The sequence below is a fragment of the Podarcis vaucheri genome, assembly GCF_965113315.1.
Source record: "Podarcis vaucheri genome assembly, chromosome: 1".
NCBI classification, from domain to species: domain Eukaryota; kingdom Metazoa; phylum Chordata; class Lepidosauria; order Squamata; family Lacertidae; genus Podarcis; species Podarcis vaucheri.
In genome coordinates, this window is record NC_138759.1 from 84,430,748 (window position 1) to 84,546,737 (window position 115,990).

General features: G+C 44.9%; 6 protein-coding genes and 1 long non-coding RNA gene across 18 annotated transcripts; 4 read left to right on the forward strand and 3 right to left on the reverse strand.

Annotated features, from left to right (window-relative positions):
* Window positions 1-4,982: 4,982 nt before the first annotated feature.
* LOC309517157 (olfactory receptor 10Q1-like) lies at window positions 4,983-5,945 on the forward strand (the record flags this gene model as incomplete). Its single annotated transcript, XM_082196252.1, has 1 exon — window positions 4,983-5,945. The coding sequence occupies one exon, from the start codon at window positions 4,983-4,985 to the stop codon at window positions 5,943-5,945; it is 963 nt and encodes a 320-aa protein (XP_082052378.1).
* Window positions 5,946-12,445: 6,500 nt separating this feature from the next.
* On the forward strand, window positions 12,446-13,399 carry LOC309517166 (olfactory receptor 10W1-like; the record flags this gene model as incomplete). Its single annotated transcript, XM_082196259.1, has 1 exon — window positions 12,446-13,399. One exon carries the CDS (start codon window positions 12,446-12,448, stop codon window positions 13,397-13,399), a length of 954 nt encoding a protein of 317 aa, XP_082052385.1.
* A 7,660-nt stretch (window positions 13,400-21,059) lies between these two features.
* On the forward strand, window positions 21,060-28,867 carry LOC309517178 (extracellular calcium-sensing receptor-like; the record flags this gene model as incomplete). The annotated part of the gene is made up of 4 exons (XM_082196263.1): window positions 21,060-21,119; window positions 23,075-23,896; window positions 26,511-26,634; window positions 27,936-28,867. The coding sequence occupies 4 exons, from the start codon at window positions 21,060-21,062 to the stop codon at window positions 28,865-28,867; spliced, it is 1,938 nt and encodes a 645-aa protein (XP_082052389.1).
* Window positions 28,868-31,289: 2,422 nt separating this feature from the next.
* OR6Q1 (olfactory receptor family 6 subfamily Q member 1) lies at window positions 31,290-32,240 on the reverse strand (the record flags this gene model as incomplete). Its single annotated transcript, XM_082196274.1, has 1 exon — window positions 31,290-32,240. One exon carries the CDS (start codon window positions 32,238-32,240, stop codon window positions 31,290-31,292), a length of 951 nt encoding a protein of 316 aa, XP_082052400.1.
* Window positions 32,241-37,315: 5,075 nt separating this feature from the next.
* On the reverse strand, window positions 37,316-41,229 carry LOC309526060 (olfactory receptor 11L1-like). 2 transcript variants are annotated; one of them, XM_082212001.1, is made up of 2 exons: window positions 41,171-41,229; window positions 37,316-38,352 (listed from the first exon to the last, which is right to left on the reverse strand). In XM_082212001.1, exon 2 carries the CDS (start codon window positions 38,347-38,349, stop codon window positions 37,378-37,380), a length of 972 nt encoding a protein of 323 aa, XP_082068127.1. In that variant the 5' UTR covers window positions 38,350-38,352; window positions 41,171-41,229; the 3' UTR covers window positions 37,316-37,377. The 2 variants fall into 2 exon arrangements, with proteins under 2 accessions (XP_082068127.1, XP_082068126.1); XM_082212000.1 differs by lacking the exon at window positions 41,171-41,229 and having other exon boundaries at window positions 37,316-38,586.
* A 5,519-nt stretch (window positions 41,230-46,748) lies between these two features.
* On the reverse strand, window positions 46,749-103,589 carry CTNND1 (catenin delta 1). 10 transcript variants are annotated; one of them, XM_082211300.1, is made up of 21 exons: window positions 103,001-103,589; window positions 76,722-76,835; window positions 73,977-74,287; window positions 71,726-71,797; window positions 71,090-71,248; window positions 69,619-70,151; window positions 59,644-60,107; window positions 59,366-59,549; window positions 58,445-58,562; window positions 57,411-57,564; window positions 57,032-57,049; window positions 55,241-55,309; window positions 54,332-54,459; window positions 53,540-53,690; window positions 52,501-52,693; window positions 52,252-52,366; window positions 51,214-51,301; window positions 50,737-50,784; window positions 49,677-49,768; window positions 49,187-49,243; window positions 46,749-48,910 (listed from the first exon to the last, which is right to left on the reverse strand). In XM_082211300.1, exons 3-21 carry the CDS (start codon window positions 74,169-74,171, stop codon window positions 48,902-48,904), a joined length of 2,847 nt encoding a protein of 948 aa, XP_082067426.1. In that variant the 5' UTR covers window positions 74,172-74,287; window positions 76,722-76,835; window positions 103,001-103,589; the 3' UTR covers window positions 46,749-48,901. The 10 variants fall into 10 exon arrangements, with proteins under 10 accessions (XP_082067426.1, XP_082067422.1, XP_082067424.1 ...); XM_082211296.1 differs by having other exon boundaries at window positions 46,749-48,913; XM_082211298.1 differs by lacking the exon at window positions 103,001-103,589 and adding an exon at window positions 102,667-102,816 and having other exon boundaries at window positions 46,749-48,913.
* Window positions 60,121-72,371, forward strand: LOC309526828. Of its 2 annotated transcripts, none has more exons than XR_014216965.1 (3): window positions 60,121-65,360; window positions 67,196-67,317; window positions 72,025-72,371. It is a non-coding gene; the product is annotated as an uncharacterized lncRNA (long non-coding RNA). The 2 variants fall into 2 exon arrangements; XR_014216966.1 differs by having other exon boundaries at window positions 60,121-60,778.
* Window positions 103,590-115,990: the final 12,401 nt, after the last annotated feature.

Consider the following 115,990-nt stretch of genomic DNA (forward strand, 5'->3'; position numbering starts at 1 on the left):
AACACTCGTGCTCCGAAATCTTCACCGGTTGCCATTTTGCTCCCGGGCCAAGTTCAAGGTGTTACTATTCGTATATAAAGCCCTGAAGAACTTGGGACCAGTTTACCTGCAAGATGGCCTTACCCCATATATGCCCATTCAACCTCTCCAATCTGCAGAACTGGCACTGTTACAGGTGCTGCGTGGTATTTGTTCCACATGGGTAAGAAATCAATCTTTCAGCGTGGCATCACCCACATGCTGAAGTCTCTGCCTATTGACATTAGACTGGCACCATCACTGTACAGTGGTACTTCTGGTTAAGAACGTAATTTGTTCCGGAGATCTGTTCTTAACCTGAAACTGTTCTTAACCTGAGGTACCAGTTTAGCTAATGGGGCCTCCCACTGCCGCTGCGCCGCTGCCATGCGATTTCTGTTCTCATCCTGAAGCAAAGTTCTTAACCCGAGGTACTACTGGGTTAGCAGAGTGTGTAACCTGAAGTGTCTGTAACCCGAGGTACCACTGTACTCTTTTCAGCACCTGCTAAAAACATTTTGATTTAGATAAGCCTACTCAGATATGTAGAAAGTTGATGTGTCTTTTAATGTTTTTAGTTTATCACTGATTTAATCTTTTGAATGTTTTAAAGTTTTCCCTTATGTTTTTATCAACAATCTTATTCTTTTATTCTTTTTGAGCTTTGAGATTTTCTATGCTATGTATACATTTTATGAAATAAAAAAAATAAAAAAGAGAAATAACTGTTCAATTAATTATTGACTACCTTGTCTGAGATCTGTCCACAGTTTGCAACAATTACCTATTACCTCCATTGTGGGAAAGTTGGGACAGAAAGGTTGTAATGAGCTTATCATAAGTCATTGGCCTTCGGGAGTTTATTTGTTTGTTTAAAATACTTCCAACTGTAGGATTCTGAAGTGGAGGCTGATGTTCTCCTAAAACAATGAACAAAAAATATCAGGCAACCCTACTGGGGATAATTCACTTCTTTCAGAGAAAAATAAATAGTACCCTAATTGACTTGAGAATTAGATAATGGCAGGACATGGAAGAGGGTGCTGCTTTGATTCCACTGTAATTTCAGTGAAGGGAGAAGGTTTAAATATCTCTTCCCACCCTAGCACACAAATCAGATTCATGCTAAGTACCATTGCTATTCTGGATTTTAAAATGGACAAAGCTGAGTGGGGCAAGAATAATAGTGGGACTGCACTTAACTCATTCCTGTTTGGTACCAAAATCCCAAGAAAGGACACTGCAAGCAGGTGCACCGCATCCGACTTTTGACTGTGGTTGTGTGAGTCTGAGGAAACCTAACCAGGTAAGAAGAGATTATGTTACAGGTATAGTCAGTAACAGACAGGTTCTTTCCATGTTGGTCTCAAAGTCAGATTCATGGCTGAGCAAGGTTTGAACCCAGTTTTGAGCCCACCATCCCATCTGGTTCTCACTACAGGAGAGATGGACTATGCAGCCCCCAAAGCTCTGAGGATTGGGAAATAGAAAGCTGCAGTTGAGAGATGAGGAACCTCCCTCTTGTTCAGAACTGTGTTAGTATGTCATGGGGGGGGGGAGAAACAAAGAGGTTTTGGGCACCTTAAAGGATAATAAATTTATCATAAGTTTCATGAACTCAGGATAACATGGAATGTCTCTGATGAAGTGGTCTGTACTCCATGCAAGCTTAGTCATGATACCTTTGTTACTCTTCAGAGTACCACAAGACTGCTTTTGTCACTTTTTTAAAAGCACAATAGCACTTGTCCATTTCACAGTGGAGAAAGGGTCCATTCCACAAACACTGGTTCTCCCTTACATTGGTTCATTCATTTTTCCAAGGCTTTGGAAACAACGTTCTCTTCCTGCAATGTTGTGGAGCTACACATCTGGCTAGTTTGTTAAAGGGAAAAGATGAAGATGAGCAGTAGCCTGGCAACTCACCTTCTGAACATTTGCACCAAGTTTATATCCCCAACAGCTTTATGGATGAAGACCTGAAGCTAGAGATAGACAGTGGGAGAAGGGCCATAGCTCAGTGGTAGAACATCTGCTTTGCATGCAGAAGGTCTCCGGTTCAAACCCTCACATCTCCAGGATGTGGTGGAGGAAGAAGGGACAATATCAGGCAGAGTCCTATGTTCCTACACTTGGGTTTGTTTGTTTTTTAGTGCTTTGCATGAGGTACACATCTCATGACTGAAATATGAAGGGCAGACCAGCAGAGATGGATAATCTTTCCAAAACAGCAATGTGAGGGAATTTCCTTAAGAACATAAGAAGACCCTTACTGGATGAGACCAAAGGCATCATCCAACATCCTCTTTCCCACAGTGGTCAACCAAACACCTATGGGAAGCCCAGAAGTACCTCCTGCCATTGTGCCCCCAGTGGCTGGCATTGGGAGACGCACTCCTCTGATCCTGAAGACAGTATATCTAGCCATCATCACAAGTAGCAGGCACTGATCACCTTGACCTCCACGAATTTGTCTAATCCTTTTTTAGTTGGTGACCTTACCGTTAGCACACCTAACGGTAGTGATTCCCCTTGTTTGAAAAAAGCTATATGAAGTCCTTCCCCCACCCCAACCCATCCTGAATCTCTTGCCTTTTTGCTTCACTGGATGACCTGGGCAGCTACGATGAAGATGGAGGGAATAAATAAGACTTCTCCCTGGGCTCAGTCACACTTCTGTTTGTCCTGTGAATTCTGAGCATGGGTTGGGGAGGTTTTTATTTCATCCCACTGCTTTCCCTGGGTGGGAAAACCCACAGTTTACTGCTGAATCAAAACGAATGGCAATTGAGTTTTCTGCAGATAGATGTTTGTTCTGATTCAGCAATAAACAGTGGGTTTTCTCAGGGAAAGTGACAGGATGGGGGGAAAACAACAACCTCTCAGACCTGTGCCAAGAATTCACAGGAAAAATGGACATCACAGAACAAAGGTAAGAGTGAATGAGCCTTAAGTCCACTCTCTCCAGACCAATCACAATTGTATCACACTCGTCCCCCACACCAAAACCCCCCACATTTTTTGCAAATTACTTTTTTTTAGCCCAGATACCGCAGTAGTAGCAGGATGCCTATATAAAATGAACAGCTCATGCTCCTGGGGAAATCGTCTGACTATGAGAAAACACCGAGCAAAACTATTCACTTGTGAGACTAAGAGGAGATTGTTGGCTGCCCTGATTTCTCCCTGTGGTTCTCACTTGTGGGCCTGTGTAGTGGGACCAATGCAATGGGTTGCTGCCAGGACTGGGTAAGGCTGCTCATTCATGAAAAAGGAAGGCTGGCCACTTCAGTAATGCCACCAGGAGCTGGGGGTCCTGGTCGATACTGGGTGTGTTGAGATGTCTATTGACCTGAGTTTGGTTGGCAGTGGGTGGGACCTGTGCACAAATTAGTTATCAAGATAGGAAGAAGATGAAAGGAAATGCAACATGAACACAGGTCTTGGTGTAACTCTACTACATTATCGACTATATTATTACATTCAGCTTTAGGGTCTCAATTCCTGCTTATAAAACAAAGTAGGGTTTGCAGGTGATTACTACACCGCTAACAACAGCAATTCAGTGTATTATACAAAAATGGAAAAATAAAAATCCCCCTGCCATAACCGACTGGTTAGGGCAAACCTGGCAAACTATCTTAATGATTAAACTTACATAAAAGGGAACTACAACCCCTCCTAGTGGTGCAGCAATAAAACTGCCAGGATATTTGCTAAGCTAAGCAGGGTCCAGTATGGTTTCAAATTGAGAACACTTTAATTTACCATATACTATGGAAATTTAATTCAGTGTGTGGCCCATGGGTTCTGTGTTGCAGCCCTCTTGGCCTGAGAGGTTGGACAGCCCTGAGGTAAATGATGATATTTTCCCTCTTAATTTATTCACAGTACTATAGAGGGTTGTTTTTTTTGCTATTTTGTCTCTCTCCCCAATCACATGTCATGTTCTTTCTTTCTTCCTTTCTATGCCATTTGCTTTCTTTTTCTTCTTCACAAGGAAGAATGCTTAATGCATAATGGTTTTGGCTACAAATTGTAAAAAAATATAATATGAATAAAATTATTTAACATAAAATAAGGCAGGGATAAGGAACCTGTGGCTTTCCATGGGTTGTTGTACCCCAGTTTCCATCAACCCCAGCCAGCATGGCCAACAATCAGGGATGATGGGAGTTGTAGTCCAGGAATATCTGGAGAACTACAAGTTCTGTATTCCTGAAATAAGTGGTGATTATAATGACTTAAGCATTAAGTATGCTGTGAGGGGGAAACACAGATCAATCACATGACGTTTAAAATAATATTAATAATTACAAAGCATCTATTTCATATTCATGCAGTGGCACTTCTATATTATTGTTGTTGTTGTTACTTTTATTATTACTTGCCTTTTCCCTAGAACTCAAGGTGTACATATAAAGTATAATAGTTAAAAAGAAATTCAACTATAATCCTATGAAAACGGTATAAGAACAAATTGTTAAAACACAGATAGTAAAAACAACAACAGCACCACACTATTAAAAGCCCTTTCCTTAAAAACAATCATTTCCCCAAAACGTGTTGGAATTGAATATTCTTTACCTGCAGATGGAAGGAGAACAAGGAGGGAGCCCGTTTAACTTCTCTAGGAGAAGTCTGGGAGCTGCCACCAAAAAAGGTCTTCTCTCTTCTCCTCACCAAGCATGTCTGTGAGGGTGACGGGACTGGAAGAAGGCCTCTCCCAAAGATCTTAGAGCCCGGGCAGGTTCATATGGGAGGATATTGTCCTTCAGACACCCTACATTTGTGGTGATTGCCACATTTACAATACAGTGTAACATAGATGTATGGAGAAAGGAGTAAAACATCTGAGGTTGATAATCATGCCAAGAATTTGAGTACCACACATTCCAGTGAAATAAATGAGAACAGCATATTGATGTTTAACCCACTGTTTCTTTTGTACAGTGACTGATGAGATGTCCTTGGCACTTGCAAAACAGAGAAACCAATCCATTGCCTATGAGTTTATCTTCCGGGCATTCTCCACCGTTCCTGAGATCCAGGGTATTCTCTTCACGTTCTTCCTTCTGCTCTACCTTGCCATCCTCTTTGGCAATGTCTCCATCATCTGGGTGGCCTGCACAGATCATTCCCTACACGTCCCCATGTATTTCTTCCTGGGCAACCTCTCTTTTCTGGAGATCTGTTACACCACTGTAACAGTGCCTCAACTGCTGTCCAGCATCTTAGATGCCCACAGACCAATCCCATTTGCAAGCTGTGGCATACAGATGTTCTTCTTTCTGGCACTAGGGGGCATGGACTGTTTCATGTTGGCCGTCATGGCATATGACCGTTACGTTGCCATTTGCCACCCACTTCGCTACAGCCTCATCATGACCTGGCAGGTATGCACATGGCTCGTGGTTGGCTCACTAATGCTTGGTATTGCGGTTTCATTGGAGCTGACCGTGCTGATCTTCACCTTGCCTTTCTGTGGCCACCAGCCCGAAATCAACCATTTCCTGTGTGACGTGCCACCTGTGTTGCGCCTGGCATGTGCCGACACCCGTGTCCACCAGACTGTGCTGTACAGTGTTGCTGTCACAGTCCTGACTATTCCCTTTATTATAATATGCATCTCCTACATCTACATTGTGACTGCCATTTTGCGGATCCGCTCAACAACTGGGCGGCAACAGGCCTTCTCCACCTGCTCCTCCCACTTGATAGTGGTGATCATACAGTATGGGTGCTGCAGCCTTGTCTACCTGCGTCCCAAGACAGATTCGTCAGAGGATGACGACCGCCATCTTGCTCTCATATACACTTTTGTCACTCCACTGCTAAACCCCCTCATCTACAGCCTGAGGAACAAGGATGTCAAGCAGGCTCTAAAGAAGGTGATTAGGACCAGAGCTGGAACTAGGGTGGGGTAAGCAGGGAGAGTGAAGTCAAATGGGCCTTAGAAAGCACTGCAAATAACAAGGCCAGTGGAAGTGATGGTATTCCAGCTGAACTGTTTAAAATTTTAAAAGATGATGCTGTTAAGGTGCTACACTCAATATGCCAGCAAGTTTGGAAAACTCAGCAGTGGCCAGAGGATTGGAGAAGATCAGTCTACATCCCAATCCCAAAGAAAGGCAGTGCCAAAGAATGCTCCAACTACCGCACAATTTCACTCATTTCACATGCTAGCAAGGTTATGCTTAAAATTCTACAAGGCAGGCTCAAGCAGTATGTGGACCGAGAACTCCCAGAAGTGCAAGCTGGATTTAGAAGAGGCAGAGGAACCAGAGACCAAATTGCAAACATGCGCTGGATTATGGAGAAAGCTAGAGAGTTCCAGAAAGACATCTACTTCTGCTTCATTGACTATGCAAAAGCCTTTGACTGTGTTGACCACAGCAAACTATGGCAAGCTCTTAAAGAAATGGGAGTGCCTGATCACCTCATCTGTCTCCTGAGAAATCTCTATGTGGGACAAGAAGCTACAGTTAGAACTGGATATGGAACAACTGATTGGTTCCAAATTGGGAAAGGAGTACGGCAATGCTGTATATTGTCTCCCTGCTTATTTAACTTATATGCAGAATTCATCATGCGAAAGGCTGGGCTGGATGAATCCCAAGCCGGAATTAAGATTGCCGGAAGAAATATCAACAACCTCAGATCTGCAGATGACACAACCTTGATGGCAGAAAGTGAAGAGGAATTAAAGAACCTTTTAATGAGGGTGAAAGAGGAGAGCGCAAAATATGGTCTGAAGCTCAACATCAAAAAAACGAAGATCATGGCCACTGGGCCCATCACCTCCTGGCAAATAGAAGGGGAAGAAATGGAGGCAGTGAGAGATTTTACTTTCTTGGGCTCCATGATCAGTGCAGATGGTGACAGCAGTCACGAAATTAAAAGACGCCTGCTCCTTGGGAGAAAGGCGATGGCAAACCTAGACAACATCTTAAAAAGCAGAGACATCACCTTGCCAACAAAGGTCCGTATAGTAAAAGCCATGGTTTTCCCAGTAGTGATGTATGGAAGTGAGAGCTGGACCATAAAGAAGGCTGATCGCCGAAGAATTGATGCTTTTGAATTATGGTGCTGGAGGAGACTCTTGAGAGTCCCATGGACTGCAAGGAGATCAAACCTCTCCATTCTGAAGGAAATCAGCCCTGAGCGCTCACTGGAAGGACAGATTGTGAAGCTGAGGCTCCAATACTTTGGCCACCTCATGAGAAGAGAAGACTCCCTGGAAAAGACCCTGATGTTGGGAAAGATGGAGGGCACAAGGAGAAGGGGACGACAGAGAATGAGATGGTTGGATGGTGTTCTTGAAGCTACCAGCATGAGTTTGATCAAACTGCGGGAGGCAGTGGAGGACAGGAGTGCCTGGCGTGCTCTGGTCCATGGGGTCACGAAGAGTCGGACACGACTAAACGACTAAACAACAACAAGCAGGGTCCTTGCCATGGGTGCCTGATTCAAGAGAGGAGCCACACTGAGAACAAATGTTTTTAGAACTGGGACTTTACCAGAGGCCAGTGGGATTGCTATTATTGACATGTGGGTATGTTTGTAGACCTAATGTTATCCCTGATCCTCAGGTCATAGCTTTGACCAGCACACACAATATTTGGCGGTGTACAGCAAGATTTGCAGGATAAATATAATATAATTAATCACAAAATTGAATAATGATAAAAATGGCTGGTTCGTCTTAAAAGTTTAAGCCACAGAACAGGCCTGTTGACAGCATTCCCACGGAGATTCAGCAGGTGTCTCCTACCTGCACTTTACAGAAATGAAGACTTTTTTGTTTAGGCTAAATTTTGCACTTTAGTAATTAGGAAGTGTAAATCTCTTCTGTCGAATGGCACACTGCGAAGTTCCCTTGTGTAACCTTTTTTCTTTTCTGAGGTTGTTGCTGATTTCTTGTTGTCTGATCTTGTGGTGTTTGGTGTCACTGGCTTTGGCAGCAATAAAACTTGACTTGAGACTTTTTTGTTTAGGCAAGCTTTCCTAGATGGAAGTCCCTGCCACAGGTGACCATTTTGCATAGTGTTTGCATTTTGCATAGCCTTGAGGGAAAGTGATCAATAAATAGAAACAACAGCCACCACAATAATAATAAAAACAACTGCTCAATTAGTTCTTGACTACCTTGGATGGAAACTTCTTTTCTACTGCTCTGGAAGGTAGAACTTGAACCAATGCATTCAAGTTACAAGAAATGAGATTCTGACTATCAGGAAGAACTTTCTGATGTATGAGCTGCTCAATAGTGGAACGGTCTCCCTCAGGAGGTTGCGGATTCCAGGGGTGTAGTGGGGGCCCATGGCACTCCCTGTCAGCATCGCCCTAGAGCCAGTGCACCAACTGGACTCATGTACCTCAACCCCGACTGGGCTAGGCGAGCTGGGTAGCACCGCCAGAGACCTCCTTTCCCACAGGAACAGGTCACGGTGCTGTGGACTCACAGCTTAGAGCTGAGAGCACCGGATTCACTGTCTCAATAATACAGTCGTTGCGCAGCAGAGTTTTGCAGAGTCTTGCAGAATATAAACCACTCGGAGAGCAGCTCTGTAGAATATCTTCCTTTTATTCTATAACTACAACTATGATACAAAACTATATACAGAGCTGAATATTCTAAGCATAAATCAATGCTACACTGAGAGTCTGCAGCTGCACTTAGCAGCAATCTTATCTCTAGGATCTCCAACACTCTCACTTTCTCCGATACACTGACTGACTGACTTTCTCTCACACACACAGATGTTGCTGGGCAGAATAAGTAGATAGGCAGGACACGCCTCCTCCTCTCTGGAGAGTCAGCAGAGACCATCAGGAGACCATCAGGAGATTCTTGGGTATGGGAGGGGTGAAATCTCCTCACTCCCATGTCAGGCTCCCTCAGTTGCCAAGCCATGCCCAGGCTGTGCATTCAGGGCTAGGGCAGCAGCAGGGGTGCCTCTTTCTCCTCATGGCCGGCAAAGGGATGTCCACACACCCGCCACCCTTGGGCAGTTGACAGAGAGGGATGCGGTGGGTGCTACCACCACCGCCCACCAAGGAGAGGCAAGGGGCTCTCGCGGCCTCCTCCTTTGCAAATGGGGTGCCCCTTCGAGCCCCCTTCTCCCTCCCCTCGTCTCCCTTGTCTCTGGCTCAGGCTGCTGAGGTTTGGTCTGTGGTGAGGACTTGGGGCTGGCATGGCCATCCTCCACTCCCCACCCCATCCCAGTGCATGCATACATGCTCCAGGCGCAGAGGACCCACACTACGCCACGTGGACTCTCCTTCATTGGAGGTTCTAAGGCAGAGATTGAATAGCCATCTGTCACTGATGCTTTAGCTGGGGGTCAGACTAAAGGACCCCCAGGAGCTCATCCTACTCTCAAGTAGGACCCTGGCAGAGACACATGTCCGACTGGCATGTTCCCTCCCTCCTGGTTGATCGTTCGGGAGCTTCTAAAGCTTTCTTCTGCCCGAACATCACAGCGACCGATGCCAACAGACATTGGCACACTTAGGGATCCGTAGAGTCTTCACAGTTTGCGTAACAGACCTCAGCAACTCAGCATTTTGGCTAATCTACTTCATTTACATATTAACACACACGGAGCACTGCAACATGGCTCCTTCTCTCTCTAGCATCAGACAGCAAAAGAGAATGAACAAAGGACAATAGTCCCACTTCACGGAAGAGTAACACAAACAACCTGCCTCCATCACTTCCCACTCCGTGCAGTCAAAACATACACCGTCATGTGAAAGACAACAATCCCATGACTGCAATCATGGAGCAGGAATTCTAACATCGACCCCTGGAGTCCCTTCCAGCTCTACAATTCTACAATTCTATTTAATTTGTATGGCATTTAATTAATGTCATATCAAGAAGACCGATATCTCAAATCTGTAATTTATTCTCTTTGCCATTCCATATTGGTTCACAGGTGAGTAATAATGCTTAGGAGATGTATTATCCTTCCCAATTCAAACAGTAGGCACATCACTTTTTACATGGAAGTGCAAGCAACATAAGGCACTCATATAAACGGAAGTCATAACTTAAAACAAAAACCAAAAACAAATCTGATGGCTTAGTTGGTAACCTACACAACCATTTTAGAGCGGTTCCCTACACGGAGAAGGAAACCATTTGGGTATTTCATGGAGGTACGTTAGCTGGATCCCATGTGTCACAAGGCAAATATATTAAACTTGATCACTTTGGGGATATCATGGAGGATGCAGTAGGAAAACTTCATCATCCATAGATCTACAAAGTTTTACAGGCAGGAGGACATATCTGCGCATTGGAAAACCTCCTAGCTTCTCTCTTGAAAGAAAGCACATCACAAGAAGCTTCTCGTTTTAGCAGTGAAAAGAAGGAGCCAGTACACCAGCACTGTCCTTCCCAGTTCTGCGTCCTGTGGTGGTGAGTTGTGAACTTGGCAGCAATTCAGTGTGATCCTGCTGCCAAATGCACACTGCTAAAGATGAATCATAACCTGCACAGGAAAGTGGGAAAAGAGTTCAGGGGGTGGAATTGACTGTTTCACAAGAACCATGGACTGGCTTCTATGGATGTTCACATGCAAATGTTACGGCATGGATTCTGTTTCCCTAAAGCCATGTCCTTCAGCCTTTGCTCCCCATTTGTTGTTGGATTAAAGCTCTTATCATCCCTGACCACCGTTGGCTAAGCTTCCTGCAGATAGTAAGACTTAGTACCTGGGACTGAAGAAACCCATAGATATAAACTCTTATGCTCTTTGTGCTGAGAGTTCTCAGGATTCTATACTGTTAAAGTGGTGTAAGAGTCTTTTAAATGCCTGGTGTGGATGTGACCTGATGCCATCCATGTGTATTCTTTGAACTGAAGGGCAAGGTATAAATTGAAATCCTTCTGCTACTCATCACTTTTCCATTGCAACACTTCCTACAGAGTAGGAGCTCACATGTGATCCCCAGGCAAGTGAGGGAAAGGAGCGAGAATCTGTGGGTATGAAGAAGAGTTGAGCAGCCCCTTCCCTGCTCCTCCACCCCACAAACAGGGCACTGCTGCCGAATATCTGTTTCCACCCTCAGCTCAATAACAGTAATCTAGAAGCAATAGGATTTTTAAAAGAATTTTTATTTATTTAAACAAGAACACGTATTCCAATAACACACAAGGATAAAGAAAAACAATGCAGTTGAATTAAAACGTAACTTACACACACAAAGTATAAATTCAGGACATTTTATTCACATTCCTTGGAAAAAAATAATCTAATTGGTGTTGAGGGAGTAGTATTTTTAAACTATATATATATATATAATGGTATTGTCATCTAAGTCTTGTGATATTCTCACTTAAAGCTGAAATGTTATTAAGAATTCCAAATAGCAGCATATTTCAAAGGAGGCATGTGAACATAGTTGAAAAGGGATCTTGTTTTGTTTGTCCTCCTAGTATATCTTAATTTTTTTTGAGTTAGTTTTTCAGCTTTCACTATGAACCAGATTTGACTATGCTACAGCTCATTATTGAATCTTTCTACATATTTCTTTTTTTTTCTTGCAATAACCATATTGTCAGCTTATAAGTACAAAATCAATTCTTCATCCAAACCATCGTCACTTGGCCCATCCCATACCACCAGTAATGCTAATGAGGGGATTGTTATCAAATCTTGTTTTGTTATAAAATTGATTTCTAGGAACACCATTTGCCTCTGGGCAAGACTGCCACCATAAGAGAAAATGCATTCCTTTGTGTGTGTGTGGGGGGGGTTCTTCAGTGCTAACATTTCAGGGACAGATTGGGGTTAATGTGTGATAAAATTACCAGTGACTAAATATTACTTTATTCTTGAATCTTCGCTGAGAATGATTTCATATGCACCTTGTTCCATAGTATTTCCCATTAAATTGGCTCAATAGCATAACACAAATCCTATTTCCAACATTTTTGTAATCCTGTTACGTATCTAACTTTGTCAGTATTCTTTGGGTAAATTTGGGTGATCTGTCAAAAAATGAAACACATTTTTAAGAAATAATTTATATTTAATTTATTTCCTGTTACTCAAATTCTGGATTATAAATATTTAGCAGTGAACTGCAGTTTATCTCTAAACTTTGAGGGCTAGAAACTGAAGCATAAAACTGGGGCTCCCATTAAGCTCTGATAATCAAAGGACTTGCAATCAAAACACAAAGCTGACCATTACAGTTTATTAATGAAATCATTTTTGCCTGGTATGAGCACCTGAGTCCTGGCCTTGATGTTCTCATTAGTCAGTGGACTTGATGTTCTTCCAGGTAGTATGTTTCCTTTCCTGTTGGAGCCTATTTTTCAATATCAGATGCATCCAGGCTCTCTAATTAGCACTGATGCTTTCTTGTTTTTCATCCTCATTACTCTGTAGAACGGGAGCTAGTCGGTTGGATGCTCCAGGGGAACTGCACTGCAGTGCTGGACTTCATGCTGTTGGCTTTCCCCACCAAGCCAGAGTGTCAGGTCTTACTTTTCCTGGGCATCAGCGTGATCTATGCTGCCATAATCACAGGTAACGTCCTCATTATGGTAGCTATCTGGGGCAACCCTCACCTACACACTCCCATGTACTTCTTCCTGGGGAATCTCTCTGTGGTTGAGCTCTGCTACACAGCAGCTGTAGTCCCACAGATGCTGCTGACCAGCTTGCAGGAGAGGAAGTCCATCACTTTTAGAAGTTGCTGTGCTCAGATGTTCTTCTTCATTGGACTGGGCAGTGCCGACTGCTTCTTACTGGCCATCATGGCATACGACCGCTATGTGGCCATTTGCAAACCCTTGTACTATACCCTCATCATGACGCAGCAGCTGTGCATTCAGCTAGTGGCTGCCTCCCTGCTGATTGGTTTCTTGATTTCATTCATTCTGGTGTGGCTGGTCTTCCACCTCCCCTTCTGTGGCGAGCATGGAATTGAACACTTCTTCTGCGATGTGCCACCTGTATCAAAGCTCACCAGTAACAAGACCAAGCTCGATGAGGCTGGGGTGTTCCTCACTGGGATAACGGTCATCGCTGTACCCTTCATATTGATCTGCGCCTCTTACCTTTTCATCGCTGTTACAGTGCTGCGGATCCATTCTGCAGACAGTCGCCGAAAAACCATCTCCACTTGCTCCTCCCACTTAGCTGTAGTGGCCCTGCAGTACGGTTGCTGCAGCTTCATGTACCTGCGTCCAAGCTCCAGCTTTTCTCCAAAGCAGGACCAGATGCTATCAATGGTGTACACTCTGGGTACACCGCTACTTAACCCCATCATATACAGCCTGAGGAACAGAGAGATGAAAGTAGCCCTGAGGAAAGTCATCAGACACCGAATCTTCCAAAGGGAATCTGAATGCCACTAAACTTCATGCATTGCGGGCTGGTGGTCACAAGTTTGCTTCACCTCTTTCATGGAGAAATCACTTCTAGGCTCCAGAGGAGGACCAGCATGTGTTATCTCAGCCAGCCTAAGCAGCTTCTGGGTAACTTAGAGCAATATTTTGATGGGTGCTTCCAGACAGAGGCTTAATGATGCAAATGGACCATTCAGATATTGGCAATTGTCTGTTGTTGTTGTTTTAACTTATCAGATTTTCCCCCAGAAAAGAGTAAATCTGAATTAAAGGGCACTTTGGTGCTGATAATGTCATGTGATCTCTACAAAATACTTTACATGCATGAGCTGTACCCAACCCACAGTTAACACCCATCTGTGTGCTCTCAAGGTAGAACTATACTAGGATGAATTTTGTATGCTGGACTAAAAAGGTCTTCAGTCAGATCTAGCAGAACTCAACTTCAATTCAATAAGAAACAAAGAGGCTTTTCTTCTGTGAACACGATTTCCGGGAACAGGGTTATCCGTGTGGGTTGCCCCAAGGCAGTAACTGAAAGAGTGTTGAAACCCCACGACACTGCTGTATCCCAATAATAATAATAATAATAATAATAATAATAATAATAATAATAATTTATTTGTACCCCACCCATCTGGCTGGGTTTCCCCAGCCACTCTGGACAGCTTTCAATGGAACATTAAAATCAGAATAAAACTTCAACATTAAAAACTTCCCTAAACAGGGTTGCCTTCAATTGTCTTCTAAAAGTCAGATAGACAGGAGGGCGTTCCACAGGGCGGGCGCCACCACCGGGAAGGCCCTCTGCCTGGTTCTAAGAAACCAAGTCGGAAGGGGCGACTCATCTTCATACAGTATCCCCCTCCTAGCCAGAGGGCAAAGCACTTCTGTGTGTGAAAAGAACAATAGACTGTAGCTGAAACAAAGAGCTTGGTTGGGGGCTCTGTAAGTGTATAAAGATCTGAGGCCATTGGGTGTCTTTCCTGGAGATCTGCAAGGTTCAGTTCTCTGTCAGAGTGTTTAATCTGTCTGGCTCCACCTGTGCTCAACATGTATATTTGTAACTAAACACAAATATTACAAAATGTCAAATAAGCTTTCAGCGGCCTCCTTCCCAAGTAAACCAAACCTAGATAAAATTTGAACCTTTAGTACCTACTCATTGTTCAGGGAAATGGAGTGAACATAACAATCTATCAGTCAGTAGGGCATGATACTCTTAATCTCAAGGTCATGGATTTGACCCCCATGTTGGGTGAAAGATTCCTACATTTCCTGGGGTTGGGCTAGATTATTCTTGTGGTCCTTTCCAACTCTATGATTCTATGAAAGACACAAAGTTCCCCATTCTGCATTTTCCTCATAAGGCAAGCACATCATTTTTGTTGGTTCAAGTGGGGGAAAAGTAGTATAAAAAAATGAGAATTCCTGGATTCTAGGATCCAAGTTTGGGGCATGACTAATTGGCACCTCTGTGTCACTTATAGTGTCTTGTTTTCCCCTTAGGCAAAGCTCTCTCACTAGGCTACTCTCAGCTGAAAATAAAATTGTGTATTTGTGAGTCCTACGGAGCCCATGGGATAGGGTAGGAAAGAAATAGTTATGAATTAGAAGTTATTTAAATTGCTCCCATCAGCAATAGCTTTCTATAGTGAAGATGATCTAGGTCAAAGTGATACATTTAAGTCAAGAAAACAGTATTAAGGAAATCCCAGGAGCAGCTAAGATTAAAAAAACAAACCTATTTGTAGTTCTTTGTCATTATCTTCCTTTACTCCCTATTCACTGCAAAAAGTGCTAATTTAGGTGGAAGGGATGTGCAAAAGTGGCCTGGGACCACTGGTGAAAAGAAGGATCACATCACGTGCAGAGCACCGACAACATATTTCATCCATATTTACACACATCCAAAAACATCTTGAGAGTTCTGGCAAAATGTGTGATTACTTTCACTATGGAAGTAATATTGAGCTCTATGGGTGAAGTCAAGCATAGAAGGCAGAGGACAGACTTGCACATTGTGGAAACAGCAGGCGACCTCTGCAGCAAGGGTAGAAGCAATAGCCTTTTCCAACTGGCGTCATGACATTTCTTGGGAAGAGATTGGCACTGCAGCTCAACCCGTGCTTAGCAGCACTTCCAACATAACACTTCAGAGATAAGCCTCTGAACACCCATGTCTTACATTGTGGACAAGTGTTACTTAAGAATGGTTATATCTCCATCTGTCTCATTGCAAAGAAAAAGAAAAAAGGAACTCATATAACCTGTGGTTGGTTTCTGAATTCACCTCTGCAGTGATACCCATGTAGATATTGTTTTTAAGTGACACTTTCATACATAACACATATTTAAAGTAATATAAGAAGCCTCTATGAGTGTTCTTGGAAAAAACAGAACATATTTCATTCAAAAGAAAGCATTCTCTGACCAGGGACTTGGCCTTTCTTCTCCTAGAAAATAAGCACTGGGAGAAAGACAAGATGCAAGAATTACAGAGGATTGGGCCCAAGGGGCACACATTGAAGTAAGAATAATAAGATGAGATAATAACAGCTATTCTTTTAAATTACAATAATCTCTATGCAAAGGTCTAACTTGTTGAGAAATAGAGGGCTAGAATGGTGCTATAGGGTGCACCATATAACTTCAAAAGAAGTCCTTGAATATTTTCATCTTGAAATTCAGAGCCGGTAACATTAGCACAAGAGGAGGTGATATGTATAATAAAGTGTTCAGGAAACTTAGGGGTGACAAAAATGTAGGTGTTGGTCTAGCAATGGTGCCTTGAATGTCTTGAATGCAACTGTTTTACCTGTGCCAGGCTAAAATGGTTTACCTGCTAAGCTACTCATGGACACCAACAGTGAAAGTTTCTCTTCAAACCTCCACCTGTTCTGTTTTCATAAATGCCAGCTGCATGCCTAGCTCAATCTCAAGCCTTGCTCAAGACAGAGGTGACTTCACCATCCAGGAGCATAATCTGGTGCTCTCATGAGCTTCTACTAGTATTAGATATTTTGCCCCGGTATATGACATTTCGAAGCTACAAACATGAGTCTGACCAAACTGCGGGAGGCAGTGGAAGACAGGAGTGCCTGGCGTGCTCTGGTCCAGGGGGTCACGAAGAGTCAGACACGACTAAACGACTAAACAACAACAACAACAACATGACATTTCGCACACATCCTTTCCTATGTCAGTGTGCTATTTTATTTATTTTATTGTATAGTTAGTTTTCGTTTTTGTTTTCCTAAATAAAATTTACTTTCGGCTTTTCCCTTCATTATTACTGAATCTCACGGCAACCTTTCTACCTTCTATGTACACATCTAGGGATGGGGAACAAGTTCAATTCAGTTAACATTTAAAGGTGAACCTATGTCATCTGCATGCTCCAAAAACCATACAAGAACCGAAACATCCTTCAAAATTCAAATTTCTCTGAATTCTGCAGTGCAGTTCCCCAACCAAATAATGTGTCCCAAAATGCACAGACTAGGATAAAACGTCCACAAAACAGGCATATTTTGTTGAAAATAACATACAAGAATGCATTATTTTAGGGGGAAATGCTTTGCAAAAATGTGCCTGTTCAGCCAAATTTAATACAAACATGTGCATATTAGGAGAAGGTTGTGCAAAGATGCTGTTGAATTTTCATGAGGACTTTACAAACACTTATAGGAATAGGGTGGTCAACTGAACTGCGTGGTTGCATCCAGTGCCACTTCAATCAAGTTTGAATTGAGAAAACCAGCTGTGAAGGATATATGGTATTCCTCTCACTAATATAATGCGCACCAAGGGAAAGCTGGGCCTGGCATGAATACAGGCACACCACTACTTACATGCATTCCACTCATGCGCCACTGCATTTATGTGAGCTGCTGCGAAGTAAATAAATTGGCCTTCCCTCAGGATTGCTGCCCAAGCAAGGGATGGCAGCCTTTGATTGACCAGTGACACAGGCCAGGAGGTGCCTTCTCCCTGCCTCCACCACACGTTTGCGCCCCCATCCTGGCACCAGTTCTGCTGGGTGCCCTTCTTGGCCCTCACCTTCTGGGGCCAGCCACCACCACTATGTGCACTGGCTGCCCTCAGGTAGGCAGGCTCAGGACAGGACAGTCAGCGTCCCCAAGCAATTTCCAGGGTTGGTGTCAGGCTTCAGGGAACTGGCTTCCTCCCCTGTGGCAGTAGATAGGCAGAACAAAGGGAAATGAGTCTTCTTACAGTTAGAAACTTTAATAATCCCAGCGAGAGAACAAAGAACACATCTCCTAGACATGGTGGTGCTCCCAATCAAGGATCCCATCCCCTTAAAGTAAAGGTAAAGGGACCCGACTCTGGGGTTGCGCGCTCATCTCGCTCTATAGGCTGAGGGAGCTGGCGTTTGTCCGCAGACAGCGCCCGTGTCATGTGGCCAGCATGACTAAGCCGCTTCTGGCGAACCAGAGCAGCACACGGAAACGCGTTTTCCTTCCCGCCGCAGCGGTACCTATTTATCTACTTGCACTTTGACGTGTTTTCGAACTGCTAGGTGGGCAGGAGCAGGGACTGAGCAACGGGAGCTCACCCCGTCGTGGGGATTCGAACCGCCGACCTTCTGATCGGCAAGTCCTAGGCTCTTTGGTTTAACCCACAGCGCCACCTGCGTCCCATCCCCTTACGTCCCTATTAATCTACATCATTTCTATGTCTTGCAATCGGAGCTTGTACCCTCTGTGCTTTGTGTGCTTTCTGTTCTGCCACTTTCTGAGCTCTTCTTGACCTTGGGGAGAGCGGAGAGACAGTGAATCTGTTAAGCCTCTCTCTTCCAGTGTTTCTTCTCCGAGCTGTTCCCCATCCAGTATTTCCCAGCTTCTGCCTTCTGAACTATGTCCCTCTGCAAACCACTGTTCCCTGACAGTCTCTCTCTCTCTTCCCCATGTGCCCCCAAACCAGTCCATTATTACTATCCTAGTGCTAAAGATATACTCCAATGCTAAAGACATATTTAAATTAATACATTTTATAATTTGATGGTGTGGTAAGAATTTACTTCTACACCACTTTGTTCTTACCTAGGTGAGGGAATGCCTTTAAATAAGACACAGAACCAAGAGAATAACAACAATCTCAGCATCCTGGAGGAACCTGGTTTACCAGAGCTATTGCAGTAGGACACCCTTGCCAATCAGCCACTCAGCTGCTAGTTAGAAGGACGAGTTAGTTGTTGTTTCCTTTTCAGATCCTGATGGCCATCTATGATTATTATAAAACACAACCAGGTATAAATAGCAGCCCTGTACCTGCATTGCTTGGGAATTCTAGGAAGGAAAAAAATTAGTGCAGATCTGCCATCTTGATTTTTTTTAAAAAAGGCACCCAGTTGTATCCAAGCATAAGCAAAAGCCTGCTCTTTAAGCTCATGAACTGTGAAGCAAAATTTTGTTAAAATCACTGCAGTTTTTAAAGGTGCGGTCTGCCATCTTGATTCGAAATGGCACCCAGTTGTATCCAAACCTGTTCCTTGATCTCAGGAACCATCATGCAAAAGTTGGCTTTGATATTTTAAGAGGTATTCAAATGCAAAGCAAACAAACAGTTTCCCAAATATATAGTAAATAGAGGAAGTTTGACTCAAAGTTATAATTAGTTTGGGAGGGTGATCTATAGACATATAATTAGTTCAATTATAGACTTTTCATTGATTATGCTATGCCCCAAAGAGGTAAGTCTAATGTTTTGGAAGAAGTTGCTTTCATAAAGAGGCACAGAAGAAATACAATATCCTGGAGACATATATGTACTATATCCTGGAGACATATATGTACTATATGTCATGACTGTGTTCACAGCACACTTTGAACACAGGAAGCAAGGGTAATGTACCAAGAAGGACACACATAGCGCAACAAAGAAGTTAACTGAATTCACTATCCAGAGACTGGGTAGTTCCTCTCTGTGTGCCTTCTTGTGGAAAGCTCAGCTATTATCTTCAAGGAAGGCCAGTGCACTCAGCTTTTATGAAGCTTCTCAATGGACCGATGATCAACAACTGAGAGGATTTGCTCACCTTGTGTAGCATTTCAAGGGGAGCACAGACCTGACCTCCGTGTGGAACACTTTCTCCCAGTGCTGATCCTCTACACTGCCATCCACTGGAAAATGAATACCATAGGCTTCCTTGCACTCGCTTTTCCTGTTCTGCTCTGGGAAGCTTCTTCAGTAAAAAACAAATGGCTTAAAGGCCACCCTCAGATGTCTGCTGCCATGCCAGATTTCTCAGTTCAAGGAGATGTGGTAATTGGGGTAGTCTCCCCTGTCCACGCAAGTGTGCACTCCACAATAACACATCTCAAAAGTCTGCCACAGGCAGCTAGCTGCAAGGGGTAAGTCTCACTTCCAATACATTTCTTAAGATGGAGGAAATTAACGGATAGAAAGAAGAATTAATGGAAGAAAAACCTGTGGCTGTCACAAAAAGTAAAGGAAACACTGTCTGCTTCTACTGCCAGAAAGACTAAGGCTGCAATCCAATGCACGCTTGTCTGAGAGCAGTTCCCATTGAATTCAGTGGGTCTTACTTCTGAGTAATCAGGTTATGCTGTAAGATTACATTTATGTCTCAGTCTAAGAATGGGATGGGGAACCTCTTGTTGGACTACAACTCCCATCATCCCTGTCCCTGACGATTGGCTATGCTGACTGGGGGTGATGGTATTTGGAGTCTAACAACATATGAAGGGCCAGAGAGCGCTTTAGTGCTCTTAGGTGACCTTTGTAGGAGCTATCCCATTTTATCTTCAAAGCAGCTCTGTGAAGGTTTAGGCTGAGGGGCTCATCCAGACTGCCTTTTGGGTTGCATTGCCATTTGTGGTAGTGTGGGTTTTTTGGAGAAAGCACGGGGACGAAACAAAGAAAAACAAGGCTCAGTCATGGAGCTTTAAAGTTTGGACCTGTGCCTAGAAGTGCAGCACAAAAAAGATGTCTGGATGAGCCTTGTGACTGGCCCAAGTCACAGAGGAACAGGGAGTAAAATGAAGGCCACTTTGTCAAAGTCCAACACTCTGTCCAATGCACTCGACACTCTCCACACACGTCATTATGCTGGCTATCATTAACCTTGGAGCTCAAATCAAGGTTCTAGAAAATGACTTTTTGTGCTCCCTTTCTTCAGCTTGGACGGGAGTCTCAGAGCAGGAGCATTATAACTGCACACTGCACACATGAGTAAGCTCACCCATGCCTTCTCTCAAACATTTTCTCATTTGAAAGGGAGAAAGTCACAAGTTTACTAGGATCAAATCCATGCTAGACCTATAGAAGGAGGTTGCATTGAAGAATAATTCTTGTGCTTAAATGACCATTTCTTCTGTGGGGGGCGGGGCGGATCTTCTGATAAACATCTGCTCAAACAAATACCAACTGTGCTCAAAACTTCCTTTTCAGATTCCGCATTCGGTTTTTCCAGCACACTCTGGCCATTCTCTTTGCCCTTTCAGAAGCAAATAAGGACCCCGGCTTAGTACAGAATATCACCCTGGGCCTCCAGCTTTATGACTCATGCATCTCACCAGCCAAAGCACTGAAAGGTGCCCTTTCTTTTTTATCAGGCCCACAAGAACTGGTGCCCAACTTCAGCTGCAGCTCTCGGCCTTTGCTTCTCGGTATCATTGGCGCAATGACTTCCCCAGAGTCAGAGCCCATAGCACAAGTGCTTTCCCTCTACAGAGTTCCTCAGGTAAGCAGTGTACCTAGGAAGATCAATTATATATCCTGCTAGATGGTCTCAGTTTACAAAAAGTAATCAAATGGGTTTGACAGGGTAATTGTAAGAATTGCTGTAGACATATATACATGCACACACATTTGTGTGCTTTTCATTCTTTCTCTACAGCTGGAATGTGTTAATTTAGCAGAACGTTTTGTCTGTGTGATGGATAGAGACCTTGGACTTTCTTATCAAAATCTTCTTCCAACTTAAAAATGAAATCTCCATCTCTCATTTGAAGAACTGGGAAAGTGTCCTTGCTAACTAATTTCATCATACCCTGGGTGCTAAATATAAGGAACATTTCATCAGTACTGTATATGGCACAGGTGGAGTCTGCTGAGCTGCTCAGGGTGCTCCAACTCTTAATTCCAAGCTCTCTGAACATCTCCACGCTCTGGTCAGCACAGAAAGAGAGAGAAGAGATACTGGCAACTCACATAGTTGAACAGAGAATGTAAATAAAGCAACTCAGTGCTGCAGGAATTACCAGATGAATGGAAACAGAAGACAGATTTCAGCTGGCCAGCCTTGGCTTCTGTATTATTGTGCTTCCTGGTAATGTAGGGATGCAGATGACAGATTTTTAAGAAGTTTGTTAGGTGTACCATGCTGCAATCTATATACCTGCCTGCCTGTAATGTCAGTCAACATAATATTGTTACGTGATGCTGTCCTAGTATAGCTGTTGACATGTTTCATCCTAAATGTGTGCAGCGCAGATCTATTAATATTTACTCAGAAGGCTCACAGAATTCAAGGGGAGCTCCTTCCTCAGTAGTTGTGCTTAGGAGTGCAACATAACAGTTTACCGTAATCCTTTGACTTATTTTGCGAGCATCTAACATGCCCAACCTATTTTTCCTCTATCTTCATCAAGTTCTACTCCATCTTTGCAATCACTATACAATATTTATTCTTCCTTTTACATCTCTCCTACTCATCTTCCTTCAATTTTCTTTTTCACCCTCTTCATTCTACTGGAACTTAATAATCTTGTACAAACCCCATCTTCCCTCAGGCTTTTCCCATACCCATCTATTTTAACATGTTATTAATGTCATTACATTCCCTTTGACTTTACATTACATGCAAACACAGATAACAAAGCACAGGCAGGAGGGGAAAAAGTAGTGGGCAGAAAAATGATTAAGAATATTCTCTCTCTCTCTCTCTCTCTCTCTCTCACACACACACACACACACACACACACACACACACACACACACACACTTTCCTGCTCCAAAATAATTTTCCTAAAGAACAAAAAGAAGAGTGAGAAGGCTTGGTGGATTCCACTGCATATCTCTCTCTGTGTAATGTGTAGTTCAGCTCTGATATTTGCACTGCTTTCATCTCAACACTTTAAAAAAACTGCTGGGAAGTTTCCTTTTTCAAAAGTGCTACTTTTTCTTCATCATACTTTCTTTTGACTTGGTGCCTTATATTCTGTTTTCCCTTTCTAACTCTGTAGCCTCTACTTTTCTCAGCCATCGTATCTCCTTTGAGCAAGGACAGCGCCCATTTGCTCCATGAGCCATATTTACCTACTGTAGTCACTTAGCAACACAGGAATCTGCCTTATATTGTGTCAGACCATTGGTCCATATAGCTCAGTATTGTCAACAATGACTGGAGTTGCCTGGAATTAAAAGTGGGACCTTCTGCAGGCAAAGCAGCTGCTCTACCGCTGAGCTGCATGGAAACATTATTCATTTTATTATTGAGAATGATGGTGATGTTCAACTACTGTGTATCTCCTTTCCTTGTGCATTCTTTTAAAACGCTGTTATGAAAAGGATGCTTTATTAAAAATCCATGACAGAATGGCAAGTTAGGACAGATAAGTCTGAAGAGAGCAGGCAATAAGGAATAAGGTACAAAATACTGAAAGAGAATCTGTGATTCCCTCTTTTATCCCTCAGATCAGCCATGGTTCTCAAGATCCCAAGTTTTCTGACCACTTCCGTTTCCCATCATTCCTTCGTACCGTGCCTTCCAGCGGCCACCAGCCCTCTATGCTCTGCCAGCTTCTGCAGCACTTCAACTGGACATGGGTGGGTGTGGTGAGTTTTGGCAGCGATGCTGCTCAGATGGAGACCGTTTTGAAGAAGGAGTTGGGCCAGACGGGGGGCTGCCTTGCCCTGTCCAAAACAATCCATGACCCCTATTCCCGGCTGGAGATGAGTGCAGCTGCTAGGGACATTGGGAACTCACTAGCAAGTGTTTTCGTGTGCCACTGCTACAACATCCACTTTCAGCTGCTTGCCGGGGCTCTACAAGCACAAAACATTACCAGTAAGACGTGGATCTTGACAACGAGCCTTGCTGTGATCCCAGAGATGTTCACCAAGGAGGCGTTACAGCTCCTGAATGGGAGCCTGGATCTGAGGATTCATTCGGATAAAATCTCAGGTTTCGATCATTTCCTGACCACGCTTAGCCCTGCTGCTTATCCCAACAGCCATTTGGTGAAAGTGCTTTGGCAAAATCTGTTTGACTGTGTTTGGCCAGGTTTAGAAAAAAACGATGGAAAAAACACCCCCCGACTCTGCACTGGGGTAGAGCAGGTGGGTACCAGCCACTTGCTCCTCTTCGATCTAGAGAACTGGGCTGCCACATATCAGGCCTATCTTGCAGCCAGGGCCTTCATCACAGCCTACCACAACATGATCTCCTGCATATGTGACAGAGGGCCCTTCACCCAGGGAAGGTGTGCCACAACGAAGCATTTCCAGCCATGGCAAGTGAGTCAATTGTTCCTCTCCTTGTCTAGACTCAGTTTCTGCTTGTGTAGAGTTAAGCAGAACTGGGTTCTAGGTTGGAAGGACTTTAGAAGTCTTAAATGTCCTAAAAGTTACAAGAAAACATTGCTAGCAAGGAGCAATATTCTTGGCAGAGTCAGGGCCAGAGAGAGGACATGGGGCAAGAACTCGAACCAAGCATGCCTCCCCCACCCACCCTGCCCACTTAGTGGAAATGTGCAAACACACGCACACTGGGGTCAGCTACAATACAACCGGAGAGAAAACCAGTCCATCTATCCATTCCACTTGTCTCAGTTAGATATCTTCCTATCCAGTCTGCACCACTTAATACAGCTTAGGACTGGGATCTTCAATATGGATGAGTGCAACATATGCCCAGATCTTAAGGTGGCTTCGGGTTGGGCCATTTGACTTTTCCATGTTGTACCAATAAATCTCATATTGAGGGATCAGGAAGCAGAAGGGAGAAAGAACTCCAAGGCCGCTGCTTCTTATTGAGTGACTTGGGTAAACCAAGCAACTTCCAGACGTGTAGAAGTTACATGTGCTTCAATCTGTTTTTAGCCCACTGTTGATTTTAATTAGTTTTGAATGTTTTTAAAATACCTGTTTTTGACTGTCTTTTATTAATAATTTTATTTCCCTGCTTTTATTGTGTAAACTGCTTTGATGCTCTATTACAATCAAGTAGCGTATAACTGTTGTTAAATAAATAAATGGTAAGCCGTACCTGATTGATACTAGAGTTGTGTGAAAATGGCCTTCTGAAATCCTCCAGCTAGAGCTCTCCATATCCCCTGCCCGCCAACTGACCTGGGTTGACTTGGGGAACATCCAATCAGGATTCAGCCTCAAATCAGTTAGGGTCTTCAGAAACCTATATGGTAGGAAGCAGGGAGGAGGAAGGAGATCCTGGGTCTCCTTCTCCTCCTCCAGACCACACTGCAGAAAACAGGGGACTTTAGCTCTAGCTCTTCTGGGTGCTATTTTCCAATGTAACCTGCAGGGAATGTGATGGCAATGCAGACCCCTTCAGCCAGCAGGATTGCCCTCTTGGTGGGTGCCTCCTGCAATACCATTGTTCCAAAGTGGGTGGCAATATCTTCAGAGGTGTCCAAACTGGTGAAGTTTGAGATGTTTTGGTCCAACGTATTGACTCAGCACCTGAATTCCAAATGTAAACCAAAACAGGTGCCTGCATCTTGGGAATTATCATGTCAAATTTGGCAACAATATCTCAAGAGGTGTTAGGATGAATAGAAAACAGATGGGCAGAAAGACAAACCAATTTCTAAAATATATAGTAGGAAAAAAAAACATGTAATGCTTTCCCTGTAGGAAAACACATTTCTGTTGGTTCCCTGATGCCTGTTCCTGTCAAGACTATTTTATGTTTCGTGTTTTACTATGTTTTTATATGTGCTGTGAGCCGCCCAGAGTGGCTGGGGAAAAGTATAAATAATAAAATTATTATTATTCTCATCATCATAATCTGAATTAATCAGGTTATATAAGCAAACACACACACACACACACACACACACACACACACACACAATCAGTTTCATATAGAAACAGCCACTTCTTCTGATATTTTAGGTCCATCATTACCTAAAGAATATCAACTTTACCACTTCATCAGATGAGATTTTTTTCAAGAATGGCGAGATTCCGGCTACATTTGATATTATGAACTTGCAGATTTTGCCCAATGGCTCTTACAGGGCTGTAAAAGTTGGAGTTCTTCGTTCCAGACCTCAGCTGAGGAAAGAGCTTCTGATTCATGACAATGCCATTAGGTGGGCAGGGGGCCTTGCTCAGGTAAGTTCCTTACTTGTATTGAGCCTATCCCTATCTCCCTTCTCTAATGAGGTAACATCAGGCCTAGAAATTATGGAGCAAACAAAAGCATTTCTGCTTACTAGGCAGACTGTTCTCCCTTCTCCACCCTGCATGTTCTGTTTGAGGGGGGTTCTCTTTGTGGGATGGGTTTTAATGGGCAGGAAAGGGTATGTTAATTGCAACTTATCCCTCCAGGCTCCTACACAGGTTTTAAAATCCCACCCTTGCCAACAAAAATTTAAAGCTTAGAAATTAGGCTGGAAAACCTTGTTTTGAGCAAAACCAGCTTCAAAGCAAAGGCATCCCCCTTCTTACCCCACTTAATAAATAATAAGGCAGCAACTTGGGAAATAAGTTTAAAAATATGATTTACTTACTTTATAATCATGCATTGGTTGACACTTGATAAGGTTTGATTTATTACTATGTTGACTGACTGAGTGATTGAATCTAATGGCAAAGTGGCTGAGAAGGCTGGAGGCAGGCTGCTTTATATTCCCAGGGAGCAGACCCAAGTGAAGCCTACAGGCTGAGTTGGGTCTGCCTCCTGTGAATGGCCTTTCCCTGTAGCCTGCCTACGATAGGCCAATTTGTGGGCATGCTTGAATCCATAGCTCTAGCCAGTGAGGAAGGCTTGCTGACCTCCCCTGCCAGCCAGGAACTGACCCATCATTTGATCTCTTCGTGTGAGACAGTGTCAGTCCCGCACCTGGGGAAGGTAAGCAGTCTTCCATTTCCTTTTTCCTCCTAGGTGCCTCGTTCAATCTGTTCAGAAAGCTGCCTGCCTGGATATAGGAAGCTGCCTTTGCAGGGGAAGCCACACTGCTGCTACAGCTGTCTGCAGTGCCCCCATGGTCAGTTTGCCAGTGGAACAGGTAAACACCACTTTAACAGACACTGGGTTTTCAGGGGCTGATGATTACCACTGGGCGGGCAGCCTCCCCAGCCACATCCCCACCCCAGTATCCAAGACAGTAACAAGATGCATCCATTAGAGGTCACACTCTGGACAGCAGTGGTAAAAAGGACCACTTCTTATATATGGGACAATGTCCTGTATCAGGCCCAGGCCCACGAGAAGGCTTCTGATGCAGGGGCAGGAACATGTAGCCTTCTAGATATTCTGGGATGCCAACCTAACAAACCCAGGCAGTATAGCCAATTATCAGGAATTGTGGAAGTTGTAATCCAGCAAAATCTAGAGGATCACATGTTCCCTACCCCTTCTTTCAGACTGGCACAGAAGGCATCATTTTGCTCATGGTACTGTTTTTTATATCAAAGTCCCACAATGACAGGACCAGCAAAAATGGCACATGGTGCAAGTTTCCTTTTGAGGGGGGCTGCTTTCCACTGCTTTCCACTGCATTTCCACTAAAGTAATGGGACTTACTGCTTATAACAGATGTGGGGAACACTCCTGAATTGTTTCCAGCACCAGTTAACCAGGGAGGCATGCAAGGGGATCGCAGAGATTGTGATTGTGTATGAGTGTGGGAAAGAATGGGTGCACAGGCTGTATACACATGAAAGTGTGTGTGCAGGCTGGGGAGGGGGAAGAGGCACACAAGCCCCACCCACAGCAAGATACAGTCCTGCCCACACTGGCATGCAACCCTGACCCACTGCCACATGCAGCCAAAAATGTACCTTATAGGAAATGAAGGCTCCCTCACCAAGTCCTTCTGAGTGGCAGAGGCGGCAAATAACTAAATTACCAATGCGATCACTGTAGCCACTGCATGACTCTATCCCCAATATTATTGTGTGCGATTGCCATGCCCTCAAACAAGGGTGGGAGAACATGTGGCCCTCCAGATGTTACTGGGCAACAGCTCCCATTCACCTCAGTATGACCAGTGATCAGGGATGCTGTGGGTTGTCGCCAATCAGCATCTGGAGGGCCACAGACACTGGCGGAGGAAGAGGAGTGTGGGGGGAGCACACCGCCCCTGGCAATGTGATCCTGGTGGGGTGCCATCGCAGCTGCCCCCCCACCCGTGGGGGACGCCACACCCCCACAGGCTGCGTGCCACGTCCCCGGGACACATACCAGCCCCGCCCCTGCCTGCTCTCCACCCCCCCGTGCTGGAGCATGAAGCTCCGCCACCGGCCACAGATTCTCCGTCCCTGCCTTTAAAAGAAAACCCCTGTTCTGCATGCTCCTCCCTTCTAGACAGTGCCACCTGTTGGGAGTGCCTTCCAGGACAATGGCCCAATGAGCAGCAAGACAGATGCATCCCAACCATCATTGACTTCTTGTCCTACACGGAAGTTTTGGGTGTGGTGCTGGCAACCTGCAGTTCCCTTTTCTTCTTGCTCTCGCTGTCAGTCTTGGGTATCTTCATACAGCATCACAACACCCCAGTTGTCAAGGCCAACAACCGCAAGCTCAGCTACCTCCTCTTGACCTGCCTGGCTCTCTGCTTCCTCTGCCCTCTGATGTACCTTGGGCACCCATCGCAGCTCACTTGTTCCTTCCGCCAGGCTGCCTTTGGCCTGGTCTTTGCCATTTGCCTCTCTGCAACCCTGGCCAAGACGGTGACTGTGGTGATGGCCTTTGGAGCTTCTAAGCCTGGCAGCTGCCTCCAGAAGTGGGTGGGTTACAAGCTCCCTGGCGCCATCACTCTGGGCTGCTCCCTTGTCCAAGCTGCTGTATGTATCTGCTGGATAATGGTTTGCCCCCCGTTCCCATCACAGAACCCACTACATGGAGGGCCTCTTGTGACCCTGGAGTGTGACAAAGGCTCAGTTGAGTTTTTCTACACCATGCTGGGGTACCTGGGCCTTCTAGCCACCATCAGCTTAGGGGTGGCCTTCCCAGCCCGCCGGCTGCCAACAGCTTTCAACGAGGCCCAGCACATTGCCATCAGCATGCTGGTCTTCACTTTCGTCTGGGTCTCCTTTGTGCCCTCCTATCTCAGTGCCACAGGGAAGTACACAGTGGCCGTGGAGATCTTCGCCATCCTGGCTTCTGGAGCTGGTTTGTTGGCTTGCCTCTTCTTCCCCAAATGCTACATCATTATCTTGCACCCTGAGAAGAATAACAGGGACAACCTTATGGGCAGACAACTTCCACGCAAAGGAGACTTTGCTTATGCTGCATAAGCTGCAAATGGACAGCATGTATATTTAGGAAAAGCGTTTCTGTCCCACTTTTCTGTTTAGCTACACCAGGCCTGGGGAGCCAGAAAGAGCCCCTTGTAAAGAGCACAGCACCTAGAAACACCGATGGTCAGCTGATCTCTGCTTCAGAAGCCCCTGTTGGCCTAGCCCAGCCATCTTTTTACCTGTCCACACTTGATGTCATGTATGACATCAGCTGTAGAGGCAAGTGAGCGTGTCTTGGCAAACAAATAGTGGGGGGAGGACCTAGTGTTTAGGGAAACTTTTAATGTTTGACAAACTATTGTATTTTAATATTTTGTTGGAAGCTGCCCAGAGTGGCTGGGGAAACCCAGCCAGATGGGCACGGTATAAATAAATTGTTGTTGTTGTTGTTGTTGTTGTTGTTGTTGTTGTTGTTGTTGTTGTTATTGGGCCACATGGGAGGAAGGGCCTTGGTTCTCAGCCAGGTGGTTTCTCACTGGTGATCTACACCCAAGGCAGCTTACAATCAGGGCAGGATTTAGGTTTGATGAGGCCCTAAGCTACTGAAGGTAATGGAGCCCTTTATATGTCCAGCTGTCCTTTGTCAACAACAAATTGCCGCTGTTTTTTGTGTTGAATATATGCTATATGGCAATTTATCGACCTAATAGGTATCTAAAGCCATTTGCACATAACAAAATATGTATTTTATCAAAGTAATTGTTGAACTGAAATACAATTAAGAAGTATATTAATAGTGAAATACAATTAAGAAGGAACATATCAATAGTGAAATAATTATTAAGCTCTAACATAAAATGATTTTTTATTCATAACAAACTGAATAATGCAAACACATTGGCATTTGGCAATAACAAAAGTTCCTTTAAAAATGAGCCAGTGATATTTTAGGGAGCAGGCTAGCAGGTGGGGGCCATTACTTATATCATAGGAGCCTACACAACACAAAACACTGTTGCTGTATGTAGGTTTTATTCCATTTGTTTTTTCTTATATTTTGCAAATGTACATCCAGGTGTTTTTTTCTTTAATTTTTTTGGGGGACCCAAGAGAATGGCTTTAGCTTATACGTAAATCCGGCACTGCTTGCAACATCAACAATTAAACTACAAACAATGAGCATACTAAAAATTAAAGGTGACATTCAATTAAATGAGTCCTGTCAACAAAAGCCCTGCACAAAGACTTCTGCTTATGCAACAGGGCTTTCGCTTCTCTCCTCCCTCTGCACCCCTTGAAATTGGCTGGGCGTGGGTCCAGGATAACCCCAGAACAGAACACAGTGGGAGGAGAGAGGGGGCCATTGAATCAGGCAAGCAGAAATGGAAAGAAGGGAAGAGTGCAATGTTGAATTCCACTCTAAGCAGTTAATAGTGGCAGGGACAGCAGCACATAAATGCACAAATATCTTAGGGGGAAAGAATGGAGTTCCCAGTGGCGTAGCGTGGGTTGTCAGCACCTGGGGCAAGGCAAGTAATTTGCGCCCCTTAGCCCGTGGATTTGCGTCCCCTAACCCTAACCCCCAGATGTTGCGCCCGGTGCGGCCGGCCCCCCCTGCACCCCCCACGCTACGCCACTGGGAGTTCCCAACTTCTTTGGACTGTTTCCACTCCTTTTTGAGCGGGGTTCATGTGGAAAGGAGCAGAACTCCTTCCACCAATACCCAATATAATAAAAGTGTTTTCACAGGGACTTCGTTACCTTGCCCCGTGCTGAAAGGGAGGAAATGCTGCCATGTACATAGATATATTCTTGTTAAACTTACATTGTATTAATGTTTAAATGTTCAAACTGAAAACCAGATCTAGTCAGTAAGATGTAGGGATAATAAAGGTGTGTTGTCAGCGGTTTCACAGATACATGTCTTTATCTGGGAAGGGATTTACTTATTTAGATTTCTAGGACCATTATATCACTCCTCAGAGCAAGCAGCAATGGAGCTGAAGTGACAGAGAAGAATGTGATGTAGTGTTGATAGGAGTTCAGTACAGCTATTTTTGTTTAATCAGTTGAAATATCATTAGCTGTTATTTTGATACAGATGTATGGATTTTTTTATTTTCTTTTTAATATTAGCTGTTACACATTTTCTTCAGAAAATAAAATGGGAGGGGGGGATAAGTATGCAGTTAAGTGTCTCCCTGCCCATAACTCTCATTTGGATCAGTTACCGTGCCAACAGAAATCTTGCACCAACAGTAATTCTGAAAGATAGTTTTCCATCTATAAAAATTCCAACCTAAGGTTAAAAGGTGACAGCTTACCTGTGATCCCTCAGCTAAGCTGGGACTGGAACAAGAAGAGTGGAGCAAAGGGAGCTATTAAGGATGGTTCCCAGGTAGATAGGATTGGCTTATGTTGCAAAATATCCCTCCAACCCTCAACCCCCCCCCCCAGAAGAAATCAGGTTGTGTTCTTGTCACGTTGCAAGCTGCTTTGTCTTGGAAATAACCCTGTATAAGGCCCCCTTCACCTCTGCATTCCGTAGGCTATAGATGAGGGGGTTGAGCACAGGGGTGACTATTGCATAAAATACTGACACCACCTTGTTGAGGTTGATCGATGAGGCCACCTTAGTACGTACATACATGAAGAAGAGTGTCCCATAGAAGATGGACACCACTGTCAGGTGGGCAGTACAGGTGGAAAAGGCATGGCGACGCCCTCCGATGGAATGAATCTTCAGCACTGTGGAGATAATGCGGACATACGATACTACAATGACAACAGAGGAAACCAGGAGCACCATCAGCGAGACCAGGAAGTCAACCGTCTCCTTCAGGGAGACATCAGTGCATGAGAGGACAATGAGTGGAGAAGCATCACAGAAGAAGTGGTCTATAACATTGGGGCCGCAGAAAGTCAACTGGGACATGAAGTAGATGGGCAGTGCTGGGGTGAGGAACCCCACTAGCCACGAGCCAGCAGCCAGAAGCATGCAAGCATCTCGGCCTACCATCTCCTGGTAACGCAGAGGCACACAAATAGCCACATAGCGGTCATAAGCCATGGCTGCCAGCAAGAAGCACTCAGTGCTGCCCAAGAAGGTGAAGAGGTAAAGTTGGGCCAAGCAGGCAGAATAGGAGATAATTCGACCACCAGGAGATCCAAAGCTGGCCAGCATCTTGGGCACAGTGAGGGAGGTGTACCACATGTCCAGGCATGAAAGGTGGAGGAGGAAGAAATACATGGGGGTGTGCAAGCGCCTTTCTGTTGCCACCAGCAGAACCAGGATGGCATTTTCGGCCAGGGTCAGCAAATACATGACCAGGAAGAAGGCAAAAAGAGGCAGGCGCCCCTCGTTGATGCCTGTGAAGCCCACCAAGACAAACTCTTCCACAAGGGTCCAGTTCTCATGTTGAGGCTGCATCTAAGAGGACCGGCACAGCATTGTTAGGCTATTGTGCCCCATGGATAAAAGCAGGAGGTTAATTCTAAACATTCAGATCTTGTGTAGATTTTATTTTTAAAAGAAGGTATATTCTGTCTCTCTTTCACACACACGTCATTTATTTTTTCTCAGTTTTTCTAATTCCCCTTTGCACCAAGAAATGACCAAGGCAATGTGGCTAAAGAGCCAATGTGGATCAAGTATGTAGCACATGGAACAACCAACAGCTGCTAACCAATCAACAGCCACTAGCCGTTATCCCTTTGTTCTACCTGCTGAGAATTGCAAGTGGAGAGGGCGTTCAGCACTGTTGTGCTCAGGCCTTCCTACAGGCTTCCCATAGGCATCTGGCTGACCGTTGTGAGAACCAAATGATGGACTAGATGGGCTTTTAGTCTGATCCAGCATGGCTTTCCTTATGCTAAAAAGAAGCTCTGCCACTGAGCTAATGTTAAGTCCTTGTGTTAACTCTGGGCCACTTACAACAACCCTGTAGTAAGGATTACAACTAAGGGAACAATCCAAATGATCTATGGACGCTTCTCTGAAAACTTTTCTGCACAACAATGGTGGGGTCTTAGAAAATGGAGGTTCCTATTCTCACAAGGTTAAAGGGAATTATTCCTATAGACCTTAAATCATCCCTAAGAATGGGATGACTTCCAGACTGTCATTATTATGCAGGAGGAATTCAAGACATACTATAAATTTAGGTTTGGATTCAAGTTCTCTGTCATCCTAGCACAACAAAGAGAGTCATGCGCCTTCTAGGGTTCTGTTATGGCAGAAGTCAGTCACCTGATGGTTTATTTGTAGTACCTTTGGTGTAAAGTGAGATCCATTAACAGGATGATCCTATACATGTCTACTCAGGGTTGAAGTCAATGGGGCTCACTCCCAGGAAACCAGTTACAGGATTTAAGACAGAATCTTACTTTGTTTCATGGGCTCACTTCGTAGCCATTAATGGTGTGCAGCTGGTATGGGGAAGCGGTGGACCTCCAAATGTTGTTGGACTCCCATCATACCTGAGCATTGGCCGTGCTGGCTGAGGCTGATGGGGGATTGGAGTCCAATAGTGTTTGGAGGGTCACAGGCTCCCCACTTGTGGCATCAAAGAACTCACCCCTAGCTAGAGCCCACGGATAACTTTTTCAAGTTACAATACGAAAAAATGTCTAAATCTAAGGGCTGATTCATATGGAAACAAGTGGGGAACAGATGTGTGCTCCTCATCCCACGGGCAAAACTGATCTAGATGCAAGGTGGAATAATCAGAGAGCTGTATGGCCAGTAAGAATGCATTTTGAGTTCAGAAAGTGCAACCCCCCCCTCCAAACACACACATATCCAAATCAGCTCTAAAGAAGGCTGGGCGGATGCTTTCTTTTCCAGCATGGACAACTCACTCTGGCTCAAGCTAATACCGGTAACCCCAGAACACAGCATGAAAAAGGCATGTCAGGGATTTGCAGCAGCTGATCTGGAATCATCTGAGAAGGCAACAAATGCTTATCAAACAAGCTTGATTGAAACACAACAGCTGTGAATGCACCATTGTTGCCTTGAGGTGGCTGAAGAGGGGAGGGGCAGGGTGGTTAGATTAAATGGATTGGTACCTTCCAACCCATAGGCTATATGATATTATCTTTTTTCTGCTTTTGATTGTCCACACCCTGAAAAAATTAACTCTAGCCCTTTGTCAATGTGACTGATGACAGGCATGTGTTTTTCCCTATACCCAAAGCATCAGTAACCCATAGGTTGGGTATATGACCTCATCAAGGTCAAGTACTTAATAAGGTTGACAGGTGTTTCAGGGGTGGGTATTCCTAGAAATTACGTGTTCTTATTAGCAGTAAAGTGTATGTATGAGATTTCAGTGGGATACATGATATTCTCATGTTTAGCTGACTTTGAAGACTAGGAAGACATACCCTTGGTTTTTCTCTTTCCTATCTAATGCACAGTTTCAGGTGACCTTCTCCTAAGCATTTGGATGTTCCCCATACCCATTTTTGGGGGCAGTGTCCAGTGGCCAAGTGGAATAATTCAATGGACTTCCATTTAGTGGCCACAACACACCCACCAGGTCTTAAAATCAAGAGTCCAGAAGAAGCTGGACCACAGACTTCATTCAGTGTGGCAGTTCTTTAAAAGTAGTTGCCCTAGACTCACCATCCATGCTTCTAAAGACAAAGTTGTCCAGCTCTGCTTGCCTTTAAATTCTCCTTGTATAGTGAAGAGATACTGCTTGGGATGGTCTCTCCTCCTTAGATCATATCACTTCCTCACAGTCATGCTTGCTGGATGATTCTAAACCCCCAGGAAGATCTGTCCTCTAAAAATGACTCACAATATAGTTGCATGAACCTTCTTCTTACTGCAACACCGGGGAATGGACTCTCTAATGAGTAGCTAGGGAACACCAAGGCACATAGGTGAGGTGTGTGTGTGTGTGTGTGTTTGCAAAGTTCTGGTAATTTTTTTTAAAAAAATAAACATCTGCAGATGGAGCTCAAAGTACAAAGCAGCAGATGTGTATTGTAGAGAGCCCGTCTTTTATGCCCAGTCATTAGCACTATGCAGTGTTTTTCTTTTTTCTTCCAAATCCTTTATTATTTTATTCGCATAATATACATTCCTTACAACAAACAACTCCAAAATAAACAGACAACTCCAAAATAAAATCATATGTAACAAAACCATAAGTCTCATGTTTTCATTTACACTGATCTCCTCTCCGATACCTTTACTTGATATTTCTTGCTGCTTGCTGCTTTTCTTATAGAATCTTTATAAAATTTAAATCTCTTAAATCTTATACCAATCTTTAACAATTTCAATTAATCCCTTCACCTCCCTCCCCCACAGCCCAGTTCTTCCCTCCACCTGTGTGCAATCTTCTTTACCTACTATTATTTTTGTTATTGTTGCGTTATTCACCTTATTTGTTTTTCCATTCTTAATATATTATCCTATCTCCTTGTGCCTTTTAAACTTTTGCATATTAATTATTAATTAATAATTAATTAAATAATAATTAATAATAATTAAACTTTTGCATATTAATTATTAAGCTCCAGCACTGACTTTTTCCATTTATTCCTACTCTATTAACTTTTTTATTTGAGTAGTCTCTAATTGATGCTGTTAATTTTGCTATGTCCGCGAATTCATGAAATTCAAGAAATTTGGTTCTCTATTCTAATAATTCTGGTATTTTATCAGTGTTTTCTGTTGCTCTGCAGAAAGCTCCAAGCCTTTGACTCAAAAAGATGAGTGCATAGGAACCCGCCATTTACAGCCAGATGATTGGTCCATCCACCCCAGCATTGTCTACTTTGACCAGCAGTAGCCCTTGAGGATTTCAGGCAGATCTCTCTCTCAGCCTGCTTTGGAAGAGCTTTGGAAGTGGGATATGCCAGGAATTGAATCTGGGATCCTTGTGCATGCACTGACCTTTGGTCACTCAAATAAATTGTTCACTGTACATTTGATAACTAGCAGCTGAATGTGTGAACTGACTCTCCATCAAAAAGCAGCACACTAGGCAGATTTCCGGGTGTCATATCTACAGTGGCTGATTCACCCTTGCATGTCCCCATTTGATGCTAAAGTGAATGAATGTGGATTTGTGAACTGACCCAAAGCATACTCCCAACCTCTTTTTAGCCTTTGATGGGGCTTCTCGTGGAAGCAAGTGAAGCCATATTTTACAATGGCAGGCAAAAACAAGCCATTCAGAGTCACTAACCAGTTTGATCTGGATGGACAATGCTTTCCAACCACAAGCGTGACAACAAAAATAAAGACCCTGAGCAGGGGCACAACCCAGTTAAAAGGGCCGTGGAGAAAGTTATGGGGTAAAGACTTCACTCTGGCAACCATTAATTCACCTTATTGCCATGAGTTTAAAGAACATCACATTTCACCTCCATTACAGGAGCTAAGAAGAGAATGGAAATAGACATGGGGTCCCTGTGGTTGACTCAGGACTAAAGTGATCCCTGCATTGGGATTAGAAATAAAAATTCCAGCTTCCCCTTATAAAATATGGTGGCTACAAATGACCTTTTATCCTAGGTATGACACATGTACCCCACTCTCACCAAGTGAGAAGCCAGTCCCTACAGCATCCAGACTGGAGATGGGAAGGCCTGGGGGGAAACAGGAAAAATGGGGGGGACCTGTCCCCCCCCCAATTTTTCCAGTTTTTTTCCAGGCCTTCCCATCTCTAATCCAGACACAATGTGAGAAAAATACTACCAGCAGTTGCACAATGTTTGCCAGATACTACAGAGAACCAGCTCATGACTTCAGTCATCCATAGCCACCTTGCAAGCTAAGTTCCATGATCAGCAGAAACAAGTGCTGCTTCTGGTTGAATTTACCACTTCAGGTGGCAGAGGATAGTATTGTATGGCTGAATATAAAGAAAATTCCAAAGAGTAGAAAATGGGCATGCCTGCAAGAAGACTATGATAGAACCCTTCTCCCTGATAAGGTGTGTGTATGTATGTGTTTGTGGTGGTGAGGCTATGCATGGGAGAACATTCAAATGTGTAGTTTCTACATGCTGAAGTGCAAAGGCAACAGCAGCTGCTTCTCTTGAATGTGTATTTCAAATTCTCAGCTCTAATATTTTTCACTCAGTCATGCTCACCATCACTGCTAGTATTCTGTCCTAATGGTTGGACTGTTCTGCTTGAAGCTTTTATCATGTCCATGTGGAACACCTAGCAAATGTTGGCTAAGGGTTACTGTAATGTAAATATATCAGAAAATGACAGTTGCGTAGAAAAGAAATGTCCTGAACTTATGAAAGATCTCCCCTAACCTGGCTTTAGTTTTTTATGTCTGTCACTGGAAGAATAATGGACCCCAACAACAAAAGACCTCTGCAGTCAAATGCTCAGCACAAATTGTGTGTTGATAATATATTGCTTGTAATTATTTTTAGATGACTCTTTTGGGATGTCGCCATGTTTCTTTACAAAGACCTTGAAATGTAGTTTTAATATAAACTAAAATGCATTTAACAAATACCTGTCTTTTTACAAAATTCTCAGTGCAAATTCACAGCAATGCACAAACAACTTGAGTATGCCGAGGTTCATGACAATACAATAAGGGCAGTTCTCTGTGTGTTCTTCAGACACGTGTTCTTTACTCGGCTGAGGACCTTTCCCAAGGCTTTTTTCACATCTTTGTTCCTGAGGGTATAGATGATGGGATTCAGCACTGGGGTGATGACAGTATAGAACACAGATACCACTTTTTCCAGTTCAGAAGTCTGACCGGAATGTGGACAGAGGTACATGAAGATGACAGTGCTGTAGAAGATGGTGACCACCGTGAGATGGCTGGCACATGTGGAAAAGGTCTTGTGCCTTCCAGAAGCAGATGGGAGATCCAAGATGGTAGAAACAATCAGGGCATAAGAAGTCAAAGTCAGGAGAAAGGACACAAGCACAATCACTGCAGAGACAAGAAAGACCATTGTGTCAGCCATGAAGGTGTCTCCAGTCGATAAGTTAATTAAGGGGCTCGTGTCACAGAAGAAGTGGTTGATCTGGTTGCTGCCATTGAAGGGGAGCTGGGAGATGAAGGCTATGGGCAAGAAGGGGGTCAGGAAGCCTCCCAGCCAGCAACTGCAGGCTAGGCAAGCACAGACACAGCTGTTCATGAGCACAGGATACTGCAGTGGCTGGCATATGGCTAAATACCTGTCATAGGCCATAATAGCCAAGAGGAAAAATTCTGTGGTACCAAGCGAGAAGAAGAAATACATCTGGGTGATGCAAGCCTGCAAGGAGATGGCTTGGGGGCCTTTGAGAAAGTCCCCCAGCAGCCGGGGAACTGTGACTGAGGTGTAGCACATCTCTAGGAATGAGAAATTGCTCAGGAAGAAGTACATGGGGACATGTAGAGCCACATCCATATTTGAGAGGAGAATGATCAAGGCATTGCCAAGGAGAATGAAGAGGTAGACTACCAAGAAACTGAAGAACAACAGGATCTGGAACTCCTGGAATCCAGAGAAGCCCAGTAGGATGAATTCAGGGGCCGAGGTGTTGTTCAGCATAGTCTTGGTGTTGCATGTACAGCCAGCATCAAAAACAGGAGGAGGGGGAGAGAAACAGACAAAGATGTGTTGGTGATAAAGAGTTACCAAATGGAAAATCCCAACATTTGCTGTTCTAATGACCAGATCAAGGACACCTGAGTCCACTTTCATTATCTTTGGTTTGAACAAAGCCATAATTCTGTCTCATGATGATACAAGTAAGTTTCAAGTTTCATTCATAGACATTTGCATATAATGAAGTCAACCCGATTTGGCTTTTTGGTCATTTAAGATGTGTAACGGACATTGTATATTTTTTCCAAAATCACAATTCACCATATGATTGACATTTTTCCAAGGATGGGTTAAGCCTGGTTGTAGTGACTCACAAAGTGGACAAGTGTTGAATCATTCACAAAACCTATTCAACAGCATTTTGAAACCACCAGGATATAGTTATGTGAATCACCTTCTGAGATTGGTTCAACAATTCAAAATCTTACTTTGGTGGAACCCAAGTTCCACCAATAGGCACGACTCAATCAAGCCTCTATCTCCAACCTCTTAGTTGGAGTATTGGATTTGGATTTTGGATTTGATATCCCGCTTTATCACTACCCGAAGGAGTCTCAAAGCAGCTAACATTCTCCTTTCCCTTCCTCTCCCACAACAAACACTCTGTGAGGTGAGTGGGGCTGAGAGACTTCAAAGAACTGTGACTAGCCCAAGGTCACCCAGCAGCTGCATGTGGAGGAGCGGAGACGCGAACCCGGTTCCCCAGATTACTAGTCTATCGCTCTTAACCACTACACCACACTGGCTCTCTGGTATTAGCATGGTAGCAGTGGAAGTTGCCTTATATTGAGTCAGACCATCTTCCCATCAAGCTCAGTTTTGTCTACACTGACTGGAAGTGGTTCTTCAGAGTTTCAGGAAGGATTATCTTGCAGCCCTACTTGGAGATACTGGGGAAAGAAACTCCTATTGCTCCTTGTTGAACAGAAATTATTCCTTCCCTAGTCTTGACATTTGATTTCAAGTTGAAAGACTTCACAGAGAGAACTTAACCTCCTGCCCCTCGTGTCTTGAAGAATCAAAGCATAAACAAAATATAAAAAGGTACCAAATTCTTTTCCGTGTATATAACATAAACTACATTGATAAAAGTATGAGACAAAACAAAACAATATTAATCAGAAAACTAAAAAGAAGATGGGACACCAGTTAAAATTCCATTGCAACTGCTCAATTATTTATTCATTTGTTTGTTTTTCCAATTTTATGTTTTCAGCTGTCTTTGGAAGGAGAGAGAAAATCCAACACCTGAGGAGAGTTTATGCTTTTGCTCCTAGGGACCCTTAATTATATTTTTCTTTAGCCTAAGAAAGACAGAAAAATATGAGGCTAAAGAAATTTAAATGTGGCATTAGTCAACAGAATTGTGTAAAAGACCCTGGGTGGAGTGTAAGAAAAATCTGGGACAGCACATACTTTTAAAACAATATATACTCTATAAAGAAAACCAGGAGGGATAACTCTGATAAGCAACAAATAGCGTAGTTGCCTTTTGTTCATGCCACACTATGGGCAACATTTAATGGGAATTAGTTCTTGTACAATCCATAAAAACTACAAATTAAGTTAATTAAGATTCACTTAATATTCAGATAGTTAAAAGTTGGAGTCGTCACTCATTTTCTTGGAGACTTTATTTGGGAGAGGACCATAGCTTGGTGACAGAGCACATGCTGTGCATGTAGAAGTCTAGGGCTCAATTTCTGACATCTGGGAACAACTCCTGCCTGAAACCCACTGCCAGTCAGCAAAAACAATATTGAGCTACATGAACTCATAATTTGATTCATTATAAAGGCAACTTCCTGTTTTGCTCAGCAAAGCACACTGCCACAACCCAAAGCAGAATCAAGCCCATTAAATAATATTTGTAGATGCGCTTAACTCTGTAAGATTGTGAACAGAAAAACAAATATTCCAGTGTCACACTCAGTGGGGATCTAAACACAATATGTAATTTTGTTAAAGGAATGCAAATGAGAAGGGGGATCAAATCATCTTAAAGATGGAACCCTGTACATCAATTTAGAAGTCAATCCAACTCCATCTTCTGTATTAATCCATGCTTGATTCAATGGCTAACCTTTCCAGAACAAATGCAAGCAGATTCTTCTATGTTATACAGTGCACACTTACACCATATTTTGTTCTGATCTTCTGAATCAAAGAAAGAACATAAGCCTGGAATGCCAAATGAAAGTGAAATTCAAATGATACAAACAAAAGTTGATAACAGCATTCTGCTGCTGAAGCACATTACACATGTGTTCCTAATACACATGCTTATTCCTATAGCATTTGTTTTCAGAAATTGTCTTTGGTTTTGTCAATTACCAGGAGTGGTATTGGGAGCTAACCAATTTCTGCAGGTAGATACAGGCTTGGGTAGCCATGGGAAAGGACAGAAAAAATGTTAACTTCCCTGCCTTTCAGGCAAACCGTTTTTGGGTGTCATGGAAGCAGCGTAAATTATTAGGCTTTTAATTTTTTGTCATTGTATTTTCACTCCCAGGAAAACCAGTCTTGGGTGCTATGTACACTTGACTTTACATGGGGGAAGTGTTTGCATGTTTCTGCCTCCCACAGCAAAATGCCTTGAACAGGCTCTGATAAGAATGCAAGAAAACTAAGCTTGTGTGATGATCTCATAGCAAACTGGGATCAGAGAAGAGAGAATACCTACCTTAAATCACAGGGCCAATCTTGCAGTCACTGAGATGTAGCCTCTGTAGATATAAAGCACAAAACCCCTTTCTCTACTTACCAGCGGAGCTGACTTCAGGTCAAGGAATCAGTCAAAATGGTTTTTCTCCCGTTTTACTGCAGTGTTTGCATACAGAGAAGTATTCTGCTTACAGCCTCCATGAACCCGATCCTTAAGTAGAATCAGGATCTAGCTTGACACAAACTGGCCCACTCAGCTTTTCTTTTCTAACTGCTCAGAGCATCAGTCACACGCCACAAATTACAACCACCAAGACCTGACTATGCATAGCTATGCCTTTGGCCATCTCAGCAGGCAAACTGAACAGGGGAGCTGCTGGCTTTATATAAGCTCAGCTGGGGGGCCAAGAGATTCACACTTTGCTCCTTATGGGTGAAAGATTCACAGCCCAATTATCCCTTGATGAGCTACTTGGAAAACAGATCAGGCGTTCAAGTATACAAAATTCTGGCGTAGAGAGACCTCACTTTATAAGGGCACCTGAGGCCTTTGAATCCTCTTGAGAGAGTGACATTTCCATAGAGACTGATCCAGATGATTGGCTGCTGCACCTACACAACTCTGGTATTCAACAGACAAACTGCAGCCCAGTGGGATCCCACTGTGGAAAGCGGTTCTCCTGCAGCAGCAGATGTCTGTATGGGTGGAAAGGGGCATGCAGGGAAGCCAGAAACTGGTTATCTTCCAACTCCTCACTAGGCCCACTGTCAATGCATTCATATGTATAATAAATGCAGACTACACCAGCAAGATGAGCAATAGCTAGTTTAACTTCTTGGTTCCTGTTACAGTTTTTAGCATACCTTTGCCTTTTGGCCACTAGGTGGCAACCACATAAATATTACAAGATGATCTGCAAACCTTCTCAGTCCTCCATAATCAGCCTGGGGTGACCCTAATGAAGAGGCTGGTCTTGCCTGTCTTAAGGACAAACCATCAGGGGCGAGGCCTTCTGTTATAGGCCTTGTGTGCAAGCTCCCCTGAAGGCTGCAAACATGCAGGGAAATTCCTGTGGGGAGAATTAAATAGGTCTTAGAATTGTAGAAATGTAGAGTTGGAAAGAACCATGAAGGTCATCTTGTTCCACCCCCTGCAATGCAGGGAGCTTTTGCCCAAGTTGGGCTCAAACTTAAGACCCCGAGATTAAGAGAGTCGTGCTCTACGGACTAAGCTATATGAATCCTTGTGCCCACATGTGTGGGTGAGCAACAAAAGAAACCAGCTGGGTTCATGAATTCAAAATGTGGGGCAACGTGCACTCTCCTACAGAGAGCGCGCCCCAGTAGCAGAGTTAAGCTGTAGTATAATGTTAGGAATATAGGTTGTTGCACCATTTTTATTCTGTTCAGCTGCACACAGCAGCTGGCCACGTTCTACTCCTCCTGCAATCAGCAGACTACACACTGCTGAGTAAGTTTAAAATGCCTTACTTACAGATTCAAGGTCTTAATCATGCATTGTACCAAGCAGCAGCAAGGCTAATACAGGCATATAACACTCTTAGGTAGAAAGTACAGAATAGTGTTCCAGGCATGTGCTGCAAGTTTGGGAGCAAGCTTACATATGTCCATATTGTTGCATGATAGACTGACTTTACTTCCTCCCTCTCCAGAAGAGAGGGGTGTGTGACCTAGCCGAGTCTATTTAGCAATATAACTCTGTGGTCCTTTACCCCTTCATGCACTAACTAGCCCTATGCTTACTAGTTGTATTTTTTTGCAATTTCCTACCCATCCTGAATGCTGCATACCATGGCTGCCCTTCCGCAGGATGGACAAATAGAGGTTGTTCCAGTCTCTTTCCACTCCACAACCCACCCACCCTACTCTATGCAGGTGCTGGCACGCATTGGAGGGCCCTTAGTGAAGTTATCTTCTTCCTATGCTCCTTTCCTCTTTCTACACAGCGATCATCACAGTGATAAACTCCAGGACCTTCTTTACTGAAGAAACAAAAGCTTAACAAGTCCCCTGAGTAATAATCTGGGTTCTGAGTAATAATCATCCAAGTAATCATCTGGAGATATGCCCCCATCCCATTTTCAATTCTGAGATGTGGAAAGGGGGTAAATTGTCCTGTTCTCTCTCTTTCAGTGAATTGAAATAAATTAGACACAACCTCTGTAGTTTTATGCATGAGATTTTCTGATATAACAATACCACCACACTGTGGCCCGATTACCTTGGTGGTCTTAGTTCTGATCATGCTTTGGGTAGCTTGAAAGTCATGGAAATGGAACAACAGAGTGAAGGAGGAATATGGCTCACTGATTTACACAAGCTCACTGATTTACACTGATTTACATAAATTTCCAAAAAGAAAATGTTCCTGATGTGAAAGGATATTGATATGAGAAAGTGGATAGCTCAAAGTTGGTTCTTCTTTTTTTTTAAGGGGAAAAAGGAAGGCAGGGATCTACCTAAGTAATTCTGCAATAAATATTTATATTTTCACAGACTTTTGAAAACAGTAACAAAGACCATAAAGCACTTTCTGAACTGCTTTGTGTATTATTCCTTACAGGCGCTATCCAATATAGAGGTTTATACTTTTAATATTTGCTTTTTATGTCGTTACACACATTAATCATCCATCCATGCATGCATGCAGCAGTAATACAGGCGGGGAATCATGTAACAAAAAACAATATGCATAGGAGTATTGCGCCAGAGGGTATATGATAAAAAGGGCCACAAGTTCATGATAAAACACAGGACACAGGACAACAGTCAGATATTAAAATAATAGGTGCCTTGGTGATAAGTCCAGCCAAAATGTTCTGTAGGAATCCAGAGGTTTAATGAAACCTCCCCGACTAATCACATAATGCAAAAAAAGGAGCCAAATTGTTGCAAAATTGTCACTCTTTGCTTCTCCTCTAAGAGCACAATGGCTTTGTGTTAATTTTCCAGCTAGCGCCATGAACCGTCCTGAAATCTACTGAGGAAGAGCGGTATAATTTTTTTTAAAAAAATAAAAGAACCACATCTCCCCCCACCAACACCTTACAATCAACTTGGTGAACAATTCCCAGTCCTGTGGCAGCTGGTAGAAAATGAATTATATCTTTGCATGACAGCCCAGATGTAGACTTTGAGCCCTGGGTCCAAAAAAACCCACCTATCTGGTTTAGAATAGCAGTAATGTCTTGAAAGATTCTTTGCCAGAATACTTGTATCCTGGAACATGGCCATCACATATGAAACTCTGTGCCCAAATGGTCACATTCACACCAACACAATAGATTCAAAGTGGTGTTTTATACTTGTTTTATTTGCTTTTTGGTAAGTCAATTTGAGTTTCAATTTTGTAAAAAAACAGTTAGGGCCAGCCCACCCATTAGGCAAGTTGAGGTGACCCCCTGAGGCAACAGGATCCACCTGGGCAGCAGATCCCAGTGTTGATATTTCTTCCCCACTTGTTCCTGATGTAGATCCTCCTTCACTCCTCCTTCCCTGGCAGGGAGGGGGACCACCATTTGGGGGCCTGCCTCAGGTGCCAAAATATTTTGGGCCAGCCCTGTAACTAATAAATATAATAAATAATGGGTGCTTCGTGTCACATCAATATGTACACACATGTATCACTGCAGCAGTGGTTTTTCTTTTCCAGGGCACTGCTTCACACAAAAATGTAATCATAATTAATACACTTTTGATGGTACTATTCCTGTAGAATCCGCAGTGAAAGTTCTCTATGCTCCTGGGGCATTCCATCTGGATTTTCACATATTTGGTGGATCCAGGTACCTAAAAGGTCAGGACCTTTTAGATCTGCAGTGGAACTATTACTTCATTGAGAAAGAGGACATCCACCCAAGTATCATTTTTAGAGCGGATTACTGAATCCTAGGAGGTAATTTTTAATGAAGCATTTATCCAAATTTGATCCCACTTACGTTCTTCAATCTGACATTTGAAGTCACCCTCCCAGGATATCCTAAGACCTTAGGAGGAGCCCATTGCCTGGCTTGTAAATACAGTGGTACCTCGGGTTATAGACTCTTCAGCTTACAGATTCCGCTAACTCTGAAGTAGTACCTCGGGTTAAGAACTTTGCTTCAGGATGAGAACAGAAATCGTGCTCCAGCAGCAGCAGGAGGCCCCATTAGCTAAAGTGGTACCTCAGGTTAAGAACAGTTTCAGGTTAAGAACGGACCTCCAGAATGAATTAAATTATTAATCCGAGGTACCACTGTATTGGATATCAAGCCTTTAGAATTCAGATATTTGAGCAGTTAAGGATCCGAAAGTTTAGAGAACACAAACAATCCCCCTGACAAGCTAAAGATTTAGCAAATGTTGTAAACTGAATTAACAGAATACATTTATGTGCTATGTTTCCAATTATTTAGGAGGTATATTGTGAAGTGGGCAAACAAACCAGCCCTCTCATGTTAAAAGTTCTCATCTCCACTACAGAAACGGCAAGCTAGCTTAGTTTCTTAATTGCCTTTTCGTGCCATCATAGGTTTGTTGCTTTTGATCTCAAACCTCTGCCTCCCCCCCCCCCCATGCTTGCAAGAGATGGCAAATGTTGGCAAAACTCATGTTTTCATCTTTTGAAGAACTAAACAAAACTCCAGTTCATTGTTTTTATTTGCACGAGGCTTCTCTTTCTCAGTGTTTTTCATGTTCATATTATCCACCAAAGTTGCAGCATCTGTTGTGTGTGGGGGGGGGGGAGAATGGTGGCAAGGGAGGAAACTCTGGTTTTCAGAAGCTTGGACCTTCCATTGCATTTCATGGCAAGTGGGCAGTCAGTGGGCTTTCTCTAGTGATCCTGCAATACTGCTGCCCCTTCAGTTTCTATTATTAGGGGCAGCAAGAATGTCAATAGCCAGTCAATGGAAATATTATTCATCTCCTTTGGTTGTTTGGCTTGGTAGTCTGAGGTATAGCTCGGAGTATCTCACATATTTAAAAAAGTTAAGTAGGGGAGGATCTAAATCAGATCATTTTTATGCTATTTGAGCTAAATTTCTGACATACATGAATACAACTAGAAACAGAACATAGACCATTAATGGTCCAATTAAGTTTGTGGAAAAGATATATTTTAGAATACTGAGATAAAGTGATTTCTTGATGTTGTTGCTTGTGATGATAAAATATGCATGAATTAATATAAGGTATTATTTTCCATTTTCTTCCCTTCCCTGTAATCCATCCTAGTATTTCTCCTTCCTCCGCCCTTTGAATCAGTATGTTTGATGTTACAGTACTTGTATTTTGTCTTTAATTTAAAAATTAATAGTTTATTTTTTTAAAAAAAACAAACCTCCTAACTCTTGGCTCAGAGGGAAGAAGAACAAGGCACTTTCAAAACAAGAAATCGTCCTACTGACAAGTTTACTGGGTAGGTTTAAAAGTTTAGTTTGTTGCAATGTAGATGGAGGTGGACGATTGCCACCATGCTGTGGATGGTCTGTGTAAAATCTTCACTGGGAAGACATTTCAGGGTCTCTGGTTCACTTTATAGCTACAATTCACCTGAAGAAGCCTGTCTGACTCTTGCCAAGTGAATCCAGTCTGATTTGGTGAATATTCAGGGATATTTATCTGCAGCACATATGAAGACAACAAATGACAGGCTCAACAATATTTGGAGAAGGCAATTCCATTTTAACAAATACACACTTTAAAACTTTATTTATATAAAAATCATTTCACTTTAAAAGCATTACAGAGTGAGCACAGGACTCAAGGAACAGCAGGATGTTCCCCTCCCCCAGGGGTGCAAAGGAAAAGCAAAACAAAAGAAGTCAGTGAATTATTAGTCCCTCTTACAGCATTGAATTGGTCAGTGGGGAAGGGGCTTTTTTTGGTTTATCTGGAAATAAAAAAGGAAATAGTGTTTTACATTAGAAAAAGTCAAGTGACTCCTCCCTCAGAAGGCTGATTTGCATGTTTGATCCCTCCCACTCCCCCCAAAAAGGAAAGAAAAACTGGGATAGGAGCATATCAGAGGCACCGAAAAATCTTCCACTTTAGGCCTTCCCCCACCCCCTCTTGTGCAATGTGGATTGTTAGTGTGGAGAGAATCCCAGGAGTTGAGGGCAACAGAGTTCCTTCCAGTTACTAGGCAGAGGCAGAGCTTGGGAGGCTGGGACGGAGGAGGGAGGGAAAGACTGCAGTCATCTTCCGTAGAAAAAAAGAAAGGTGGGAGTCACCAATATGGTGCCCAGAGCTAGTCACTATTGTCCCCTTTACTGCTGCTTTGCAGATTAGGACAAAGATTGTAAGCAGACCCTCTAAGTTCCTCTTGCTCCCCCAAACAGGTGAGCTATTAAGGTGCACAGCATAACCCTCGCCTAACCATGCTTTCACACCTCTCCCCAACCCATGAGCCCTTTAGGTGGTTGACAGATTCATTCCTGATCTCTCTCACTCAACTAGGATGCACCACGGCAATTACAACTAGGATTCTGGTTCTAGTTCAAGGAGGGGGGGAGAGGGAGGGAGAGGGGGGGAGAGAGGGGGGGAAGCAGGAGCGCAACTCTGTGCCAAAATATCCATCTCCCCAGCCCAAGCCCTTTTGCCTTTCTCACACAAAACTACCAAGGGCACAAAGCTTTTTCACAGTGGTGAAGAAAGGCACGTGTACATAGTGACAGATTTAAGAGTTTTCATTCCCCTGCCTGCATGGGAGGATTTGGGCAATATTTACAGACAAGTCTTCCCTCCCTCACAAACTTTCCACATCACCCAGCTTCCCAACTTCAACAGCCTTCTGCACTTTTTGCAGCCCAACCCAGGCACCCACTGCTTAAGCCAAAACTACCCACCGACAATCCCAAAACCAGACACAGCCAATGTGGTTCCTCTGCTCTCGACAGTCAACATCACTGCTTCCAGGTAGGGAGACTTCTGTCCCTTTCACCAACTTTCACCTAACGTACTCTGGTCCGATTCCACCTTTCCCTCAACCCCCCTGTACCCCGAACTGCTCTTCTCCCACAAATAAATAGCTTCCTAGGCGCTGATTTAATCCCTCTCAGATTAAAACTACCAAGAAGCAAGAAAACGGGAGGAAACAGATGCAAACCCACACATTCTTCCTCAGCCTATGAGGATACAGAGGGCTGTCATCTCAAAGAGATATTCTTTAAGGCCATCTTGCATCCAGATGGCCCAGATGGCAGTCACCCACAAGCTGTCCCTCCTTTGTCATCCCCTCCCCCTTCCCTCCCTCCCAAACCACCACCACTACCACCACCACCAGGAATGTTCCAGTACTTCCAGCATCCTTTGTTGCAAGAAGAAAAAAAAGAATCACACACAAAAATATATTCTATAGGCTAAGAGAAGGAGGAGACTGGTCCTCTGAGTTCTTCTCCATGGAGAGAGAAGACACTGCATTTAAGAAAACAAAAAAAAAACCTAGTTCCAGTATGGTAGGTTTTCAGCTGAGATCCATCTGCACTACGGGGCTTCCATCATCTGCTGCAGATGAGAAGCTTGTAGTTTTATAGTGTTCTGCCTTAGTCGCTTGAGTGAGATCCATTGAGAGTATTTGGTCTTCAGGAATTGCTGCACTTTTGAAAAATACAGACAAAAAGTAGTGTCCAGGGAATTGGATGGGCGCAGCCGTCTACAGGGAGGTGTGAGGCCCTGTGGGCTCAGGCGGGGCCAGTCATTTGGCGCTGGGTGGCTGGACTTGTGTGCCCAAGAGATTTTTAAAAAAGAGAGAGAGTCAGTCCATTTCACCACAAAGTGTTATACAAAGTATGTTATAAACCCAAAACAGAGAAGGCAGATGGTGGCAGCTCTAGATCTTCTGCTGTGGAGAGAGACAAGAAAGCCCAGGTTAACACAGCCACAAGTCCAATGGCAACAAGGGGAAGATTTATACAGAGCAAGCGGGCATGGAATCAAGCAATCCAAACTCCAAGTGTCCTCAGTGAGGCGGGTCTCTGAAAAGTGGATTGTTAAGCAACGTCCCAGATTTTGCCCCTGCGAATGCTTGATTTATTGATTTGAGGAACAGGCCAGATTTTCCTCTCCCCTGCTTTTGGATACAGAAGCAGAAGAGCACCAAAGCCACGGGACATACCATAGGAGGATAAAGCAACGCGTCACTCTCCGCAAAGGATTCCTGCCCTTCCTCCTGCTGTAGACACACACATTGTTAGTAAGGACGGGTTGTTATGTAGGAAGGGGAGAAAAGGGAGCAAGAAGTCTAACTGAGAAGTCACTGGGGAAAATGAAAGAGGCTGAGTTGAAGGTGTGAATAGTCAACAAAGACATGGGTTAGGTGTTTAGTTAACAAAACTGCAGCCCCCCAAAACACACTGGTATGGGGGTGGGGTGGGGGGGGAGAAATGGTTTGTACCAACACTATTCCCAATTCAGTTCTAGAAATCCTTGGCTTTCTAAGCTTTGAGGGTTTTGTTTGTTTTTAAACCTATCGAGGGATATATAAACTACAAAAATAAGCTTGGACAGCAAGCTTCTCTTGTTCTCTCCCCATCTTTTTTGCTACCCGTGCCCAGAAACACCTATGCCCCAGAGGTCTCCCTCAATGGGCATATCCCAGTCTTTACCATCAGTGGGGCTCCCTTCATAGATTCCATTTCTTCTCCAGGTCGTTCCAATGTCCTATTATGGTCCCGCTCGTTCAGTGTAGAGTAATTGTCTGAAATGAAGAGGAAGGCTTGATATGAGGAAACGTCTCATGGGCCCAAGGTAAGCAAGGACACACTCTTCCCTTCCTCTGCGTCCGGAGTCAACTTACATCTCCCCAGCCAGCCAGGGAACAAGCATCATCTTCTCCTTCCTTGCTGATTTACAGATGAGAAGACGTGTGCACACAGAGCACTGACCATCATTCCCTCCGCATTCTTCTCTCCACTCGGTATTCTCCCTACTAGCTAGCTCAATGGAACTGGGGGGGAAAGAGGACTCACCACAATGCTGCCTAGCCCTGGGACACCCTAGAGTGCAATAAGCCCGCTAATTTAAGGGAGAGAGACATACGCCAGCCTTAGTTTCTGGAAAAGCTGTGTCAACCTGAAGATAACAAGAATGTATTAGCTGTAAGCATCTAGAGGGGAAAGATGAATCCTGTTTCATTTTGGAAAGGCTAGAAGGGATCTATCATTGGCTGAATGCCTACATAAAAGCAAGGCTATCCCCCTAATGCAGCTACCTACTGTGTTTTATTAGCAGGATACAAGCACACTGAAGCCAGAGAAACTATACTCAACTTACCTTACCAGTAACAGCACTAGTTGTGCTTTATTCTTAGGAAAGCTAGCCTTCCAGCTACTAAGTGGCAGGAGGATTAGCTACCTCTGTGGGGTTGATGGACAGCACTGGCAAGAACCTAGCACAGCATCTGCACAGCTGGACTGGCTATGTATTGGTGTGCTCACATGTACAGGACTGAGTTAGATGACAAAGCACCTGTGGCCCACTAGGTTTTGGAGACAGGTTTAGAACACTGCACAGCTATACACAGAAGGGTGCTGGAGTTTATCCAGCAGTAATCAATGAATGAATGAATCAGTCAATCAATCAATCAATCAATCAATCAATCAATCTACCTCTCTCTCTCTCTCTCTCTCTCTCTCTCACACACACACACACACACACACACCATACCTGGTCCCATGTTGCCCATTTGGATCTCCTCTCGAGAAGATTTCTTGTCTGCACAGAATATAAAAATCAGAGGAGTTAGCAACAAAGTCCTTGCTCCTTGTTTTGACTAATGTGGGACTTGTCTAATCTATAGCGGCATTAAGAGTAAGCCATTCAATTAAGGTCACAGCAGAAGTTCCCCACCAGCAGAAAGCCTACTGGCAATTTTGGTCATTCCCTTTCACTAGGCTAGAAATACTGATTAGGAGCAAATAATAATATTCTTAAAATCCTTCTACAGATTGAAACTTTCGACAGTTTTGGCTGATGACATTTTGTGTTGCTGCAACACTGAGCCACCCTTTCAAAACAAATGCATTCACTCTTTTTTTATCTTGCTCTTTGACTAATGGGCTCTTGCTGCAGCTCAGCGATAATGAAGAGCGTCTTAAACAAAATAAATATCATGTTAAAAGTTACAACTAATCTTGCACTTACCTCCTTTTTGGTTCTTATCAATGAGGGGCAAGGTGCTGTCATCAAAGGAGTTGCCACCCTGGCTTCGAGTACTGTTACTCCGGTTCACCTGAAAAGAAGGAACCAGCCGGTATATTTAAGCTGCCGTTACTACTGATGTTCCTGGCTACCTAAGTATTTCCTCAGCACTTCAAAGCATAGGCTGCCAGCCATGGGGGCTCTAGGTGCACCCCAGCACAACACAAACACGCCCATTAAAGAGGACAGGGCTGCAGAAACAAGCTTTCGCAGGTGTTAAATGCAGCCTGCCCTGAGAACCTAGGCCTTCAACTGAAAGGCCGGATTCACCCTTTGCTCTTTCAACACAGTGTGGCTTAGAGGTGAGAACACTGGACGAGGGAGGAATCCATTTTGAACTGATTTGTACATAATTTTGGCAGTTCTGACCTCATCAAGAGCTTTGATCTTACACTGGACCACCCTTGTGCATCAAGCGCCTGAACCCAGTCCAATTAATTATATGCAAAATTATACAAAAGAAACAACATTGCACTATGTCAAGTGTTCGATTGGGGGAAGCATTTCTGCTTGCCAGTCGAAATGACACCCCCTCTCCTCCCCCGCATGCTGTTCTGGGGGCTCCCCTGACCTCTCCAGTGTCAATTAGGAGGGTGTGTGGGGACCCTCCATTGCAAAAGACTTTCTGCTGATGGGGGGCTCATTTGTTGAAACCCACCGTCACACATATGAAAGTCAAAACACATGTTGTGCTATATTTCTGCGGCATAATTTTATATGTTAATATAACTGTATTTGTATAGTTATATGCAATGCTGTATTTTTTCTGTTTAGGTGCTGGTTACTTTAGGAATCCTAGAGTGTATGTCTGTACCCATATTAAGACTGTGCATAACATGCTAGAAGTGTTGGGGTTTTTTTGTGGAACTGGAGAGAACTCTCTTCTTGGCGAGTGAGGTGGGGATTAGAAAAAAATCCATGTGGATAAGCTCAACATTGGGGTTTTCAGAAAATTCCACCCCTGGCTTAACTCCCAAATACCTGGAAGTCAGACTTCTTCCATCCTTCCTTCTCCAGTGGCTTCCGCAATTCCTTATACCCCCAGATTGTCTGCAGTACAAGAGCAGCTGCTCTGATTTCTCTCTCTGAGCGGTTCCTAGGAGGAGAGAACAGAAGATTATTACAAAAGAACAAACAGCCCAGCCCATAAGCTTCCTAAAAGAAGGGTGGGGGGTTTGTAGAAATCTGTGCAAGCACCCTCTACTTAACCCCCTTGGGAGCTGTACCCACCCGGATTTATTGATCAGCACCAGTTTCTCAATGCCTTGCGTCTCCCGCAGTTTCTTGGCTGCTTCCAAGTTATCCAGAATGACCTCATTTATGGTATTTAACACAGAGACCACAGTATCTTCAGAGAGGTTCTTAGCCGGCGTTTGCTGTCCCCCTGGCAAATTCTTCACTAAACTGGGGATTGCATGCTTGCCTAGGAAAAGGATAAGATCAGAGTTGGTTAGGGGGAAAGGAACAATATAAACAGAAGTGATCAGAAGACAGAAGCAGAATTGCCCAACAGACTCTTTTAGACCTCGAAGGCTCTTCTACCATGAAACTGATATAAGGCACAAGCTGAATATAGCGGAGAGGGAGGATTCTGTTCTCAGCTGATCAAGGGAATGCAACTGTCAGAACTTCATTCATTCACCCAGCAGAGCAAGTTGCCAGCCAAGCCTTATTTAGCTAGATGACAGGAAAAGCCATAACAAAATGCTAGTGCTCTTGTTGGGACTACAACTCCCATCAACCCTTACTTTGGAGCCATGTTGTTTGGGGTAGACGGAAACTGAAATTTATATAGATAGATATATACTGGAGAAGCCTAAAAACCCTCAACACACTTGAACATTGCATCACTTTATGCCAGTTTCCCTAAATCTGGTGCCCTCTAGAGGCTGTTGGATGGACTCCAACTCCCATCACCCCTATACTTGGGCCATGCTGACTGGGGCTGATGGAGGGCAAAGGCTTTTCTCGCCAACCTCCACCTTCCAATATTCTACTATGATGCTTGATCAATAATGATCACAAACCCACAAGCAATTATCCTGCCACCTATGGGCACAGGGACCCTGACCACCAGTGTGTTCCCTGGCACTGAGCATCTTTCAAGAAGCAGTTTGAGTTGTGTTTGGTTTGGCCAATTCTTGGCATAACTCAGCTAGCATGTGTTTCGGAAAGGACTGGGCCCCCCCCCCTCCCGAAGTGTTACCTACACCCAACTGCTGAGACAGGACAAGAAATCCACCCAAGTCCCTTCCCTTCCTGCTCTCACCTATCAGCTCTTTGTTACGGGAATCCACTGCCAGGTTGCGCAGGGCTCCAGACGCAGCTTTCACCACACGCTCACTGTCGTAAGTCAGCAGGTCCGCAATGGCAGAGAGGCCTTTCTCCTGGCGCAACGCAGAGCGGATGTACCGACCGTACTGCAAAGAGAGAAAGCACAAGACACTTGGCTTTAGTGAAAGAGCTACATGAGAAGCTATTAGATCTACCCAAGAAGTGGGCTCCATACCCAGGAATATTTTTTCCCCCTGAACAAAATGCCCCTGGCCTTACCTCTGCATTCCCACAACATTAGTACAGTGAGAGCTCAGTTTCCTTAGGAATTCCCATAGCAAAAGTCCACTGGCAATCCAATGCGGAGACCAGCTGTTTGTTTTTATAGTTAACACCCAGCTTGCCAAATGCCTTCTTAACCACAATGTTGACTTCACTATTCCACTCCGGAAATTCCCCATCAGGCTGAGACTACAGCCTAGACATGAAAAGCTATCGAAGGGATCCGTGAATGGACGGTCCTTGCAGCCATGAAAGGAGCACAGAGAACATTGCCAGGGACTTCCATGGCTGCTGCCTTCTAAACTGGACCTGCTTGTCCAGTTCAACATGCGCTGGGATGCTAGGAGGGACCGGATGGGACTCCTACTCACTTATGCACAATGAGGCCTCTCTGCTTTGCCCGCAGCCTTAACTACAAACCTTTGCCCAAGATAGGTCTTTTTTAATTAAAGAAGAAGGCAGATCCCAGTTTGCAGTCCCTGCCTCTCTCGGGTGGCCCACTCACCGTCCAACGCCCAGCACACAAATTCTGGATGGCTCCTGCTGAAGCTTCTAAGATAGCTTGAGTTTTGCTCTCCTTCAACAGGGAAATATATATGCGGACAATTTCTGGCTGGAAGAGGAGCTCATAACCTAGCAAAACGGGAGAGAAGGAAGTTTCATGTCAAGCCTGCCAAGCTCTCTTTTAGGTAGTGCCCCCCACCAGGAACAAAGGAAGCTGCCTTATCATGCACTTGGGTTGATTTAGTTCAGCGCTCTGAACACTGATCATGACTGCAGGACCTTCTGCAGGAGGAGATGGTTACCACTGAGCTATAACTCTTCCCCAAAGAGCTCCTCACAAGATGGGTGGTGGCTGGGGGTGGGGATAGCAGTGCCCCCTTGGTAAAAAAAACAAAACCCTTCCCATGGCAGACCTGCCTGGTGCCAACACTGCCTAGCACTGAAATGATGGCAAATATGTATTGTTTTCCCCTAGACACTCTGATGGATCAATGCTATGCAGTCACCTTTCAGGTAAGGCAACTGCAGGCACAGAGCAGTTATTTTCTCAGCACACCTGCATGCCACACCTTTGCTGAGAAGTTCAAGAATCTCCCACCTTCACCCAAACCCTGTGCAAATCTCATGTCCTTTGCCTGCATTAAAGGCTGATCATGTGGGAGCTCACACAACAAGATACCATACAGGAGAAGTAGTTAAAACAAATTTACACTGCCCCCTCATCCAAAAGTGAGAAAGGGGTACCTTTAAGAAGCTGCCTTAAACCAGATCAGAACTTTTGTCCATCTAGCTCTGTGTTGTCTATTGTGACTAGCTGTGGCTACTCAGTGTCTCAAGCAGAGAGGCTTCCCTACTATGGGAAATCAGACAAGCCATTGCCCTTGCCCAGAAAAAGGGTAAGAAACATTACCTTTTGCAGGGGTTTGTCTTTTGGGGAAGTCTACGATATCGGTAGAAGGATCCTCTGCCGGTTTTTTACCTTGTAGGGAGGGAAACCCAAACAAACAATATCAGGAAAAGGAACTGAAGAGAGGGAGAATTTCCAAAAGCTCTTCATCACCAACACACTGACCCCCGTACTGTTGGCAATAACTGGCAGTGGATCTCCAGTCACAGAGTCTTTGTGCAGTACTGCCACCAGAGATCCTTCTACTGAAGGGTGGGGAACCTGCGGTCCTCCCTAGGTTGCTGGCCTCCAGTTCTCATGATCCCTGAGCACTGGGCATGCTGGCTGGGACTGATGGGAGCTGGAGTCCAGCAGCAACCGGAGGGTCATTGGCCTGATCCAGCAGGCTCTACTTCTGCTCTTTCCACCCCCATCCCACCCTAGCTTTAACTGGAGATGCCAGGAATGAATTAACGGATGCAATCTATTCTAAACAATCTACTAACATTTGACTGAACTAAGTACATTGCATATGCGAGGAATGCTTCCTGTGGGGTGGGAGTATAGGGGAATTGTTTGTTATATGTATTTTTAGAAACTGAAAGAAGAATTTTTCAAAATCAGGATTTCTACCACTGAACTATGGTCCCACTCTACTCAGTTCAAAACGGCCAAGGCTAGAGAAGCACATAGACTAGCAGCCCTGCACAGCTGTCAAGCAAAACAGGCCTGACTTCTTGCTGTTCCGCACTAACCACGCCACACCGGCATTGAGATTGGGGCTGGTGCTCTCCTGCCTCAGGCAGCTGTTGCACCACACGCCCTGCTCTGGCACTTTCACCACCCGCACCCAGGAAACATGCAGCATGCAAGTCAATGCAATGTCTTTGGTTAGGATCCAAGAGGGAGGTTTCCTTGGGAGGCAATGCAAACTGAGCATAATAATGCACAGCTGGCGTTCTCCCAATCTGCACCATCTACTCTGTTCAAGAGCCGTGTTTTTTTCAAGTCAACTATTGCAGGGTGGGGGAGGAGTGAATGTCGCAAAGACCAGGAGTGGCACAAGTAAGCAGGAAAGGGAAACAAGCACAGCAGGAAACAGAGAATTAAAGAAAGGGCTCCTCTCGCTGCAGAAGTCAGGCACAACAACAAGGAGGTTACTTAGCTGTTTTTTCCATGGGCATTATTATCTCTCCCCACCCTCTGACATCTCATGATTTCATGTCTCAAAGAGAAAAGGTCAGTTCACACAGAGAGATTACACTCAGCTGAGAATTACAGCCAAGAGGCAGCTTTCTGACAGGCACCCATGTACAATACATGCATCTCCAAACATGCTTTGCCACATTCACATTTTGCGCTTGCATCTGAAAAGGTGTGGCGCAGGGGAGACCAGCCTGTGAGCCTCTAGAAGTTGCTGGACCCCTGGTTCCCACCATTCTTGACTACTGGGCTATTCCGGTTGGGCCTGACAGGACCCGGTAAACCAGAAATAGCTGGATGCCTACAAGATTCCCCATCACAGGCAGCTTTGATGCTAGTCCTCTCTGCACCCGGTGCTCCTTGCCTTGAAGGGAGTTCTTAGGTGCGACCCCAGCAGAATGCAAGACTATGAACTCAGCATTGTCTACCAAGCAAGGGCAACGTATTGTTCAAGTACAGAACAGTACTGTGTGCTTGTGCTACTGGTCAGGTGTGGCCACAGCGACGAGGAGGGCAGAGGAAAGCTTTGGAAGAAGCTTGCGAAGTCACATGTTTTATAGAAACAAGCATGTCCCACCCCCGGCCGCCCCCTGGGAAAAAAGCTCAACTCACCTCTCGAGAACCACTCGTCTTTGGGCGGAGGAGGAGGAGAGGGGAGAAGGGAGGCAAGAGAGTAGAGATGCCAGCAGGATTCACAGGCCATTTGGAAGGAAAGCAAAAGAGAAGGGGAAACAGGCCACAAATTAGTCGAAAACCCCCATCCATCACCTTGATTGACACACCAAAAAGACCAGTCATCAGGCCTTGAGAGACAAAAGAGCAGGAGAGCCAGGAAAAGTTACTGCAGCTACAGAACGCTTCAGTGGAAAAGCAGCAGCTTGTCCTTACGAGGCCAAGGACAACTTAAGCAGCACTCAGAAACATCTCTCCCTGCCGTCCTCCAGCCCGACCCCGTCTATGCAAGGCTGGGCAGGGAACAAGGCAATCCTACCTTTGCCCTTTTTGGCACCAAAGCAGCTGGCTGCATGGGGACCGGTGTTGTTGGCCGCATTGAGGGGCACTTCCTGGTAACGCTCTGCGTGGGGGATCTCACGGTGCACCTGGTAGGACAGGTTCCTCAGGAGGCAAACGCAGTTCTCCACAAGCTGGCAAAAGACAGACAATTCCTCAAGATGGGCATCAAAGTCACAGAAATGCAAGAGTTTGGGAGTTGCGTGCACAAGAATAAGCAAGTACAAGAATTTGGGGGTGGGGGCATCTGACAGCAGCAACACATTCAGGCTGTGAGCAGGAGCCAATATGCCCTCACCTCACTGATGGGCACTGATAGCAAGCCCTATCAAGATTAGATGCACCAAGGTGTTGCCCATTGGGAACTGCCTAGTGCAACTGAGGGGGGCCACCATCTGTGAGCCCGAAATTGTCCATTTGCAGGTGTTGTCTGAATCCAAGCTGTGCCTGCAAACAGGCTTCAAAGGGGCTTCCTGTAATCGCCAGCCAGCTGCTTACAACAATCCACTGGAGCTTTGTCAAAGTCGGCTTGCTGGGTGATGGTGCGGGATTAATGATCTGGCCCACCAGCTGATCCAGCTCCCCATCCTGATGTAAAGGGCATCAGCTGGGGGGAGGTGGGGAGAGACAAGCTGCCTTAGTGCATCTGTGAAACAACCCAGAGACCCAAGTGGAATACCACTTTGTGAAGTGGAAGTTCCCTACAAAAGGGCAGGCGGGGCAAACATTATGCCCAACATTACAAGGATGGATCTGCGGTGGGGAAGAGAAAATGGATACATCTACGTGCTTTATTGGGAATCTCCTCTTTACAAAATGGGAGAAATGTTCCTGGTATGGGTGAAAATTAAAGACTCTCCGACTCAGGCACCTAGATGCCGCTCTCAGAAAAGGGGGAAATCAGAAGACAGGCAAACACAGCACATTGCATTTGGTGCAGAAGGATCTCTCCCTACCGCCAAGAAGGGCAAGTGGCAACTAGAATAGGGCTACCTCCTCCCACACTCCCATTACCTTGCTGTCTAAATCTTTCTGGCCAATCTCTGCTTGGACAATGTGGATGAGGGCATCCACTAGCCCATCACACTCCCGCAACTTTCGGCGGGCTTCACTCCTCTCCGAGCTGACATTTCTACAAAGAGAGAAAAAGAAACGTTAGAAAGATGGAGACACTATCAGGTAGTGACTGTTAAAGCCTGTCTGCTTTCCTGTGCTTAAATTTAGGTCACATTTTCACTCTCAAGTCTGTGCTGGGTTTGTGGGTGGAGATTTCAAGCCCCTGGCTTGAAATCTGGGAACCTTCAGACATCATGGCAGAAGCCTTTTCCAGCCTTTTCCTCATACAACCTGCTACACCGTCCTAGTCAGGCTAACTGTAAACCTCATGGGCTATCTATTTCAGCTCCAACACTGCCTGTCACCCAATTTTCTGCTGCTGCAAAACACACACACACACACACACACACACCAGCCAGGAAGACCAGCAACTTCATCTTGTTCCTTCTGTGTGGCCCATCTCTTAGCCCAGCCAGAATTAGGGGACAGACACCAGAGTACATTGCTCCAATGACCTGCAGTCAGGAATTCAACATTAAGGCAAAGCAGGAGTTCTATGGTCTTCTCAAGTTATAGCATCTCCAGTTTATTAGAAGGCACCAATCTCAGCTCCAAGAGTCCAGTCTAAATGGTTCATCTCACTTCTACCAGAGCCTCCTCCCAATAAGCTGGCAAACATTAGGCTTGCCTTACGTCTGCTAAAAACAGGGCCTTTTGTGTGGCAGCATCCAACTTTTGGAATGTGCTCGCCGTGAACATCAGCCAGGCACCTACAGCAGGGTCACTCAGGTGTCTGCTTAAAGTTGATATGCAGATCAACGGCCTCCAGCACACGGAGCACGCAGGTGTGCCTGGAGGTGCAGGGCAGCCCCAGCTTACCTAAGGCAGCCAATGGTGTTGGTGAGCACTGACTCCCACTCTATGTGGCGGGGCTTCGAGTCCTCGCTGGGCTCCCTCTCCCATCCAGAGTGTGGGATGATGACCTCGTCCGTGAGGGCATGTAAGGCATTGTCCACAATGGCCATTTTTATCGAGTCGTGAGAGGACAGGTTCCAGAGTGTTCCTGCGCCAAGAGAAAGCGTTTGCCTGGTCAAGGAGTGCCTGGAAGAGCTCCGATGCCTCCGCCTCCGCCTTCCCTCCCAAAGCCCAGAAATTACCTGTGATGACCTCGGTGAGGTCCATGTCGCGCGCCTTCCTTAGCAGCCGCACCAGAGCAGGGACACCGTCGCAGTTCTTGATGGCGATCTTGTTGTCCTGGTCCCGGCCGTAGGAGATGTTCTTCAGGGCCCCGCACGCCCCGTAGTGCACCTCCTTCTTCGGGTGGTCCAGCAGCTCCACCAGCACCGGGATGCCCTTCATCTTGCGCACCTCCGTCTTCACCTTGTCGTTGCGGTAGCACAGGTGCTGCAGGTAGGCCGCGGCGTTGGACTTCACCGCATCCAGGCGGAAGCCCAGCATGGCGATCACCTCGGGGAGCTCAGGCTGGCGCCAGTTGGGCGGGGGCGGGCCCCCTTTCTGCAGGCTATCCATGCTGGCTAGGCTGCCCCTCTCGTGCTGGGCCAGGGGGGCCCAGTAGTACTGGTCTCTAGCCAAATCATCCACCAACATGTCCTCGTAACTCCTGCAAAGGAGGGAGGAAGAGAAGCAAGTTACTTTCAGGATCCGTCAGTCATCCAAAGCAGCTGAACTGCCACAAACAGGAACCAGGCTGGTCTGCCTATCTACAGAAGAGATCTGCGGGACAAGGATTAAGAAGGGGTTCCACCATCACCAACCACCTGTTTAAATTTCTTGGTAGGATAAGGTAACACAGCCACCCAGTCGTGGCATATCATCCCCACTGCTGCCATGCTAAAAGCTGAAAGTGTGGCTCACAAAGCTGTGCCCAAACAGCCAATCCTCTAGCAAAGCCTTTCTCAACCAGTGGATCCCCAGATGTTGTTGAACTACAACTCCCATCACCCCTAGCTAGCAAGGCCAGAGCTCAGGGATGATGGGAGTTGTAGTCCAACAACATCTGGAGACCCACAGGTTGAGAACCGCTGCCAGGAACAGGTGGTAGCAGAACTTCCTAGTATAACCAAGTAAGAAGGCCCCCTTTCCCTGCATCACCTTGACTTTCCTTTCTTGCTCAAGTTTTCAGATATGTAGGCGACCACAAGCTCTCAGGGTCAAGCACCCGAGTGCCTCTAATTTGTCTTGAAATTAGAAGCAGATAATAACAATGACAGCAGCTTACACCAGTGGCTTAAGCTGGGCCCAGGAAGAAATGGTTTTAGTTCTTAAAGAGGGGTGAGCAAGTTCCCAGGTAGTTTTGTCACTGGGGATTTTTCCAGCACCTTTCGCCTCCTTTAAGATATAGACACTTCTCGTATGTTACTGTAGCCTGGCCACCAGAGGGCAACTTGGCACCATCTGTGTCAAACTGCAGGCATTGCATTTTGTAGGTCATTCAACCTGCTCCTGCCCCAAACACACCCAAGATTCAGAAGAAGACTTCCAGTGCTTTATTCAGCCAGGCCTTCCGCTTTGCAATACTTCCAGTGTGCAGTAATTAAGCCAGGCAGACACTCCCGTTAGATTAGATGGTGAGATTTCAAGGACACCAAATTCTGACATGGCACAACTGAGCTACCACACACCCAAGCTGAACACACTCAAGATCTGCTTAGGAGCAAATGACTGCAAATGCCTCTGGAGGTCTCACATTTCATGCAGGGTGCTGGCTTGACTCCCCAAGATCCCTTCTAAATAGAAAAGCAAGACCTGCACTGCAAACTTGGCTCAGCCATGAGATTCCCAACCTGTCCCAGTCACCCCCTCTTAAGAGACACCCTGTACCCTGGAAAGTGTGACTGAAGCAATAGAAGGTGGGAGGGAGGAGAGAGAGAGAAATGTGGCCAGGTGAAGGTGGGGAAGGGATAAGAGAGTGGTAGAAAAGGTCTCAGGACTGCTTTTAACATCCTCAAGGAAAGCAGAAGTCCCTTTCATCATGGTGCTACAAGGACAAAATGGTTACAGGGGTCTGTAGCATCAGGATACCTTTTTTCACAAACTATTCACATGGCATGAATGGATGCAAGGTCTGCAACATGCAGGAAAACAGATGCTTCCACTGCCTTAAAGGAACAGAATCCTTGGCTCCTCATGGAAATGTAGTCCCTCTAACACTTGGTTTTCCTGTTAATGGATGTATTTGGGGCCTATATAACTCAGTATACAAGCACAGGAGACAGGACAAGATTCGATACCAAGAGCACTTCAACTGTTACAATAATAATTTAAAAAGCTTTCAGGTCCTCACAGCCATGGAAGGAGCTTAAACAGTGTCCAAGAAAGGTTTTTAGGTAAAGATGGAGATGGCCAAGGATCCCCCAACCCTGAAATCAGCCTCACAGATTTAATGTTCTGGGTGGCTCCACATTCCTTTAAAACATTCTTACTGCTGGAAATAGAATTGCACAGGGAGGACCCAGGAAGTCTCACCAGGAACCGATCTCCCACTTTGGGAGCAGAGTTGTGTGGCTGGTTAAGCTGTGCTCCATCTCTCCATTCTGTAAAGCATGCAAAGCTTCCCCGCGCCCCATTTAAAATGCAGCAACCTGGATCAGCGCCCTCAACACCAAGTCCGTGGGTGCTTATCTATATCCATATGCAATGCATAGTTCTAAAAGCAAGTAAGCCCACACTGTTGATACCCAAACCAAACGTGCACAAAGAAAGCAATGTCAAGATTACCCAACTTTACCCCTAAAAAAAAAAATCTATCCTGTACACCCGCACACCAAGATGATGAAGAAGGAGAATATTATTATTATTCATCTGAGACCAAACCCAAGACTTGTTTTTCTTTTGCCAAACTACCCCACTGCTTTGCAACCCGAAAGGAGACAATAAGATGTGCATCTTCGCAGACTCCTTCAGAAATGGGGTCCAGCGGAAACCCCCAGCCCACCCTGCTTTCAGGGTGTAAACACACACAGTGCATCTCCAACACCTGTCATTTGTGCCCACGCAGATGCACTGCCAAGGACGTATACTTAAGGCCTCCTCCACCCACTGTCTGGAGTGGTTTTGCACACATGAATGTTGGGCCTAATGGGAAGAGCTCTTTCCTTTGCAGCTTCCTCGCTGAATCAACTTAGGGGGAGCCCTGCTTAGTAGCAAAGCGTAGACTTCACACTAGTGGTCTGGTCCAGGACTGGGGAGCCTCTCAAGGGACAAGGAATTATATCTGCATAGTGGAGCTGTCATGCTTTACACATATACGGTCTCTCGAGATCAGGCTCTGGCGCCTGTGGTTAAGGGGGGGGAAAGGAAGTGGGTAGCAGCAGCAACATTGGGAGAGATGTTTGTGCAAGACCAATTAGAGTTGGTGATGGACAACACCAGAGTAGCTGGGAAACCAGCCCAAGTCAGAGGAAGGCACTTCTTCATAACCTCAGCATACTGCCTGATACCCATATCCAAGCCTTGGCCAGGAGTGGGATCCTGACAGAGTTTTCCCAAAGCTGGAATGGAGGAAGCAAGTGGTCCCATGGGGTGAAAGAGGCAACCGAGGAGTGTGTGGCTCCAAGGAATGTCACCTTAAATCATGGGGAGGGCAGAAAGCATAGCCTTCATTTTCATCTTCAAATATTCAAGCAGACATTCCGGGGGGTGGAACTGCTTGTATGATCAAATTTCCATGTTTTTAAGACACAGGTGGGAAACCTGCAAAACGCATGCAGCACTTCCCACCCAAAAAAGTGGAGAGAGAAAGAGACAATAGGAAGAGAGGGAGAGAGAGAGAAAGAAAGCATTCTCTCCGCTGCTAGTATTCAGCTCCTAACTACTTTCCCACCGAATAAATGTGTTCCTCTGCTCTGAAAATGTTGCTCTGCCCAGCTAATAAGAAGCCAATTCCCTAGTCATGGTTTGCTCTGATTCAAAGTTAAATGCCTGAATGAGAGTGGACAGGTTTCAAGATTCACCTGCTCTTTAAGCAGAGATGGCAATAATCCAGAAAGCAACTAGGTTTTAGTCAGCGAACACTGCAGCTTTGGAAAGGCAGAACCCCTACTTTCATTGGTTTTAAACAGATTGGTTGCTGAAAAATTTATTTTCCTCCACATTGTTTTAAAGTGATTTGTGATTCAACACTGTTGCTTGGGTTTTATTTTGTTGTTTCTATTATTATGTGTGCTTTAAAAAAAATCCTGTAAGCTGCCTCAGAGAACTCTGATTATTGGGTGGCCTATAAATTGCAAACACAAATTAGGGGGGACAACCCATCCCTTATCAGGCAACATGATTTCAGATTCCATATCCATATCTGTAGCAAACATATTCTTGTCAAGCTGGCTTGTGGTTAAATGTTCTTGCTGCATCTCATGTCACATTTTTAAAAAACACCAAGACCATAGTTGAAGTCACATTTGCAGGGCATGATGCACATATTGTGAAACTTATGTTCAAGCAAGACAAATTTGAGTTAGCCCACTTATTTAGCTGTAATGAGAGCTGAAAGGGTGACTTCTGACTCCTTAATGCAGGCATAGGCAAACTCGGCCCTCCAGATGTTTTTGGGACTACAACTCCCATCATCCCTGACCACTGGTCCTGTTAGCTAGGGATGATGGGAGTTGTAGTCCCAAAACATCTGGAGGGCTACCGAGTTTGCCTATGCCTGCCTTAATGCCTCACTTCCATTTTTTCAGCATTTTAAAGCCTGTATTCTATGAGGAAGCTGCTGTTTTTTATTTTTGTTTAAAAGTGCATTAAGCTTTTGCTTTCATAGATTCTCACAAGCGATTCCTCAGGAGCTGCATGATGCCCAGTTCCAAAGTACTGATTCAGACGGGTGGTTTTCAGCGTATATTTTGTAGGAAACCCATCAAGGAAATTTGCTATGGCAAGCAATGAAGCTTCCATCTAAGGCGGGGCCTCCCATTACCTCCCTTTCTTGTATGGCCATTGTTGCATGGGGTTCATTCAACAGTGAACATTCAGAACAATAGCACAGCCTGAAAGGCCTGGCCAGTGGCCTACATAAACAGAGAAGGCACCCTAATATCCACTGAAACACAAAAGGACAGGCAAATACCAGCTCCTTATCAGACACGTCAGTGTGGAAATAAGTCCCTGAAGGAAGGAAGTTTGAAGACCACTGTGCACCAGACTGCAAGTGTCCAAGCTGCCTTCTGGAGGCAAAGCGCCGTTGACTTGGCAGTTGCTTTCCAGCTTGAAAACGTGTTCATACAAGACAGTCGCATAGCTCTGGGTTATTTTTGAAACCACAAATACTGTTCCCTACATGCCCTAATCTCTTAGATCACAGAGCATACAAGAGACACTCGTCCAAGCTTTAACCCCTCCCTTCTCACTGCAAGGGATTCAAACTGGGGCTCTTCAAAAGGCAACACTTGGGCCTAGCAGCTGTTCTGGGAAACTTCATCAAAACCGTCATATCGTCTCAAAGCAGCAAACCAACCCGTACAGACTTTCCGTGTGAAAATACGAGAGCACAGGGTGGGGGGGTGGGGGAATCAATCCTCTACAGTGGCTTACTGTCAGACCACATCACCTCCTGGTGTTTTTCGTGCATGCCTCAGAAGTTTAGCAGAATGCTTGCAAGTGGGTCTCCTGACCTTCATGGCAGATTACTGAGCTAGAGGACACTGAACATACTAAAAGGCTGTTGAGGCCTTTCTTCACAAGGGCAAGCTGCCAAGTCACAATGGTTTTTTTAAAAAAAGTAGTAAAGTTCAGTTCCTTACTCAGAACAAGTAAAGATGTTATCTGGCTAGTTACCATCATAGGAAAGAGAATGGACAACAGACACGCACACACAGCTCAACACAGGAGGTGGCAGCACAAGGAGAGAGCTCAGTTGGTAAAGCATGAGACACTTACCGTATTTTTCGCCCTATAGGACACACTTTTCCCCCTCCAAAAATGAAGGGGAAATGTGTGTGCGTCCTGTGGGGCGAATGAAGGCTTTCGCTGAAGCCTGGAGAGCGAGGGGAGTCGGTGCGCACCAACCCCTCTCGCTCTCCAGGCTTCAGGAAGCTGTCCGCTAGCCGTGGGAGACCCAGCTCTCAAAGTCACGCGGCTCTCCCACGGCTAGCGGAGAGCTTGCCGGCACCCAGAAGCTTGGGGCGAGCTGAGCTCAGCACGCCCCAAGCTTCGGGCTTCGCGCAGCGCTCCGCTAGCCGTGGGGCGCTTCCCCTGCCCCAGGCCCGCACCTGGGGGGGGAATAATTTTCTTTTTCTTTATTCCCCCCCCAAAAAAAACCTAGGTGCATCCTATGGGGCGAAAAATACAGTAATCTCAGGGTTGTGGGTTTGAGTCCCATGTTGGGCAAAAGATTCCTGCATTGCAGGGGGTTGGACTAGATGACGGGGTATAAATAATAAATTTTATTATTATTACTACTATTATTATTATTATTATTATTATTACTACTACTACTACCACCACTACTACTACCCTCGTAACCACTTTCAACTCTACAATTCCATGGATTCCACAGAGCCAGTGTAGCAGAGTGGTTAAAGTACTGGACTAGAACCTAGGAGACCAGGGTTCAAATCCACAATCAGTGTTGAAGCTCAATGAACATACCTTTGCTCAGGCACTCTCTCAGACTAACCTACCTCACATGGTTGTCATGAGGATAAAGATGTGGAAAGGGGGAAAAAACCATGTATATATACCACCTTGAGCTTCTCGAAGGAAAGGTGGAAAAAATAATAAATATAAATAATAAATAGTTTATTCAACCTTTATTTGCTTGCACAAAGCACAGCAATTTCAGAACTGGCAGTCAAACTCCACGCTTGGAAATTCTACTGGAGCAGCTTTTATGCATCAATGTTAACTGTGCAGGTCACAGGTCAGAACAATACAGCACAGGAAGGAGCCGCTTTTCTATAATCATGTGAGCAAGTCACTTAATTGTTCACTCCTCTGGCTAAACTTAAGATGCCACATGCATTAGCAGCAAAAAAAGCCTGAGGTTATGGGCATTTTAAGCAGTCCTGAGTTTTCAGGCATTATTTTTGTTATTGTTAAATTTGTATCCCGCCTTTCCACCAAATCATGCTCAAAACAGCATCAAAACATCCCTTTATTGCTCCTGACGAACTCATGAAACAGAAACATTTCCACGGAAAAACAAAACACTGCACCATCACCACCTGTCCAGCAAGAGCAGTCCAAACTGGGATGGGGTAGGACTGCAGCTACTCTGAAGTAATTTGAGAATCCTCAGGAGATCCTGAACACAGATCTCCTATGCGTTCTTGGAGATCTTGTTTATCTGTTGAGAAGCCAAAACTGGATGAAGTTGTCCACTAGGCCCAAGCAGCAGGTTTTGCAGAATTTCAGCCTCCCCTAACCCACCCTGCCCTGATGCGTCCTGGGCAATACATCCATTGTTAACATTCGTGAAGTCAGTCGGGCAAGAGAAGCGATCACTCTGCTCCATCAAAAACCTGCAGAGTTTAGAAGCTGTGCAGATCAGGCAGAAGACACCACTTCTCCCCTTCTAGGCCTCAGTTCTGCAGCCAAAAGCTACCACAACCGATTAATGACAAAGTCACCTACTTCAGGGGTTAGTCAAGGTGGTCAAAATTCTTCCTCTCTGACAGCAATGTCAACCAGCAAAGGAGTATTAGACAAGAAAGTCATTTTACATACCTTTAATCCATGTACTTTAATCTGCAGAATACTGTATACAGTGGAAGGGGGTGAACAGAACTGAAATTGTGCTGAGGATGAATACTCTGGGTCAACACTGAGCGAAGGACAGGCAGAGACAGAAACTGACAAGAAGCAGCAGAAGACAGGTAGGAGACCACAGAAGAGGAATGGAAACTATGCCGTGGAGTTTGCGACTATTCAGCTCCATTTTGCCAAAAGCCTGAACTTTTAACAACCCTCTTTCTATCTGAATAGCTAAGATAAATTATCAACCCTGTGTCTCCACAACAAATCAGGGTATTTAAGTCTGGGTGGTTGGGATGTGGAGGTTTTTCAATGGAAGCTGATATTCGCAAGATCATACTACACCAAAGCAAGGGGACAGGCCTTTACTGTGGGATCAGTGCTTCTCACACACAGAAGTTTTTCGCCGCATCCACATAATGCCGGTGTCATCAGCCTACTATAATCTGAATCTCCACCCCATTTACCCTTTCTGGGGGATTTACCCTTTCTGGGTGAAATCAATTTTTAAAAAAATGTTGCCATTGACCTATTTGTAGCCTTAAGCCACCATCTGAAAACACCCATTTGACTGTAAACCTATGCCACCATTAGGCAAACAAGAAAAGAGAAGGTTAAGTCTGGGGTCCCCCATGCAGCACTTGCAGACATCAGAACACACAACTCTTGGTGCCCATCTGGCAACTGCAACCACTACCTACTTTGTTGTTGTTCCTATTTTTTTACATTTCGGCAGCAGCAGCTGCACCGGCTGGAAAGAGAACTGCCGGCCGCCAGCTGCCCCACCTCTCCCTTTCCATTTCCCAGAACACCTTTGGGTCCCATGTAAGCCCAGAGGCATTCTTCACTGGAAAGGAAGAAAGATGATGCAGCAGCCTTCTTTTGAAACTTCTCAGGGGAAAAAAGCCACTGCCTGCTAAACCTCTGAGATTGGAGAGTGGGCGGCAGATTCCTTTTTTTAGGTTGATACAAGAGGAAGCAAGCATGAATGTGTCAACTTTTTAAAAATCCGTTTGAGGGTATTTTGCCTGTTCTTTGAGTGTGTCTCCGAGGGGGGGTGTATGTGCATGTGTTTTGGGGGGCATGTTGCCCATTTTACATGTTTCTACCCCACCCATCTGGCTGGGTTTCCCCAGCCGCTCTGGACAGCTCCCAACAGAATATCAAAACATAAGAAAACATCAAACATTAAAAACTTCCCTAAACAGGGCTGCCTTCAGATGTCTTCTAAAAGTCAGATAGTTGTTTATTTCTTGGACATCTGATGGGAGGGCGTTCCACAGGGCGGGCGCCACAACCGAAAAGGCCCTCTGTCTGGTTCCCTGTAACCTCACTTCTCGCAGTGAGGGAACCACCAGAAGGCCCTCAGAGCTGGACCTCAGTGTCCGGGGTGAACAATGTGAGTGGAGACGCTCCTTCAGGTATACTGGGTATTTTGTGGTGACCATGACAGTTTTAGATTTCCAAATATGGCCCCAGGCCACACACAAAAAACCTGGTAAACCCTAGGTTTATCTATTTATTTAGTAAGATTTATACACCATGCAAGTATTTGAATCTTGATACAGAGCCCTGAAGCCCCTGGCTCTACACCTGTGAACCAATCACTGCTACCTGTATGCGCAACAGAAAAATGCTGTTCATACAGTCAGGGTCTTCTTGGCAATGGAAAGCATGAACCCACAGCTGTGCAACTGCAAGGCTCATTTTCATGCTGCAGTGACAACAGGATTCACTGTCACAACGGGAAGGAATGAAGAGTACCTCATAATACCGGCATCAGAGATGCCATCTTATTATAGTTAGGCCTTATCTAGCACCTTAGTGAGACTCCTCATACACACACTCAAGAATTCTTCACAAGAGTCCTGCAGAGCTAGCTTAGTATCATCCCCACATTGAAGGTGGAGGATACTGCAGAGGAGGACTAATGGAGTGGCTTGCTTATGATACGGCAAGAGGTAACATGTGAATGGGGACTTTTCACCCAGGAAATAGCCATCACGCTGAGCTCTCAATATACTTCCTCTTGAGGCAAAAAAGACCACAAGCGCCACAAGCTCCTTACAATTATCACCACACATTCAGCGGCACATTTTTGGAAGGTTTACTGAAAAGAACATTTTCAGCCTTTTCCCTTTTAACTGAAGGGACAAAAGCAGATGAGCAGAGTCCTCTAGAAAAATTCTGCTCATCCCTGAATCCCAAGGCCAAGTCTGTACAACTCTAAATCTCGCTTTAGAGACTGCATTGTCACTCGGAATGACAGCAGTGTCTCAAAGAGCTATGGTAAAAGCATGTCTTCACCATGTTTCTCAAGAATGGGCGCATGTCCACCCCTCCAGCGCCACTTTAACAGATTCTATATCATGGCAGAATCATTGCCACCATCTGCCCTAGAATGCCAAGCAGAATGCTCCTACCTGAGTCTCTGGCGGGGGTCGGAGGGAGTCCCAGTCCGCCTGGCAGTACCATAGTCTGGCATGGTGCCGTAATCGAGGTCATCGTATCCCGTGCTGCGCTGGTCGTCCTCCAACCCGTAAGGCTCTGGGTGGAAGCGGTTCAAGTCCATGTTGCTTCCCCCTACCCGCACCTGCGGCTGAGGCCCATAGACATCCTGCCGACTGGGGGCCCGGTAGCCGTCCATGGAGGGGCGGTAGCGCTCGTCAATGCGCGTCACGCGGGACAGGCTGCCGTAGTTGTGCTCGCTGCCGTGGTAGCTGTCCTCGTACGGCCGGCCGTAGCCGTCTGGGTAGTGGTAGTTTCGCGGGAGGGTAGCTGTGCCCGGCTGGCTCATGTAGGCCCCAGGGCCGCCGTTGGTGTTTTTCCTGAAGTTCCTATCCATGGTCTGGATGTAGTTGTTGGGGACTGGAGAGCCATCCACAGGCAGCCCATCAGGGCCAACAGGAACTTGCTGCACTGTGCGCGTGGTCATGGTCTTCACAACCTTCTTCACCTACACAACAGTAACGGGAGCTGTTAGGCATCTGCCAGTGCCTTTGACCCCAAAGTAGTCAGTGCCAAGCTGGAGTCACTGATTTCTTTGTGGTATTTCCCCATTACTTCCACATGGTCTTGCTCTTTTTACCCTCCGTGGCTCTTGTTCTGGGCCTTCTTTCTAGGCGGCGGGGTAGCTAATGTGGCACCCTCCAGATGCTGGACTACAACTCCCATCATCCTTTGCCATTAGCCATGATGTAAGCGGGAAGCTCAACACCACATGGTGGTACACCTTTCATAGACCTTTGCAGGTGCTTGCAAAACTTGTGCACTGCAGGCAAGTTAAGTCCAACCCTAAATGTTTTCTTGCTGAGAGAACTGGCAGAGCTGCAGTTCTCAGAATCCTGCTTCTGGGACACTTTGGTTAAGCACAATGCAATATTGCCCATTGGTTAAGCCTGGCTAAGCTATTAGGAGCTGGTGGCAGAATCACATGCTCCCTCCTTCCTGCCCAGCTTATATCCTGCTCCTCTGTTAAAATGGTTACCTTGGTGAGTTCTGTCTGCTGTCTACATCACCACCAATAAACATGAATGGCAGTTAGGCTAGACAGGTTGAATTCATGCTCCCAGAAATGAGGGAGGGGAGCGAGTGCAATCCTGCAGGCCTCCCTCTACTGGGGAATTAAGTTGCCTTCACTGTGCCTGCATAGACTTTTGGGGATAACAAACGAAGCAGCGAAAACTACTTTAGATCACTGCATAGAGGCAGCTGCCACTAATGGAAATTTAAAACACCGCTTGTTTGGGTGTTCTAAGCCCCAGCGGTTCTTTGCTGTCGAGTGCAGCGGTTCTTTGCTGGGTACACACAAGCCTAATCTCTTCCCAACCCAGCTACTAAATAGGGGGCACATTTCACAATATCAGAACCTGCAATTCTTCTCAAGCCTCTCACCGTGGTCTCTGTACGGCGAGTTTTCCCATCATCAGAGGTCTCCACCGAAATAACTGACATGGCACCCTCGGGATCCTCCTCCATAGTGTAAGTCTCTTCCATAATCTGTCCTGGGTCTTGCATCCTGGGAATGGTGCTGTATATGAGGTGACTGTGGTCCTAAGGAGACGGAGATACAGATCAGCAGCAGCCCAATTCTGCACACTTCCCATAAGCCAGGCACAACCTGCCAAGTTCCCTTTAATACCCAGTCTCTCTCTCAGGAAGCGCATACACAAGAAGGGGTTTTTTTCTCTTTAGACATTGCTATTTAAGGCTTTTGAACCCAAGTTCCAGTTCAAACCACAGTAAATTCATGCAACAAAATAGGACGTCAACCACTGAGTGGCTTTCCATTCAACGCAAGAGTAGGAGAGAAAGTGACTCAGACTTCCTCTCCATGTGCATAACAGTTTCTCAACATTTTATGGAAGAAAAACGTAGGCCCATCCCACCCACCACAGGCTACAGATTGGAGAACCTCAAAGAATCCAGCCCAAATTTTCACATCAGGTTAGATCCCCTTGAAAAAAGCAACAACACCTTCAGCAAATTAGTGCCACCTGCCAGAAAGAAGTTTTCAGTTCCGTTCTTTACCTGTGGTCCGTTGAGTTTCAGTTCAGAGAATTTCTGTCTCTCCAGGTCAGCATTGCCCAAGAAACGGCCGTTCTGTAAAAGAAAGTAGTGGTGCATTTGTATCCAGAATCAGGGAAAATAAGGGGGCAGAGGAGTGGAAGTCACCTGTGGCAATTGAGCAAGTTCAGCCATGGTGAATTTACGGCTCACCATGAAGTGAAAAAGCTAGAAGGCTAGCCTGGCGCAATTAGCAAGTAACACAATACATATAGGTTGCACAGTGTTAGGTAGCTCCTTAAGAGGTTTACGCTTCCTCACAGGTGGAGAGAGAAACGGACAAGTTCTCCTGTCCATCTATGAAACCCTATGCAGGGAGAGAATGCAGCATCCCAGAGAGAACTCAAAAAGACTGCATGCTGCCCCAACCCAAAAGGCACCAAGAGCTCTTAACTAAGGGAGCTAACTAAAGCACATGGAAGATCACCTTGGGAAAACAGTTCAGAGACTGGGAAAAGCAGCCCATGGCCACAACAGCTCAGAAGTCTCAAGTCCCATCTCCATCCTACAAAAAGAACGAGGGTGACCCATCTCAGCAGACCTCTCCCCTCCAGAGTGAAAAGGAATTAAATGAAGGCTCTTCCAAGTAGAGCACTCAAGTTCAACACCACCTTGCAGACCCCTGCAGCTCTGCTCTTGTGCGCATCCCAGTTTCCATCCTTGTTGGGGCAGAACTTCTGGACTAAACAGGACTCAAAATAGCAACCGCAAGCTTAGTAAGTATCCTTTGCCGCTGTCTACTTCCTCAACCCTACCCCGTACAAAACGCAAATAGCAGTAATCGAACAGAAAGGGAAAGGCAAGATGAGCTTGGCTTAAAAGCCTCAAAAAAAGTCATCTGGGGGTTTTCTCCACATCTACCCGAGACATTTCCTTCATGCTACTTCATCCTGGCATGTCTAAATTTGAGGGCATTTGAGGGTTGCCATTATGAGTAAGGAGAGGTTCGTTTTACTGTCTGGCTTTCAGCAGTCAGTAATTCTTTGGGTTATTGTTCCTTTCGTCCACCTCATCTGTTAAGAGATCTCTTTTTGCCATATACATGACCAGCAGCTAGGGCAAGGAAGTTTTGATTGTTCTACAGCAGCTTAAATGAAGAACTCTGGCTTATTATTTTTTACACTAAGATCACCATATCCAGGATGTTCTCTAGAAAGCAATACAGCAGCTAACTCCACTCCTCTGCTGGGCATCCCGTTACACAGATACGAACTCTGAATCATCAGTACTCAATACAAGCACACACTCGGCCACTTCAAGCCTAACTCTAAGCCAAACCATGGTTAACCATGAGGGAATGAGTTTGGGGGTACTCTGGGCAAAAATCACCGCTGGTTTGCTCCTGTCCTGCTGCTGTTACCCAAAGTTAAGCCATGGTTTGGTCTAGCATTACATCCAAACCACAAATTGTAGCCAAGGTTTGTTTATGACTTACCACGCATGGCTCATCTGGAGTGAGGCAAATCATGAGCCTGGTCTTGAAGGTCACAATAAGCCAAACCATTAGTACTGTGGCGGCGGCAGCAGGACTAGAAGAGATGTGAAGTGGCCGCACGTTTTGCTCCGAGTTCCTGCAGGCTCACTCATCCACACTTCAATGTGTTTGGGCTTAGTGTTATAGGTGAGCCAGACTTCTAAGTATGGTATGATATACTACTGGTCTTCAGGAGTTAAAATGGGAATAGGAAGGAGAGAATCAGAGTCGAAAGGGACCCCGGGGCTTAACTAGTCCAACCCTCTACAATGGAGGAATTACAGCCAAAGAATCCCTGACAGATGGCCAGCCAACCTCTGCTTAGAAGCCTCCAATGAAGGAGAGTCCACCATTTTCCAAGAGGTGGACTCCTATGAAGGAGGGTCTGTTTCCCAAGAAGAAGCACTTCAGTTTCTACTTCAACGTGGATGGTGGTCTTTATTTCATATGACACTAGGCTCCGTGAAAGCAAAATCTAGCCACTCACTCAACACTGGTTGCTCAACCTCTCCATGACACCACTTCCTAAACAGAGCTGTTGTCTGGGGTGAGCCACTGAACAGGCACTGGCCTGTAGACACAGCTATGCAAAGTGCAGAATGTCATAGCCCTTGGGCCAAGTTGCCCCGCAAACCATCCCCGACAGAAGCCACACTACCAAGGCGACACTCCAGCAGGCACCACTTGAGTCCAGAAGCCGACAAGCATCCCGCTTGCCCACCTCACCTGAGGTGATTTTACCTGGTGCCGGCGGGTGAGGGTGCCGTTGGCCATGGTCTGGCTGGCATCCTGCGGGGAGACGCGGACGCGCTCCAGCTGTGCAGAGACATGGCGCCGCTCCTCCTCCAGTGCCCGCGTCAGCTTCTCAAACTGCGCCTCCTGCTCTTTGACGGAGGCAAGTATACTGGCAGTCGACTCCACTTCCGAGTCATCCATGGTTGTGAAGGCCCCGCACGGGGGGAGGGCGGGTGCAAGGCAGGGAGATGCCACGGGGTTGGAGGGAACGGACGTCACACAGAAAAGGGGGCTGGAGGGGAGAAGGGAGCCCCTCACTTCACACACAAGAGTTGGGGAGAAAGTAAGAAGAGAAAGATTTAGGTCACAGAAGAGAGAATTTGTTGCGTTGTTTAAAAAAAATCAAACTTGGGAAAAGGCCCGAGTTTTGCTTCATTTTCCCCTCCCACAAATCAACAGAGCAGGGGAAGGAGACGACAAATTTTCTCCCTCCTAGCCTCCCCAAGCCAAACAAGTGCAAAAGGAAATTCGATTCACAAGGGTGCTCTTTCAGGAGAGAAGTGGCCATGGCAAATTATGTTTCGTGGCTTCTTTTCTGCAGGCTCTTCTCAAAAGTGCAGGCCAGATTCTGGGAAGGACAGGCCCAGGTTTCTGGCACCCATAGAAGTTTGAGGGACAGTTTTAATGGGAATACTCAGGATTTTAACCTGTGGCCCTATTGGGGGTGGCTACGATTTCCCCTCTAGGCTGACTATGGCCTTTTCTACACTTCCCCTGCAGTTTAGCTCACTTGCTCCCAACAAATCCCTCACGTTATGTGGACGGTGTACCCTTCTAACGTGAAGCACTTGGCTGAATCCCACTCTGAGCAGGAAACAACAAGCAGGAGAAATGAGATTAGTTTGTGGGTTATTTGGAAGCTATCTGGTATATGTTGCCTTTGCAAGCTTAGCTCTGTGTGCTTTTTAATGCATAGGAGGGGGAACCCTGGCCAGGGAACAGGAATTTGGTCTATGTATCCAGCACTAACGTGGGCCTGTCCTTCCCAGAACCATTTGTTAATCCTCAGGAGTGACACTCTCAGTAGTGCCACATGCTCCCAAGATCTGTCTCATATCTACTAAGACCAGGACTTGTTCAGTGTGGCGGCACAAACCCCTTGGAATGCGCCCCCAATGAACATCAGTCAGGCACCTACGGTATTGGCATTTAGGGGCCTGCTTAAAAGCTCATCTGCTCATCCAGGCTTTCCCCTGGGAAATGATCCAATTATGTATTTGAGGTATTAAGCTGATCTTCTGGTTTGTGATGCATTTTGTATTGGTTTTTTGCATATAGTTTTACTGCTCATCTTATGCTGCCCACTGCCATGGCTTTTTTCCTTAATGTTGGCAGAATAGATTTTTTTTGTAAATAAATCTTAGCGATCCCTCAATACTGCCCTATTAATCCTGAAGAGGTCGTCGCAAGAGCCGCCTCATATTTAACATGTGGCCTTTTGATATGGCTGCAATTTCCAAATTCCACTGCATCAGCACTTACAGATCTGACTGGCCTGTCTACAGCCCAGGTCCTTGTCTCCTAAACAGGAAACTGCCTGTCAGTTATGTTCTTGTGCATTCCTGTCAGGGTGCAATAGCCTTTAATTCCTCAATGTCATGTCACAGCTGGGAACAAGAAGTTAAGTTCCATCTTCCCCAACCAGGTGCCCCCCCAGATGTTTTTGGACTACAATTCCCATCAACCACAATTGTTGGCCATGCTAGTTGGGGCTAATGGCAGTTGTAGTCCAAAACATCTGGAAAGGCGCCAAGCTGGGGGAGGCCAAGTTTGGTTGCTTTGTGACCTACCAACACAGTGATTATATATTGGGCAGAAAGATACCAAGAGCCAGGACCAGAAAGGTGGGCAGAGAAGGATGCAACTCACTCTCATTTTTCCAAAGCTCCAGGGTTAATGGCTTCTTCAAACACATGATGGGAAACAGCGACATTCCATATAATACATCCATGTGTACATAGAATATGTCTGGCCATATGTGGTTGTCAAATGCTCATCAACAAGACACATCTAGAACGTTGCTACCACCATGGAGACAGCAGAGCTCTGTCTTATCTGGTTAAATCTGCCGAAGGTATTTTGAGGACACAGCGTGCATTTCCTTGGCTGCAACATTACATATGTGAATGGCATTTAAGCAGTAAAGGGTTGGGAAGCAGTACAGCTTCTTAAAACCCTCAAATTTATTTTACAGCGAAATCTATCTCCAAAGTGCAAGATATTCCTTCAAGCCATTTCCCTCCAAGAGCTGTTTCCTTTACCACCTTTTATCAGCTGAAAACCGCAGGTGTGGAGCTACAGCCTTTAATGTGGTTGTCAGCAATCGTTTCATGGCTAACAAGATGGGAAAGGGGAGCAAGGTGTTCTGCAAATCATATGCCACTGTGCTAGAGAACAGGGCACTGGCATAGGCCCAACAGGAATGACTTGAGACAGAATCTACTTAATAAATCCATAAAGCTGTGTTTGGCTTTTAAAGCAACCCATGCACAAAAGTGTGGTTGGAATTAGGGAGGCAGGAGGGAGTTAATGCCCACATTTGTACTCTACCTGCGGGCTTTTGATCTCCTTACCATGGGAGGAAATTCCAAAATTTTAAAATTGTCAGTTCGAGAGAAAAATAGAGCCCGCCACCCATAATAGAAGAGAACAAAAATTACATTTAAGATTGATTTTTCACACCATACACACCTGTGAAGGAAGGCCGGTCTGAACTGATTGGCTAAGGCACAGCTTGGTCTAAGTGCAGAAAATCATGGAAGAAGCAGCCCAGCCACCAACAGCAAGGAAGCAGGAGGGGAAAGGCTGCAGAGACAGCAGAAAGGGGATTCAATATATGTGTGATTTTAAAAAATAAAGGAACAAAGCACAAGAGGCATGTAAAGAAGGATCTATAATCAAACCAGTATTTATTCATTTTTTAAAAAACAACAACACTGTACCTATTTCCACACCCCTCTAGACACTTTGGACTACAACTGCCTGGCTGGAGTTGGAAAAGACTACAATGAACCATTCCACCATTTCTCCCAAAGTGGAATTACAAGTGGTTTACAAAAGCACTTCTTAAAATAGAATGGTCACATTAACTGGTATAGAACTGCTACAATGGAAAAGAAAGCTCAGGTTTGCCCAACTGGATTACAGGGAATAAATGTGGTTTAGGAGATTTCTGGCTCACAAGATAACCTTCCAAAAGACAGCTAACAAGGCACACAGAAATTGGGAAAACACAAATAGAACTATTCTGCACACAAGTTGCCAACTCAGTGGACCAACTAGTATTAAGATCTTGGTACTCTATGACTGACGGAAGGTAGATACAGAGCAAACAGCTTCCTCCAGCACTTAACATCCCACCTCAGGAAAGCCTTGTCCAAGCACGTCAGAACTGTATTATTTTTTTAAAAAAAATAAAAAAATCCCAGGGGGTGGGGAAATCAAGGTAGGGACGGCGTGCTTGGACTAGTCTGGCCTCCAAGACAGATCTCGCCTCAACCCACTTTCCCACGGTGCTGGTGACACACAACACCAGGCCCTATAAATGATTTACATACAAGGCCATGGGCACTGACAATCTGAGGCAGGGGGGATCTCTTTGGAGAGATTCATAATAGTGCAAAGAAAAGCAGCACAATCCCATGACCATTATCTGGAACACACAAACTGTATTTTGCAGTCATCCAACAGCTCCACTCACATCTTTGCCCAAGTCTTTCTTGCCCACTAAACAGTCCTATGCACAAGCCCCAATGTGAAATTAAAATCCAAAAAAGCACTGTTGCTCCATTAACTGGATGCTACAATTAAGCAGGCAGGCAAGAGATGCACCTCATTAGTCATTTACTGGTAGCATCCAGAAAAAGTAGCCTTTCTAGAAGACCATCAGTTATGGAAATGTGGTTTGCGAGAACATGAACAACAAGTTCGTGGAATCGCCATTAGATTAATTCAGCCTTAAATGTTTTGTGCTGAATGGCTACAGTTCCTGAATATGCAGATGTTATGCTTTCAGAAGAAATTTAGATGTAAACTTGGGTCACAACACTCTGGGCTACAACAAGAGGACACACCACTTCTCACTGAGTCATATTTTTAGTCACATGTTAGGAATTGCTTATTTGACAACTGAACTTTTTTCACTTCGGTTCAGACATCTTGGCACCAGTTGGACTTTGACCCAGAGGAGATTGTTAGTTTGCTTTAAACAGTTTAGTGCTTTGCCATCCCATGGCCTCCACCCTATAATCTTTCTCTGCAGTTCCGCAGCAAGGATGCACCCAAGGCCTGGAAGAGTCCAAGAAACACTCCCGTTTTTTCTTTCTAGGGCTGCTGTCGAAAATCTTCTGGCAATGGCTACAGTAAAATATGCATGGATGTATGATATGTAAAATGAACCATGAAAAGAGAAGACGGGAAGTCACTGGATATTTTGAAGTTTGTAAAATGTTCATTTGAAATGGTGAAATCGAAAATTTAATAAAAAATATTATTTTTTAAAAAAATAAAAATAAAATCTTCGGGGCAGTCCCAAGCCTACTTCAAGTACATCATCAGCATTCCACTGTATAACCAACACCCCCAAGTGGAGCAAGCAGTGGTCCCAGTAGATGCCATCCGATGGAGGAGCCTGTCTTGCCCCTTTCCCCACAAAGGTTGCTTGGATTCAAATCTATCCTCTACAGTGGTACTGAGGTTCTTGAACTTAATCTGTTCCAGGACTCCGTTTGACTCCCAAAACCATTCGAAAACCAAGGCACAGCTTCTGATTGGCTGCAGGAGCTTCCTGCACTCAAGCGGAAGCCGCGTCGGACGTTCGGCTTCCGAGAAACATTCGCAAACCGGAACACTTACTTCCGGGTTTGCGGCATTCGGGAGCCAATTTGTTCGACAACTAAGCCGTTTGGAAACCAAGGTACCACTGTACTATACAGTGGTACCTCTGGTTACATACTTCATTCGTTCTGGAGGTCCGTTCTTAACCTGAAGCACCACTTTAGCTAATGGGGCCTCCCGCTGCCGCCACACGATTTCTGTTCTCATCCTGAAGCAAAGTTCTTAACCCGAGGTACTATTTCTGGGTTAGCGGAGTCTGTAACCTGAAGCGTATGTAACCCGAGGTACCACTGTACACTATTTCATCACAAGAGCGGGATGCCTAGACATCCCCAGGGTCTCCTCAATGTACTTTAAAATAGAAACACCTCAAGCCTGAAACATACAGACCTGGTTCACCAGTTCATGCCTTAGTATGAATATGTGAGCCAAGAGAGGTCCTGGAGAGACCACAGCTGCGGCACTCCTTCCCCTGTCCTCCAACTGACATGCTACCCAGAGCCAAGCTATGGCTTGGTACTGCATCACATCTGAACCCAGGCTTGTGGTTTGTCTCACTCCAGATAAATGAGTTTATAAATTGGGTCTGGTTGTGGTTTAGTGTTCCATGTGAACTGAGCCACTGAGCAGAAGCCCCTTCTGAGAGCTAGGCTATTATCTACGAGAGAGAATTTTAGTATACCAAGCAAGTACTGATGCCTCTTAAATAAAGGGAGGAAGGGGGGGGAAAGGAAAAGGGAAACCATGTCTTATTGACAGCCTTTCACAACCTGGTCTGCAGCTCTCCATGCTCTCCATGCTCCATTTTATAAGCCAAACTGCATTACCCAATATTGATGCTAGGGATTTGGCCCATGGAAGTACAGTGAGCACTGTGTTAAGTAATAACACCTAGTTTCCCTGTGTCTAGACAGCAACCGTGTGTGACATCAACAAGCAAACACATTCTGCCTAGGGTCTGGCATACTCTACACTAGGAAGAAAGAAGTCTGCTAGCATATTTTGCTTGTTTTGCGATCTGGGTTGGTGAGTGGAGAGCACTGCTCCACCAGCCAGATGTGGGCCATGGTTCTCTCCTTAGTACTCAAATAAACGTACCTTACAGAACCTGACAAACACTCTGATAAAAGGTTGGAAACTCAGGATTCCTTTAAGAAAGGGAACCTCAGATCCTTCCCCCTTTTTATCTGGCTCTTGACAAGTTATACATGACGTTTCCCCTGCCTGTTTAATGCAAAATATATTTATACTGCATTACCAAGTACTCAGGGCAGTATTAGAAAATGTGATATATAAGCTAGGTGCCAAATGGCTCCTTAAACCAAGATTTCAGTCGCCAAAATGCTTGCCAACTCAGAGTTCATGATGCTGATTCCTATGCCTCGGAAAGAGCAGTGTGGTGTCATTCTCCAGGACCACACCCATGTGCCATGATCCTCAAGCCTCACTTCTGGCTGGGATGAGCATATGTTCCCCCAAAAGCCAGGTTGGTTGTGGCTCTGCCTCCACAGCTGTTCAGCCAGTGTGTGCTTTTCTATGTAACCAAGACAGTGAACACAGTGAAGAAGAAGATATTCCTCCTTGCTTGCTGCTGTGTTTCCTCTCAACTGATAGAAAAGCATCAAATTCATCTTGCACTGCAAAAGGTCAACATGAAATTTATGTCAGAACTGACCAGCTGGCTCAAAGATCCATCTATTCCAGAGGTCCATTTATTACCCCAGGCAGACGGACATGCCCGTAAGTAGGATCTGAAAGAGATGGCCTTTTTGTTCAACACAGCATCTGTAGCCACTAATACACAAAACTATTAGCCACAGAACAAGTTGCCACTAATACACGGAACACAGTGCTAGCAACCATCACATGTAATTGTGATTACAGTGGTACCTCGGGTTACAGACGCTTCAGGTTGCAGACTCCGCTAACCCAGAACTTTGCTTCAGAATGAGAACAGAAATCGTGCTCCGGTGGCGCAGCAGCAGCAGGTCCCATTAGCTAAAGTGGTGATTCAGGTTAAGAACAGTTTCAGGTTAAGTACGGACCTCCAGAACAAATTAAGTACTTAACCCAAGGTACCACTGTACAACCATTACTGCACAGACATAGAACTCCTCCACAAACTTCCCTGAATCTCTCTCTCTCTCTCTCTCTCTCTCTCTCTCTCTCATACACACGCCCACACCCTGAATATCTCTCCCACCCAGAAGAATTGCGAAAGTTGTTTGCAAGGCTGTCATGGCCCAGTACAAACACACCTGGACAACTCACATTCTAACTCGCACTTAGATGCTACACTGGACTTCTGGGACCAAAAAAGCAGCCTGAAACGCAAGGTACCATTAGAGATCTTGAAATTACAGTGGTGCCCCGCAAGACGAACGCCTCGCAAGACGAAAAACTCGCTAGACGAAAGGGTTTTCCGTTTTTGCGTTGCTTCACTAGACGAATTTCCCTATGGGCTTGCTTCGCAAGACGAAAATGTCTTGCCCTTTTTTTATGCCGCTTGAAGAGGCGCAGTTGCGACGGACCGTGCTTCGCAAGACGAAAAACATTGCAAGACAAAAAGACTCGCGGAACGAATTCTTTTCGTCTTGCGAGGCACCACTGTATCAGAGATGGGACTGGTCAGAGAGACAATAAATGAAGCACCCCAAATCCGACATTGCAGTTTAAAATGACAAAACAAGTGTTTCCACCAACAGACACGCTCTCCTCACATAATGCTCTGCCAGATATTCAGCTGACTGGAACTTGTATAATGCTGCTTGAAAGGGCAAGTGTTCCCTGTAACAAATGGACTTCTGATCAGACACTCCATACGTAAGAGAAACTGCAAGTTCTCAGGGTTTGGTTCACCACAGCCCCAAGGGCTGGAAGCCTGGTATATATACTTCTGGATTTGCCTTTTTGCTTTGATGCTTTCATACACAACAACTCAAGGCCATGTTCTCAATTCAGCAAAGTGCATTCATGCTAGCATATTCACAAGTCTGATCCCACAACACCAGAGGATCATGTGAAGTTTCTAGTACCTTCAAGAGTTAAAAGCCATTAAAGGGAAAAATAAGGTTAGAATGTGTTAAGACAATTATAGGATAGAAAACAGAGGAAGATGGAAAGGAATTGCTGAAACAATTAATAGAAGTGGATTATAAAAAGGGAGGTGTGAGGAGGTCGTGGAAATTAGTGAAAGAAAGATAAGATATTGAAATTGGACTGTGTTTTAAATGGTTTTTGTTTTGTTTTGTTAGTTGTATGTTAGTGTTTTGCAGTTGTTGTTTTTTGTATTGTATTGTATTATTGTATGTTTTTTCTTTTTTGGTTTTTTGTAGTGTTGTGTTCAATTTGTTGGAAAACTAATAAATATTATTATATATATAAAAAAGAGTTAAAAGCCATGCAACCCCCAAGCTGGACTACTTACTTTCTAGATCTCTAAATACAGTTTAAGTTGTAGTTGGAAACTATGAACAGCTGCAGACATTGCATTAAAGGCAAATGCAAACATGAATACTTATTGCTGCCTCTCCTACCCATAAATGCACTCCCCCCCCCGCCCTGCTACAATAGAGCCCTAGCAAAACACATACGGCATGTGTACACAGGTAGGATTTCAGTGAACTCACGCATCCTGCAGAGGCCAATGCCCAAAGTTAAACATTTCTGTGGGCTCCATTTGCAAGGAGGCACAAGATACCGCCCTCACTTCCTCCACACAGGCTAATGAACAAAATGCATGCAAGCCAAGATGAAATCTGAGCAATCTCAGAAGCCTTCCTACTACATCCTTCCCAAATGGGATCGGCTCTAGACATTTCCTGGGCTAGTTCACTCTCTTATTATGGGCCTCATGTAAGTAAATGTAAATTGCTGCTTAAGAAGCCCCAATCTGATTTCTAGAGCTTAACTGTGGCTATCTGGCACAACAAGAAGCACAACTGATATTAGGTATTTTGTGATGATTTAGAACAACTCAGTAACTCACCATTCCTAATAGGTGCTCCAGGAGCTCTTTTGGCATCCTACCTGCTTGTGGGAGAACTGGAAAAGCTAGTTGTTGCAGTTCCCAAGTCCATGTAAGGACTGCAGCTACCTTGGAGAAGAAACTTGCCTTGGGAGATGAGCCAGTTCCAGAGGAGGAGTTGCCCCCATGCAAGTACTTTTCAAACCACCCACATATAAACAATAACACAGGAAAAGCAACTTCATACATGCCCCCTGTCCCCTAAAAGTAGTAAGGCACACTATCAAAAGGCAGGTTTATACTTTCCCTAGGTCCTTCCCTCCACTTTCCAAATCTAGTGCCCGAGTGCCAGAATATACATCAAGTCACCTCTTTAAAACAAATGCACTTAAGTATGGTCAGTTTTATTTTTATTTTTTATTGGGGGGGGGCAGCAGGAGGGAGGCTTGATCCAGAACATACTCCAATCTAGATTGGGACTCGATGAAAATCATTGCACCTATGGTGGCCTTTTCACTGCTGAAACTGCTGGCTTAAAAAGTGGCCAGGTTAAGTGCACTTATCTGAACAGGTATTTTGTGCTCCAGCGTGCTGTGTAATGGGGATAACTAACATAGCATGCAAGGCAGTTACTTGGCCTAGAACCCATTAGAAAGCGGGAGACAGTTGCCTACCACCACCTAAAAGGCATACAAAACCTAGCACTTTGAAAGCACGTCATTGGAAGTAGATAAACAGGCAGCGGGAAGGTAAACGGCATTTCCATGTGCTCTGACATCCGTCACGGGGTTCTGCTGCCCCAGAAGCGGTTTAGTCATGCTGGCCACATGACCTGGAAAGTTGTCTGTGGACAAACACCAGCTCCCTTGGCCCAAAAGCGAGATGAGCACCATACCCCATAGTCACCTTTGACTGGACTTAACCGTCCAGGGGTCCTTTACCTTTTACCTAACACCCATGGATGCTGATACAGCTATGAACACACAGTAATAGAGTTCTCAAGTGCCTCACAACCCAGAAAGCAAACTATCAACCAGCATTTTCTTACTACTTCAAGTATACAAGGCCTTAGGGAGGTGTCTCCACCCCAATCATTCAGCGTGAACACTGAGCTCCAGCTCTGAGGGCCTTCTCAGTTGCACCCAACCAGCGGGAGACCCTCCTGTCAGATGACTTTTAGAAGACATCTGGAGGTAGCCAGGGATAGGGAAGTATTTAATGTTTGATGATTTTACTGTGGCTTTACAATTTGTTGGAAGCCGCCCAGAGTGGCTGGGGCAACCCAGCCACATGGGCAGCATATAAATGTTGCTGCTGCAAGTCAGCTGAGACAGGGCCATAGCTCAGTGGAAGAGCATCTGCTTCACTTGCAGAAGGTCCCAGGTTCAAGTTAGGGCTGGCAGAGATCCCTGCCTGAAATCCCAGGCAGTTGCTGCCAGCCAGTGTAGACAATACTGAGCTAGAAGAACTATTGACCTGACTCAGTACAAAACAGCTTCCTACGTCCCTAATTATATTTGCCATTCCAGGCCTGTTTATCCAAGCCGGATAACTCTCATCATCCCTGACTACTGGCCGGGGCTGATGCAGGCACAACATCTGGATGGCCATAGATTCAGCTCAAATAAAGCTCCAAAGGCGTAACCCTAATCATTTCAAAAACTGAGGCCCAACACTGCCCTCTTAATGAAAGGATGTATCTTAACTGGAGGAGGGAAAAGAGAGGAAGCAGTGGGAGGTTAGCACATGCAACAGACATTTAAAGAGGCACCACAAGTTGGTCCCAAAATATTTGTAACCAAAAGGAACAGCACTGGCACAAAATAATTAAGCCAGATGCATATATATGATAAGCTGGTTCCGCTTTCAACTGCTAAAAGGTTGCTAAAATATAAAATTTCTTGCAGCCTTCTACTTCAGAACACATTCCTCAGATTATTATCTTTCAACAAGCATACCAAAGACTTTATCCCAGTTAGTATCTGTCCTGGATTGGAATTGTTTTGCTGTATGCGGCAGTTTTAAACTGTTTTTATAAATATAATTATAACTGTTGTTGTTTAAACTGTGTTTATATGCAACTGTTTTATCTGTTATGTTATACACATATATATACATACACACACACACCCCATCACATATAGAAAGATACAGAGAGAATGGGGGAATATGAATTGCTTCAAGAGAGCAATTCCTAATTGTAATAAAATAATCTTCCCAGATGGTCACGTGTTTGACAATTGTCAGCAATCCCTGCACACCTTCTCCAGCCCATCCTATAACTTGATACTGTACTTAAAACTTGACACTCGTCCAAGGAGTCCCCTGTCTTCAAATCAACTGCAGAACACCACCACCACCCCCCATATACGGGCATTAAATAACTGTTTTACAGTCATTAAGTAACTCTATTTTGCAATATTCAGCTTTTGTGGGCTAACAGCTCTCTACATCAACCTTTGCCAACCTGGGGTGTTCCATATGTTTTTGGAATACACCTTCCATTATCCTCAACCAGCACAACTCTCAATGTCTCCCCAGTTCCAAAGACAGAAACTAACAAAAAGAGCTTGCTCACACCCTGCAACAAAGTGAAGAAGCTTTACTTTCTAGTAACTCCCCAAGTAGAAGTATTTGATTTTTCAAAATAACCATTTCTGAAGCCACCACTGAAAATAAATTGTGAGGAAAGAGAATGAAGTCAGGAAGAGATCCCAAAAGATCCTGAATTAAAAGGGGGGATAGAAGTGTGGCTAGCAGCTCACCATCACCAGTTATGGGTAGGAATCCAAAACCACACTCTGACCATGCATAAATGGACACATTCAGGAAGCACATCATTCAGTAGCACTTTGGGACTTTCCTTCCAAGTTCTTGTGCACACAAGACAGAACACAGGAAGTGGTTTTATATCAAGTCAAGCCATTGGTCAATCTAGCTCAGTATTGTCTCCATCAGTGGTGAGGAACCTATGGCCCTCTGGATGTTGTTGGGACTACAACTTCCATCATCCCTGATCTTGGCCATGCTGCCTGGGGCTGATGGGAACGAGGAGTTCAACAACATCTTGAAAGCTACTGGCTTACATCGACTGGAACCAACCTCTCCAGGCCAGGGTTTCAGGAAGGGGCTTTGCTCAACTCTATCTGGAGATGCCAACAACTGAACCTGGAACTTCTGCATGTAAGGAATGTGCTCAGCTATTGAACTACAGTGCTTCCCCTGCAACATAGCAACACACAGATACACACACACAAATGTGGAAGAGGGAAGAAGTTGCAAGAAGACTAAACAAACTCTTTCCTGGTAAGCGTTGTTGAAAAACACACACCTGTTTTTCTTCTTTCTCCACTTTCAATCATGTTCTTCATAAGACTTCTTTATGCTTTTACTTTTAAAAAAGGCGTACACCTGAAAATGGGAAGTATGAACGCTAGCCACCTTAATCATTGCCAAACTTGGATGTATTGCCCCACATGTCCCACATGCCCCTTACTCTTCCAATAGCCTTCCTCTTTTTATTCACTGAACCCCTTTGCTTTGACACATGGACCCTTCTCAAGACCCACTTCTTTGTTAAAGCTTTTCCTAGCTTGAAGGTCAACTTCTAGTTAGCATCTTAGCTCCTTCCTGCACTGCAGGGCTCCTTCTAACCCATGTGGTCAATTCTCCATGCATCCATGACCTTTCACCTCACAGCACCTTGTCACTGCACACTGCCAGAGGCGTCGGCCAGTACATTAGCCCTGCCTATCCGTATTTTTAATATTACTACTACCACCACCACCACGTCCCAGGGAGGGGTTACCACAATAATAAAGTTAAAACGGTTAAAATGAATTACAGTCACAGGACTAGATGCTGCCAGATGCTGGACGTCCTCAGCCCCCTCTCACATTTCTGCCAGAGTTAGAAACATGACTCTATCCAAAGTCACAAGGCTAGAAAATTGCTCTAGCAGGACAACAGAGATTCTGGCACGCCATGGACTTGCTGGCATGTGCCTATACCTTGGATACAGGTGGGGCTGGGTGAATCTTTTAACCACGAATTTAATCAGCAGCCATAGTTATAACCCTTAAGAGAGAGAAGGATGGGCATCAATGTGGGGTGGGAATCAGGAAGCTTAGTAAACTCCAACTTGTGCAGGTGTGGGTTGAGAAGGACACCCAATGGTCAAGGGGTCAGGATGCCCCCTTCCCTAAATTAGCAGAAGGAAAAGGTGCTGGTTGTGCATAGCTTCCATACACTTGAATTTATATGCCCCAGATACCTTTTCCTTGGTGGGTGAGAGTTTTACAGCAGCGTACCTTTGGATCCTGATAGCATTTAAGTTAACAGCAGCATCTGTTCCACTTGGCACGTAGTCCAGTGGCCAGGAAGGAAGCGCAACACTCACACCCTTTGCTTGTAATACAGCATTCAAAAAGAGGGGCCAGGGGAAAACTGTAACAAGACTGGGGTTTTAGTGACCGCCTTGACATTTTTTTTTGCAAACTGGAGGATTTCAAAACAGAGGGAAAAAGCTCCAGGTCTGTGTTTCGTTCACCTGTTTCTCATTCTGGGATTTGCTCTCCCTGCTCCTACGCCGAGAATGTTTGGCTTTTACTGGAAAGGCATCTGCCTTTGCCAAGCGTAGAGCAAAAGCCCCATGCGATAGCTTTGTTCATTACTCAGCATGGACTTTGAACAGTTGCCACTCCCTACGCAAGCAAGTTCCTTGTTCATGAAGAATGCAAAGGACACCATACACCCTTACAGGCAGGCATAGTCCCTTTCCAAAGGCGGCCTGAGTTTCTTCCACCCTCCTCCCCTCTGCCAGCTAGACTTCTGCAACAAAGCTTGGGCTGGCTGCACTTAGGGCGCGTCCCTCACCAATTAGAACTGGCCCAGGGCAGAAAGGCAGAGCTTCACCCCCAACATGTGTCACACACACAAGACTGGTTTAACTAGTTGATTTGATCTCACTTCAAGAGACTCACCTGGCTCCCTATCCCTACACACAGCCGCCCCCTGCAACCCCTCCAGGGATGTAGATTACATGCCTAACTAATCAGGGTTCTAGTGTCCCAGGCTTATACTCACCATTGCCTCACCTGGCCATATAAGGGGAAAGCCGAGCAGCTCCAGGAGAGGCAGATAGGAAAGCAGTGATAAGGGTGTGGAAAGGAAGGGCTGACTTTGGAGGCCCCTCAAGAGAATGAGCGGAAGACATGAGATCAAGCGGGAGGGAAGGGAGTAAATCCATCTACTCAAGGCCCCGACATGCCTCAAGGACAGTTCGAAACACAATTCCGTAATGAGGATAAATACATTTTATGCATGGGAAAGCAGCAGTTAAACAAAGGGGGGGGGCTAGCTTTAGAATTTATCTGAGTGTGGGGCATAAATAGAGATCAAATGAGAGATCAAAACTCTAAAACCTATAGAATCATAGAGTTGGGACCACAGGAGTCATCTAGTCCAACCAACCCCCTGCAGTGCAGGTATATTTTGCCCAATGTGGGGCTCAAACCGACAACCCCCCTTGTGGTTTCAATGCGGCTCCATGTCTGTAACAGGAGCTGGCCTCTCTCCCTTTTCTGGAAGTTCAAGTTAGCTTGGGGGAAATGTACAAAACCAGCTACAACACAGTTTTTGGGATGGGCTGGAGGAGAAGAAGAGTCCAACTCCATGAAGCAACAGCGAAGTACACACCAAGAAACATGAGCCCCGGCCTGCTCAGACCAAGGTTACACCCCACATCTGACAGGAAGGGAGCAGCAGTTCTGAGGTGGAGGGAGGAGGGAAGGGAGTGTGGAGCATACACACAACAGAAAAGGAAATGGTGCCCAGTCGGCAGCAGAACAGAGGGAAGGGATTGTTCCAGTGGTATGCCAGCAATCTGACTGCAGGGCAGCTGTCCTTCTGGGCAGTCAAAGGAGGGTTTTGTGCGTCCCTGTTTGAGGGTTGCCTCACTGGTAAACGCCATGAACTAGAAAGATGTAGGAAAAGTGAGGTGTCCACTCCCCATTTCTGAACAGCTTGTATCCACAGTCCCAGATAGCCAAGAATAGTGGTACCACCCACATTCCATCTGTGTTCAACAGGTAAGTTACAGAGGACCACTGTCAACATGCACCCGTGTGGAATGACTAGTCATGGGCTAGCTGCTAGCAGGATAACTGGCTAAGAGGCTGCAATGAGGAGACATGGAGACTACAGACAGGTCACAATTAAGACAGCACAATAACTCTTGAGGCCACTAACACCACTCATTTTGGAGCCAGCCAAGCAACACCTGCCCATCTAATTAGTCAAGCCAGGACATTAGTGGTATGGGTGGATCCACAAGGACTGATCCTGGGGGTAAAGGGAAAAGGGCGCACAAACATAGCACCAGAGACCAGCCATTTCTGGTGACAAAGCAGCATAATAACAGAAGCACGCAGTGGGAGCATGCTGGACCAGCCCTATGGCCCATCTAGTCCAGCATCTTGTTCTAACAGTGGCCAGCCAGATGCCCACATGCAAGCTGGACCTGAGCACACCACCACTCTGGCCACCTGTGATCCCTTGCCACGGGTATTCAGAGGCATAGTCCTTCTGACAATGGGGGCAGAACCGAGCCATTGTGGCTGGTAGTCACTGCTAGTCTTATCCTCCATGGATTTGCCTCATCCATCCTCTTTTAAAGCCATCCACGCCAATGGCCACCACCGCCTCCTGTGGGAGCAGGTTCCATAGTTTAACCATGTGCTGCATGAGGAAGTGTTTGCTTTGTTTCGGTCCTGAATCTTCCAACACTCAGCTTCATTGGAAGTCCACAAGTTCTAGTGTTATGCAGGGAGGTCTAGGCACCAATCTCATATGCCAGGTGTATGCCTCTTTCTCAGCAGGTTGGCTTTGTTCCCAGACTACTCACTGACAAAACCCTTAGTTGTTTCCCTGGCTCCCTTCACCTGCTCCATCCCTTCATTGCACTAGTACTACAAACAACTTCACAGTGTGTGTGTGTGTGTGTGTGTGTGCGCGCACACACACACACACACACACTCTGCATCTCTTTTGGGGTGGGAAGGGAGGCAACATGCCAGAAGACCGACCACTGGGAGTCTGCGCTGCAGGTTTGCTCACCCCCCCCACCCCCACCCAGAATGGCTATAACTCTAGGCTACTTTGCAGGGTGAGTATAACCCACATTCTTTTAGCAGCATATCCATGCCCCCCACAGTGCGGGTACAATAATGTTGAACTTTACCTGTACTTGGAGAATATTTTTTAAAAAAATGTTTTCCAACATTAATCATTTTAGGTTTATGAAATATGGCCAAGATCAGCTCCTGTCTTTGCTGCTACTTTTCGTACAGACACATTTCTGACCTATCAAAGTTATACTAGTCTGCATTTCCAAATTATTTTCTGTCCGCCAATCACTTTTCCACAAAGGAAGATGAAAAGAGCTTAGAAATGAACCAGGAAGTTCCTTCTCCAGATAATGGGTGAATCATTCTAGCCTTCTTTCGGCCTTGCTTTCCTAAATGTCAGTCACTGCTATGACATCATTCATTAGCAAAACACCACTTCAAAGGCAGGACCAGACAAGTTTCTTGCAAAAGGAATGGACAGTATAATGCTCTCACCTTTTGTCCAATATTCTGGATTATACAGGGGCTAGGGTATAAATAATAAAAACCAGGAAAGTTGGAAAATTGGGGTTATGGTTCATCATGGAGAGGAGGGAATGTACTCCCTCAAAGAAACCTAGGATCAGTAGATTAATTACGGTTCACAAAGTATATAGCCCCACAGCTGCTAAAACTATAGAAGATGCTTGCGCAAGTACAACTATTCATTGGGCCTTTGGGTACTTGTTAACTTGAAAAACCTAAACCAAGCACCACACTAGTCATCAATGTAACTGTGGCTGATTGGGGAGTGGCATTTCTATACCTGAAGGTGGTACAGGATTGACTGCATATATCTGAGCTAGGAGTGCTTCACTGCTGCGTTAAGTCAGATTACTACTAGTATTTATCAGCAGCACTGGTAGGATACATATCTGTGACAGATGCCTGCATCTACCAGAAGAACCAAGCGTTGTACACACTGGCTGTGTCCAATGTGCACTGGGAGCTCCCATAATTTAATTTATGTATACACAGCCACAGAAGAAACACACCATCCAAGATATCTCATCTCATACAAGTTCTATTTTCCTCCCCCTAAGAGGGAGGGGACAGATCTATGGATGAGGCAGTCAGTCAGGAAGAATTCAACGCTCCCAGCCTCCAAGCACAGGAGCTTTGCAAGTTGGGAGTTGAAAAATCTTTCGCAACACAAAAGGCCACTTTTCCCCCTCTGTGGGAATTTGCAGCTGAGCTCTGGGGACAAAGGGATTTCACAGGCACATACACAGACATCTCCCTTCTCTACGCCCCCCCCCAACCACCACCTCCCCTCCAGCTTCCCCATTTCCTGTCACAGTAGCACCAGACCTCAGGCTCAGAAACAAACAAACACAGAGTACTGGATTCTGGGAAACGGGCCAGAGCATTCCAGGGCAGCCTGGCCACCAATCAGGACCAAGAGCTCCCACTTTACCCAGCAGTGCTCCTTATCATGTTAGAGGAAAAACAACCCTTCCTGGCTCCCTCCTCCTTCCCCACCCCAACCCCCACCCACCCCGCCAAAGCCAAGGCAGGATTTGACTGAAGAGGCGGCTGCTTGGCTCGAAGGGGCTGAAGCTTCAAGGATGTAGGGGAGAATGTGGAAGGAGAGAGGGAGGAGGAGAAGAACTGGTAATTACCAAGTTGGCCATTTTGCTACAAGAACGCCGCAACCAGACATACGGCAACTCCTGGCTCACCATTACCTATAAAAGCACAAAGCAACGTGGTGATAACATTCCACGTCGACAAACCAGTCAAGATTCCCTGTACAATCACTTCGAGGCTCGCACGCGTGATCCTCGGTGGGATCAAAACAGTCCCTTTGTTATAAAGATACCTGAAAAACTCATTTGCAGGTGTTCCGTTCCAGCACTACTCTGCTTCAAAACACATTCAGGGAGAAAAGCCAGCTAGTTTTCAATTACAGCCTTACGGCAAATAGAATCTTGGCGTTCTTCGAGATAAGGCCCTGCCTATCAGCTGCACAGGAGCAAAGTCCTCTGCAGACAGCAACATTCGCCAGGAGGAATCATAGCCTGCCCTGGATACTGTCTGCAGGAAGCAGCCCCTGGGGAGCGGTCCGATGGCCAACGCCCAGCTGACTAAATTTTGCATGCTCTTTTCATGCCGAGGAGGGAAAGGTAGCTAGCACACCTACCTAGGCTTTCTGCATTAACTTTGGAGATAAAAGCTTCTTTTCTTCCTCCTTATTTCACCTCAGCCAGAGGCTAGTTTGGCCTAAGGCACAGAGCATCACAACACTATATGGAGAGTTTCTGCCAAAGCCGCCAGTACCAACTTTGCAGGAAACTCTGCATGTTTGAGATGGGAGCAGCTGCCGACTGTGCTCCTGGCACCCCCAGCAAAAGGCTGCCTGCCCTGGTGTCCCAGTTCCAGGATCAAACAGCTACAAAAGCAGCGTCCGAAACCCCAAAAACTGCTATCCTCCCTGCACCTAGCACTACAGCAGATATAATTCTTAGGCCAAATGCCTATGTACACAAGGGAGCTTAAAACAAACATATACTTATGCAGGCTTGCTGCCATGCCTCAAACTCTGCATCGCAAGCATGCTTTTACCCATGGGGCACAAGCACCAGCTCTCTCAGCAAACCTGACATTCAACCCTTAAAGGACCAGCTAGCTGGTGCTTGAACAGAGCCACAACCAAGTGAATGTGTTTGGTCTCAGGTGCCCAAATGTTTGCGGCTGCCTCAGAGAAATTCAAGATACATGGCATAGGTCCATTTTCATAGCCCAGGAATGCAGCCCCACAATTTCCAGCAACAGCCAAGATGAATTTTTTGTGTGGAGGACCAGTGGCTACTAGCAACTGCAGCTATGATTGCCTCCAGTGTCCGGGGCAGGATGCCTCTGAATACCATTTGCTGGGAATCACAAATGGGGAAGAATGCTGTTATGCTCAAGCCCTAATTGCAGGTTTCCCCACAGGCCTCCATCTGACTGGCCACTGTGAGAACAGGATGTTGGACTGGATGGGCCTTTGGTCTGACCCAGCAGGGCACTTGTGGAGTTGTGGAGGCTTGGTCTCAACCAAGGCACTGCATGAAGGAAATGCCTCCTTCAGTGCCCTGCAAATGGTTGCACTAGGAACTGTGTCATCAGCTGGCTAAGCTACATCTCAGGAAGGAAAGGAGACAATGAATGTTGACTGCAAAAATAAATCAAGCTAGTAACTGATCTGAAGATGTAAGCTACATTAAGGGACAGCTTAACTTTTGAGAAAACCCTTTCTGCAGGAGCCTGCATCTTTTCCATTCGGGAATTCCTCAGAGCTAATAATTTCTTCAGTCATAATAGTTACACAGAAAGCCTTGAGAACTGCAACAATCTTGTCTGGAAATGTTGGGGGGGCTATGCGGGCTTCCAATAGTTCTGAGTTAGTCCTTTACCATGCTGTTTGGAAAAAAGCTTTTAACAAATCTACACACAAAACTCTCACATCCTTTCAATGCTCTGTACTCTGTCACCTGTTTCTCCCCAAATGTCAGTGGTTTGAAAGTCTCCATCTTGTATGATTGGGTCTCTAAAGGAAAAAAGTAGAAAAAATAGATCATCATCAACCCAATTCTGATGGCAGAATGTGAGTTTCCTTGTCTCAGAATCTGGCACCCCCTAAAAATACACATGGTTAACGTGTGCATGCTACAATGAGATACAGAATCCATCTTCTTGAAAATTGCAGCTTTCAATTAAAGAAAAAGCACAGAAGCAAGCTTCTGACCCTTAATAGGTGTGGAGGTAAGTGTGAAAGCATGGGGGGGGTGCTTTGTGAAAGCTTGCAAAACAAGAATGTTGTTGACTAGGATTTCCAGTGATTGGAGGAAGGGTTTTCCGGGTCCCTCGTAGACTTTGCACTAGCCATTGTATTCACCTTTTCCTCACCGGACTTGGGATTGTTAAAACGAGCTCCATGCCTAGGCAGAATAGACAGCCCTAACAGTGATGCTTGAGTCATCGTCTCCTTTCTTTATTTCACAAGCCCCACCTTGTAACGTCCCTATTCTCATAGACTGGATCACTGTGTGAGAGCAACATAAGAAGCTGCTCTTTACCAGGTCTGACTATTTGCCCATCAAGCCTAATACTGGTACACTATTGCTGACAGCAGCTCTTCAGCATCTCGGGCAGAGATGCCTTCCATCACCTGCTACCTGATCTTTTAACTAAACTGGAGGTGTTTGTGCCAGGGGTTGAACCTGGGGTTTTCTGCATGCAAAGCATGTGCTCTACCACTGAGCTATGGCCCCTCCCCACTTACAGGGGCAGGGCATACCCCTATCATGAAGGTGCTGCATTATGTCCTAGGGGTGATCAAAGACACACAACATTCAGTCTAACTCAGGCCCCACAGAGCAAAACTCAAAAAAGCCCCTGTGTCATAGCCCACGTGGTCCAGGCCATTTCCTCTTTCTCCAACCTGTATGCAAGATCAAAGCAATGTACAACAACCTGCAAACAACCTGGTAAGTTTGGCTAGCAAACAGGAAGAGTGTGGGCACAGATCTGGAATAACAAGTGCTGCAGGTCTATTCTTTTGGTACATGCCACACGGCTGCACAAGAGCAGGATCAAATGTTGCATGACGCCAAACTGCTGTGGGTGTGGGCTCTGGGCAATTTCATATTCAGGCACCCAAAACTGTTAGCTAGAGTAGATATGATCTGCAGCACTGCCCCTGTTACTGCCATCAGCCCACTCTCTTGTTGTTGTTGTTGACAAAAGTCTTGCAGACACGGTGCTCACTCTCCCAAAGGGGGAAAAAAAAAAGCTGGCTTTTGCAGTAACACCTACACACAACTACTAGTAGAAGCATCCATTTCTCAGGACAGAAATTCTTTCTTTACTCTGTGGGGGGCACAGGACAAAGAGACGCATTACCTTCCACCTAGCAGGCACTGAACAGTTTTAGGGAATAAAAATGTAATCTCACTATATAGCATGGCCACTCTTCACAAGCTTTAAGTATTTGATTTAATTCTGTTCTCAGGCTTTGATGGGAGGCCTCCTGTGGGGTGGGGGCAGGGGGGACAATTCCACTTTTCCAGGTCAGAAAAATCCGGCTATTTATTAAATCTGAAGGATCAAGCTAGAGGACATGTCACCGATGCAAGACACACATTTCACAGGAATCCCCCTGCCTAGCAGATTAAGTCACTCAGTCCTCAGTTCACTACAGAAATAGGTGTTCATTACAGCACTGGTGATGTTTTGAAGACATATCCATTGCAGCATTTTGAGCGGGAGACAGGAATATGCATCCCTTGAATCCCTCATATATACACACAACACCCTGTGTTTCCCACTCAGCTACATCTGCATCCCACTGCAAATTTCACATACTAGTCTTGGCCCAACCCAGATACACAAAGCCCAGCAAAATAGAAAACTAGCTACAGTTGAAATTAGGTGGCTTAAAACTAAAGAGACATAGAACTACTCATTTAGTTGGTGGGGAAGTGGGAGGAAACATCAACGTCATGCAAAAAGCTTTCAAAGCAAGCCCTTTTGTTGTTCAGGCAGAAAGGAAGGAAGCAAACAAGGATTTCCTGGTCAGACAGGAAATGACATTGTGTTTAGAAACTTGCAGGAAAGAGAAGGCAAGTTTGCCTAGGGAACACTAAATTTTGCCTTGCCTGAAAGGAGCAAGGGTGCAGGACGATAATTCTGAGGGAGCACGGCACTGACACCCAGACTTACTCCCCAAATAATTCCTAATCTATGCTTTTCTTTTACAGCTGTGGAGCAGTTGCCTCCTTTAACAACTCCAGACTCACTCATACTCTCTGTTCCTTCTGCCAACCAGGGACACAAAGCTGAGCATTTACCTCCTAATGTTCCCTCTTTAAACATATTCATTTTACCTCCTCCCCACACCTCACTAGCTAAACACCAGAATGCTGTCACTCACACCTAGACCACAGGCACACCTATTAAGTTACTCTTTGACTTGAGCACATCAAACCTCAATCCTACTACCTGGCAAGTGACAGACACTATATATGGCGATAAGCCTTCCTTAGATTGGGACACCAATGCACTAAAGGTTCCTAACAGTGAGAACATTTTCGGAACTCCCCTCCTATAGATGACTCAGATGTATCTAGAAGCTGCTTATGACATTATGAAAAATCAGCTGTGTTATTTTCACAGCTACTACAGATAACAGTTGTGAGTTAGCCAGGCACCCTCTCATACCCAGACACATTGCTCAATGCGGAAGAAATCTGATGTGACATTTCCTGTGTGCCAATGACTGATAGGCCCACCCAAGGAGGGCATCAGCAAGTAAAGGGCAATGACAACTAGCACAGTGGGTCCCACAATTTTTTCCCCACAGATCACCCAAAAATTGCTAAAGGTCCTGGCAGACCTATCTATCTATCTATCTATCTATCTATCTATCTATCTATCTATCTATCTAATGCCTGTTGCAGGAATTGTAAAGCTCGTGGTGCTGTACAATTTTCAAAACTGTATTTTTATCTCTTACATTATATTTTCTTGCATTACAAGTTCTATTCCATAGAATTCAAATGGTTAGGTGCTCTTCACAGAACCATGCTGTGGCTAGTTGAATGAAGCTTGCGGGCCAGTTTGGGAACCCCTGGCAAGCAGACATAGGAGGGGGGAAATCAAAGGAGGTGGGTAGAAAACAGATGGATTATCAAAGCAAATCAGTTCAACTCTTCTGGACGGGAGTGGCTCAAACAAGACATTCAGGCCAACTAGAAGCAAGTAGCACAGGCTTCTCCATCACCTAGACAAAACCAGCTTGCTTGATTCATAAGCAAGGCAGTGGCAGCAGTGCATGCAACAACATGTTCAGAAAAAATGTATGTACTACTCTAGAGGGCAGGGAAAGGGGCGTGCCGAATAACATGCAGACAGGACTGTGCCGAATTGCCCTTCCATTAAAGGAGGCTGGTTTCAACCATGGGAGGAGTAGGGGGTTGCTGATTTGAAAGTATTTCCAAGACCTGCAACTCACTAATGTTGCAATACGGCTGGTCTCTGGGTATATTAAGCAAGAGTTCCCCCCCCCCAGCAGGAATTTGGAAGGGTGGGGGGAGGAGAAGAGGGGTGGGGAAGCAAGAGACCCTATTTAGTTTAGCTTGCTGGTCGCTGTAAAAATCTTGTATGTAAAAAAAGACAACAACCCCCCCGCCCCCCCAAAGGTAATGGTATCAACTTTTGCCCTCTTCATGGTAAATGACAGTAATCTCTATAAAGAAGATGGGCACAATCATGTTTTCTGCCACCTTGGTTCTTGGGCTGTTTCACCCATTATAGGCCAGCAAACCCAGCTTTGCCACCTGACAGGGAGCTGCTGCCAACCCTGGTGCTCCACTCAGCCTTTCTGTACTTTCCAGATGTGTGTACTGCACACGTTATATTTTTATGCATGAATCGGCTCTTAATCCATATGTCATGGGGTCAGAACCAAACCTTAAAAGTCTATGACAACATTGGAATCCAACCAGTCACAAAGGGTTAGCCATCGGCCAATCAAACACAGCATCAGAAAGCGTAGCATGGCATATTTCACAGCAGGAGTGGCCCACCAGTTGCAAAACCACAACTCTCATCATCCCCAACCATTGGCTATGCTGACTGGGGTTGAGGGGAATCCAACAACATCTGAAGGGCCATAGGCTCTGCCCCTGCCCCCGTGTTCTATAGGTTGTTAGGACTTTTGTTTTTACTTGAGGAGAATGCAGCAGCAGCAGAACTGTCTGGCAAGCCACACTCTGTGTTTGGAGATTGTGGGTGCTGGCAGTAGCTGTAAGTTGAAGAACTGCAGAAGGGTGTGTCACGAGGACTTGCTTCTACTTAGCCACAAGAACAGCCAAGGCTGCACTTAAGAGAAGGGCCAGGAGATTGGCTTCTAATGGCAATATACACCATCAGCAGAATCATCCCGGTGTTACAAAGTCAGTTTGAGCAAGTCTCTTTCCATAACATCACATGCACCTTCCCTACATTTGCCCTGAAACTAGGTTTCAGGAAAATCAAGAGGGAGAACTAATGGTCTCGCTGTCAGTAGTGGTTTGTTCCTCCCAGCATCACCATTCCACTTGTCTTGTCTCCCCAGACCTGTCTCAGAGTTCCAGCTATAAGAAGTGAAGCCAGAAGGCAGCACTTACAAGTCCATACTGGGAATACAATATCCACAAGACTCCCACTGTCCTCTGTTCCCCACCCAGAATATCCAAAGTCCAAGTCAACTACATGGATGAGCTAAAGTCTCACTTGAGAATGACAGATGAGAGGTTTTGCAATGGAACTAACATGTGCCAGCCTGTCAGAATATGTTGCAGAGCAGGATAAATAGGTAAAAATAAAATTTCAAAAATCCTCAAGTGTGCTTTTACGAAAGAGATAAGTATGCAATTCTTAACTACAGGTTTGGCTGATAAAAGGTATTTCTTATGCATTTTATGGCCATCCCCATTTCTCACATAGCCAAAGAGCTAACGGGGATGTGGAGACAACAGAAGTGTATCTCAAGGAACATGCAAGTTACAATTTTGACCAGATGGAGAAGTGGGACATAAGACACCCAAGGAACAAATAAATGGAAGTTAAGGATAACAAGGAATGAATGCAAACAGGCTCTCTTCCGTAATTCACCCGATGCTTTCTGAATGTCCTGCCCACTTTCTTCTTCTTAGTTCTTGTGGTTGCATACAGCCCACAAAATAGGAAACACTACTAGAGGGTAAAGCCACCATGGTTTGTACTTCCCTAAGTCAGACAGCTGTGGCTCATGCTTTGATGACTCAGGTAATGGCAACCACCAGATCTATTCTGCAAGCTCCCCTCCTGTCACTAAACCCAGAATAGCTCTAAAGGCAACTCAGAAGCCCCTTGATTAGCCAACACCCCAGCAAGTCCTACTTCATCATGGAGGAATGTGCAAGCATCACTGGTATTGTCACCATCCCTTAATGACCTCCTTGACATTATAGGATTTCAGCTCCAGATCTCCAGTTTTAGTATACAGATATCCGGATAAGACTAACAGCAGTCGGTGGGTGTATTTATAAGAAGCAAAGGCTTTCCAAATTCTTTTGAATCTGAAGACCATTCATTAACTACCATCTTTCATCAGGCAGAACACTTATGAATAAAACCACCACTCTACACCACTTAACCTTCCCTTCTGCCTAAAGTAGAACCTAGCAGAGGATGATCTCCCAACCAAACATTCTTACAAGCTATTAAGACAAACTCAGTTTTGAGCTATGTGGAAGCAACTGCTTCAATTGCAAAATCCTATGGCAAGAACAAAGACAGACAAGTTCACACAGTTCATGTTACAGAATCATGAACCATTCACTCCATTCTCCCTGTTTGCCAGTCCAACCCACCCTCCTACTACTACCCACTGCTCCTGCTGGCAACAATATCACAGTAACTCATTAAACCTATCTGGCCTTCCAACTACTGATATCAGCAGCTGCACAGATAACACTGTTCAATTCATGTGGGGGGGAAGCCATTTTAACCTGCAGACTTTCAATACACTCTCCTTTTCCATTTACAGACAGTTTGCAAGTCATTTTATCAAAGGGACACTTGCTTTCCACATGTATAAATAATTAGCTTGGCAAATTTCAGATTCAAGGACAAGTATAAAAATAAGTAGAAGTCCACCCAGGCCCTTTGCCAGCATTTCAGAAACAACAAACATCATTGTGGATGAGATCTTTCTACTATGCAACTAGCCGCACGCCCAAAACTCAGCAACTGCAAGATTTCCAAGCTTGCCACTTCCACACTTAAGCCCACTTCAAGATTTAAGCAAATGAAAAACTGCAGAAGCCATCCCAGCCAGGTCTGCCACTTCTCAAAAATGAAAGTTAGGAGCACTATATGCAGATATAAAAATGGAATATCCCCATCTAGAGCCAATATGAGGAGAGGAACCAAGTGTGGTATGGCAAGTTCCGCTGCTATTGCCTGTTCCTGTTCAACCCTGTCCCCCACTTTACCACTGAGCTGTCAAGACACATTTGTTCTGCCTTGCATCACTGTCCTCTCTCAAATTTTCAACCTTGCTAGCTAAGCACAGAAGCCTGTCCCCAGCCCATTCCAGATTACTATGGGCTTGATGAAAGTAACACAAGGTGTGCAAAACCAGTAGTGCAGCTAAAATCCAAGATGCACAAGGCTGATGCTCCTTTTATCAGGGATGGGGAGCCAGTGACCCTTCAAATGTTGATGGGACTCAAGATTCCCACCAGACCCAGCCAGACCAGCAAATGCTCAGGGATGATGGAAATTGTACTCCAGCAATAACTGGAAGGTCACAGCTTCCCCACAATCTCCAGATTGTGGCCTTTTATGACAGCACCATGTTTATCATGCTGCATCCCACCCTTTCTCAAAGGAGCTCTAGATGGCACATATGGGGTTATTCAATTTTATTATAATCACAACAGCCCTGCAAGGTATCTCAAGCAGAGATTAAGCATGCAGTTCTTGACTACAGATATTAGCTAACAGATGACACTTCTTATGGATTTTATAACCAGGGGACCTTTTGGCTAAGTAACACAGAACTACCTTATTCACATGCAACACTGTCCACTACAATATAGTCCTAAAAAGTTCCTTAGCTCAGGAAGTTAAGGTTTATTATGACCTTCTCTTAAGGTGGGAGCTGCAGCTGCCTTTCTACCATCGACTTACTGCTGGCCTTTGAGAAGTCATGCTTCTCTTTAAAATGGAGGTGAGGGAAATTCCCCTCAGCATGTGCTCAGCCTAGCACACTGCCCCACCCCAGAGTGCAAGCAAGCAGTCTGCAACTCAGGTACCAGAGTGCTGAACTTTGCTTCCTCAAAAGGCGGCCATGAGCTTTACAGAGTACTCATATGTGTTTACGCGCTACTTTTCTGAAAGGGTTTCATGTTCCCACCGAGTCATCCACTAGGCTGGCCAGAAACATTTTTGGACTCAGTCCATACAGGTGCAGAAAAGGAGTCAATGAGTTTTCACTGGTTCAGTCTATTTACTCCACTCAGATGGAGCTTAGGTGACACCCCACCACCCGCCAATTTGTCCCTCCCCACCACCCCAAAGGGACCACCGCAAAAGCATGAGGGCTAAGCTATATAGGATCCATCTCCACTGCCACAAGAAACCTTCGCTAGTCTGTTCACGAGCTTCTCTCTCCCAAAGCCTGGACTATAAAAAAGATCAGTGGCTGCTCACCGCTGCTCACCTCTCCAGGAAATGTATATTCAGTCCAAGTGGTACTACCACAAAGCAAAAGGGGAAGAGAGATAGTGGCAAGAGCCCCATAACTACCAGTCCTTTGATATTAAGGCATTTCTCTGTAGATCTCAAAGGAGGCAGGGAGAGTGCCTGCACTCTGCCAATCCCATACTTCCTTTGTACTGGAGGACAGGACAATCTCTTCTACTGCACGCATTTGTTCCCACTGGCAGAAAGCCAGGATTTCTAACATTTTAGATATATATGATTGTGTTATAGGAAGACTTCTGAACTCACAAGCTGCCCTGTCTTGTTTTGTTAGACCCAAACACAGAAAGCCCCTCCCTGCTCCTTTTTGAAGTGTCTTTGTGTTCGGGCCTCACAGAGAGTGAGCTTTCTTAAGGGCTTGGTGGCCAAGGCAGGTTACTATTGTACTGCAATTCCACTGGATTCTCTACCTCAGAGGACCTGGAGAAGCAACAGCAGAAGAAACAAAATGGCACAGAACAGACAGTACAGGAACTCAACCAACTCTCTCCGACAGCTGCATTGTGAATTGCTCCTCCTTTTGCTATTCTATCCACTCAGCACAATACGGGTATGGTGGTCTGTGAAAATTGCTTTTGGATGTTAGCATCTTTGTCTGGGATCCACATCCTCCACAAGATCCAGAATCCAGAGCATGCTTTCCCCAGGAGTCCCCCTTTGAACTCCTGTCTTGAATAATAAGAAATCCAAAATATAATCACAAGTTCTATGGGGGGGCAGGCATTCACACATTCCCGATCAGCGCACTTTTCTAGAGTTAACAGAGGCACATCTCTGCCCAAAAGCAGCCTAAAATTCAACAATGGGAAAGGACAGTAGGAAAAACAAGAGAGGGGATGGATGAAAGAATCAGAGATGGGATAAATGTGGGAGCAAATGCAGTTAAGTTTCTTACAAAGATTTCAGGGTACAGCTAACCAAGATCCTGAATGCCGCTGGTACTTCTGACTGGTGGGAGACCCATCCTAATGAAATTTAAGGCTAAGCATCAGCTGGTTTCATGAGCATTCCTGCTTTTAAAGAGACGCCCCCAAATATTTTAACGATTTAGGGAATAATTAGTGTAAAAAAAAAGTTCGCAAGTCGCCGGAAGGCTAGCCGACGAAAAGGCTTCATCGTTTTTGAAAAATCTCAACCCTTTAAAACAAAGGCAAGGTTGCTTAGACCAGTAGATAAAAATCCAGTTACCTCTCCATGCCCGATGGCAAAAGGCCCACTCCCCACTCCCTGAAAGGCGGAGGCTAGCAGCCCCTACTTTAAAAAAAGAAAAAACGAAGGAGGAATTTTGCGTCCTTCTACCCGAAGAGTCGAGTTCCGAGCGGCTCACTTGGGAGTCCGTTTCGAAGCAGCCTTTGGAGAACAAGAGAAAGAGGCCCCCACCCAAACGCACCTGGGGAGAAGCAAAATGGGATCCACCCAGCCCGGTGCCTTTCGGAGCGCGTTTGACACGGGAGCCGCGAGGGAGAGCGACGCGCGCGGCCCAACTCCTCTCTCTCTCTCCTCTCTTCCGAAGCGGCACCTTGGGAAACCGGGGGAGGGAAACCTCCTTCCCCAGGAACTCCCCTCACATTCCTCTCCTTCAGTCGCCACAAGAAAGGGAGGGGGAGGAGAAAGGGGAGGGGGAGCCAGCAGCCCTCCAATGCACACCACCTTCCACACAACACAAAAGTTTTTCTTCAAGGGAGGAAGGGGAGAGGTGCTTTTATTGTAATGCACCGCCTTACCTTTGTCTTTTTTGCCCCCCGCACTCTCCCCTTCGGGAATCGCGCAGCCCCTCTCTCGAATGCTAACTAAGCAAGTTTTACTTCTTCCCTTCTTACAGGTTTTTGTTTTTTTTAAAAAAAGAGGCGTGTGGCGGGGAGGGGGGGCTGGAGAGAAGAGACAGGCTTTTCTTTCCTCGCGTCCGTGAGAGTCGCCGCCGACCCAAGTGCTCCTCAGTTTCCTCCTCTGATCATTCAGCTTGACAACTTCGTGTAGAGACTGCACGGGACCAGACGCCTTTTTGTCCCGCTGCAAATGCAAGGCAGAGGGCGGGCGGGAGGGGAAAATAATAAAAAAAGCGTGCCGTTTCCTAACAAAAGCACTAAAGACTCCAAGAATAAAATCTCAAAGGGAGCTTTTTTATATATATAAAAACACCAGCAGCAGCGCGCGCGCACACAAAAGGCGACGAAAAAAAACCGAGGAGCGCTGCAGCGATCTCCTGCTCCTCCTCCTCCTCCTTTTCCTGCAGGACCTTTTCTCTCGCTTTTTCTTTCGCCCTCCCCCCCTCGCTCAGCTCCAACACCTAAAATGGAAGTTGCACCCAGCCGACGGCAAAGGAGGCTGGGTGGTGACAAACTGTGCGCTCCAGCCCAGCCCCTTTTTCCCTAAGTGATGTCAGCTTCTGCACGGCTCCAATGGGAGGCAGGCATCAATCAGGGAGCCGAGGCTATCCAATAGGAAACTCCATTGTAGAATTTCTTTTTTTGAAAAAAAAGAGAGAGGAGAGGAGATACAGACAAAAAAAAGGGGGGGAACCGCATAAGAAGGGAAAACAAGGAAATATTGCTTAAAATAATAAACAAAGCCAGGTTTCCATTAAAAGAGACAGGCACGCTCTCCATCCCTTTACATTGCGAGGATGCGCTCACATTGCAATTCAACATGCAAAACTTCCGCCGGTGGCAATGGAGGAAGATTCCCGGGACCGAAGTCAATTTTTAATTATTTGCGTTTCCTGTCTTCGGCGAGCTTTCGCAGCGCCTTTACATTTCGGTCCTAGGCGTGCTTACTCGGAAGTAATTCCGATGAATTAACCAGGATTTGATCGCTAGGAAACATCGCCACTGAATTGTAGCCCCCTCTCGTGAGCCTATACGCTTACAGAGGCGGCGATCCCACTGGAGTTCGACGGGACTTGTTTCCTTGTACTGTAAAGTGCACCTAGGACTGCAGCCTTATTTGTTCTTGTGGGCGCTTTCCTTGCACTTTGCATGCGAGCGCTCCGTCTCCGGAAGGGAGGAGACGGGCACTACCTATAACAAAAGGAATGCAGTTTCCAATCCTACCTTGGTTATATTAGGACTCCTTTGAAACACACATGGCCAGATAATCAAGTCTTACTTGGGAGCATTGTTAATTGACACCAACTGACAGAAATTTACTCTAGTTTCTCCCCCCCCCCGTCCCTTTTTCTGTGGTAAATCAGCTCCTTTGTCTCTTTTATTGGCCTGTGTTTGGAATTTACACAATACAATGCGTGCTTTGATTTCTTTTTTATTGTGTCTCCAATACAGTACTGCCGTCCTAAACATGCGTGCAGCTTGGTTCTGTGCCGGCTAACTCAAAAATCAATCCCACTAAATTTAATCATAAGGCAAGATAGAAATGCTTGGAGTAATGCTTGGAGTAATTCACAGAATTGCACCACTGTTAGGAAAGATTCTGCTGAAATTAATGGGATTACTGCTGCTGAGTAAGGATGGACTGGAACATTTTGCAAGGTGCAATAGCAGAAGAAACAGACATGTCATTATAAATGTTGTCATAGTCTCTTCAACATCACTGAAAATCATGCTGGTCATAAGTATGTAAACTGCCTTGAAACTCTCAGTCATTTCTCCTTTTTACAAATGAGATGACATCTGATGAGATCCAAAAGCTCTTTTACAGTATTGATGGTTTGCTGCTGGTCCACCTCATCTGCCATTTTTCAAAGCCGCATTATAAATGTAATAATTACAGTCAAGACTGAAAATTAGGCTGCACACTGGGACTTCTGAATAAATATATCTAGCATTACACTGTTATATGTCAATTATACACATCAGGTCTAAGGGGAAAAAATTGGTTGAGGGCTTCATTCCTTCTCCAGGCCATATTCTGGCAGTGGGCATAGCCCAGGATGAAATTCTCAATTATCCAATCCAGAAGAAAGGCTACCCTGTTTCAGTCTCTACTATGGAAAACTTAGATTAGAATACTTATTTTATGCAGGTCAATTCAGAAGTTAGCGATACTGGGTTTGATAAGGTTACTTATGGGGGACAGGGGGCGGGCTGGTGTGGAGGACTGTCTGGCCAGAGTGGTGCATGCTCTAGTTATCTCCCGCTTGGACTACTGCAATGCGCTCTACGTGGGGCTACCTTTGAAGGTGACTCGGAAACTACAACTAATCCAGAATGCGGCAGCTAGACTGGTGACTGGGGGCGGCCGCCGAGACCACATAACACCGGTCTTGAAAGACCTACATTGGCTCCCAGTACATTTCCGAGCACAATTCAAAGTGTTGGTGTTGACCTTTAAAGCCCTAAACGGCTTCGGCCCAGTATACCTGAAGGAGCGTCTCCACCCCCATCGTTCTGCCCGGACACTGAGGTCCAGCGCCGAGGGCCTTCTGGCGGTTCCCTCATTGCGAGAAGCGAAGCTACAGGGAACCAGGCAGAGGGCCTTTTTGGTGGTGGCGCCCGCCCTGTGGAATGCCCTCCCATCGGATGTCAAGGTGATGGACAACTACCTGACATTCAGAAAACATCTTAAGGCGGCCCTATTCAGGGAAGCTTTTAATGTATGATATTTTAGTGTTTTTTGGTTTCTGTGGAAGCCGCCCAGAGTGGCTGGGGAAACCCAGCCAGATGGGCGGGGTACAAATAATAAATTATTATTATTAATATTATTATTACTCTCAAATAATATGAAAATATATTTATAATAGGTCAATACAGCTACTATTCCAGAAAACAAGTGAAATTAATTCCTTTCTGATTTTAAGTTGCCATACAGAAATAGAATCAAACATCTATGTATGAAGCTACCAATTTTCTACACAGCAGAGGAAAAAATGTATTTTATCCAAGCCATACAACTAGGATTCTATACATTGTTTTCATGTGTAGTTAACAAAAATGCACACCAAAAATATTCACAAAAATAATTGCTTATTTGTAAATGCTTAATAAGTGGCAATATGGGATAAATTCCTGTTTTTCAGTGGTTTAAGGATAAGTTTAGGATTTGTAATCAGAGATCCATCTATCATGTACAATTTATAGCAAAGGTTGGACATCCATGCCTGCATTGCAGGGGGTTGGACTAGGTGACCCTTGGGGTCTCTTCCAACTCTACAATTCTGATTCTAATAATTGTTATAAAGCTTATTTTATATCTAACCAAAAGGTATACCTTTCTGAGCTTTCCCTGTATTCTGCCAAGTACGGTATATACCGTAATAATGACACACACTCAGTGCAAGCTCAGTGTCAGCCCCTAAATCAGTGATGGGAAACATGCAGCCCGATATTGGGACTACAACTGCCATCATCCCTGGCCATTAGCTGGTACTGATGGGAACTGGAGTGCAACAACATTTGCAATGCCACAGATTCCACACCCTTGCCCTGCACCAGAGAGGAGTAAAAATGTGACGAGTGCCATATTAGATTGAAACAATCTCTGGGCAGACAGTGAGTGTGTCTTTCACAAAAAGAAAAGTGCACAGCACTTGTATGTTTGACATTCAGTGCTTTAAAAAAATCAGGGAAATTCTGCACATGCTCAGAGTCAATTGATCTAAGGTGTCAGTATGTTTGAAAAGAAAGGATGGCAGTCTTAATTATCTACATTCGAACATGCTTTTAGACACTTTATTGAGACTTTAAAAATCTATATGGTTAGGAGTGATTAAAAAAGGGGGTTGTTCTGTCATTTTAATATCAATTTAAGGTACACAGAAGATTGCTGTGCGCTCATATGGCTAGAGTCTACATAGGTCAATGGGACTGCAAGAGAAAGCGATCATTATTATGGAGTAATTAATATAGAAAAAAGAAAGTGGATGATAACATGGAAAATAATGGTACTTTCCCACATAGTACCCAATTAGTGCTCAGACTGCTCTTTATGATCTGATCATCCGACCAAAGTTTCCTATAGATACGTACTGCGATAATAACTCAAAACCCTCACTGATTGTAGTTTTGGCCAATATATAAAATTTGCAGAGATTTAAGAAAATCAGCAGGAGCTTTCATGCTGGGTTATATTAATTTGGGTTAGATCTAGATAAGCCATTTAAAGAGGGACAATCAAGTCGATACCACCTGTTAGCTGTCAAACTGATTCTACTTTGTCAACGCTATGCAGTAAGTACAGGTTTATCAATGCCGGGGTTTCTCAAACAGTGGACTGCCTCCTGGCTATGAAAACAGTATCAGAAAGCCGGAAAACTTCCTTGAACTTCACAGTGAGCAATTGGTATAGCTGTGTTTGGTGCCTTGCTCTCTCTGAGAAACAAACACATAGCATCAGGCACACATACACAGTGGGACCCACCATGGGCCTTAGGCCACTTTCAGGAGGGCCTCAATGTCACAGCTTGCTTAGTGCCCCCTCACTGGCCTGCCCCAGCCCCATAGCCTATCGGATGGACCAGCAGCTCCTTGCACGCTGAGTCAAGGTGGTCTTGTAGCCTTATTGGAGTTCACCAGTTGGGTCTGCGTTGCTCCGGGACAGGAGGAAGGAAGTCAAAATGACACCGAGGTTGGTTCAAAGAAAGAGTTTATTCTGCTCTCCGGATAGCAGAAGGCACTTGCGTGATTAGTCCCCAGCAAGTCCAAAGAAATGACAGGTTTCATGCAGTTTATATATTCTCCAGGCACCCTCTCACTCCTCCCCTAGGAGCCCAACCACGTTGGCGTACGTACACAGGTTGACATCACATATGTTCCTGCTCTGGTACTCTCAATCATAAAAGGATCTTCCTTCCCAGTTCTGAGGGGGAGGAAGGAAGGTCTCTCTTCTCTGAGGGGAAAGGGCCAGAGGAGGTGTAGAAGGAAATTAGAAAGTGATAGGGAAAGTTAAACAAATCATCTGGGGATAGAAGCAAAGGGAGATAGCAGAAGAAAGCTGTTACAGGAAGAAAAAAAGTGAATGAGAAAGGACATGGGGAAGGGCTGAAAGAAACTGACAGTTTGGGATGGCTGCGGATTAAGGTATAAATTGAGTACAGTGGTACCTCGGGTTAAGAACTTAATTCATTCTGGAGGTCTGTTCTTAACCTGAAACTGTTCTTAACCTGAGGTACCACTTTAGCTAATGAGGCCTCCCACTGCCGCCACACAATTTCTGTTCTCATCCTGAAGCAAAGTTCTTAACCCGAGGTACTATTTCTGGGTTAGCGGAGTCTGTAACCTGAAGCGTCTGTAACCTGAAGCATCTGTAACCCGAGGTACCACTGTATGGGAGAAGAAATCACAGAAGATTGGTAAAAAACACTTTGAGAGGCATGTTTGGGGTGGAGTAGGAAAAGTTTCCTACCCCACTTAGAGCCTTGGACACAGCAAATCCTGCCTAAAATAGGAAGTAAGTTCCCAAAGAAAAATCCATACCCACTGCCTTGTGGGACATCTTCGGGAGAAGAAAAGGCTAAGGAGTAAACCGTACACAAATCCAGAGTGGAGTTCCTAAGATGTTTGGATGGTGTCTTGTACACTTCCTTCCGGCAATTCCTGCAGCCAAGTTGGTGCCGAATGTATTGCTCTACTTTCCTTCCCCCAGAAGCCAGAAGCATTCCTGCTACCTATAATAGGACAGGAAATTCCAAATAAAGTAAAAAAAAACAAAACTCTTCCTTTACGCAACAGCAGCAGCAAGACTCTAAAATTTGGAAGGAGAGGAAAATCCCTACCAAAAACCAGTGATAATAGAATAAAGTATGTAGATTTAGCCATGATGACGGCCAAAATAAGAAATACAAAGAGAAAAACAGTGTTAGGTGAGTAGGAACAACTAGAGGCGTATTTAAAAAGAAGCGGTATAAATATAAATTTACAAGTAGGGTTAAACATATGAACACCAGTAAACATCACAAAAAGTGAAAGATAAGAGGGAAGAATTGGAAAGCTTTAGGAGTTGCAACAAAACAACACACACACACAAATGTATTGCTCTACTTTCCTTTGGAGCACATCAGCAAGTCCAAGAGGGGGCTCTTGTTGTCTGGGCAGCTCAGGACCCACATACAAGTCATCATATCTTTTATACTTAACTTGAGGAAAACTAAGCGATGGAACTCCTTGCCACAGGGAGGATGTTATAGCAAAGAATTTAGCAATTTCCAAAGATATCAATAGAAAATGCTGTTACTAATTGCCAGCTGAATAGGACAACCTCTGCCTCCATCTTACCACCATTTTTTGATTGGCTTTGCTCCCAGACCACAGTTTTGTATCTCCCGCTTGGTAACCAATGTCCCCACTGTAGAAGAACGTGTGGATCCAGAACTGGCCTCCACAGTCACTTACAGACTCATTGTTAAAACCATGTTTACGGAAGACAATCTTACTCTGCTACAAGTGATCGCCAAAGAAGAAAAGAAAGAAGAAGGGCCTCAGTAATCTCAAGTGATCTCAAGTGGGCCCTCAGGGTAGAAAGTCTGAGAACCCCTGATGTAATATTTCAATTACCTGGCAGGGCAAGTGAAACATCTCCTCAGGGACAATTGCTTGACCAGATTCCTCAGTGATTGACAATTTGCATATAGCCACAACATACTTTGCATAGCAAATATAAATAAGCATGTGGCAATTATCCTTCTTTATTCAAAGGTCAGCACATCTTTCATCCTAAAAGAATGTTAAGTATGTGCACCCCAGGATAATTCACTTACTAATCGAAACATGTCCAAAGGCACAGGTTACACCGCACAAGTTACCCTAAGATAACCGCAACACACATTTACCTGGTATTACATTTTTTTTTATTTTTTCAACATAAACCATTTGTGTTAATCTGGTTAGCATTTCCTATGCAGGTCATAGTTTCGTCTTATTATAGGAGACTGAAAGGGTTCTGTGGAGGAGATGCATTGCAATCATTCCCCACAAGGATTGCCTGAAACGCCACATTATGCAAGTATTAAATGTCGGGGAAGAGCCTCTGCGCATGCGCGCGCACACACACATACACATACACACACACACACACACAGAGCAGATCTAGACCCTGTAAGCATCCTCCATCAGGTAAGAGTAAGTAAACAGGGAAATTTGCAAACCTAACCTAACAGCTGTTGCCTGGTAGGTACCTAGCAATATTTTCCCTTCTTCTTTCATGTTCCTTCTTTTGAGTCATCAACAAAGTGGTTTCTTCAAAGTTCCTATCACAGCTGCTTGCACACAACAAGCAAGCATTTTTTAAAAATCAATTTTATATTTAGCGTATTCATATATTACTTTCATTGCAATCTTACAGACCATTTAAAGCAAGTAATTTCAGAACAGCTGGGGAAATATATGTGCAAAATTAAAAATGCCGCCTGCTTTATTCTCTTCAATATAAGAGTGATATTAACAGTAATTTGTATTTCCCTTGTTACTCAGTGTAATAGTAGTAATTGATAAATAGCCAAAAAAAGAAAAAGAAAAAAGGCCAGTGGATTTGGTGCTGATTATGCAGAAATGTAATATCCCAGGACAAGAACGTGAGAAACATATTCAAAGCTTTGGTTAGAATTTCTCAGCTAGTCATATTATATGAGACAGAAACCACAACAGCATGCGAATAGAAAATACAACGAGTACAAAATGAGCAACTTTTGTTCTTTCTTAAATAACACTATTCACATGACATAAACACCCCCATAAATCACAGCCATAAAACATAAATGTTTAAGGCATATATATTACAGTATATCAAACTTCACTTGGTGACACTTACATTCATATAGCCTTGGCAATATTACACTTTATATTTTAACTGTGCTTTATGGGCATTTGTCAGGGCATTGCAAAAATAGGCACCAATTTATTTCCCCCATTGTCCTTGACTTCAAATCAGTCAGCTTTCTAGCACAGAAAGTGTAAGCATTAAAGGCAACATTAGTGATACTCAGAGTAGACCCGTTGAAATCAGTGGCCTTGACATCTGCTCTAGGTATGGATGTATACACATTATGGTTAATTTTGGTTCCAGGGTGCTCCCACTGCCTGAAGCAGAATATGCACAATATTAGCCACAATCCATATCTATCCTGTAGTTCATTGGGAAATACTGCTGTTTGGTGTGTTTTGCCTCAAACCAACTTCTGTCCGATTTGAAAATGCAAGACATGGTTAACCTGAGTTGTGTATGGCTCAGATAGCCATCGAGCATGTGCAGATGGCAGTTTCCTTGAGTAGGAGTTTGCTGCAGGTAGAAGCTGCAGGCATGGGGTGGGAGGAACCAGGCGATGAGCAGCAAGTGAAAGCCCACTCCCCACTCTCTGATGTGTACACCAAGTGCAAATGTGATTTGAAAAGCAGCAGGGGGAAATAATGTGCACATAGCCTATGACAAAGGCAGATAACATGATATATCTACACACACACACACACAGTAACTCAGAAAAGTTGTTGAGTTTTTTTGGCAAGGTTTTTGCAGAGAGAGAGAAACTTTTAAGCAATTTTTAAGGAAAACCACCAAAAATGACACTGCTGCCATGGGCTGCCATACATCCAGATTTCCCCAGACATTTCAGCAGTTTCCACCCAGAAACTGTTTCCGATGGCCGATTCCCATCTATGTCCAGGAAATTCCAGACGTATGGCAACCCTAGACCTTTTACCTGCATTTGGGCAATAGAATTCGGCAGTGCTTTTTGGGGGGGAACGCGGGATGCAGGAGTACGCATACCCCTAAACATTGTGTGAATCTTTGTACTTTTGTCCATTTACTGTATTTATTTTTCCCAATTTGAACTATAAAATGGTGGTTTTCTGGAGTCAAAATGACAGTACCCCTAAACATTTTTTTTAGGAAAAAAGCACTGGGATTCAGACAGGTAGTGCAATAACGGACAGTACTGTGTGTCCTGAGCAGAAAACGAGCCTGTCCTTTTTCCTGGGCTGAGGTAATTAAAAATTATTCCTCACAAATTAGTACAGCGGTGGGCGTTCACTCTTATCACATCAGAAGGAAGCAACAACACTGCTTTCTGTGGCAGCCAAAACGAAAATACTGCTAGGCAACCCCAGTTGAAGCAGCAGGATATTTGGGGCAGCTTCATGTACAGCACATCTTCTTCCCGGTACCCTTTAGTCCATTTTGAAACTTAGTTGGTTAAGATTCCACTTGGAAGGCATAAAGCAGGTGCAGTAATGTCCCTTAAATGTGAAGGTTTAAGACATTGTTTCTCTGAGCAACTGTTTAGGTTGCTTAGGCAGTGAGGCTGGTTGTGAATAGAGGGGAAATCCAGTTCCCTGGGCACCCCTCCAATCTCTCCACAATGGCAATGGTGGACACCAAAGGATGATGTAAGCCACTTTGTTCTCTTAGTTCTCTATGTTGTGCTCAGCTGTGCTGGAAATGATGTTTGAGTGTTAATTAGGGTTTATACACGTCAGTTTTTCCGTGCTGAACTTACTAGTGCTGCAAGTACTCCCTATCACTGGTTATATTCTAAACAACATGTAAGGCTTCAAGCTCTTTTTGGAAACTGTGCCTTCTGTAGTTGCTTGGTCATGAGCAGAAGCAACACTGAATGTGCTCAGAGGCATATTTTATAGTTAGGTGATCTCTGATTTTTGTATGGTTTTTGTTTGTGGTTTTACTTATGATGACTGTAATCTGCTTTGCTTTTTTATGAGTAGCAGTATATAAATATTTTGTTATAAATGAATACATCAGTTTGTAATATTCTTATTTCAACACACACTGGATATTGCGCCAATGTCATAGTCATGAATTTCTCAAACCATCTTAATGAAGCTTTGTCTTGTTTTACATTTCCTAGTACTGTGACATATCTGAAGCACAATGACTATATATATGGGGAAACAGACAGAAGCATCTTCTTCTTTGAAGTATCACTCCAGCAGCTCAGAAAAACAGGAAACTTCATCAAGTTTGCAAACTTTCTTACTGTGAAATTTCAATTTTGTATTACTTGCTTAGTTTCTGAGAGCAGGGGGAGTGAAGCGGCATGCTATATCTATTGTTACCATATGTTTCTTATTGTTATTTACAGAAAATATACCTAGCTTGTTATAATTCTTCGCTGTGTAGAATAACCTTTGTCACAACAGATTGTGATGCTTGCATTCTCCAAAACCGGATTAGGAGTATATAATATTGGTAATACAGAGTGGGTTCAATAGTTAGTAGCCCATATTTCACAGATACCTACATATATAGAATAATAGAATGGGGTGAAAGGGACCCCAAGGCTCATATATTTTACACTGCTTGCTGGGGCCTTGACAAATAATCAGAATTCTCCAAGGCAGTGCATTCAGTGATCACGTGAAACTGTGGCTGCAACATCTAGCTACATTTTGGACATAATCAAATCCTAATAACAGGTTGTTATACTCAGAGTAGACTCATTGAAATGAAAGGGCCTAATTTTTCCATGCCCATGATTATCAGTAGATCTACTTTGAGTAGAATTAACATTGGCTACAACTTAATGTATTACAATCACCAGGCTACAGTTAAACTTGGGGTGGCTACAGATGACCTTTTATCAAGTAGTCAAATGGGAATACCGTCACCTGTCCATGCACTGAGACAATGGCAGCTGATCAGGAGTGTGTGGCACTGGGAGTTTGCTAAAATTCCTTTCACCGCATCACCGCCAGATGCCAAAGATTGGCTCCCTGCATGACTGAATACTACACACACTGCATACAAGCCACTACCATATGGTAAACAGCTTTATCCCATAATATATCCATACGGACTAGTTAGCTAGTTGTTTTGCTCTTCGTTTTGCTCTGGGACACATGCTACAGTTTTGTGGTTACTTTCATAGAATTTAAGTTGCCCAGCTTGGCTTTCCATCATGTATCGTACCCACTTTGAGACCTGTATAACCATTACAAATCAAAAATCAATTGTGGTGGCACAGTTCACCTTTCTACCTTTATGAGAAAACAGTCAAACTATGTAGCAACCACTAATGGCCATAAAGAATTTAGACGACAATGTTCTGCAATCCTTGCCTCAGGGGGTAACCAGTAAGGAAGTGCGCCACCTTTTGGATCATCTGTGCCACTTCAGCGCATAGTTTTCCTCATTTGAGTGTTGACTTTGTCCATACTTAACCTTTGGAACCAGAGACACTCTTAGGTACATACAGAATGTACACGTCAGTGCGGATATATAAGGTCAGATGAGCAACCAAATTTGTTGCAAGCGCTTACTACGGGCACAGTAGAAGTGTGTGATATGAAGAATCAACACTCTCCTGGTGAGAAAAGAGTGCTCATAAATTTGATGTGACTGCTCTAGTTATGATCACACAAGGTAGCTTAAACTACTAATTAAGTAGGGAAAATCGCATGATCTGCTCTTGTATCTTCGCTAACCAGATATCAACAGGTGAAGCTGTTCACAGGGCCTGAGGTGGCCCTGGTTTACAAAGCCCCGTACAGCTTTGGACTAGGATATCTGAAAAGGATATATACCCCTTATATAGCCAGCCAATCACTAAATTCTACAGGAGAGCACCTCCTGCTGCTATATCACTGAGAAGTCCGTTCTTGGAACAACTTCCTATGATATATCAAACAGGTGCCATCTTTACTGTCTTCTGTCTTTTCAATGGGTGTTGTATCGCTTCATCAATCAATCTTTATTGCGGTCAAAGACCAGACAGCAAATTAACAACAAAGCAATACATCAGCACCAAGGGGCGGACACAGTACATGAAATTGAAATTTCCCTCTACACTTATTTCCATTAAAAATAGCACTCCTCAATGGCTGTTGAAGACCTTCCTTTCCCAGCAAGCCGTTTAAGTTGATTTTTTTTTTAACCCAGTTTGCATCTGAATTTAAATCTGTTTTTTTTTTAATTGCTAAATCACTTCAGTGTATTTCAAGTCAAGTGATTCATATATATAGAACCACTTGCTAATGCCTGCGTTTCAAACAGCAGTTAAACACAGTTACAGAGGAAAATGAGAAACTAGAAAACTCTAGGCATCGCTACGCAGTGGATTGTTTTTTTTTTTTGCCAGTGGTATACTCTGGTACAGAGTATCAGTGTCTTTTTTATAGCAGAGATGTGGACCACCCTTCAAATCATCCGATGAAATCCCGACAACAGGTGATTGATAGTTGGGTGGTGGAGGAAGATAGCAAGTAGGATTGAACTCTCCATGCATCACTTGATGAGCAGAGAGTTCAGTGTCATTTGTTGCAGTTTTGGGGTGAATGAGTTCCCTGCAGGGGATTCCCTCATGAACGCAAACTAAGCAGAATTGAACCTTTCACTCACTAGCTGATGGGCAGACTGCTCAGTCCTGTTTTCCACAGGCTTTAAGTGCGTGAATCAGACTTTGGGTACTGGCACCTCTTTATGTTTGTTTTTTTTCAAAATCACATCTGAAGTCTTCTATCTTCTAGCTTCTTCCTGTTCCATTTGGACTAAAATGTTTCCTATTTCTTTTGAGGTCTGAGCTTTGTTAACACTGCAATCAGATTGGGTATTGCTGGCCATTTCTGAGTATAACCACCTCTGGTATATTCCCACGGGGAAGCCACAAAAGGGATGTGATAGTGTGAGTTGCTTGGCTCTCATGCTGTTGACTCATGGAGCTGCTGTTATGAATACAGTAACACATGTTCAGATTGCAGGCCACCTCTTCTTTCTTTCAAAACTTTCCAAATATATGGTTAAATCAGGATGTGATATTGAGCACATACACCCTTGCATAATACCCTAATGCATGAAAAGATGTGTGAGTCACTTCT

Coding starts and splice junctions, on each gene's coding strand:
- LOC309526060 (XM_082212000.1), bottom strand. CDS start 38,526: ATGGCTTTGTTCAAACCAAAGATAATGAAAGTGGACTCAGGTGTCCTT.
- CTNND1 (XM_082211299.1), bottom strand. CDS start 74,171: ATGGATGACTCGGAAGTGGAGTCGACTGCCAGTATACTTGCCTCCGTC. Junction 59,550..59,643: donor CCTCACCGAGGTCATCACAG/GTAATTTCTGGG, acceptor CTCTTGGCGCAG/GAACACTCTGGAACCTGTCC. Junction 52,694..53,539: donor CCGTAACAAAGAGCTGATAG/GTGAGAGCAGGA, acceptor TCCTTTTCCTAG/GCAAGCATGCAATCCCCAGT.